The 144,179-nt window shown below is 47.4% G+C and overlaps 1 protein-coding gene, 1 long non-coding RNA gene and 1 pseudogene across 3 annotated transcripts; 1 reads left to right on the top strand and 2 right to left on the bottom strand.

Moving 5' to 3' along the window:
* Positions 1-59,053: 59,053 nt before the first annotated feature.
* Positions 59,054-103,062, bottom strand: LOC128938386 (E3 ubiquitin-protein ligase TRIM58-like; annotated as a pseudogene).
* Positions 103,063-116,179: 13,117 nt separating this feature from the next.
* LOC128938573 (uncharacterized) lies at positions 116,180-119,067 on the bottom strand. Of its 2 annotated transcripts, none has more exons than XR_008483165.1 (5): positions 119,022-119,067; positions 118,870-118,933; positions 118,105-118,180; positions 117,221-117,988; positions 116,180-116,537 (listed from the first exon to the last, which is right to left on the bottom strand). It is a non-coding gene; the product is annotated as an uncharacterized LOC128938573 (long non-coding RNA). The 2 variants fall into 2 exon arrangements; XR_008483166.1 differs by having other exon boundaries at positions 116,180-116,448; positions 119,022-119,066.
* A 15,401-nt stretch (positions 119,068-134,468) lies between these two features.
* LOC128938385 (PHD finger protein 7-like) lies at positions 134,469-136,978 on the top strand. The gene is made up of 10 exons (XM_054278568.1): positions 134,469-134,511; positions 134,836-134,927; positions 135,013-135,114; positions 135,402-135,526; positions 135,603-135,765; positions 135,858-135,964; positions 136,179-136,292; positions 136,439-136,557; positions 136,714-136,759; positions 136,864-136,978. Exons 1-10 carry the CDS (start codon positions 134,469-134,471, stop codon positions 136,976-136,978), a joined length of 1,026 nt encoding a protein of 341 aa, XP_054134543.1.
* Positions 136,979-144,179: the final 7,201 nt, after the last annotated feature.

The raw sequence follows: 144,179 nt of genomic DNA, 5'->3' as shown, positions 1-144,179 counted from the left end.
CACCTAGGATTAACCCGTCATGTATTAGGTAGAGACGTGTGGACAGCAGAGATTTATTTTAAATATACTCTTTTAAAGGATAATAAATTTGGCTTCACTAGATCATATTGGTCATGGTGTGATGTCCCAGACCCTCCACACCCCACAGCCTGTTCCCGCAGGAGGCTCTGGTGAGCCCCTTGCAGGACTCTCTGCCGTGCACGCAGCCCTTCTCCTGCCTGCCCAGAACACTCCTGGGACAGCAGAGCACAAGCTGGCCGGCTCTGGGCTCAGCACAGCCCAAACAGAGGGGCAGGAAGACGCAGCGGCTGTTTTGCAGCCCTGCCCAAGAGAGGTGGGAAGGGTCTCCTCCCTCTGGTCTCACTTGGTTGGGTTTCTGACTGAGCCTGAGGCAGGGGCTGCCATTCCTCATTGTGGGGAGACCAGAGTTGCCAGAACCACACCGAGCCTGCAGGCACTGACTGACAGCGCTGCAGCCACTGGGACGGTCGCGCCTCCGAGTCTCAGCCACTCCGTGCTGCTGCTGCTGCTGCTGCTGCTCCATTTGCTTTTAGGCACACCCAGAGCTCACTGCTAGGCCACGGTGGTCTCTGCTTCTGCCCTCTTCCTGTCCCTGTGTAGGGATGGAGCATTGCTGTTCTTTCAGGAAGCTCTTTGTGAAACCTTCCGGCATTGCAAGCTCCTTTGCCCTCAGTGGATGCTTGCCATGGAATCCCGCAGAGCTGGGTTCACAGCATACTTGAGCTGGCTCTTCTAAAACCCAGGGTCCTTGCTCCCTTCAGCGTGCTCAGCATGACCTTTAACTCCACGGTGCTGTGCAGCTGGAGCAGCAGGACAGGCACCTTTGCAGCCTGAGCTGCCCTTGTTCCTCTCTGTCCGTGCACGGAACACAGTGCGGAGGAGAACGGCAGCAGGGCCCTGCGCGTCCCCGGGCTCAGGTTCTGTGCTGCTTCAGCTCCACGGAGACGTGGGTAAAGTGAAAAACCCAAACAGTTTATTAAGGGAAAATGAAGCAAAGGGGTGAGCCGGGAGGCAGAAAAGGGGATGGGCAGGGCCTGAGGGCCGCAGGGAGGGAGCTGCCAACAGGGAGAGAGATGGCAGGAGCTCCTGGAGCTTCGCACAGGCTCAGCTGTGAGCAGCCAGAGCTGTGCCTGGAGCTCCAGCTGGTCCATCCTGCTCTGCAGGTGGTCCCATCTTCAATGGGCACTGGAAATCGCCAATGGATGCTGGTACATCTGATCCATCAGACAAAGTCCTGCAGATCTTCTTTCAAAGGTCATCTGAAGCAGTTTGCTCATGCACGATGGACTCTCCTCTTCTTTCAGGGCTTGAAGAGCTGGAAGAGAGAGGAACAGAGCCAAGGTCAGAGGCCAGATTGAGGGAATCCAAGGAAAGCCTTCTGCCACGGCCATCCCAGCCGGCTGCAGCGGCCCGGGCGCGGCTCTCACTGTAGCCGGGGCAGCAGCCGGGCCGGGAGCAGGGAGGGGCGCCGGGCTGCTGGCTCACCCATGAACCTGACAGCCGCCTCTCGCAAGGGCCTCTGTGGGCTCTGCAGGTGCGGCAGGGCCCAGCACAGGTGCTCGGCCACTCGTCTCTCATCCTGCAGCAGCTGCGGGGAGCACCAACACAGAAGGCTCAGCGCGGGCTCTGCCTCTTGGCCGGGCGCTCCCTGCGCCCAGCACCGGCCGGGCTGGCCCGCACGGCCCAGGGCAGGGAGCAGCGCGGGGGGCGCAGGCTGGCGGGCCCGGCTGCGGTGCTGGGCAGGGCCACAGCTGCCAGGGCCCCACACCGAGCTCCGGGGGTAGGGCTCGGGCTCCCGGGCTGTCCTTACCAGGCTCTCAGCGAACTTAATCCGCCGCGCCTTCGTCAACAGCTCCTCAAGGTCCCTCCTCCTCAGGAAGCATGCCGCACAAAGGAGGGCTTGGAAAGAGGCCTGGAGAGCGGCAGAGAGCCGCAGGTGGCACCAGAGCCCAGGGCACAGGACCTGTGTCCCTGCACCACGGCCAGGGGAGGCTGGAGTCCGGCAGGTGCCAGGGCAGGAGGCAGCCGAGCCCCCTGCCAGGGATGCGGCAGCATCGCACTAAACCTCACCTCAGCCACGTGCAGGTTCTCATCGTGCCAGCGCAAGAATAGAGGGAGCAGGCTCTGGTTCACGATTGTTGTGAGAAGCTCTTCCCCCTCTTCCACTACCAGCTCCATCACCTTGCAGAAGAGCTGAATGGAGAGCAGCTGCATGTGGCTGTTGTCCTGGAAGGAAAGGAAAAGTCCCAAGCACCAACTACTCTGGGGCCATTGGGGCAAAGGTTCAGAACTACACAGAGCACAAAGTTTCCAGGCAATGTCCAGTGCCCTTGGCTGGGGGCACAGAGCCTTACAGTGCACAGTTCTCAAAGTGTGGCAGGAGGGACTCCGCCAGCTTCAGAGCGGTGACGCTGGGTAGCAGGAGGTCTTTGTCCTGGAGCATACGTGTGAGCACACAGAGGCTCATCTGGACCACCTCTGCATCTGGATCAGCCAGCTGCTGCACCAGGTGTTGATACAGGCCGCGTATTCCTCCTCCCTTTGTGTAAGACCAGGCTGTGCTGTGAAGCTGTGAACGGCCGCAGCACCAACAGCTGCTTGGGGCACTGGGGCAGCTGAAGCAGGAGACAGGAGAGCTGGGAGCAGCTGCCTCTACTGCCAAAGCCCAGCCAAGCCCAGAGGTCTGCATTGCCCAGCCCCACACTGCCAGCGTGGCTTCAGCCACTGCCCCCTTCTCACCAGCAAGGGCTCCTGGCTGAGCACCACAAGGCCTCTGAGTGCCAGGCGCAGCCTGTCCCTGCACTGGCTCGGCAGGTGCCTGGATACCACCAGCAGGGCACTGGGACCATGTTTGCTCAGGTCCAGAAACTCCAGGAGCTGAAAGGCACAGAGGGCAGTGCCAGGGGCGCCAGCCAGCAGGAGCCCGGAGCCACACAGGGCCGGGCCCAGGCAGCAGCACAGGGCGCGGGCACCGTCCCAGGCGGCTGCAGCTATGAGAGGCCAGAGAGCTGGGAGGCAGCTCAGCCAGGCAGCACTGGCCATCAGGCTCACCTCCACAAAGAAGGCCAGGGCAGGCAGATGCCAGCGGGGCTGCTTCCCGACGAGCAGGCTGAGCAGGTGTGAGGCCATGTGGGGACACAAGGGGCTCAAGCCACAGCGCATCTCCCTGCCAGGGGAAAAAGGCACCAAGGCCCTGAGCTGGGTGGGCAGACCTCTCCCAGGCAGGGTCTCACAGAGGTCTGATCTTTCCCCAGCACTCTGCAAGGGCACATGGGCCCCCTGGGAGGCGGCTGCTGCTGGGCATCCTCCTCTCCCAGCCTTTCCCAGTCTGCTCGGCCCTCCCTCGGTGACAAGGCCCTCTTGCTTACAGCCTCGGGGACTGTGTGGGGCACTCCGGGCAGGGGCACAAATGCTGGCAGTGGTGGCAGGAGTAGGGGATCTCACCTGACCAGCAGACCTGCTGCATAATGCTGGGTGTCAGCACAGAGCAGGGTGTCCCAGAGCTGCTTGTGCTCCAGAGCCAGCAGATTCTTGCCAAAGCCCAGTTGGGAGAGCAGAGCCCTCATGGTCTGCACTGCAAACCTGCGTGCCGAGCAAAGGCCAGGTCACTCTGGGAGCGCTGGCCCTGGCCGCAAGGGCGTGGGAAGGACAGGGCGACTGGCACCTGTGGGGGTGGCAGGGAAGGCCATGCTCCTCCCGGCACACTCTCCAGAATCTCCAGGTTTCAACGTCCCCTGGCATCGGCTCTGTGGCAGTGACAATTTGCAAGAACAGAGCCACAAACAGCTGGGGAAAATGAAGCAAATGGCACAGTGCCACTCGCACATGGGGGCAATCCTCCACAGCACCAGAGTTGCCTGCAGGAGACAAAGCAGCCCTTTGGCAAGACAAGCAGCACTTGCCTACCCCAAGGCAGTGCTCAGTGCTGAAGTGTCCATGAGGCAGGGCCTGAGGGGAGACGCAGGGGGAGCATGCAGCCTGCTGCCCCTGAGCCTGCCCCTAGGCCAGCTTTCAGCCCAGGCTGGGGAGAGCAGGGAGAGCTGCTAGAGAGGTGACCGAGAGGGCGAGCAAAGGCCAGCTCCAGAAACTCACAGCCAGGGCAAGGATGGCCTCGTTGTCCCCGCAGGACAAGCTGCCGTAGGGTGGCTGCTCCTCCATGGCAGAGAGCAGCGCTGGAAGCACCTCCTGGGCGGCCACTCCGGACGTGCCCATGGCTCTCCACATCAGCGCGGCGGCTCTGTGGGACCAGAGCTGTGCGTCAGCACCGTGCCCTGTGCAGCTGCGTGGGGCCGGGGGACAGAGCCCCGGTGCCCTGAGGGGCAGGGAGGGAGCATGGCAGAGCCTCAGGAAACAGAGGGGCCCGAGGCTCCCGCAGCTCTCTGCCTGTCTGGCAGAGCCCACTGGACAGGGCAAGGGGCCCTAGGAGCCGGTGAGCTCTTGAGGCACTTGTGCTCCGTACCTGTCACACGTTGGGGCACAGCATAGGAGGCTCATCACCACTAGAGCAGGGTGTTCCTCTGTCAGGCTCAGAATCTCCATTTGCAGCCCAGCGTCCACGGTGACACAGGATGTCAGTCTCTGGAGAATGTCCCTCACCGTGGCTTGCACCTGCAGGAGGCGGCGTGGGGAAGACTTGGAGTGCTGTCCAAGGGAGCAACTTGCTCAGCTTCCCCCAAGAAGTGCTTGCCTTCCCACCCCACTGTGATGGCCTCAAAGGCTGAGGGGGTCCAGTGGATGTAGCTTGAGGGGCCACATGATCCTGGGAGGCCTTCAGCCCTGGCCCCAGGCCGCTTACCTGCTATGGAGAAGCAGCACCCTTCTGGAAAACCCCCAGAGTGCGTGCAGGAGTCCCGGTCAGTGTGGGCATGGCCTGAGTGTCTGGCATGCCCTGAGCCTGGGTGTGGATGGTGGCCATGCCCTCAGTCAGGGCCATGTCAGCCTTCTCCCTGCCCTGGGCCGTGTCCTGCTCAGAGGCTGCTGCGAGCTCCAAGGACGCTGAGCTGGCAGCAGGCTCTGCCCGCAGCTGGGCAGGCCTGGAGTCGGGCTGGGCCGTGCCCTCGGTGCCGGTGCCGCCGGTCTTTGTGCGGCCAAGGCGCAGGAGCCTCCGCAGTGTCTGCAGCAGAAGGAAGGGCTGGAAGAGAGGGACGTTCCATGGTCTGCTCCAAACACGGGCCCGGCCGAGCAGTGCCAGCAGGCCCGGCCCAGGTGGGGACGGCCCCAGGTACCTGCGCTGCTCTGCGGAAGAGGCCACGGCTGGATTCCTGCTCTTGAGTCTGGTCCTTGGCTGCATCTGGCAAAGAGCGAGCACAGCCAGAGCTGACGGGCTGCGGGAGAGGCTGGAGAACATGGGCCAGCCCTGCGCTCCCCAGGCAGGGAGAGCCCCGGGATGCCCCAGGGGATGGAGCACGGCCATTGTGGGGTGTCTGCCCAGCCCCTTTTCTGTCCTGTCCATGGGCATTTCCCCAGGGAATGGCATGGCATGGCGTGGCATGGCATAGCATGGCCTGGCATGGCATGGCATGGCATGGCATGGCATGGGGCCAAGTTGGCTGCAGGCTCCAGCCCTGCAGCTCAGCACTGCCACTCACCCTCCTGCGGTGGATTGAATGGCACCACCTCCTCAGTCTCCTGTGCTAGAGCAGCTCCAGGGCCTTCTTCCTCCTCCTCCTCCAGCCAGAGCAGCTTGTGCACTCTCAGGGCTCTCTCCTCCATGGCTATGCCTGGACTTTTCTGTGCCATCAAATCACTGGACTTGGGCTGTGCCAGCACCAGGAAGTTTTCAGATCTGGGCACTGGCTCTGCCAGCAAACACCAGATCTGGGCGGTATCGTTGCCAGCAACAGAAATCTGCCAGATTTGGGCTCTGCTGGCACTGGGAAATTTCCAAATCTGGGCACTGGTGTAGCAAACACAAGATGTGGGCGGTGCCAGAGCCAGTAGCAGAAAGTTGCCGGGTTTTGGATTTCTGTGCCAGGAAATTGCTGCACTTGGGCTGTGCCAGAACAGGGACGTTTCCAGATCTGGGCACTGGCAGTGCCAGCAAACACCAGTGAAACCTTCTGGTCCTCGTCCGCACCGTTGACCAGTGGTTTCCCTGAGAACCGGCTCTGGCCACTTTACAGACAGAGACTGCTTTCATCTGGTGCTCTGGAAACAGAACTTTAATGAAGGCAAACACAACAAACAGGACGGTGTGCACGGTACGGAGAGTGAAGCAGAAAAAAGCACGGGTCCAGGGTCTAGCAGGGATATTTACACATTTATAGATGGGGAGGGGTGTGGAAGTCCATCCAAAAATCCTTCATTTTTGCCTCACAATTGTCATGAGAAAAGGACCACCGAAAGGTTAAAAAACTGTTGAGCCAGTTGGGAAAGAAAGTCTCATGCTTATTCAGTGTGTTCACAGGTGGTGTTTGCAGAACATGCCATGCTGAACTCGAAAGGGGCATGCTGCCCTTTTCTGAACAATGGCTCTCTACCTCCTGACTTGGCTGGACTGATCTCTGGGGTGGCTTCCCCCTCCAAGAGAAGACCCCTCTTGTCTGCCTTCAATCACCGTGACAGACAAACAGAGATGCGAATCCCCTCATCAAGGAACCAAGACAAGACAAGGAACCCCCTGGCACCCTATTGGCACCCCCATGGTACCCCCTTGGCACCCCCCTGGCAACCTCCTTCCAGACACTGGGACTGTACCCCCTCCCAACTTGGGGAGGGGGGAAAATCTGCCCAGAGTAAATGTACCTGCGAGCATTCGGCCATGAAAACAATGGAATAACCTCTCCCCCTCCTCCTGTTCCTATTCTTTTCCCCTGCATGGAAACCTAATTTCAGCCACCCTTCCCCCACCAAGAACAGTATATTTGGGGTTCGGTTCGACTGTTCGTTGAGATCTCCCCAAAGCGTGCACCAGCGAGTTTCAGCGGCGGGACCCTGAAGACATCACATTTTGGTAGCTATACCCCTTCCCTAACCTTCTTTCCTCCCTTTTTCCCTTGTCCTACCCTTCTCTTCCCCAGATTCCCTAACCAAACGCATATTCAGCTGTAGTTATCATCAATAAAATTGCATTTTGTTGATTTGTTACTGCAAAACCCCTGTGCCTTTGTTGGTTATTTTTTGCACCAAAAAATCATCTGTCACCCGTTCATTTCGGGCGGACCTTCACAAGGGGTTAAGGTGGGATCTGAGGGAGGGATCCAAGAGGAAAGAAGGATTAAGGATATTACAATTTTTGCAGTAAAAAGTAACCAATGGTAGCAAAGAGAACTCAGAACTTGCCAGTGACAATCTGCATAACTGAACGAGTGGATCATGGGCGGGAGCTCCTGCTCACCCCAACTAAAGAGGGTTTTCCCATAGCCTTAAGCTGAGGTCTCCCTCTTCTTTTAAACCAACCTCAACACAGCAGATCTGGGTGGTGCCAGGTTTTGGCTTTCTTTGCAGAAAACTGCTGCATTTGGGTTTTGCTGGCACCAGGAAATTGCCAGATCTGGGCACTGGCAGTGCCAGCACACACCAGATCTGGGTGGGGAATGTGCAGGCACCAGAAAATTGCCAAACGTGAACTTTCCATGCCAGCAAACTGCTGGAATTATGCTGTGCAGGCATCTGAAAAATTCCGGATCTGGGCACTGGCAGTGTCAGCAAACATGAGATCAGAGTAGTGTAGGCACCAGGTATTTGCCTGGTTTTGGCTTTCCTTGCCAGCAAATTACTGCACTTGGGCTTTGGTGGCACAGGGAAATATCCAGATCTGGGCATGGGCGGTGCCATCAAACACCAGGTCTGGGTGGTGACAGTCTTGGCACCAGGAAATTGCTGCATTTTGTCTTCTTTTTCCAAAAAATTGCTGCACTTGGGCTGTGTTGGAACCGAGAAATGTCCAGATTGGGGTACGGGCAGCGGCAGCAAACACCAGATCTTGGCATTGCCGGTGCCGGCAGTGGGAAATTACCAGATTTTGGCTTTCTTTACCAGAAAATTGCTGGACTTGGCTTTGCCAGAACAAGGGAATTTCCAGATCTGGGTACTGGTGGTGGCAGCAGCAAGCACCAGATCTTGGCAGTGCCAGACCCAGTAATGTTGGAAATGAATTTGTAGGGAATTTTTAAGGCTTGATAGAAGATTTATATATTATGTATGCAACTGTCACGATCCGTCCTTATGAACGGGTTTCATGATGGTTCGTGGGTTGATCTCAGAGTGCAAAAAACACCGACACGGTACAGGGGGTTGCAGCTAATCAAAAAAAATGTACCATTATTGAATAACCACAACAAAATGCATTGGGGAGGAATTGGGGAAAAGAGAAAAAGAGGGAGGAAGAGAAAGGAAGGTACAAAGCTACCAAATGTAGAACGGCGAAGTCCTTCAATGTCCAGCCAATGGAGTTCACCAGGTCACTTCTGGGGAGATCTCAGGGTTGCAGTTCATCTGAACTCTTATTATACTCTTTTTTTTGATGGGGGAAGGGCTAAAACTTGAAACTGAATCAAAGGTAGTCTATTGTATTTTTGGGGGAAAAAGTGGTAATTAGAGAAGGGTACACACAGTCCACGTTCTCAGCAGTGGGCGAGAGCCATTATCTTCTTGGTCCACTGCTCGCACCTGCAACATCCATCGTGCTTTGGTCAGCTTGCCTCCCCCACACACCTCCCCCAGGTTAGGGGCCTCAGTCCCAGTCCTTGTTTCCGAGTGTGGGGGGCCCTTTTCACGTAGGGATTTCATGTCTCGGTCTTTGATGGAGAGGCTTCTTACATCTCAGTCTGTCTGTCACGGCAGTTGTAAGACAAGTGAGGGGTTTTCAGTGGGGACCTCCCAAAACTCAGCAGAAGTCCAGCCAGGCTGAGAGGTGGGACAACTTCCAAGACTATTGTTGCAAAAAGGCAAGGTGCCCCCTTCTTCCTTTCATTGGGTTCAGTGTAGCATACAGCAAACATACCTGGGAACAATAGCTTAGCAAAGCCAGGAGCTGTGCTCAGGTCTCGGGGCCCTTGGCATGTAACTTTCTCCAACAGGGCCAGAAACTTCAGACAAGGGTCTTTTCTTCAGTGGTCCCCAATGACGATCGTGAGGCAGATGAGAGAAACTTTGGACAAAGTTTCACACCTACATTATATGGAAGATGTACGAATCTGTGCTTCCACCAAGTCTCACTTAGACACAGCACTTTCCAAGAGTGTCACAGGTGTCGAAACCGCGGGGTTTCAGATAGCTCAGGAAAAAATCCAGCTATTGAGCCCACAGAAGCACCTCGGGTTTTTATTCACAGGAAGGACCATCGTGCCTCAAACTCTATCCATCAACAAGCACTCCCAGACATTAAGAGACATGCAACAGCTGTGCGGCGTCATCACATGGATCTGACCTCTCCTGGGCCTCACCACAGAAGAACTGACACCGCTCTTCAACCTTCTACGAGGAGACAGCGACCTGACTTCCCCACGCTCGTTAACGCCAGAAGCCTGTGAGGATTTGGAGAGAGTCACCAACGCCATCAAACACCGCCAGGCACATCGGACAGATGGGTCCCTTCCCCTAAGCCTCGGTATTTTTGGTAAGTGCCCAAACTCCCATGCATTGCTCTTTCAGTGGGATGATACTGCAAAAAACCCACTCATCATCATCGAGTGGCTTTTTCTGCCACACCAACCACATAAAACAGCTACCACCCCACCAGAACTTGTAGCCAAACTTATTATTAAAGCCTGACATCGCCTCCGGACCCTCGCAGCTTGCGATCTGGTGTGCATTTACCTCTTTTTTATTTTGGAACAATTGGATTCTCTATTACAAACAAATGAACCCCCACATATTTCATTAGACAGCTATCCCAGAAAAATTTCCATATATTATCCTAAACACAGACTTTGTAAAGATTCACTGCATTTGTCCCCAAAATCATATAAAAGTAAAACTCCACTCAAAAATGCTATCACAGAGTTCATTGACGGTTCAGGCAATTCTCACAAGTCTGTGTTCACTGGAGGGACCCGCACACTCAGAAGGAGGAGTCTGATATTTGGGTTGTTGAAGGTTCCCCCCAGACTGCAGAACTTGCTGCAGCAGTGAGGGCATTTTGAACATTCCAACAACCCTTCAATTTAATCACAGATTCTGCATTTGTCACCGGGATAGCAGAGCAGGCAGAGCGTGCCCTGCTCAAGAAAGTCCAAAATAAAAAATTATACAGCTTGCTCTCTGAATTAATTTGGTTCATCTCCCACAGGGAGCAACCTTATCACATCCTGCACGTCCGCTTGCACACAGAGCTGCCAAGATACATCACTGAGGACAACCGGAGAGCAGACTTGTTAGCAATGGCAACAAGCGCCACACACATTTTCCCCGCTGCACCACATGTCTTTCAACAGGCTTGTCTAAGCCATGCATTCTTCTGTCAGAATGCTCCAGCTTTGGTACGTCAATTTAAGATTTCCAGAGACCAAGCCAAGGCAGTTGTCTCCACCTGCCCCAATTGCCAATCCCTCGCCCTCCCTTCCATGGGGACAAAACGAAGAAAATCACAATGACAACTAACTTGACCATTCATGTTTCTATCAGTGCTCAAACAGTCGATAACTGATTCACTTGAGGACCAGATGGCCACTCCCAGGACACCCCGAAATACCTCAACAGCTGCTGCCACCATCATTGTTTCCATCTTTCTACCATGGGTTGCAGCTGCCAAGGCCCTCAGTGAGCTTTCTCACCTGGAGTGCTGGCTTAGTAAGCAGACCAACGCTACGTCCGCTGCCTTATCAGACCTTCTAGCGGACGAGGAAACCACCAGACATGCCACCCTTCAGAACAGAGCGGCCATCGCCTTCCTGCTGCTCTCCCATGGCCATGGTTGTGAAGATTTCAAAGGGCTTTGTTGTTTTAACCTGCCATCAAAAAGCACATCGATCCAGGCCAACATCAAACCAATGCAAGAGCAAATGAAGACTCTTCTTACTGAAAATAAAGTTGTGGACATGATGGACAAAAAGCTCATGCAGTGGAGTGTTCCTGTGTGGGTGGCCCCCATTCTTAAAAGTTTATTGTGGGTCCTTCTCATAGTTGTTATCGTTTCAGCAGCACTGATGTGTTTTAAGAAAACAATTGACAAAACACTGGGAAATGCTTATTTCATAAATCAAAAAGAGGGAGATGTTGGAGACAGCCATGGAGAAGAGGAACCCAGAATGCCATGGGAGGACAGCACTGTTTAAGTTAAGGTGAGAGACTGCCGCAATTCCCCATGGTTCTTTGCTTGTTAATGTTAATGTGCTGTTGTCAATCGACTGCTGTTCGTCCCCCAGTTCCAGAAAGTTCTGTACTCCCCGTTCCTCCATTGGCTTTTCCTTAGAGACCCCTCCCACTCTGCCCCACCATTGGTGCGTCCCGTGTCACTCCACCTTAACCCCACCCCTGGCTCCCTTCCCCATTGGATCATTTGTACCCTGACCCCTCCTGCCTTCCTCCAGTTATATACCCTGGCCCCAGCCCTGCTCCTGGCTCTTTGCCTCTGGTTCCCTTCAACAGAGGTTGTGTTCCTGCTTCCTCTTGTTTCCCTCTTCACCCTCACTTCACTGGACCCTTGGATTTTCCCTTAATAAACCCGGCTGGATCTGCTATGTGAGGAGTCCTCTCATCCCTCTGGTGAGGCTTTGATTGCACCATCCGGGCTCAGGGTGTGCTGGGCTGGGGGAGTTGTCAAGGCAGCCCCAAGTGGAGACACTTTTGGTGCTGCAGGCACCTGACAGCACCTGCCTGGGGAAGCTGCTCTGGCCACCCGCTCAACCAATTCCTTTTCCCAAGCAGCAGCTCCCAGCGTCCTCCTCCGAAGCCCAGAGAGAGAGGGAGCAGCTGCCCTCAGCCCTGTCCTTTACCGCATCCCCATTCTCATGGAATGTTCCCCCTCGGAGAGAAACTCCCAGAGAAGAGAAGTGCGACCAGATCCCCTCCTCCCCTGAGCTTGATCACTTCTTTTGTTTCTTAAGGATCCAGTCCATCAGAGCAGTGGTATTGCACTGACAGCTGGGACACCAGCAGGGGATCACCCCACACTGCCCACTGTGCGCCAGGCTCAACAAGGTCTGCTTCCCCCCTCATTCCACCAGGCCTCTTCCCTTGGCTGTGGTTTTGCTGGATAGTGGGTCAGGACAGTGAGAATCTCCTTCATCCATTCATTCACTATTTAGGGTCCTGCAGACACTTCCTCAATTACTCTCCAAGGTGACCTCCGCCCACCAGTGATGTCACAGCTCTTGTCCACCTGGTCAAGAATCCCCTAGGAGGACACTCTGATCTCTCCTCCAAGGGCACAAAGCAGCAAAAGCCCCTAGGAAAATCTTCCCCCTTGGGCCCTGCTCCTCCTTGGGTGAGTTCCAGAGCAAACAGTCAGGGCAGTAGCCTGAAATGTTTTCCCAGCTGAGTCATAACACTTCTCTGATGGATCCACATTGTCCCTGGGGAAAGAGATGTGCAGAATCCCTCACTAATGCCCTCGAATGTCAAACAGGAATCACAGCTTTGGACAGCTCTCAGGAACCACTTCACTGTGGATTTTCCTTCTGGAAAGCCCAAGATGTCAGAACGTCCTCCTGGTGCCTCAGGGCTTGGGTAAACAGGGCTTGTCAGAGATGCTGGCAGGGCACCAACACCCCTCCTCCTCACAGGGCACCTCTGTTACCCCAATTAGCTCTGGGTGGCTGCCTGGGGACAGATGCCCACTTCCCCATGTCCCTGGGATGGGCACATCCTGCTCAGGGCCAGTGCTGGCCTGGGCCCAGAGCCAGGGCCATGACCCAGGTGCTCTGGGGGGGCTCCGTGGCTGCAGGTGTGACAGGATGAGGGGCAGGGCAGGGCATATTCCCCTCTGGACAGTGCTCTGGGCATGGAGCTTGGTCGGGTTTGGCATCTGCGGGGAAAGGGATATCGGGTTGTGTAGATGTGGGCATTGTCACTGCTGATTCATTCCCCAGCCCTCAGCCTGTCTGCAGGTGATCAGCATTGCCCAGTGCTCCCCAGTGTCTGCAGTGCCTGAGATGCCAATCAGACACCTGATCACATGTCCCTTGTTCCCCTTGTTCTCCCACATGTTGGGTTTGGGGCCGGGCTCCGCTCTGGGGTGTCCCACAGGGAAAGCTCTGGGAGGGGAGGGGCGGCAGGAGATGGGGGATCTGGCACTGGGGGCTGTTGGAGGATGGATTGTGTTGGACTGGGGGCTGTCCCCACAGGGTCCCCCGGTGCCTTTGGCTCCCTGCCTGCCCCGCTTGGCCCCCCAGGTGCCTGGGCCCTTCCAGGGCCAGCTGCCCCGTGCAGGAAGCTGGAGGGATGCCGGGCAAGGGGGCTGGATCCGTGCCACAGGTGGGGTGGGATGGGCTCTGTGCCAGGGCTGGGCTTGTGGCCAGGGCTGGGGGCTGTGCCAAGCCGGGCTTTGGCCTGGGGGCTGGCAGGGAGGGTGCAGGGAGGAGTCCTGGCAGGGATAAAGGTGCTCCTCACCTGCTGCAGCCTCAGGCAGCACTGCCCAGAGCCAGAGGAAGATGAAGGTGGCTGTGCTCAGCGTGGCCCTGCTCTTCTCCATCATGCTGTGCCCCCCGGCACAGGCCAAGGTGAGGCACCAGGCAAACGCTGTCCCCACATCCTGCCCTTTCTGGCCTCCCATCCCACCCTTTTGGTCCCTCCTCTGTGTCCCATTCAGGGCACCCAGCTGCCCTCCCACTGACCATTTCTGAGGCCTTTCCTTTCATGTCCCCCCTCAATCCTTTGTCTTTCTTCCTGGCCACTGCAGAGGGGTCCCCCTGTACAATTCCCTGACTCACCCCCCACTCCCACACCATCTCCCAGTACTGTTGGTTTTGTCCCCACCTGTCCTCATTCTTCTGTCCCCACCAAGCCCCTCCCTTGCACTCCCATGTCCCTACACCTCAATTCCTTTCTCCTCCCCTGTACCTCACACCCTGCTCCTTCCACACCCCCAGCCCTGTACCCTGGGCCCTCAATTGACCCCAGATCAGTGTTTTTGGGTCTCCCCCCACCTCAAAGAGATCTCCTTGGAAGCCCTGAATTCCCATCCCTCTGCCTGCGCCCTGCTCCCTGCACCCGTGTCCCCCCACAGACCCACAAGGTCCAGTCCGGACCCAGCCTTTGTTCTCCTTTGCAGGCACTCCTGAAGGAACCCAAGATGATCTGCGGGAGGTGAGTGGGCTGCTGGCATTGCAGGGCATCCCCTCAGGAAATTGGGGGACAGTGGTGTCCCCCCCATCCCTTGCTGGCACTGGGGACATCCCAGTGACCAGTGAGGTCTCCTGGTCTCTCTGCAGTTGGATTTACACAATGTCGTGGTCCTGGAGACGCCTCTGGTAGGTACCACAAGTTCTGCCGGTACCAGACCCTCCCATTGCATGGCCACCACAGCCTAGGCCATCCCACTCTTTCCCAGCACAGCCCAGTGCACCCCTCCTGACAGCCCAGACAATGCCCTGCCCCAGGGCTCCTCCCCAGTGAAGCCTTTGCCCAGGGCCCTGCTGCATTCCATCCCTGTCACCCCAGGACCCCCTGGATGAGCCAGGACGCAGCCCCTGCCCCAGCTGTGCCTCCTGGCCAGGAGCCCAGTGCTTCTGGGCAGCAGCACAGCAGCTCCTGCACCCCATTGCTGCCACAGTCCCTTCCCCAAGGCCCCCCTGCTCTCCCCTGCCTCCCAGTGCGGCCCGGTGCCCCCAGTGCTGCCTAACGCTGCCTTTGTCCGCAGCCCCCTGTGGCTAAAGAGCTGCGGGCTCTCCTGCGGCAGAAGCGCCTGGCTGCCTCTCTGGATGCCTAGGTGAGCCGTGCCTGCAGGGACAGGGCTGGAGACAAAGCCCAGCCATGGCCCAGTGGGCTCCAGAGGTCACTTTCTGGGGTTTATCTTTTAGGGTTGGAAGGACCAGTGTCCTTTTTCCTCTCCAGTGGCATGAGGAGATGATCATCACTGGAGGAAACCCCTGAACTCTTTGAACCCTGGGCCATTTCCCCTGAAGAATCAATCATCAAGAATCAATAAACCCTTTGAACAAAGCTTTGCTCTGTGTCCATGAATCTGGGTTTCCTCCTTTCCAGTGGTCCAGGGAAGTCAGGCCAGGTCTGGGCTTTGCTGCCTTTACACAGTCTGTGCCTTCCCCCAGACAAATGGTGTGTTGGGAGTTGTGCAGAGTCCAGGGGGAGTGGGTTGACTGGGGGGGGTGGGTGTCCAAGTGGTGAGAAAGGCGGTGGTTCACTGTCAGCGTGGTAGGAATGGCCTGGGTTTAAAAGAAAAAGAAATAATTTCAAAGAAACTTTCTTTTACAACTTTTTCTCCCTGTGAGAAATCACCATTTACTTCTCAATATTTTGAAAGGTCTATTAAAAACTTAATAAAACTTACAACAAAAGGACTAAATAAGGAAAAAAATATGGTGCTGGGAGCCTCCCCCACTTTGTGGCTGGTAACCACGTGGCTGGCTGATCCACACAATGGCTGCTCTCCCTTTTATATCCTTGCTTTTGCAACAGGCAGCCCTAGCTCCTCCCAAAGGCTGTCTGTTGACTCTTGGTCGCTGTCCATTGGTGTAGACTGCTTTCTTGGAACTGGATTTGAGGACAGGTGGTGCTAAGCCATGCCCCTTAGGAACAATTTGCCCCTCCGCAAATGCCCGGACTACCAAGATCATCCCGGGATAACAATGCTGGGCGGGGGGGACACATTGCAGTAACATAACTATACATCTGTACAACTTCTCTTAACATACTTATCATGTTCACCCTTTAATTGGGAGAGCCAAACATCTCATTACTCATTTCTAACACTGTGGCGTTCACATTCTCTGAAAAAATCCCTTTGCCCAGGATTTTTCTCCTGGGAAGCTGAGACGCCTCAGAGAAAAAGGAAAACAAATCTTATCTCATTTGCTTCTCTTGTGTTGTGCTCATGTGCAGAATGTGTTTGGAGATTGTTTACCCACAGGTGATTTGTTTGATTGGATTCTGGTGTGAGTTATTTTGACTCGTTGGCCAATTATGGCCAAGCTGTGTTGAGACTCTGGAAAGAGTCAGGAGTTTTCATTATTATCTTTTGAACATTCACTAAGTATCCTTTCTGCATTGTATAGTATAGTATAGTATAGTATAGTATAGTATAGTATAGTATTCTTTAATAAAATATAGTATTGTAAAGTAATAAATTAGCTTTCTGAGAACATGGAGTCAAATGCAACATTGCTGCCTTCGTTGGGCATCCCTGCAAATACAATATAACACCCCCAAAATTCTTGATTTACTCAAAAGAATTTAAATGCCAAAAAAATATCTTCATATGTCAAAAGTATGTTGAAATTATTTATTGGTCTGGAAATTTGGTACCCTGGCAGGACGGGGCTGCTGGGTCTACCTGTCTACAGGGCCCTGCGGGGCTGTGGGGTTTCCTGGGTGAGGGGCCCTACACGGTCGCCTGTAATGCCTGGCCACAGTGGGGTAGAGCCACCATGGTGTCCTTGGAAAGGGCGAGTGGTTCTACCTGGCTCTCGGGTCGTTCTTGGCCGCTGGGTCCATCGGCTCCAGCAGGACTTGGATGAATTTTGGGGTGGGCCAGGTGGATCAGCTGTCCCCGGCCATCCTGAGAGCTCACCAGGGCTCAGTCATGTTCGCTGACTCCAGTTCCAATACTGAAGGAACCACTGGTGCCGGCAGCACCCCAGGGAAGCCTGACAGCAGAGCTGGCACAGGGCATTGCCCTGGCAGAAGGGCAGGGAAATTGTCTTGGCCATGAGAAGCAGAATGGCAAGAAAGCCCCTGGTGCAGGGGTTCCCCACCCCCGCAGGTTGAAGGCAGGTTTGGGTTGCATTCCTGCTGTCCTGGCAGTGAAATTCTGAGCAGACGGCACAGAGGTGTCTTCTCCATGGGTCTCACAGGTGACACCGAGATGCTGTGGGGAAGCTGAACCCTGCCTGAGGGCAGACTCAGCCCAGCAGGAGCCCCAGGCTGACACCTCGCTGGAGTCCACAGCTGGCTCAGGGGCGCCGTGTGCCATGAGTGGGGAACAGCTTCCCCTGAAACAGGGAGAGCTGAACCTTGGAGCCACCTGCTCCACAGCTGGAATGGTGTCAGCGTCAGGGAGCAGACTAAAGAGGAGAGGGAGGCCTTCAGTGTGACATTCTGAGGAAGATTTATTCGTCAAAGGGAACAGGCACCAAAGAGCCACAATCACCAGTGTGCTCAGGATTTTATACAGCACTAGAACTGTGGGTGGGCACAATCGCTGAGCCAATAGGGAATCAGGGAGGGAGGAGCAAAAGGAGGGGAATACATCTCAGGGACCAATGGGATAAGGGGGTGGAGAGGGCAGGTCACATGGGCCAATGGGGCATCATCCATGAGGGGAATTCCCGAGGGGCGTAACCTGCAGGGGAGGGGTTTACAGGAGACTGACAGGGAAGGGTCCAGAACAGGGGCAGAGTTTACAGGGATGGATAGGGAAGGCACTGGAATACAGGGTGGGGATTATAATGATTGAAGGGTAAAAGGAGAGGGATATAATAATCCAGCTTGGGGAAAGACAACATACAGGGGGTGAACTGGAACAGACCATCCAAAAAGCTATGAAATAAAAGGGCACTGCAACAGCACCCGATAAAGAGGGATGCCGGACACATTTTATGGTGCAAAAAGAAAGGATCAATCCTGTGCTATTTTTATACGGTCTTTTTATAGGCCTGTTTGTAGGGTTTTTTAAGAACATCTCCTGTCTATCCCCAGTTGGTCAGCAAAAAGTTGTTACCCTGTATTGATTGGTCACTCAAACCCCTGGTGTGTATGTGCAGGAAAAGTTGTTTGTGAGAGATAGTCTTCATTTTTCTATCTAAGAGGGAAAAAACAGTTTATAAAGGTGGCTGGTGTTTATCACAGTCTTACAGCTCTTTTTCAGGGAAAGTAGGTTGTTTTCCACAGTCCTAGAGCTCTGTCTCAGGAAAAACAAGTTGTTTTTCACTGCTCCACAACTCTGTTCTCACAAAGAGTTGTCAGCTTTCTCATGGCTTCTGCCTCGTGCTGGGATTTATTAAAAGGCCTTCAAAGGATTCACCTTGAGCAGGTCAAGAGCCCAGCCGAGGCTACACTCAAAATGGATGACTGGTCAGGAGTTTTCACACTTTCATAAGGTTTGGTCTGTTTAAATATTGGGCTTAGTTGTCCAATTACAGCCTCAGGCTATGCAGTCCCATCCTCCCGGTTTGCTCTCCTCAATTCGCTGTTGTTTGCACTTTTTGTGCCTGAAGTTGCAACAGTGTCCGGTTCTGGGGCTGGAAAAGGATTGTTTTGTCTGACTACACTGTGAAGAGAACTTGCTAACACTGTGTATGAAGTCCAGAGTTACAGACTAATGCAGTAGAGAATCTGGAAATATGACAGCTAAAACTGAAGGCATCAGCCTGTTCCATGTTCCCTTGGTTCCATGGGGATCCACAGCATCAAAATGGTCCCACGAGGTTCCCTGATGTCACCGTGGTGTCCTTGGACCCACCTGGTCACAACTGACCCATGGTTCCATGAGGTTCCCTATTGTCACCATAGTCACTATCAGAGGATGGATGAGATCAATGTCCTGAGACACTGTGGGATGAGCTGTCAATCAGTCACACAGTGGGGACAGTGCTAACCCAGCCCTGATTGCCTGAGTGATCAGAAATCCCACCTGGGGGGAGGCCCACAAAGGCCCGGAGGCTTAAAAACACGGAGCACAAGGTCAGCCCCTGGTATGGACTCTGCCCTCTCCTGGGGTTTGTGTCTCACCCACACTGGAACCCTAGGAGCTGTTAGTCATATGTGTGTCTTTCTATAGAACTTCTGTCTTTCTGTCTCTCTCTCTTTCTTCTCCTTCTAATGCTCTTTATATGGAACATTTTTGGGTACCTCAACAGCTTACGTGTTCAATGATTTCTACGTCAAATGAACTAAGTTAGTGAAGTTACTATGATAAGTATTTTCTTTGTAATTGGATGTTGCATGAAATCCTCTTCCAAAGTTTCTTGGTTTTTTGTACTTTGCCTGTAAAATTTTGTATAATTCCTGACTTCTTGCGGATATCCTGCTGGTGTTTTTCCTGTGCACCAAACTCGAGTAAAGGTGGCAGATGAATTGGTGAGTTGGCACGCAAACCCCGAACGGAGCTCCGGGTGCGCGGAGGATCGGGGCAGTGTGAGTCGCACACAATCCCTGCAGTGGGGGGACACGGGTCCCTAGTGGGGTTTAGGGTGCCCCGAGTACAGCAGCAGCACTGAGTAGAGCCAAGAGGGCCCCAGTGCCCAGGGTGGAACGGCGGGGCTGGGGGTTCAGTGTGCCACTGTTCAGGTAGAAACCGTAAACCCACTGGGGGCCCCTGGGGGGATTGGGGTCACCCGGCAGGGCAGGGCTGGGCTCACAGGGCAGGGCAAGGCTGGACCTGCCCCTTCCTCCCCCCCACACAAAATGTTTAGAGCCAACAATCTCCTCCAGTCTATCACAACAGGCAATGCTGGAGGTGAAATCCCAATTCTGGCCAGGGAAACCTGGCTGAGAAGGACAGTTTTTTTCCATAGGAAGGAAAGCACAGAGCCTCAAGGTTTGGAAGGCAGGTGAGAGCCTCAGTAGGCCTAGGCCAGCTAGACATGTCAGTAATAGCAGATTTTGGATTTAGGGAATTTTGGAGGTGGAAACCCAATCTTGGCCATGGGCACCCGGAGAAGCAGGACAGTTCTCTCCCATGGGAAAGAGAGGATGGAGCCTCCCCCAGTGTTTTGGGGACAGATGAGAGGTGACCCTTGTGAAACTACTGCCAGCCAGACTTGTCCTGGCAATATTCCTATGGAAACAATCCCTGGATATAAGGAACTTTGGAGGTGAAATCCCAATTCTGGCCATGGGTGTCTGGAGCAGAAGGACAGTTCTTTTCCATTGGGAAGGAAAGCACAGAGCCCCAGTGTTTCAGCAGCAGATGAGAAGTGACCCTCAACATGCAAAGGTCACTTGGACCAGTCAGGCAGTCTATGGGAAGCCAAACCAGCCAGACCTGTTCTGTTTTCCCTTGGTTTTATGGGGCTCCATAGTGTCACAATGGTGCCTTGGATCCATGGAACCCCGCAGTGTCATCATGGTGACTTGATTCCATGGGTTCCAGCAGTGTCACAATGGCCTCTTGATTACAAGAAGACCTGCAGTGTCACTGGCCCCCAGGTTCAATGGGGTCCCACAATGTCACAGTGGCCCCCAGGTGTCACAAGGCCCCGCAGTGTCACAATGGTCCCAAGGATTCCATGAGCCCTTGCAGTATCACAATGGTGCCAAGGATTCCATGAGCCCTTGCAGTGTCACAATGGTCTCCGTGGTTCCCCAGGCCCCAAAATGTCACGTGACTCCTCTGTTCCATGAGCCCTGCAATGTCTCAATGGACCTTTGGACCCTGGGGGTTTGCTGTGTCACAATGCTCTCCTTTGGCTCCACAGTGCCACAATGGACCATTGATGACAGGAGGCCACTCTGTGTCGCCCTGGAGCTTTGGTTCCATGCAGCCCTGCAGTGTCACAATGTTCTCCTTTGGTTGCCCACTGTCACAATGGACCCCTGATGACATGAGGCCCTGCAGTGTCACAATGGACCTTTGGTTCCATGCAGCCCTGCAGTGTCACAAAGGCCTCTTGGTTTCACGAGGCCCCACAATATCACAGTGGTCCTCCCAGGGTCACAATGGTCTCACTGGTTCCATGAGACTTCACAGTCTCACAATGCTTTGCTTATTCCATGGGGCCTCATAGTGTCCCAATGGTCTCCATGAGTCCCCTGAGTGTCACAATGGTCTCTCTGATTCCATGGGCCCCTCAGTGTCACAATAGCCCTTTGGTTCCATGAGGCTGTAAAGTGTCTCAATTGTATTTCCATGGTTCCATGAGGCCTTGCAATGTCACAATGAACCTTTGGTTCCATGGAGTCCCACAGTGTCACAATGGCCACTTGGTTCCATGACACCACAAAGTGTCATAACGGTCTCCATGGTTCCATGAGGCCCTGTGGTGTCATAATGGACCCTTGGTTCGATGGGGCCTCTCAATGTCACAATGATCCCTACATTCCATGGAGCCACACAGCGTCAGTACAGTCCCCTTGGTTCCATGAGGCCCAGCAATGTCACAGTGCTCTCCATGATTCCATGAGGCCCCGCAGTGTCACAATGGTCCCATGGTCTCACAGGGCCCCACAGTGTCACAATGGTCCCTTGGTCTCACAGAGCCCCACAATGTCACAATGGTCCCTTGGTGTCACAAGGCCCTGTGCTGCTGCATTCCCCCCTCCCCTTCTCAGGCCGCCCTGCCAGCTGAGAAATGCTCCTTGGGGCTCGGCCTTGGCCAACAGCCCCTGGGCTCAGCTCCTCTGCAGCTCATCACAAACACTGTCTGCTCCAGGCACTGCTGCTGCCCAACCAGCTCCTGGTTCCTGTACGAGCAGCCCTGGGAGCTGTTTGTGTTCCCTCAGCGGCACAACATCCCTGTTCTCACACTGCCAAAGAAAGCTGTTGATGCCAATTGCGGCCAGGATGAGCCATTGCTGGGACTGAAGCCCCTCTCTTGGGGCCCTGCAAACAGCGCTCCAAAAGGAGCCCTTGGAGCTCTCCTGGGCCAGCGACTCCCTCTGAGTGGGGCCTCTCCCAGCCGGGAACTCTCCCATTTGCTGCGCTCGGGGATCCCGAACAACGACGGAGCCTGGGCCGATCCCCCCACTCCTCCAGGCTCAACCCTTCACCCTCTGGGGAGATGCCAAAGGATCCACAGGGAGCATTCCCTGCCCTCAGGGGAATTGCTCACAGGTGCCTTGCACTGACTCTTGATGTCTGTGTGCACACAGAAGTGCCTGTGCTGGGGAAATGTGGCAGAAATGCTGCACTCTGCAGGGCTTGAGTGCCTTGGATAGCTGAGTCAGTCAGGCCTGTACGGAAGGTTAAATCACAAGGCCTAAGTAAAGTTAAATGCTGCTGAGAGGTTTTCTTTTGCTAAGCGGCTACCTTTAGTATATGTTTTATGTTAAGTTCAATATTGTTAAGTGTTACTCCTCTGTTAAATTGCGAAGTCATAGGTTTAAGTTAGGTTACATGCTGTTATACTCCGCTCTTTTGCTAAATTGTGAGGTTGAAAGTATCAGTTAAGGTTAATGTATAAGTAAAGTCCTGTTAAGTTTGAGCTCTGTTAAGCTTTCAGGCCATGTTCCTTTTATCCTTGCCCTTGCTGTCCTTGTGTCACACACACACACACACACACACACACACACACACACAGGGACAGTTCTAGGTTAATTTCTGGTTTTATTGCCTGGATTCTGTTTGGTTTTCTTGTTGCTTTGTTTCCTTGGTGTGCCTGAAGTGTCCAGTCAGGAGCAGAGTGACTCTTGCCAAGCAACTTTGTGCTGATGTCCCTTAATATTCAATCCGATTTTTGCTGATCCCTTGCCAGGGATTTTTTCAGTGCTCTCAAGCCCTCGTTCGTAACAGGGTGAAGGAGCCCTGGCCCAGGCTCTGGCCCTGGGGGACATGGGGACGCTGCCGGGGGGTCCCTGTCCCCCTGTGCCACCCCCAGGGCCCTGGCCCCCTTTCCCCGTGTCAGGCTCTGGGGTCGATCTCGTGGAACATCCTCTGGGGGAGGCTGCGGGGCCGGGGGCGGGGGGACCCGGGGGGACAGGGGACCCTGCTGTGCATGAGCAGGGTTGGACTGCTCTGGGGGGAGCTGTGAGGGGGGCTGGGGCAGAGCGACCTCCCCAGTGACCTCACACAGCCCCTGTGATGTCACACTGACCCTGTGATATCACACTGACCCTGAGATGTCACAGAGCCAACTCTATCTCACCCTGTGATTTCATACAGCAGTGCTGTGACATCGCAGAAGACTGACTTCACAAAGTCACCCTGTGATGTCACAATCTGTTCTGTGATGACACAGCCTCTTCTATGATGTTACACAGCCACCAGGTGATGTCACAATCCACTCTCTGATGCCTCAGAGCAACCCTCTATGGTGGCAGACACTGCTCTATGGCCTCACACCCTGCTCTGTGAGGTCACAGCCAGCTCTGTGAGGTCACAGCCAGCTCTGTGATGTCACACAACCCTCAAGAACCCTCAAGAACTCAGTTCTATGGAAACACTGAAGTTTCTTGTACTTTGAAGAGATCCCTGTCAGGGACACAACAGAGAAAGTGTCCCCAGGCCCCAGGCAGAGCAGAGAACTGGAGGCACTGATGGCAGCTGCGGACAAAGAGAAGCCAAGTCTTGGTGCCCTGGGGCACAGCAGGGTCTGTGCCACCAAGGGCTGGGAGGAGACACCTTGTCCTGAGGCCCTGGGGCCTCCTGGCACAGCCCCAGCCAGGCTGGGCACTTTCAGTCCTTTGTGCTGCCCTCAGCCCAGCCGGTGCCGCTCCTGCAGGGCCTCCTGCGCCTTCCCTGCGGGCGGGACGCGGCTGTCAGCGCTCGGCCCGGGGCCAGCAACGGCCCCCGAGCGCCCCTCACCCGCCCCGAGCCGGCCATGCCCAGGCGTTCGTTCGCTCCTGGGAACGGGACACGGGAGGCTCGGGGCCGGCGGCCGCGCTGCCGAGCGGCGGAGCTCGGGCCGGGGAAGCCGCAGCGGAGGCGGCGGGAGCGGCCGCGCCGCGTGTGTCCTCCGCGGGCCTCGGGAGGAGCCGGGGCCGGAGCCGGGGCCGGGGCCGGGGCCGGGGCCGGGGCCGGGGCCGGGGCCGGGGCTGGGCTCGGGCCAAGCGGAGGCAAAGGGGGGCGATGCCGCCCCAGCCCCAGGCACTGATGCCCGCCCGGCAGCGCCACCGCCAGTACGGCCAGAGCCGGGAGGAGGCGAGACCGCGGCGGGACGGCCGGGGCCGGGCACGGGGCAGCCCCGCCCGGGGCCGGGGGCGGGCCGGGGGCATGGCCCGGCCCGGCAGGGGAGAGGGAGGCGGGGAGAGGAGAGGGACGCCGGGAAACGGACATCAAGAGAAGGGTGCCCGACAGCGGGAAAGGGAGAGAAAAAAAAAAGAAAAAGAGAAAGAGGGAGAAAAAGAAAAAGAGAAAGAGAAGGAGCATTCTAAATTATCTGTTTTGTCGCTGCTGCTGCCGCCGCGACCGCTGCTGCTGCCGCCGCTGCCGCCGCTGCAACTGAAGCACCGGGGCCGTTCGTCCCCGTGTCCGTTCCCCGCTCGCCCCACGAGCCCCACGTTCGAGCCCCGCGCGCCCCGGGGACAGCCCCTCCGTGCGTCCAAACACGGGAACTTTGCAGCCTTGAGCCCAGATGCAGAGCCCTGACTCCTGCACACTGGCACAGCGATCCCCTCGCTCGCTGCTGTGCATTGTCCTTGCTGGGGGTCAGACACTGCCGGGCCACCTTCCCTTGGGGTAGGATTCCGACCTGACCCCAGCACTGCACTTACAACTGCAGTGTTGCTTTCCAGTAAAAACAGGGGAAGGAAAAGTGTGTGTGGCTCATGGTATTTTAGAGTGTCTAAAAATGACTAAGTCATCGATCTTAGAGGTGAGGTGCATCTGGAATTACTGGGATGCAACATGGAAAAGGAGAGCATAGAAATAAATAGAGGGAAATATCTTGGATTGTTTCTTTCATTTTCATTTCACTTCTGGAAAGCTGTTTCAGTTTTCCAGGAATCTTCTCCTGTCTGCTCTTCCCAAGAATCTCTCATGGAGAACAAGGTCAAGCTTCTGTCACAAGATTTGCCACCAGGAAATTATGCCACTGGTGAAATTTTCATGATGACTGTTTGTGCTGGCTTAGGGCAAATTTGGGGAGGAAACCTCCAAAAGGGGTCTGTCTAGAAAGCAAGTTCAAGCTGCCCCTACCCCTGCTAGTTCAGGAAAAGACTTCCCTGGAGAAAAGTGAAAAAAACCCCAGTTTATTTAACAAGTAAAGTATTCACAAGCATGAAAAATGAATAATATTAAATAAAACCTCTGACAGTGCTGAAGAGATGACAAATTAAGAAAGTCCTTTTTGTGGGTTGTAGTTGGCTCCCTCGGTCTCTTCTAAGTCCCTCTGGTGCTGGAATGCAGCGTCCCAGACCTCGGTGGGCCACAGGTGTGAGCTGCTGCCAGTGTTTCTCTGGGTTTTCAGTCCAGAGCAGGTGTAAACAGTTCCAAGAAAAAGGAAAATCACAGTCCAAAGAAATTTCTCTGCCTAAGCTAGCTAAAGCCACATTGCTGGACCTGGGCTGTGAAAGCATTGGGAAATTTCCAAATCTGGGCACTGGCAGTCCCAGCAAACACCAGAGCTGGATGGTGCTGGTGCCAGAACCTGCAGATTTCCAAACTTTGGCTTCCTGTGCCAGCAAATCCCTGGACTTGGGCTGTGCCAGCACCAGGAAGTTTTCAGATCTGGGTGCTGGCACTGCCAGCAAACACCAGATCTGGGTGGTGTCATTGCCAGCGACAGAAATCTGCTGGGTTTGGGCTCTGCTGACACCGGGAAATTTCCAAATCTGGGTTCTGGTGCAGGAAACACAAGATGTGGGTGGTGCCCGACCCAGTAGCAGGAAGCTACCACAGGTTTTGGATTTCTGTGCCAGCAAATTGCTGCACTTGGGCTGTGGCAGAGTAGGGAAATTTCCAGATCTGGGCACTGGCAGTGCCAGCAAACAGCCCTTTTCAGGCTCCAGAAAGGACTGGATCTGGATGCCTTCTTCTTTGCCTTCCTACCTTCCTGGAGTCCTGCTGCCAGCAAACCCCAGATTTGGCGGTGCTGGCAAGGGGCAATTGCCAGGTTTTAGCTTTCTTTGCCAGCAAATTGCTGGACATAAGTGGTGCCAGAAGAGGGAAATTGCCAGATGTGGGCACTGGCAGTGCCAGCGCACACCAGATCTGGGTGGGGAATGTGCTGGCACTGGGAAATTGCCAGATGCTAATTTTCTGTGCCAGCAAATTGCTGGAATTGTGCTGTGCAGGCATCTGAAAAATTCCGGATCTGGGTACTGGCGGTGTCAGCAAACCCGAGATCAGGTTGCTGTAGGTACCAGGTATTTGGTTGGTTTTGGCTTTCTTTGCCAGCAAATTGCTGGACTTGGGCTGTACCAGAATAGGGAAATGTCGCAGACATTTTTTCATAGAAATCCTTTCTTTGGGATTGGTTCATCTTCTGGGAAGCTGAGGCCCCAGAAGAAGAATGTAAACAGTTGTTATTGGCTGGTGTGGAATGTAACAGGTGCAGCGGTGATTGGGCTTCTGTGAGTGTTTGGATTTGCTGACCACTCACAGAAAGAGTTTGTCCTTGCTTTCTGCTGGACACAGAACTTTGTTATTCATTCTTTTCTATGCTATTCTTAGGTTAGCAGCCTCTGCAACTTCTCTCCTTATTCTTATTAGTATAATTATAATGTACTATATATGATATATCAATAAATCTAGCCTTCTAATCATGAAACAAGATTCTCGTCCACTTCTCTCACCCTGGAAGACCTCATCAGGTCGCTGTAATAGGGAAATGCCAAGATCTGGGAACTGGCAGTGCCAGCAAACACCACATTTCAGGAAGGATTGGATGTGGACCCGTTCCCTCCCTGCCTCCCTCCCTCAACAAGGTGCCAGAGGGGCTGGAGAGCAGCCAGGCAGAAAGGGACCTGCAGGGACTGATGGACAGCAGGCTGGACATGAGCCAGCAGTGTGCCCAGGTGGCCAAGGAGGCCAATGGCTCCTGGCCTGGCTCAGGAATGGTGTGGCCAGCAGGAGCAGGGCAGGGATTCTTCCCCTGTGCTCAGCACTGCTTGGGCAGCACCTCGAGTGCTGTTTGCAGTTCTGGGGCCCCAATTTAGGAAGGACATGGAGGGGCTGGAGCGTGTCCAGAGAAGGGCAACAAGGCTGGTGAGGGGTCGGGAGCACAAGAGCTGTGAGCAGCAGCTGAGAGAGCTGGGGTTGTTTATCCTGGAGGAGAGGAGGCTCAGGGGAGACAACGCGGTGTCAGGGCACAGGTTGGACTTGATGATCTCCATGGCCTGTTCCACCCTTGCTGATTCTGGGATTCTCTGAAGCCACCCTTGGAGCAGTTGCAGGAGGAGCCCTGGGCCTCCTCTTCAGGAGCTCCAGCAGCCCAGGTCCCTCAGCTCTCCTGCCAGCTCCAAAGCCCATCCTGTCCATCCTGCAGAGCCTCTGCAGCTCCTCCTCACTGCCCAGAACAGGGAGCCCCAGAGCCAGACACAGCAGCCCAGATGTGCCCCCCTGGCCTGGGGTGCCTCTGGCAAGGGAGCAGCACCAGGCACTGCAGGAGCCTGCAGACAATTGATCTGAAGGCCAAAGCTCCTTAGCTCCTTCTGAAAGAGCAGGAACAGTTCCTCATTCCAATGCGGTGGAATGCTGGGCACCACAGCTCCAGGTGAGGACTGGAGCTTGCTCCCACTGAATGCTGTGATGGGTTCTGCAGGAGCTCTGGGCTCCTGTGCTTGCCAGGCACAATGAGGAGAGAAGGAGCCAAGTGCACTGATGCGGGAAATGGATTTGTAGAAAGTTTTTAGAGCCTAATAGAAGGCCCACGCAGTATGAATCTGTATATAAACCTTGAGACAATAAATGCTAACTTAAAAATGCCATGGAATAGGACAGATATTGTTGAGAGAGAAATGGAGCTGGAAAAAAGTTTCAGAAGATGGCCTTGCAAATAAGATTTTGAAAAAACAGAGCTATGAAAGATGCATTGTAGTGGGACCCACAAAGAGTATTTTTAAATAATTGGCTTTAAGGCATCTACAATATGGCATGGCAAAAGGCTGATAGATGAAGAAACGCTTATAATGTATTATAATTAGGAAGTAATTGGCTTCTGATTGTGATGGTGTGAATTATAACATCTGTATTGTCTCACCCTTCTCATGAGACTGAAAATGGAATAGAAGTTTTTAAAACACCTCTCAGTGTCCCCATCTCTAGGTCAAGAAAAGAGTGTTATCCAACACACTGAAACACCTTTGCCCTGAGCATAACCCAGCCTGGACCAAACACACTGAAAGGCTTCCCCTTTGGCCCATGTCCCGAAACATCAGGTCTGCTGTTTGACAACTCAGGTTGGGTTTGTGTCAAGGAGTTCCCTCAGAAATACTGGGTTTGTCCTCCTCTGTGCCTTCCCCTCAGCAGCCTTGGGGATGCTCCTGTGTGAAGCCATCTGTCTCCCACAGTTTGAGACAACTTCAAACAGGATATTGTGCAATAATTCATTTCCTCTAAAGTGTTCCAACAATCCCTTTCCAGCAATAGGAAATTATTCCTAATAGATGGAAGTGGAAAACCCCCAACAGTTTATTAACAAACAGAATCCCCCCATGACACGTGTTACAAGAAGGCGCCGGGGTCTCTCTCGGAAGAGCAGGAGCTGTCACGGAGCAGTTCCAGCAGCTGATGGAAGCTCGGTGGCTCGTCTGGCGTCGGCTTTCTCCCATGGCAGAGCTGCATGGAGCGGGCAGGGCAGTGAAGCAGCTGGGCTGGAGCCCCTCACTGCCTTTTCTCCCCGGCGTGGCTCAGCTCACAGACTCTCGGGCTGGGAGCGGGGCCGCTCCGCTCCTGCCGGCACCGTGTCCCTGGGCTTGGACAAACAGTTTCCTGTCAGGAGAGCCCTGCACACTGCTCCACAGATCTTTCATAAAGGCCCAAACCAACTCTGTCTGCAGCAGCTTTTCACAAAGGGCTGCAGCAATCCAGGACATCTGCAAGTGAGTGTCGGAAGGCTCTTGTCTTGTTCCTGACAGCAGAATTCTTGATGATCTGATGCAGTTTTATTCAGATGTAACATGAGAGCTGAGGTTTTTTTGTTAAAATATTTCATGATGAGTAACAAGCCTTGGGAGCATGAGGTACAGGACTGACATGCCAAAGCATGAGCATATCCTCCAAAGTGGCCAGTTTAATTGTCCATTTCATTACTCTTGTATTTACTCCACACTAATAAGGAAAACCAAGCTCTGCTTGGAGGCAAAACAGGCATGGGATACACTACAGTCCCTCGCAGGCTCAGCAGGACTGGCAGTGACACAGCAGGCAATCTGCTTCATTGTGAACCACTACAGAGCTACATCCCAATCTGGTTTAAGTAGCGTGGTATTATTAAGAGCTCCTTTTCTGCGTGAGATACAAAAAGGAGATCCCAAATGATCTTCATGCAAGCATGCAGTAAAGAACTGGTCCTGCTATCCTAATAAAGTGTTTGCTTTGGCAATTACACTCTTCCCATTCATCTTTTGATGCAGACACTTCAGGTTTTCCCTCACACCCCTGCAAGGCTGGCAGTCGCTGTTTCCCATTTCCTGTTCTTCCCTAGAGATGGTGCAGTGGCTGCTTTGAAACAAAAAGCCCTGAGATCTGGACAGCTTGAAGGAGCATGAAATGCTAATTAAGTGCTCATATTGGTAATACCCAGGTCTGCACTGCCCAGTGCTCTGAAGCAGCAGCAGCAGGACCATGCATCATTCCTGTTGGTGGATGTTCATGTTTCTGATGTGCAAGAGCAATGACTTTGAGGAGGGACAAAAATGCCCGTCTGCAAACAGTGGGTGTGCAAGGAGATGTGGTTTCACAGCCTTTTCAAGGATATTTCAGAAAGATCTAAGAGAATATTGTGGCATGGTATAGGTCCCTAAATTTGTCTCCAGAGGAATCCCCAAAGGGTACATTCACTCTGCTGCTGATGGCAACCCCATAAGCTCACGGACCATTTTTCTCTGCAACGGGCCACCCTGCCTGGGCTTTACTAGGCCGGGACTAGACCCAGAGCCAAGCAAACACAGGCACCCAGGTGACATTGTGTAACATCAGAAGCTGGCAACCATGAGGACTTTGCTGTCAAAAGGTGACAGTTTGCACTGGGCCCAGAAGTGTTTTTCGCTAAGGCAAAGCAAATTGAAATGTGAAGTTTAAAAGCTTCAAATGACTATGAAAGGAAACTGCAGAATAATTTCTGGAAGGGCAGCATTGTCAATGATCATGCAGACCATCAACAGCTGGAGCTGAATCCAGAATTGCTTCTTCCAGCTGTGCAGGAATTAATTCCACTGGCAAGCACTGGTCCACGGGAACAAATGATCCCCTAGCTCTGGGCTGAATGGCACCCAGGCTGCAGTGCAGATTGGAGGAGCCCTTGTCACTTGTTATTGGCCTCCCAGCGCACTCATCCTTCTGCAAACAAGGGGCAAACAACTCAGCTGGACTGCTGTCCCAGGTAAATATACATACAGGTGACTTTGCCAAAGCAGTGCATCTTTTCCCAGTGAAATATATGACTTCTTCTTACCTATGGAATTGTGATTGAAGACACCTGTGAGCCAGATTTATGAGAGATTGCAAAGGAGCAAAGCTTTGGGTTTTGGGCACACTTCTCTTGGTTTCTTTGCTCAGGCATTTGGTGAGCACAGAACACACCTAGGCAGAAAACCTTTAACTAGACAGGATCTTTTGGATCCATTGTCCCTCTAACAGGTCAATGTGTGGCCCTCTTACAATGACAAGTTTAAAACAGCAGCACAAATGACACAAAGAAAACATGGCTAAAGAGGAAGAGGAGAGGCCCAATGAGGAAAGGATGTGGTGAGACACTGGCACATCGAGTGAGCTGCACTCCCATAATCTCTAGGCTGGCAGGTCCTGGTCTCACATTCTCCTTTTGGTTTTTTCAATTTTGTTTATTTATTTACTTTTTTTCATCATCAAAATAAAATATATAGAATTTTAAAAAATGTCATCAAAACTTAAAGACAGAATCAAAAGACCTTAATTCAAAACTACATCTAAAGATCAGAACATATGTACAGCTGTAACTATGAAGCCTAACGCATCAATCCTATTCTTCAAACACTCTTCATACAGGTGGCAGCTTCTTCCTGAGCTTGGAGGAAAGAGAGCTCTTCTGGAGGGGAGGCGAGGACTTTGTGGGTGAGGGAGCATCCGAAGTGTCCCGAGAAAACTTCTCGGTAAGACTGTAACCAGTCAGATCTGCAAAATGGAGACAAAAAGTTTAACAGATGACACCATGCAAACCTAAAGCAGCGGAAGCTCCATATTTCATGGGACACATTTCCTGCAAACTTCTAAACAGCTGCACAGGGAAACATGCTCCTGCTGGCAGACACTTGAGGGAGGCCAGGGCAAAACCCTGAGCCACTTGCCCAGAGCTGGCACAGGCACAGCCTGGCCTCTGGGCTGCCCTGGGACAGCAGGGAGCCCAGAGCCCTGTGCTCTCCAGGAATGGCTCAGCTGCACATGCACCCTCCTGCTCCTCTCCCTGCCCCACAGCTCAGCAGCCCTACAGCTCCAGGGGCACTGGCAGCAGCACAGCTCATTGCAGGGGCACATGCAGGGCACAGCTGTTCCCTGGCAATGTGCACAGCCTCTCTGGGCTGCCACAAGACCCTTCCTCCCAGCAGAGATTGGCCCAGCTCCCCCCTCACCTCTGTGTGAGGCTGAGCCATGATTGCCCTTCACCTTGTCCTCCATCTGGAGCTGCTCCAGGCCCCCCATGCCATGACTAGGAAGGGCAATGGAGGGAGAAGGGGCAGATGCACACCCTTCCTTAGGATTTTGTCATTTTTGGCACAGCTCAAAAGGCAAATCCAGAGGTGTCCAACTCAGCGCTTCCTCAGCTTTCTGGAGAACATCTCGCCTTCACCAGCCCAACATTTTGGAGAGGTTTTCCCACACATGTGGAGGCTTGCTGGCAGCACATTTCTTCAGCTGGGTGCCCATCACCTTGTAGAGGGCAGAGGCGAGCTTGGTGGCCACGGTGCGGACGTTGGCGCTCCGCACAGGCAGCGCCTTGTTCTCCAGGCAGGACCAGAGCACGGGTAGGGCGTCGCACTGGACGACTTCAGGGCTCCCGGCATGAACCCCCTGCACAGGCACTGCCGGGACTGAGACACAGCTCCTTACCCACCAGCCTCACTGCAAACAAGGATCTACCTCTGCTTCTGCTTCTTGCCAGCCTCTCTGGCCAAGATCAGCAAAACAGCACCCAGAGCCCCTTGATCCAGAAACGGGCAAAGCAGCTGATCCTCCTAGAAACAGAACCACCAACCCCTCAGCACTAATTGCTCCAACCAGAGCCTTGTCCCTGTGGCAGACTTCCTACCTTTACTGAATTATTTCACAATCTTTGCATGAAAGATGCATGAAATGTCCAACTGCCTTTTATTTCCATTAAGAATTTGTCTAAACCCTCACTGAAGATTTGGAAATGCAGCATAGAGAGTTGCCCTTGATTTGGGGGGGCAACAAGAGGGGATTCAGAGGTGCTCTGAGTCTGTGTCCCCCCCAACCCCAAGGTGCATTTTCCGTTCTTCATTTCCGTTTCCTTCCTTTTATCCCTCAATTTCACAAACCCCCAGTTCATGCTTTGATGATCCTGGGGAGCTTCTGAGCAGGGAACATGTTGGGAAAAGCCCAGGGTGGGGGAAGCAGGGGTGAGGGGTCTGCAGGGAAGGCTGAGGAGGCTGTGGGAGATGGGGGAGTCGGACAGTGCCCCCCCAACACTTTCATTTTCTCTCTCCTGCAGAAGAATGAAGAGGCTGTTTGTGCTGAGTGACACAGGAGCGGGAAGCCGGGGTGTTTTGCCCTGGGGGGATCCTGTCCCAGGGGGGACACGTGATGGCCAAGGGGGTCCTGTCCTGGGGGATGGCAGCTCCTGGTGTTTCCAGACTTCTCCATTCTTGCTCGTCCCCTGCATGATCTGAGCTGGCAAGGGCAGCTGGGGAATGGAGCCCTGAGCAGGAAGGAACTCCCAACTCCTGCTCCTTGAAGCCAGTGGCCATCCAAGGGTGGGTCCCAGCCATGGTCCAGCCCCACTGCACAGGGATGGCCATTGCCCAGCCCTGCTCTGGCCAGCCCCAGGTGGCAGCCAGCACCTGAGGGTCCCCCCTGCCCCCTTGTCTTTGATTCTGGCAGCTTTAGAGTTGCTGCCGAGGTGAGAATTCTGTGGGTGGAAAAAGGCCCTGCCTGTGGTTTGCTCAGCCCTGCAAGAAGCACAAACCCCAAAGGGAGCCCAAGCAGTGGCTCTGCGAGGGCCTTTGATGGTTTTCAGAGCAGGGCTGGCTGGAAACTCCGACTGTTAGGGGCAGCTGCGCAGGAACCAGTCTGGAAATACAGCAGTTGAACATCTTGTCCCTTTTCCCAAGGGACTGAGTGAAATGCAGAGCAACTGCATATCCCACACTGATCTGTTCAAAACCTGACCTGGACCTCTATCTTGAACAAAACCAGCAGCCTTTTGGAACGTCCCATAAAGAAAGTTTGAGCTCTGTTGTACCATGGGTCCCCACAATTAATAATTAGCACTGATTCCATGATTCCAGAAGGCTGATCAATCGCTTTAATGTACTATACTTATTAAGATACTCATTGCCCTTGCAGACAGTCCGATACAGCTTTAACCTAATTGGTCCATGAAATAAAAACACCATCACTGTTGCCCGATTGATAAATGACACAAAACTCAGATAAGTTTTGTGGGTGCTTTATTACGGGCCCGGGGAGCTGGGGGACTCACGTCCCAAAAACCTGAGCCCCCGATTTCACATATGGGTGCTTCCCTCTTATACATGCGATTCACAACAAAGTCTCCAAGAAACAGTTCCCCTTCCCCTTGCCTAGTCTCCAAGAAACAGTTCCCCGTTCCTCTTGCCTAGTCACAGACTTCTTGTGATACATTCCTTAGTTCACAAGCAAGATCATAAATCTTCTGCTTATCTTATTCTAAGAGCATTGCATGCTGCCTCCAGACAGGTTAGCATTCTTACTTTCCTGCACTAGTTTATTTATTTATTAAATTCCTAAGACTACCTGCTAGGTTACACACAAACCCAACACACACACTATCAACGGCTACAAAACTGCAAAACTGCTTTTAACAAACCAATTCACACACAACTCATAACTAAACTATAATTACACATTTTGCTAAATTTCATTTCTTTTCCAACATTTCCCCCCTTTTGAGCATCCTTCAGTGCTGCTGCAAGGATGCTCAATCAACAGTATTGACAGTAACATCTTCATAATGAGGTGGGGAGTGTTCTTCATTCTGCCGCCCGCGGGTCATCGCCTTCAGCAACCGGAGAGATCGCTTCTTTTCCTTTTCGATCACACCCAAGAGGCATCTATATACAGTCCATATAGTCACTAAAAATACTAAAAACATTAGTGCATACTGTATAGCAGATGTAATCTAGCCAGACAGGTGAAGCCCCAAAGAATCAAATACTGCTCCTATCCAGTTATGCTGTGCTTCCTTTTCAATTTCCTTGTTTTTTTTTTCCACTTCTGCCAGTTGAGAAATATCTTTCTCAACTTCAAGTGTAACATTTGGAATGTATACACAGCAATGATCTATTCTCCTACTCAGGTAACCACAAACTCCATGTTCTTTTAACAGTAGCAAATCCAATGCCATTCTGTTTTGTAGGGTCATTCTTGATGTAGCTTGCAATTGCAAATTTAGATCTTTAAATCCCTTCTTAGTAGCTGCTGCCAACCTTTCTGTCTGTCCTAACAAGTTGTTGAGCATTTCTCTATTTCGATATGTCGCTACCGGAGGGAATAATGACTCTAATATCCATCCAAATTGTACTTCTGAGCCAGGTTCATGCCACTGCTCCTCTAGGGATTCTTCCCTCTTTCTGAGTCCTTTCCTTTGGATCAATCTATTCTGTTTCCAGTATGGACACAATGTGGGAACCCCTAGGGTGATTTGTGTTACTGATCCACCTAGAGGTAAATGTGTGGTCCACTGTCCATGTCCCAACACCCAGACTAGATTTCCAGGGCTATGCACAGTAGTATATCTGCAATCTATAGGTCCATCCATGGACTCTCTGCTAACCGTGTGATCATACCCCCTACACTCGCATCCCCACTTTAATGCCATTTTCACCGGTACCAATCCAATTTGGTCTTCCGGTGTATCACATGTAAAAACCTCAGTACAATTCCAATCCTCTTTCTGCGGTCTGAACTCTCGGGAAGATGTAGACGTGATGAGGGCCCTATGATGTGACTGATTCTTTACTCCTGACCATTGGATGCACCATTGTACTTCCCCAAGGTAATTATAGTGTTCCAAAACACTGGGTCCCCATAATGTCTTCCAACTATTCCAGGTGTCAAAATTCTGTGTGACATTCTGACAACTCATCTCATTTCGGTGGGATTTTGTTCTTATTCGTACTGTATTGCATGGCTCATCTGTTGGGGTTGCAATTAAACACCTCCTGGTATTTTGAATCCAACCATAATGATTGGGTTTCTTTTCACATTCCTCTCTAGTCATAGCCTGAATGGACATACACAAATCCTTCCATACATCCACTGGTTTGGGAACTGACTGGCAGGACCATGAAACATTCTTGAATGTTTCAGGCATTTTGGTGACCGGTATTATTCCCCAGGGAATTGGTTCACCTGCAGCCTGTGGTAATGGTAGGCAAGCTGTTATTTTAGTCACGTTCTGCATGATCCCAAAATCTCTAATTAATCCTACCACTAAGTTTTCCTGCTCAGTATTCCGTTCTATTGTATCATTAGCCTCCCGTCTACTCCTTCTACCACGTTTCTGTAAGGATAACGTCATTCTGTCATGCCTCCACCCTGCATTTCCTATTCTAGGATTAGTGACATTCGACCACCCACAACCTTTTCCTTCTTTCTCCCACCAACTGGTCCCGTCCTCTATTCTGTCCCAGGTCAGTTCCCTATTTTGCTTCCACCATTTGACCCGTAGTTTCCTTTGATATCTTGATCTTACTAGGAAGGAACAATTTATTCTAAGGGGTGACCCATCCCACATGTCCGCTGCCATTGATACTGGATCAACCTTTATGTTTTCAGCATGATCCCCTGTCCCTGGCAAAACCCTCCTACTCACTCTTTTGTAATCAAAACTATCCTGTATCTTGACCAAACATGTATATTCTCCTCTATCGTTTGTGGTTACCTTAGTAAGGTTCAGTACCGTGTTTCCTTGTTGTTTATCCTGATCCCGACCAACTCCGATCTTGCCTCGGCTTCTTTCAGCCCCCCATTGCCATATTGCAATAACTTCACCGGCCTCAACTTTCTGGCTGTCAAATATAACACAAGTTAATTGAACATCCATCCCTTCCATGACTGTAACCTTTGTTTCTTCAACCTGTACTAGAGTAGACCCTTGAACGGGTAATAGTCTCATGATCACTAGCAGTAATATAATTAAGAAGGCGGCTTTGCACGGAAGATCATCCAGGTTGGAGACACCATCTGGGTTTCCCATTGGAACGGTGCCTTCTTTACCCTGGTGTAATGGATCCAAGCATCCATCCCCTGTACCTTCACCGCCGTGTAGGTCGTCATCATCACCTGGTGGGGTCTGCTCCATGACTCTCGTAGCGGATCCATGATCCACTTCTTGACGTACACCTGGTCCCCAGGCTGGATGTCGTGGACAGAATTCTCCAGCGTGAGCGGTCTATTCCACTGTAACGTATTTCTTAAAGAATTCAAGATCTTATTAAGTGACATAACATACTCTGCAATCGCTTGGTCCCCACTCACATGTACCTCCCCTTTTAATACAGTTGCATGATATGGTTTGCCATATAGTATCTCATATGGACTTACGCCTACCTTTTCCCTTGGTTTAATTCGAATCCTGAGTAGGGCCAAAGGCAAAGCTTGAGGCCAGTGCAGTTTAGCTTCCTGGCAAATCTTTTTGATTTGTCCTTTCAGGGTTTGATTCATCCTTTCCACCTGCCCACTAGACTGAGGTCTCCAGGGGGTATGCAAATTCCAGGTTATATCTAACAGTCGTGCTAATTCCTGCACTACCCCGGCTATAAAATGCGGACCCCTATCTGATGACAATCCTAAAGGTACTCCAAATCTTGCTATTATTTCTTTTAACAAGGTTTTTACCACCTCCTTAGCCTGATTAGTTCTACATGGAAAAGCTTCCGGCCACCCTGAGAACGTACATACGTACACTAACAAGTATCTGTATCCCTGTACCCTAGGCAATTCGGAAAAATCAACCTGCCAGTAATCTCCCGGTTGTGGCCCGACTTGCAGCTTTCCCATTTGTATTTGTCTCCTAACTACTGGATTATTTTTCAAACATACCGGGCACATTGCATTAACTCTTTTTGCCATTGTTAACATCTGATTAGAGATTATCTCATTCTTCAAAAATTTTACCAATACTTCTGCCCCCCAATGACATTTGTTATGTTCTGATTCCAAAATAAATTTCATTATGCGAGTAGGTACCACTATTTGTCCCATTGGTGTAACATACCACCCAAGTTGATTCCTCTGTGCCCCTAGCAAGTTTATTAGTTTTCCATCTTCTATTGAATATTTGGGCTCCTGATTCAGGTATGGGGTAGCCGGATTCGTTCTTACCGGTACCAATGCCATTTGAGTCCATATTTCCCGTGCCACTTGCCATGCTGTAACATCAGCAAATCGGTTTCCTCTGTATACGTCTCCTTCCGCAGTCTGATGTCCTCTAACATGCATAACTGCAACTGCTTTGGGACTATGTACCGCATCCAGGAGCTGTAGCACTTCTTCCCGGTGCTTGATGTTGGTTCCCTGTGAATTCAAAAGCCCCCTTTCCTTCCATAATGCCCCATGTACATGAACCACACCAAAGGCATATTTAGAATCCGTCCAGATATTAACCCTTTTGTCCTTGCTCAAATACAGGGCTCTGGTGAGTCCAATCACCTCTGCCTTCTGGGCCGAAGTTCCAGGTAACAAAGCCTTTGCCTCTATTACCTGATCCAATGTTACCACTGCATACCCGGCATAGCGAGTGCCATTCTCGACAAAACTGGATCCATCAGTGTATAGCTCCCATTCAGGGTCTTCCAATGGTTCATCCTTTAGGTCGGGTCTGCTGGCATATACTTGTTCAATTACCTCTACGCAATCGTGCACCAGTCCCCCAGCCTCCTGGTCACTGCGTAAAAACTCTGCTGGATTAACATGATTAGTAGTCTTTATTTCAATATCATCCGGTTCTCTCAGGGTAGCCTGGTATTGCAACATTCGACTGGATGATAGCCAGTGACCCCCCTTTTGCTCCAAAACGGCATGACCATATGGGGAACAAACACTTTCATTTTTGCCCCCAAAGTCAATTTCCGGGCCTCTTGAATAAGAATTATTGTTGCCGCCACGGCTCGTAAACACGAGGGCCACCCGGAACTTACCGAATCCAGTTGTTTAGAGAAGTATCCCACTGGCCTCTTCCAGGATCCCACCTTCTGGGTGAGGACCCCCAATGCCAGTTTTTGCCTCTCATTCACGTACAACTGGAATTCCTTGGTCAGGTCAGGGAGTCCTAGGGCTGGGGCCTCCTTTAGTGCCTGCTTCAATTCCTGGAAGGCCTTCTTTTGCTGTGTTGTCCACTCCAGCCGATGCTGCTTCAAGGCCTCATACAGTGGCTTGGCTAGGAGACCGAAATTCATGATCCACAGTCGACACCATCCCACCATTCCTAGAAAAGATCTCAATTCCTGATGGTTACGAGGCAAAGGAATAGCACATATTGCCTCTATTCGGTTTACTCCCAAATGTCTCTGCCCTTGTGTGATCTCACAACCGAGATAAATAACACTATTTTTGACCAATTGAGCTTTTTCCTTAGAAACCCGATACCGTGCTTGGCCAAGCATGTTGAGTAATTTAATTGTTAATTCCACACACATTTCCCTTTCCTTAGTAGCCAGAAAAATGTCGTCCACGTACTGCAGGACTACATACAAGGATGGGGATATTGTTACCTGGGTTATCTTCCATTCCTCCAGCTCCTTGGCCAGTTGGTTTCCAAAAATAGTAGGGGAGCATTTAAATCCCTGTGGGAGTCTCGTCCACGTAAGCTGCTTCTTTCTCCCAAAATCAGGACTCTCCCACTCGAAGGCAAAATATTTCCTACTCTCTACTGCCAGTGGGATGCAGAAGAAGGCATCTTTAAGGTCAATCACTGAGAACCATTTAAACTCCTCCAATACAGATGTTAACAAGGTATAAGGATTAGCAACAACTGGATGTATGTCTTTCACTATTTCATTAATAGCCCTTAAGTCCTGTACCAAACGGTACTTACCATTAGGTTTCTTTACTGGAAAAATTGGAGTATTATACTCCGATTCACATTCCTGTAATATTCCTTGAGCCAAAAATTGTTTAATTAACGGGGCTACTCCCCTCCTTGCCTCAAGCTTCAAGGGGTATTGCTTTACCCTCACTGGTTGGGCCCCTTCCTTTAGTTCCACCTTTACTGGCTGTGCAGCTTTAGATTTTCCGGGAACCCCTGACTCCCATACCCAGGGTACTACAGCCTGCTCAATTTCTTCTGGAATAGGAGAGGCATCTACTTCCTTGATCACAAAAATGCCTGCTATTTGTTCCTCAGGAATTTCCAATTTCACCCTTCCTCCCTCAAATATTATTTTCACATTAAGTTGGGACAACAGGTCTCTGCCAAGAAGGGGTGTGGGGCACTTTGGCATATAGAAAAATTGGTGATCTAATTCCTTCCCCCCAAACCTAAGATTTAAAGGTTGTAAAAATGGTTGTTCCTCTAGCTTCCCTGTTGCCCCCACCACCTGTACTGTTGTGTCACTCAAAGGTCCCAATCGTCTATTAAGTACAGAATATGTTGCTCCAGTGTCTACCATAAATTCTTGATCCTTTCCATCTATCTCCAAAACTACCCTAAGATCCTTTTCTAGTCAGCTTTGATTCTGATAGTTTCCCAAAACTAGTGCTTGAGCGACTTCTGCTGGACCTCCCGTGAATCCTCCCACAGGAGCATTCCCCATTGGACCTGTCCTTAATCCTATGTTTCCCATGCCCATACCTCCTCTAACCGGGCATTCATTTTTCCAGTGTCCCAATTGTTGGCAAAACGCACACTGGTTTGGATCCAACCTCCCCATGTTAGGTGCAAACCCAAATCCTCCCCGACCTCTTGCCAGCCCCCTCTGTCCGCGATTAGCTCCTCCCCGACCTCGACCCCTAATGGGTCTTCCTCCTGCCCCTGTCTGTTGCATTACAGCCAGAATACTAGCTTGTTGTCTTTTTGCAGTTTCTTTTTCCCTGTTGTTGTATACCTTCCACGCTACCTCCAACATTTTATCCAAACTCCGGGTATCCTCTCCTTCCAGCTTTTGTAACTTTTTCCTAATATCAACAATGCCAATTGAAGTTTTCCTGATTGATCCTCTACATCTAAATTAGTGAACTTCCGAGCCATGTCTTTTAATCATTCTAAAAAGGCAGACGGAGACGCATTCTTGTCCTGCTTGACCGAATACAGCTTAGACCAATTCACAGTCTTAGGTATTCCTGTCCTAATTCCTTCCACCAACAATTCCTGATATCGTTTTACAGCCCTTATTCCTCCCGTAGAGTTTGGGTCCCACCTTGGTTCCTCACTAGGTACCAATTCATCAACTGTTTCATTTAGTTGTCTCAACCGAATTTCCTCACGAGCCTTTTCTCTAGTGGCTCTAATAACCATTTCCTTTTCCGTGGAATCCATTATAGTATCTAATAATACCTGTAAATCATTCCAGTCCGGATTCTGAGTCTTTATTACCATTTTAACCACTCTTGCCACCCTTTCAGGATCCTCCCGATAACTCCCCACTGATTGCTTCCATATTACCAAATCCCCGGGGGAGAAAGGCACCTTTATAAGTATCCTTTCTCCCTGTGGTCCCACAGCTTCCCTTAACGGCGCAATTAACTGTGGCCCCTTCTGCCCCTTCCTCCCCTTGCGAGTCCGCCCTGCTAACGGAGTTCTTTTAACACTCTCATTCTTTTCACTATCACCATCACTATCACTCTCACTAGATCCCATTTTTATAGCGATATCCGCAGGGGGAGCAGGGGGCAGATTAGGAGCAACCGGAGCCCTCGGGCGTGCTATACAATAAGACAAATCTTCCTCAACTGAAGGATACAAATTACGCTCCTTTCTTTCTTTACATCCCACACACTCCCTTTCATCATTCACTTCTAAAACCAAAATACCACACTCCTTTTGCCATTCATCTTTCCGGTATAAAATGAAAAACAAATCCAAATATGGTATTGCATTCTATTTCTCATTTCTCCTTAAAAATTGCATCAAAGATTCCATTATCCCCAATTCCAGTGTACCATTCACCGGCCATCCCGCTTGCCCAATCTCATATTCAGGCCACCAATGATTACAATAATCTATCATTTTGCTTTTATCCAATTCTTGATAATAGCCCTCACTTTTCCATCGTTTCAATATACAACCTAATGGCGTATTTCCAGGTATTTTACCATTGGCTTGCACTAAGGTTTTAAAAGTTTTAAAAGACATCATATTACAGCCTTTAATTCTACCTTTAGTCCCAGTAAACCAATACACCTTAAACCAATATACCTTCTCGCCGTCCTTCCCTAAAAAAAAACAGGAGGCGAGTTCTGGTCCTGCGTCCTTAGACGCCTTATGGCCGGAGCCTAGGCTTTTTTTACCAACCACCAAATCCAAATCCAATTATCACCTTTTTCCAATATAAAGCACCTTCGGGCTTACCTTGATGCAGTTTGTCCGACAGTCGCGGGGGTCGGGCACGACCGATGACTCCTCGAGAAATGCTCGGTGCTGGCTTGGAGTGGATCGAGACGCGGAACCGCCCCGGCTGCCCTCGGAGTCCTGCCGCGGTCGCCAGAAAAACTGTTGCCCGATTGATAGATGACACAAAACTCGGATAGGTTTTGTGGGTGCTTTATTAAGGGCCCGGGGAGCTGGGGGGACTCACGTCCCAAAAACCCGAGCCCCCGATTTCACGTATGGGTGCTTCCCTCTTATACATGCAATTCATAACAAAGTCTCCAAGAAACATTTTCCCTTGCCTAGTCACAGACTTCTTGTGATACATTCCTTAGTTCACAAGCAAGATCATAAACCTTCTGCTTATCTTATTCTAAGAGCATTGTATGCTGCCTCCAGACAGGTTAGCATTCTTACTTTCCTGCACTAGTTTAATTATTTATTAAATTCCTAAGACTACCTGCTAGGTTACACACAAACCCAAGACACACACTATCAACGGCTACAAAACTGCAAAACTGCTTTTAACAAACCAATTCACACACAACTCATAACTAAACTATAATTACACATTTTGCTAAATTTCATTTCTTTTCCAACATCACCACAATATTTATTTGGACAGGTGAATTACTGTAAAGTGCATACTTTGCAGTACTCTTGTTCTGAAAAGGTCAGGTCTTTATCAGTTTGCCAAGTGTTAAAAGTACTTAAGCTTCTGACCGATTTAAAATTTCTGTGTTTAATTCTTTTTGTTCCTAGCATGGCTTTTTCCCCCCCAGCATGGCTTTTTGCTCCCCAGCATTGCTAAGCTCCAGTTCTTTTAATAAATTATTTATCTGCTTTTCCTCTCCTTGGCAGAATAAATTGTATTGATGTAGCCCATGCAATATTTATCATGGTACCCTTTCCCCTCCAGGCTGTGATCTTGTCTGATTTTGCAAGCTTAAGAGAATTAGGCTGGTTGGTGCTTAGAAAAGGAAACCTCCAAGAACAAAAATCCTGTCTATATGTTAAAGTAGTGCTGGGTAGTTAGAAGATTATTAGTGAAATAAACAGGGCCAGGAGACTTCTTCTCCTTTTTAATGCCTTTATTATAAGTGATCAGCTCACGATTGGGCAGCTCGACGGGGCTGCAGTCTCCCGTCGTCTCTCCCACAGTGACCCAGAGAAGGAGGATATGCGCAGCTTTGTCCACTAGGGGCAGAGCTGGGGATCAGGTCCTCCAGGGAGCCTTTTAGGGCGTGATGATCCCTTCGTTGTTACTGTTCCCGGCCCCTTCCCGCCTGCTCTCAGCGCCGGGGACGACTCCCATGGTCAGGGCGAGAGGGACTCCAAAGGTGTTCCGCATCTCTGCAGGCTCAGCACTCTGCTCCTCACATCCAGACATCACTCCAGTCTCTCAACTCTTAGGTGGCTCGTTGTTTTTGGGGTTTTCCCTGTGCATTTGGAATAGGGGTCCCACACAGCATGCTGGTCCTTGGGAGTATTTTGCATATCCCTCCCCTCCAAAGTCTCTTCTCCTTGCTGTTCGGGGAGGTCCCCACCCTTCACTGTCTTGGAGAAGGGCCGTTAACTCGCCCCAGCCAGGGCTTTTACTGATACAAAAACAACCATTAACGACAACGACCCGTAATTACCATAACACAAGCAGCACCCCAACAGTAGTGGTAACCTTTTTCTCACAGAAAAAAATCAACAGAATTTTTGTTCATAACAGTCCCCCCTCTTTTTCTTTTATCGAGCTTAAATTTTAAACTCACATCAACTTACAATTTTTGACTCATGGGTTTCGTATTTAATTTTTTGAATCGACTATAAATTTCTTGTGCACTTTGGTAATCACGGTTACTTAACTTTGTTACTTTCCTTGGTTTCTTTAGGTTGGTCTGCACGGCAAATGCTGTTTTAATGAAACAGATAAATAAGCATAGTAAAAAGAGCAGCCTTCCAAGTATACACACAGTGAGAAAAACTACGTTTTCTCATACATCTTTTTTGAAAATCTCTAGGTTCTCCCACCAACTGGAATCAAGTGTAGGAGTTTGTTCTTGATTATTTACACATGCTAATCTTTTTATTTTGTTTGAAATATTCCTAATAATTGCATTCTTTATTTTTAATACTGCCTGGAGCCTGATGACTTTGTTTAACATAGATATTGGGGTCTGAACTTGTACTTTACAATTTTGAATTTCCTCAATTTCTATTTCACTTTGCTTGTTCTGTTTAATTTCTTCCAAATCATTATATATAGGAACTTCTAAACTTGATCTAATTTCTTTGGGCAACAAGAAGAAAGCTGGTTTTATCATTCTAGCGGTGCAGCTGCCAGACCAGTCTCCTGACAATTTGGTGTGTGCTGTGGTATCGGAGATCAAACCTAGGGGTTTAGAGCTCCCCTGAAATGTGTTTTCAGCTTCTGTTGGGCATTCCCAACATTTACACAATTCTTTCATTTTCCAAAAGGGGTTTATCTCTTTTTCAGTACACTCATAACATTCATAAACTTCATGGTGAATACACTTGTCTCTTTCTCTTTTCTCAACAGACTCTAATTTGTTTGGCTCTCTTGGGATCCACTGGGTAGCTGAATACTTTACTGCTAAATACTTGTTACAAACAAGTTTTCTTACCACTTTCACCATTTCTTTTCTTTTTACTAGATCTACTGAGCTTGTTTCAGCAGCATCACATTCAAAGCACAACCAGGCTTCCTCTATAGAGCACTCTCCTAGGAGTGGCTGCCTAAAAGTGGCAATATTGTGGGCTATCTAATACACTCTCTTATTTTTCTGATAAAGGACCAATTGGGAGAGGTTAACACAATCAGGGTTAGAACTGATGTGGACTCTCAACAAGGAGCTCACTTCCTTCTCATAGAGGGGTTGGTAGCACTCACTGCACGGCTCTGCTGGGCTCCCCAGAGCACCACCAGCAATCAGAGCCATCATTACTACCCTTCCCACGAGTCTGGTATGGGTCATCTTGCACAGCCTGCCCACCCGGCCTTGCCTCTTGGGGAATTTTACTGAGAAGAAGCTTCCAAGCTCTTTAGAGTCCCTTCTACCTGCTTCTCTGGTTAAACCTCTTTTGGTCTGTTCCCTACCAATTTTGGTTTCTTCTAGGGGAGTGCTCTGTAAAGGATTAACTTGGAGTCTTTAGAATTAAATTGGGGAACTTAACCAGAATTACTTATTTACAGTCTTAAACTTTTTACCAATATACTTTACACAGAACAGTCTTGAAACATTTTAAGCAATGTTAGAACTCTGATACCAATTTTCCCACACAGTTCAGTCTTTTTGACTCTTCCTTCTGAGAGTCAACTTTAAATCACAGTATACTTAGGTGAATTTGAGTCCTTATCCAGTGCCTGGAGGTGAGAGTGGTATGGACTCTGGCCCAATGCCAGAGGGAAAAACTGGGAGTCTGGTCCAATGCCAGAAGGAGAAAGGGGTGGAGTCCGGTCCAATGCCAGAGGGAGAATGGGGTGGAGTCCGGTCCAATGCCAGAATGCCAGGGGGGAAAAAAACTGATGTTGAATCTTGGTCCAGTGCCAGGGGGTGAGAGTGATGTGGGTCTAACCTTTTTCCTTTGGTCTGCACAGTCGAATTAGTAATGAAGAGTACCTGAAACGGGCTTTCAAACACAGGCATTAATGGTCTGCAATGTTATGATTCTATCAAAACTCAGTTTCTCTGTTTAATGTTATTGGTTAACTTCTCTTTTTCCATAGCTTGCATGTTTCTCTCATCAACTTCTGCATACTCTGTATTTTGCAAGGAGTTGTATCTCTGTTAGCTAACTTAACTCCCAGAGTGCTTTTATTCTCTTATTTTTCTGTGTATTTAATTCACTGGTTTTCTGTTCTATTTTTCAGGATCTTATCTATTTATCTCTTGCTTCTGTTTCTTACTTTCACTTAGAGCTTAAATACTTCTCTCAACCCCTTACACTTCGTCTATATTCACACTCTTATTTCTCATTGAGTTTCACACATTCCTTCACACCCTCAAGACACAAACTGGATCATTATTCCTAGATAATCCCGGGTCCCTGTAGCCCCCCTCACCCTGGGGTTGGCCCACAGGTCTCAGTATCTCTGGGCCTCTTGGAAGGGCCCTGACTCTGGTTGCCTCTGGTGCACATTCACCTGTGAGGCTGTCTGCGTGTCACTCACGCTCTTACAGCTACGGCTCCCTCACACATCTGGGGAGCACTAGTCTGGTTTGCAGGTCGCACACACTCTTTGGCCACAGCCCCCACTCGCCCGGGGGACACAAGCCTGGTTTGCAGGTCACACATACACACACTTCCACTGCCCCCTTCCCACCTGCCCGGGAAGTTGAGGCTGACTTTGTGACTCACTCTCACACACACAACAAGACAACAAAAAGGTACCTCTTACTTTCACATCACTCATTACAAGTTTAGTGTTACTGACCAGTTTTGGTGCTATTGGATATCCTTTCTACCTAGCTGTTTTTGTCTAACTTCAGATGTTTTTTCACTATACTATACTATACTTCTTGATACTTTTTTGAAACAGGACTTATCTGCTCCTGTATCTACTCAAAAATTCAAATTCTTCATTTAGGGGTCCCACTTCAAAGTTTACCAAGGGTTCTTCTAGATGTTGCATTGGGTCCCCTACAGTGTAAAGCCCCTGACCCTCTAATCGTCACCTTTAAGGATCTTTCCTAAATTATCTTGTTCCCTGGATATTGCCACATCGAAACTGAGCTTTCTACAAAACCTCCTGACATGTCCTGCCTTTCCACAGTATGAGCAATGTCATTCTCTCAAAGGGCCTTGAGGTGTCTCCATCCCTCTTGCACCTGACAGTACTGGCCTATCCTTGCCTCCTCCTGGTGGTGGACCTGCCCACCCTGCACTTTCTCTAGCTACAGCAACCATGATCTTAGCCTTGGCCTTTGCTTTTTCTTCCTCCCTCCTTAAATACACCTTCAATGCCTCTTTTAATAACTCATTTATGTCCTTCTCTTGCCAATCTTCCATCTTTTCCAGTTTTCTCCTTATATCAGGCCAAGATTTGGTAACAAATTGGACTTTCAGTAGCATTTGACCTTCTGGGGTGTCTGGGTCTCTTCTAGAGTACAACTGGAAGTTCCGCCTTAGGTGATTAAGCCAGGCAGCAGGAGCTTCATCCTTCTCTTGTGTACCCTCAAATGCCAATTGGGTGTTAGTTCCTTTGGGAACTGACTCTTTGATCCCCCGTATTATCAAAGATCTATATTCCCTCATGGCCTTCCTCCCCTCCTCCTGGTTAGGGTTCCAGCTGGGCTCCGTTAGTGGCAATTTCTGTTCACCTGATGGCACCTGGGGTCCTGGACTGTTATCTTTCTCCCAAATTCTGATGCCAGCCGCCCTAATCATCTGGACCTCTTCTGGGGAAAATAAATATACTCAGGATGGAATTCATCTCCCCCCAAGTGTAGATATTTGGACCTAGAAATTGATCCACTTGGTTGGCTATGCCCACTGGGTCCTCAACTAAATGCCCCAACTCTTTCTTGAATCCTCTCACCTCAGAAGCAGTTAGGGGAGCATTCACAAAGCCAACACCTCCCACTATTCCTCCCATAGGAACCTCTCTGAGGGGAAACAGTCTCTCCGCCTTGGAGGTCTTGGATCTGGTGCTACAGTACGGCCCATCTTCAGATGCCAAACTACTTTGAGGGATATCTGGGTTACCCTGAACGTTCTGCCCATCAGCAGGTGTATTTGCTGATAGCTGTTTACTGGGCGAGGAGGCATTTGTGTCCCAACTAGGAGGAGGTAAAGGGACAGCAATAGGAGGGGGAGAAGAGCCTGAATGAATATTAAATGGAGCTGGAGAAGGGGTGGAGAATGCAGCAGGTGGAGTAGGTGCTTGTGGTGATGCAGAAGGAACTGGAGGAGCTGAAGGGAGTTGTGAGGGAGTGGTTACCAGAGGAGATACTGGGTTTACCATAGCGGAAGCTGAAGAGGTAGAAGGAGGAGTTTGAGCAGGTGGTAATGAGATGGCAGCCGGGGGAAGAACCGGACCTGCCATTTGAGGTTCTTGAAGAAGAGGATTATAAGGTGGAGGGGCAGAAGGAGGCAAATAATCTAGGGGGTCCCATCTTTTACTAGTTCTATCATCCCCTCCTTCATTCCCCTCTTTCTTCCTCTGTACCTTACAAATTCGCACCCCTTCATCCTCAACAGCGCTCTTTGCCCAGCAAGCCACATGCAATAATTGCTCAGGATCAGTATCTCTTCGAGCTGTCAGATAATTATTTAATAGTTGGCACACCCACTTATCCTTTGTCCCACACCAAGGCCATCCTCCTTGCAAGTCTAATTCTGGCCACACTTCCATACAGTAATGGATCATTTTCACTTTATCTAATCCTTCCGTGGCCTCTATAGAATCCCATTTTACTAACAGTTCTCCTAAGGGGCTACTGGGAGGTATATCCCTCAGTCTCTTGCTGGTCTTTTTACTATTACACCCTCCCATTTTACAGGTCTCAACAGTAAAAAGTCCCAAAGGTGCCTTTACTGACCGGTAATTTCAAAAACAACCTTGTTTGAGGAGCTTCAGCCTCCTCCACTGAACTTCAAATTTCTGCCTGATGCTCAGGACTTTATACTGAAACAACTGCCCGATCTCTTGATTGCCCAACTTCCCAACGTCAGGTCTTACATCTATCGGGACTTGAACACACGAAGCCTCGGCCTTAAGAAACCGGGTCGTGCCTGACTCCCTCAGTCAGGAAAAATAACTGCCTGATTTTTAGTTTGCCTAACCTGCCAATTTTTAGGCTTCACCATATCAGGACTTAAAAGCAAACCACAGTCTCCTTCGCTGGGGTTTGTGCCTGACTCCTTTGTCAGGACTTACTTTGCCTGCAGGGCTTGTGAGCTACCCGAATCCTTCTCGGGACTGACAAATCTTACTCGAATCCTTCTCGAGACTTACAAATCTGCCTGACTTCCCTCTGTCAGGACTTACTTTAGGTGCGTGCCATTCATACACAGTAATTCCCTCCGCACGCCTGGAGGGGGGGGGCCCTTTATTCCCCCTTGGGAGACTACTCACTCACACTAATTCCACGTGCTTCCCCCTGTTTCTGGCCGGCCCCTTCGCAGGAGTCTGGAAACGTGGTACTAAGGGGTCCACTCTCAGGTTGAGGGTCCGGCTGCCGGCCCGCATCTCTCTCACACACACATGCGCATGTCTCCCACTCCCGCCACCGGATTTCTCACCAGTCCGGTGCTCTGGTGCTCCTCTGCGTTGCTGCTCCTGAGCCGATCCCTCTGGTCCTGATAGCCAGCTGTCCTCTGAAGATCCAAGATGGCCAGTCCTGAGTCCTCTTGCGGCGTGGCTATTCCGGACAAGCGCCCCAGCTGAAATAAAGAGGGCCAGGAGACTTCTTCTCCTTTTTAATGCCTTTATTATAAGTGATCAGCTCACGATTGGGCAGCTCGGCAGGGCTGCAGTCCCCGTCGTGTCTCCCAGGGCGACTCAGAGGAGGAGGATATGCGCAGCTCTGTCCACTAGGGGCAGAGCTGGGGGATCACGTCCTCATGGGAGCCTTTAGGGCGTGGTGATCCCCTTCAGATCTTAGTCCTCCCAGCTCAGTCGGCTCAATGTTACTGCCGGGGACGACTCCCATGGTCAGGGCGAGAGGGACTCCTAAGGTGTTGCGCATCTCTGCAGGCTCAGCACTCGGCTCCTCACGTCCAGACATCATTCCAGTCTCTCAACTCTTATTTGGCTCATTGTTTTTGGGGTTTTCTCCGTGCATTTGGAGTCGGGGTCCCACAAAGAATGCTGGTCTTGGAGTCACTTTGCATAACCCCCCCTCACCTTCTCAGGTGTCTTCACTATTCTGGGAAAAGTACACCTTAGCCTCGGGCAAAGCTCTGCTAATACAAAAGGAGCAATTAGCCGCAACGACCCGTGATTACAATAACAAAACACGCAGAACTTTGGCAGGGACAGTGATCTGGCTGCCTTTTTGTAACTTTTTCTCACAAAAAAAAATTAACCAAATTTTTGTTCATAACAAGGAGGATATGTGCAGCTTTGTCCACTAGGGGCAGAGCTGAGGATCAGGTCCCCGTGGGAGCCTTTAGGGCGTCGTGACCGCTCAGAAGTTGTTGTTTGCCACTTCGCCCCGTCCGCTCCCGGTTTCGGGACGAATCCCATGCTCAGGGTGAGAAGGACTATGAAGGTTTTGAGCATCTCTGCAGGCTCAGCACTCCGTTCGTCACGTCCAGACATCACTCCAATCTCTCAACTCTTAGTTGGCTCGTTGTTTTGGGGTTTTCTCAGTACGTTTGGAGCAGTAGCCCCCATACCATGCTGGTTCTGGAGTCACTTTGCATGCCGCCCCCCCCCCCCCCCCCCCAATCTCTTCAATATTTGAGGAAAAGTACAACTTAGCCTCGGGCAAGGCTCTGCTAATACAAAAGGAGCAATTAGCCACAACGACCCCTGATTACAATAACAAAACAGGCAGAACTCCAGCAGCAACAGTGATCTGGCTGATTTTTGTAACCTTTTCTCACAAAAAATATTGGCAGATTTTTTGTTTATAACAGTCCCCCCTCTTTTTCTTTGATCGAGCTTAAATTTAAGCTCACATCAACTTACAATTTTTTACTCATGAGCTTCATATTTAATTTTTTGTATGGATTATAAATTTCTTGAGCACTCTGGTAATCGTGGTTACTTAACTTCGTTACCTTTCTTGGTTTCTTTAGGTTGGTCTGCATGGCCAATACTACTTTAATGAAACAGGGAAACAAGCATAGTAAAAAGAACAATCTTCTAAATAAACACACAGTGAGAAAAACTTTTTCCCATACACTCTTATTGAAAATCCATAGGTTATCCCACCAACTGGAATCAAGTGTAGGAGTTTGTTCTTGGTTATTTACACATGCTAATTTTTTTTATTTCATTTGAAATGTTTCTGATAATTGCATTCTTTATTTTTAATACTCCCTGGAGCCAGATGATTCTGTTTAACATAGATATTGGAGTCTGAACTTGGTTTTTACAATTTTGGATTTTCTCGATTTCTATTGCACTTTGCTTCTTCTGTTTGGTTTCTCCTAAATCATTGTATATAGGAACTCCTAAACTTGATCCAGTTTCTTTGGGTAATAAGAAGAAAGCTGGTTTTATTATTCTAGCTGTGTAGCTGCCAGACCAGTCTCCTGACAATTTAGCGTATGCTGTAGTACTAGAGATCAAAACCAGGTGTTTAGAGCTCTCCTGAAATGTGTTATCAGTTTCTGTTGGGCATTCCTTATATTTACACAGTTCTTTCATTTTCCAAAAGGGGTTTATCCCTTTTTCAGTATACTCATAACATTCATATACCTTATAGTGGGTACACTTGTCTCTTTCTCTTTTCTAAACAGACTCTAATATGTTTGGACCTCTTGGGATCCACTGGGTAGCTGAATACTTTACTGCTAAATACTTATTATAAACCATTTTTCTTACTGTTTTTACCATTTCTTTTTTTCTCTAGTTAAATGGTAAATGGTACCATAAACAAAGTGCAAACAATGAAAGGAATGCATATGTATTACCTCAAATAATATCTTATGGATAATGTCTATTATAAAAAGTCAGTGAATTCATATTATGAGATTAACCACATAATCGGAATCATTAATATATCAGCAATAATTGTCCTAAGAAGTCAAGATCATATTTTTCCACAGATCTATGCATATATGACATTAAAGTAAAATAAAAGTAAGAAAGAAAGCACTAAACATCTTACAACTCTTTAGTTTAGTTTAGTTTGGAATTGTTAGTCATTCTTCTGTGCTATCTATGGAAGATAAAACAGCAAAGGTTGTTATAAATAATTATATTAATTAACCAGTGCAAAACATTTACACTATAGAATCTTCAATGAAATCAAGAGTCTAACAAACTGTATCTTCACATATTTTACATAAGTTATTATCTTATATCTTTAAACAGGTGTTTACCAATGCTTCATCATAGCTGTTTCAGTCAGTTCCATCTTAGGTTTATAACAAAATAACTATATCTTTTAAGTTAAATGAGCAGATTTCAGCAGATGTTAGCCTCATGCAAACTTCACATCATTCATCTCTATAACAAAAGAATTGCATTTTTTAATGTAAACAACCATATTTCAACAGAACTTAAAATTAATTTCACTGAAACTCAATGTTATTTATATATAACAGAAAGTATATCTAATATAACTTAAAGTTAACATTACTGAAACTGAAAAGAAATTGATCTTAATAGAACCTAACAGAACTTAAAATAACAACTTAAATTGAACAACACTTAATTTTGCTTAATCTTTCCAACACCTAATCTTGACAGAAATTAACTTAATAGAACTTAACTTTAAGAGAATTTAAATTTAACAGAACCTTAACACAAATTAAATGTAACAGAACTTCAGATTAACAGAATGTAAACCTAACATCACTCAAGCTTAATAGAACTTAACATTACTTAAATGTAACAGAACTGAGGTCAGAGTTGAGCCTGTTCATTTAAAAGTTCCAGAAACAACTGAGTTTAACTAATTTTGACTCTATCATTATGAAAACGTTACTAGAAATCTGTCATACAACAGTTAAACATCAATGACCAACATGCAGGTAAACAACTGTTCCATGACTGAAATAGCAGCAACATGGATTTACTGGAGAGATTATAAAGGTGTGATAAGTATGATTTTAAGTAATTTAGTTTTGAGAATAGTTCATGGTAACTGGAAATATTATTGAAAATACTAGTAGTGGAGATTTTTCTTGTCTAAGTATAACTTTGTCAGGATTTTTCAAAGTGCAGCCTTACTCAGAAAAATGACAACAGCGTAGATTTTGGCAAACTGCCCTTCAAACTTGCACCTTTTTGAAATTGTCTATACAATAGATTTGAGCTTGGCTTATAAAGGTAATGGGACATAAATACTTGAAGGCTAAAACAACAAGAACCTACTTATATAGTATTGCTGTGAGTTTTGCACAAGTAACTCAAGTCAATGGGTGTGTAAGACACATATATAAGCTGCTGCAAAGTCAGGGTTTCAGATTATTCTTATGGAGTGAGCTACTGCTCATGGCAGTTGTGGTCCATCAGTGTTCTTAAACTGTTTTGATATCTAGTCCAATTTCAATTCATATGTGGCAAGGAAGAATAAGCACTCTTGAGTCACTAAATAGGTATATGGAACCAAAATGCCGTCACAAGTGTCTTTATGGCAAAAGATTCACAACAAATTACTTTAATAAAGATGTGGGGTAAAAAGCAAGCAAACTGGTAAAGCTGGCATAATTTGTCTGCCTTTGCAGTGGAGTTTCATGTACTAATTATAGCTAAGCCTCAAATAGTTGCTGCAGATAAAATTGAAGGTTTGCCTTCAATGTTAGCAAATGAATGCCTGATATATGACTTAGCTAATCGCTCCCAGTGCATCATGCAGTGTGCTGAGTCCGGGTTTGAAAATTAATTGCTGCTCCGTTAATACCTACCCTAAATATTTGCAAGGAGGGGTCCCCCAGATTTTTTAAGGGGACATCCAATCTTACGAATATAAGCCTTCTTGTCTACAAACTGAAATATTATCCAGTTGCAAATATTTTAGGTATATAAGTTTCTAATTTTTGTGGTAATTGCTAACACCATTATAACTTAGCAAAGAATCAGTGTTAATTTAGTGCAACCAGACCTTAAATCAAAATTCTTGAAAAGGGAGTATACATCCTACATGGCATGTTTTACCAATCATGCAATATACCAGCATTTTTGTTAAAGAATATTGGAATATGAATCCCAATATCACCAGTTAGATTGTGCCTGGGCCAGTCTGACCCTTGCTGCTAGGCCAAAGGCAGCAACTGTGGTGTAATCACCCCAGAGATACCTATAGCTTGCTGGAGATTGCAGCTAGGCATTGAACAAGTCCAGGCTTGTTAGGAACTCTGTTTACCTCAGGAGGAAGGCTTCAGGCGAATGGTGAGGAGGAAAAGGAGATGGATTCTGCTGGAGGGATATATATCCAGAGGTTTATTCCATGGTTACAGAGGTCTGAATGTGAGCAACAGGTCCAACAGAATCCCAAGCACGTGGTCTGATTACCTTTTTAAGCTCCCGGGGCGGGGGGAGGGGAGGGGACAGGTGAGCCACCAACCAGGTGAGAGGGGCAGGGTCTCAGGGGAAGATGACACCCAGACAGGCCAATGACCTCTGGGCATAGGGGCATCTTTTGAACTTGACCAACCACACGACGACCTTCCTGGAATGTTAAGCCTGATTGACAGGACTCACTCAGCATGGGGGCAAGGGGGAAGGGAGAAGCGTATAGGCACACCTGGGAAGCGACCTGGAAGTCTAAAATGGGACATTACAGCACACCGCAACAAAAGAATTTAGATTTTGTCGTGTTACCAAAATGTAGGAAGAAACTACATTTACACAGGCAGCTTTGAATCTCTCTAGTAAACAATCCTGTTAAAAATCACAGCTCACTGAGAATACAAGGGTAATTTTAGCAAATGTATTTCAAAGCATCTTCTAGGCGTTCTGATAGCGATGTGCCATAGCTTCAGCATTTCATGCAGGCTATGATCCTGCCATGCAACGGATCTGACCAGGCATCAGGCAAGCGGCTCCTGGCAGGCATCAGGTGGAGGAGCCACATGGCGCAGGGACTTGAGAAGGGGTGGGGGAGCTCTGATGAGTTGATGTCACAATCCACTCGTACAAGTGGGGATCGTGATGGTTCGGTAACTGATCTCAGAGTGCAAAAACACAGAGAGGATTTCAGTATTAATCAAAACAAATGCACCTTTATTGAGTGCTTACAGCAAATGTGATAGAAGGATTTAGAATGGAGATAAAGGGTAGAGAGAGAGAGAAAGAGGGGAGGGGTATAGCTACCAGTGGAGAGACGAAATCCTCGTAGTCTAGCCAATAGATCCATCTTGTCACATCTGGGAGCATCTAAAAGTCTTAGTTAACTCAGGGGTCTATTATAGTCATCTGTTGAGGGAGGAGCAGGTAAAAGACGATGAAGAATAAGTCTATTGAAACCACCAAGGGGAGAGCAGGTAAAAGACAATGGAAGAATAAGGCCATTGGAAAATGAGTACAGACAGTTCAGCTCCAAAACATGTCAAAGCAATCTCAGCAGTGAGCGGGACCCATTGTTTTCAGGATTGGTTTCTATGGGATTGGTCCAGCAAACACACCTGCAGACATCTTGCACACCTGCAAACATTTGGCAGACATCTTGCTTCAGTCAGGCCAGTGACTTCAGACCATCTCTTACGTTTGAGGGGGCTTTCAAGCCCAGGGACCCAAAACCAGCCATGGGGCAAACTGTGGGCAGGGGGATTGATCTTTTTCCTTGGATCCGTTCTCAGGATCCATTCTCAGGATCCGGGCCTTGGATCTGTGCCCAAATTCGTTATCAGTATCTTTCTTAGCATTCCCTGTTGCAGCTGCTCACAGGAGTTTTAAATCAAGGTCTCTCTCATTTAGGAAAGAGTTAAAAGAGTTTTTTTAACCCGTAATAACAGTTGCTCTAATTTGGAGAAAGTGCTGCAATATTTGCAAGCTGCATCGACTTTATCAGAACACTATCCCACTCTTAGGATACTTACAGTTCCATGGTTCCTCATCCAGCAAACATCACAGACCTAATCAGCTGTACCAGGATCTTGCTTTGTGTCAGATTGTATCTGGCAAAGAAAGTCCCCCGTTGTTGTTGCAGGGTCTGACCTCTGCTCTCTGCTCACAGTCTGAAGGTTGTAAAGGTCTGCCTTGCCGAGTCGCAGTCATCCTCCTCACTGTAATCTTATCTCTTGTCATTCATAGGCAGAGGAGGATAGAACAGGTTTGTCAAAACGGGATGTTAAACAGAGGGTCTCTCATGAGCCAGGTGGTGGTGGCAGCAGCAGTAGCTGCTGCTTCTCCATTGGCTTTTGATTGCAGCAATAAGTCCCGAACCAAGCACTACATCGTTAGCAATCTTGTGGCTATTTCTCCCTTTGTAGCTGTCTCCCATAAGCTTGCCCCACTTCCTCTCACGTTTTGACAAAAAAAGCAGTCGGTACAACTACTCTCACCCCATTTCTTTTGCACCACAGTAATAAGTTCATAAGGACTTATTTTTATCCATTGTTTGCCCTACATGAATGTCCATATATTCACTGTAGCTTTGTCTTTGGTCGAGCCTTGAACCCCCATTTACCCCAGCAGCTCACCTTGAGCATTTGCAGCTCTTCTCCTGGCTGCATTACCTCTCGCGACTCTCTTGGCCACATACCTGCTACTGACCCCTTTCTCCACCACTATCCTCGCGGTCAGCTATTGCTGCATCACATTGGGATTCCCAGATGTCACAGTAGAGACTGACAAGCCTTCATGCAGCAATAGCTCATCTTCATTCTTCACAGCTCATATTTCTGTAGTTTTCTAAAAGCATCATGTTTAATTCTAATTGGTTAGCAACGTGTTCCTCCCCAGTTCATTGGTTAGTAGTTGCTAGAATATGCTCGCCAAAAACTTACTTCCCTAAAGATGTTTACATTCCTTTTTCACATGGGTACAAGGATGGTTCTCATGGTTATGAATTTCTTTCTCACAGTTACTTTCAGGTGAGCTGTTAGCCATACTTAGCTGAAGTAGCAGGCCTGAGCCATGATTTTACAAGGGTAACAAGGCTCTTATTTTATAATGTTTTACCTGTATGCAACAGCATTGCAGCTAATTAGTGCTAAATCTGGTAGACAATTTTTGGATGATGAGCATACTTGTCTATAAAGAACAAAATGAGACCAACAGCTTAGTTTGCAGACTAGAACAAGCAGCCATCTGTCACCTTGGTTTTTTAAGGTTTTCTAAACATTCTGATGTTGACATTCTTGTAGTAAACTTTCTCACACACTTTCTGTAAATAACTCATTGTTTTGCATTCCTTTATGGAGGAAGAGAACGTTAATAGACTGTTAGTTTGACCAGTGTCATTGGAGAGGTGGCACTGTCACCCTCCAATCCGCTGTCACTTTTCGAAAACTGTAAATGTTAGAGTCAGAAAATGAACTTCCCTTTTTTCTTCACCTTGAGAACAGCGATGTGAGCTTGTGTTCTTTCGTGTCCTATAGTGACAGCCATCAGGAGATTATTTTCTGTTCATGAGCTGGAAACTGTGTCAGAGAACTAAAAATATTTGGAGTCCACCATACCTTGCCTTACCTCTGGAGCCAGTTTTGAATTACCTGCCCTACCTTGGTGTGTCTAACCCAGCAACAAACTCACACTTTGAAAATCAGAAAAATTGCAGATCCATGCCTGTAGCAACATTCCAGCTTTACAGTGGGTTTTGTGCTCTCTCTCTCCAGGAGATAGATCTTTTATATAAATTAATTAGGTACAGTAGAAGTGCTGCTAGTTGAATATTAAAGTATCTGCTTTTGCTGCCTATTTGTACTGAGGAGCATGTTGAAATGCTGGATTGCTGCAGATTTTATGCCAGCCATGTACAAAAACAATTACCTGCAAATGATGTTGACATTCTGCCCCCTTGCACTGGAGCCATGCATCAGATCTCTTACCTCTGCCATATATCACTTGATTCTGAATTGTTCTGCTGGGTCATTAAACCTGTTTATTTTAAGTTTTTAGAAGATTGTTACATTTTTAACCCTCTTTCATACTCTTCAAATTACTCTAGCATTTAACTCACAGCTAAACAGCAGAATAGATTAATTTACCACCTGAGAATAAAAAACAAAGTTGAGGAAAATGGATTTATTTTTACAAAATATAACCTTGCAAAACTTTTTAGGGTAGACAACATGTTTCCACTTTGTGCTTGCCTGCTGCAAAGAAGTTCTGGTCTGGTGCTGGATTTGTAGATATCCCCTTAAATACACAGTAAAATTATACAGGGGAAAGGAATACAAGGGAGAAGCTAAAAATGGATTTTTGTCTCTGTGCATGCAAACAAGATAAGCCTCAGGAAAAACAGAAGAGGAGGAAATCCAGCCATGGGACCACTCCTTGAACAGGCTCCTTTCCCCAGCTGAGCTCTCCCACCCCTTCCTGGAATTATCCATGACTCCTGCCCTATCACATGTGTCACCATGAAAAATCAAATTTTTCTTGAACAGTGGAGAAATCTGGAGACAGCCCTTGTTTATATATGTGTGCCTTGGACTACTTTTAGGTTTTTTTTTTTAAATTCCAAGTTTTGTGCCATCACTGAAACTGAGATCCAGGGACATCACAGTGGTGTGCTTAGCGGAACAGATCGTTCAATCTTCCCCCCTTTCCCAGCAGCAGCACATGAGGTTATTAAAGATTTACTATTTCTAGCTCTAGTCCCAGGTTACAATTAACATTCTGCACCATAGGAGCTTTTCAAAAGCTGTAAATTTTATCTGGTGCACAGAAACCTACTCCTTGCTTTATCTCACTTGGCTTAGTTATATTAAAAAGGAAAAAGTGAGGTTGGAAAGTAATTATGTGGTGGGGGGTGGCAAGGGGGTGGGGCGTGGAATAGAATTTATCATGCTGAAAAGGATTTAGCCCTGCAAATGAGTTCTTTGGGTCCTGAGAACGGTTTCAAATATTTTAGGTAGTCTCTCCAGATATTCTCTATAAAGAAGAGGTGAGGCATCTCACCCATGCCTCAAGATCAATTGGAAGAGAAAGGTACTTTTACCATTACCAGGCCATGAAAAACTTTCTTTTTATCCCAGATTCACCCCAACACTGGCTGCTCCTTTTGCAGTTTCAGATGGTTTTCCAAATAAAAGAATACATCCTCATAAGGCAATTAATTCAATTTCCCTCTCTCCTTCCCTAAACTAAGGTACTATTCTCTGGCCTCTTAGTCTGGTAGTTTAACTGGGATACTGGCCACTACTGATGACAATATTGGATTAGTCTAGGTTTACTTGGTGGGTCTCTTCCAATGTGTTTCTAGTTTTTCAATATACATTTCAATGGAGAATTGAAATCTCCCACTTTGGTTTTAGAAGAAACCAGCCCCATTTTCAATAATTACAAATATACAAGCTATTATCTCTGAAAATTATAATGGTATTTCCAGGTTTGTAACAGAAGGGGGAGTGGGGAAGAGAAGGAAGACTGCTACACCGGCAATCACTAAAACTGACACAAGAGGGTGCATTAAGTCCACAAGTGCTTTTTTCATACTATCACAAAAGAAAATTTATTTCCCTTGACAAAATAAAATTTCCCTCAAAAAACTTTTCATTCTGATGCATGATTTAGAAAGCTGACCGCTATGGCAGATTTGTCCTCTAATTCAATACTTTTGTTCAGAAGACACAAATCAGCAACCTGATTACAATGTGATTCAATCACAGTATTGACCTTTGAAATGCAGAGTAAACTAATCATCATCATCATCAGAAAACTGCAGTATTGCTAGTGGTTCAGTGTCAGGCTCAGCAGCAGCAAGGCCTGTAGAGAAGAAGGGAAGGAATTTGCCTTCCTGTCTGCTGCCATCAGCAATGCTCAAAGTGTACAAAGCTACTGCCTTAAATACATCATAAAAAGAAACCTTCTTGGCTGGGATGTCCAAGAAGATCCCAATCTTTGACAAATAGCCAGTCACAGTCAGAGAGGTCCAAGGATTCGTGCAGGCCAAATAATCTTGCCCGTCTACACATGCGATAACCCAGAAGCCATTCTCAGGACACAGAGTCAAAGTCCCTTTGCGAGCCACAGATTCAGAGGCAATACCCAAGGCCCAGTTTCTTCTTGTCCCAACATTTACTTCCCAATAGTGTTTCCCAGAAGTGTATCCTTCCTTTGCCAACACAAACAGATGGGAATCAAATCTCTTCTGATTTCTGAGCACGAATCTGATGACACCAGTATCTTTCACTGTCCTCCCATCTGCAGAGATTTCCAATCTGGGATGAGCTGTGTCAGCATCCAGGATGACATCTCCTGCAATGGTCAAGTCAGGCCATGAGGAGCAGAAAACACAAGCTCTGCTTTGCTGAACCTTTCCCTTCTCTGCCATCATCCCCCTCTCATTTGTCCTTCCCCCTCTCCATGCTCAGGTGCACTCAGCAGGCTCTTGTCTTAGGATATCTCAAGCTTCTCCCTCTCCTCCTGCCATGTCCGTTTCTGCCAGAGAGAGTGGCAGCCAGCATATACCAAATGCCAGACACTCTTCCAGTGTTCCTGAGACTACAGCAGGCAGCTCCTAGGATGAGGCTGTGCTGCTCAACCTTCTCTGCCTCCATCTCTGCATTGCTGGCAGGGGGTAGCCTGAGAGAAAGGACCAGGAGTTGGCAGCAGATGGAATTAGGTTTGCTTGCCAGCAGCTGTAATTAGGTTTGGATTAACTCCTTGCCAAAGTCTGAAGGGGATTTTCAAGCTTTAAGCACGTTTTTCCTCAATAACAGGAGACCACCAGTGCATGATACTGCTTGCACATGGATTAGAGTGGAAGAGAAGCCTGCAGTGCCACAAGGATAGGGGAATGTTTCTTGCCTCAGCTTTCTACATGCATCAGGGGATGGGAGGAACCCTGGTAGGACTCAAGCAAGGTGCAGTGCCACAAACTGAGGTCCTCTAGCTCAATTCTGATTGAAAGGAGAAGGAGCTGCTCCTGCTGTGGAGCAAGATCAGCTTCAGACACTTTTCCTGAGAGGCCCAAGAGCCAAATCAGGAGTGGAAGATGGAGCTGCAGTGGCCACTGCAAGCCAGCTGTGCCTGCTCCCCACAGTGGAGAGGGCTCCTGAGGAACACAGGCAGGGCCTTGGGCAGCACATAACAGCAAAAAGTCAGCCAGCCACCCTTCCCTGAGTGTGTTCTTCCCCAAACAGCTATCTGAGGGGGTTGAATGTGTTTTCTAGAGCTGCACTCAGGCTCTTGAGTACTCACTTCCTCATCTCACTTATGCTTACGTTTGTAGGACTGTAGGACTGGAAGATCTGTGGGAAAGGAGAAAAGCAGGAAATAAGTGCTTGCTCTGGCAATGAAGCAAAATTGGCCAACTCTCCCCCCTTGGTGACAATGAGGCCACTCTCATGCTCCCCTACTCTGACACTGACAGTATGGTCAGATGCAAGGCTCGTAGTGTTGCTGGGGCGCTGACAACACAGTCAAACAGAACGGGATTGAGGATATCTCTTAACATGACACCCAGCTCGCTCTCCTTCATCACACTGATGCCACGCCCATGCTCTCCTACTCCCCCACCACACACACGCACCCTTCTCTTAACCAGTTCTACTCTCATTTCATCAAAGACTCCCAGAGAAAACATCAGGGTGTGTGATAATTTTGTTTTCCAGACATGGGGCATATGGCTCCAGCTTGCTTCCTCTGAGGACCGAGGAGGACTAAAATGTGCTGTGAGATGAACTCAGCCTCCCTTTCCTTTTCAAATGGGAAAGAGAGGCCAGAGGAATGGCCAGACCCTAAACTAAAGGCTTTCACAGAGAAAGGCTTGCCAGGAAGCAAAGGTGACTTTCACTGCACCAGTTACTCCTGGAGACCCTGTCAAAGTGATCGAGCACTGCTGGGCCAGGGGGAAGAGGAGCAGGCCTTGCCCAAGGCCTGAGCCCCTACATTTCATCTGGGACTCTCACACTCGTAGTGGTCCTTCCTTCCCTGAAGTCTCCAACTCCCAGTGTTCTGGGGCACATGGGCTCTGGAAAAAGGAGAACAAAGACCCTCCCAGCTCAGTAGAACTGGTTTGGATGGATTGACTGCTGGAGTGCTAGGGAAGGAGCACAGGTCCTGTGAGCACTCCCAAAGGCTTGAGAAAGGCCTGATGGGCAGGATGGAGGGTTGGGATCAGCCCCCTCCATCTCTCCAAACAGCAGTTATGGGCTGTGGGAGACAACAATATTTGTTAAGGGGAAGAGAAGTGGGGAAAGCAAGAAGACAATACTAAGGCATGGAGGTGGGCCCCTTTACCACATATTGGGTCATAGAGAGCCTACACTACACATTCCTTTCATAGACAAGGTAATGAAGAGGAACTTTGACCACCTGCTGCCATCATCTCAGTGTTCAGGTGTCTTCACAGGTGGGGACACAAGAGCTACTTGCCAAGAAAATCTGTCCCTCTCCATCCACTTTGAGAAGCTGTGTACAAGAAGCTCACAGGACAATTTGCCTGTAAAGCAGCTTTTGCCTTCAGAGAGATGAAGTTCTGCTGGAAAAGGCCTTGCTCACCTAAGTCATATTTTGTGGACCCCAGTGAGGTCTGCAAAGTTTTTTCCAGAGTTTGTATTTCTTGGGAGAGCTGCTGGATGTCCATCAGCCTCATGGATTCCAAGACCCTTGAGGTATTTTCCTTCACTTGCCTTCCTGTAAGAGAAGACTGGTGTCAGTGGAAATGTGGTTTTGCCTCACCTGAGATGAGTACGGTATCACAAGTTACAAGGGATGGTTCTTCTTAAAAAGGACTAAAAAGACACTGTGCTTTTACTCCCTCCAAATGTGATGGAGAGAAAACAAACGTTTACTGACTCCCAGCACCATTTCACCATCAAAGATGTTCCACTGTCATGGGACAAAAGAGCTGCTCACAAGGAAGTTCTGCCCCATGCACCTACTTGGAGGAGGCAAAGAACTAGATCACAGGACATTTGTAGAGCAGCTTTTGCCTTTTGAGATATGAAGGCCTGCAGGGGAATGGCCTAGCTTACCTAGTTCATTCTTCATGTCTGCTCTTATCATCTGCAGGTCACACTGTGTGGACCCCTTCATGTTCTGGAATGCTTCCTGCAGAGTTTGCATTTGCTGGGAGAGCTGTAGAAGGTCCTTCTTCCACATGGATTCCATAGTCCTTGTATTTGCCTCCACTGTCCTTCCTGTGAAGAAAGAAGCATCTCACTGGAACAGTCTCATTGCTGTCTTGAGGGGGAGACTGGCAACCTGCAATCACAATGCCTTGAAGCTCTGATTTAAACTCCCTGGCAGAGCACCTTCCCTTAGGACTCTCCCATTCCCTGTGGTCCTCCCTAAAGGCTTGACCAAGGCCTGCTGGGCAGCACTGAAGGCAGCACTGGCCTCAGTCCATCTCTCCAGACAGCATCTGTGTGCCCTGGGAAACAACACTCTTTTTCACGAGGAAGATGTGGTGGGACATCCCCTACCTGTCCCTCAGAACCCATTGTGGTCCCAGGAACGTTCACTGTACCTCAGCCTTGGTCAGTGGTTCCCGAGATTGGATATGGACCCTGTGCCTGCCCAGGGCAACGTCCCTGGACATTTGGCAGAGAGTGCTGGGTGCTGCCAGTGCCCTCTCCTGCCCGCACCTCATGCACTGGCCATGGCGATGCCCCCTAGCCAAGCAGGTGAGCATAGGGTTGGGCTAGTTGTGGGTTCTTCAACTTGGAGGTGTTTCAGTGTCACAGAGCAGAAAACTGGTTTGCCATGTAACGACTCTCCTTCTTCAACCACTTTGAGGAGGTGAGTCCTGAGAATAAGTTCACAGGACTGTTTGCCTGTAGAACAGCTTTTTTCTTTAGAGAGATGAAAGCTTGCTGGGGAATAGCCTTAGTTTACCTAGGTCATGCTCCAAGTCTGTTCTGATCCTCTGAAGGTCACACTGTATGGCCTCATATCTCTTCTGGAAATTTTCCTGCAGAGTTTGAATTTGTTGGGAGGCTTCATGGTGGTCTTTCTCCAGCCTGGCTTCTAAGGTGCTTGTTTTTGCCTCCATTGTCCCTCCTGAGAAGAAAGAACATTTTCATTCGGACAAAGGTTTCATGGTTCATGGTTTTCTTGAGGGAGAGACCATTGGTCGGTAATGACAATGCCCAAAAGCTCGTCATCACAGCTCGTCATATAAAATCCCTGTCAGAGCATCTCTTAGGGCTCTCTTAGGTATCTCCCACTCCCTGTGGGTCTTCCTAATGGCTTGACCAAGGCCCCCTGGGAAGGATGGAGGGTAGGAATGTTCCCACTCTATCTCTCCAGAGAGTACTCTGGGGAGATAATATTCTTTGTTATGAGGATTGCGTGGTGTCACAGAGCACAAAAACTGTTTCCTGTGTAAGAGCTGTCTTTCCCCATCCCCCTTGAGGAGATGTGGCGGACAAGTTCCAGGACAGTTTGCTTGTAGGGCAGCCTTTGCCTTTAGAGGTATGAAGGCCTGTCATGGAAATGCTTCTGCTCACCTAGTTTGTTCTCCAGGTCTCTTCTGATCATTTGAAGGTCACGCTGTATAGCAACCTTCATGTTCTGGAAAGTTTGCTTCAGAGTTTGAATTTGCTGGGAGAGATGCAGGAGGTCCTTCTGCCACATGAATGCTATATTCCCCGTGACATTTGCCTCCACTGTCCTTCCTGTGAAAAAAGACTGGTGTCACTGGGACAATGATTTTTCTCCCTTGAGGTGAGGTCGTGTCCCACTAATGACACAAAACTTTCCTCTTAAAAAGGAACAAGGAGATGTTCTTTCACTCCCTTTTACAACAAGTGAGAGAAGAGAGACCTTGACCATCTCCAGTTGCCACCTCAGCAACAAAGGTGTTCCAGATGACTGGGATATAAGAGCTGCTCCCAAGGAAGTTCTGCCCTTTCTGACAAAAGGTAAATGATAAACTCACAGGTCAGTTTACCTGTAGAGCCAGATTGACCTTCAGGGAGATGAAGTCCTGCTGGGGAATGGCCCTGCTCACCTAGTTCATCCTTCAGGTCTGTTCTCATAATCTGAAGGTCTCACTGTGTGTACAGCTGGGTGTTTTGAAAAGCTTTCTGCAGAGTTTGAACTTGTTGGGACACTTCATGGACGTCCTTCTTCCACATGGATTCCAAAGCGTTTGTAGTATTTGCCTCTACTCTCAATCCTATAAAGAAAAAGAACAGTGTCATTGGGACACTCTCATTACCTTCTTGAGGGAGAGAGCAGTGTCCTTATTTAAATTCACTGTCAGAGAGTCTCTTCAGGTTTTCCCTTTGAGTATTCTTGATAAAAAAAGCTGTTCCCCACATAGGGATTGTACTTCTCCATCTGCTTTGAGAAGCTGCCGTGGACAATCACCCAGGACAGTTTGCCTGTAGAGCAGCTTTTGCCTCCAGGGAAAAGGCAGCCTGCTGGGGGAATGGCCCTGCTCACCTAATATATTCTCCAGGTCTCTTTTGAGGAGCTGAATATCACACCGTGTGGACTCCTGCTCATTCTGGAAAGCTTCCTGCAGAGTCTGAATTTTTTGGTAGAGGTGCTGGTGGTTCTTCAGCCAAACAGTTTCCAGGGACTCCACTCTCCTTCCTGTGAAAAAAGACTGGTGTCACAGAGATAATGATTTTTCCTCCCCTGAGGCGAGGACTTTTTCCACTAGTGACATAGGCCTTTCCTCCTAGAAAAGACCAAGGAGACGCTGCTCTTTCACCCCCTTCAAGGACAGGGGAGAGAAAAGGGACCTTGATGACCTCCAGTTGCCATATCAGCAATCAAAGATGTTCCACTGGCATGGAACATAAGAGCTGCTCCCAAGGAAATTCTGCACAAGGCACACACTCCAAGGACTAACTCACAAGTCATTTTGATTGTGGAGCATTGTTTGCTTCCAAAAAGATAAAGGCCTGATGAAGAATGGCCCTGCTTATCTAGTTTTATTTTTTCCTTTTTCTTTCTTTATGCAGGGAGGGCACAAGAAATTCAATTCAGTTTCCTCATGTCCTGCCTATTTCTAATTTATACTCTCCAGACTTTTCTTTCTTCAGACAATCCTTTCTAATTCAGAGGCCTTGGAAAATAACTCAGCCCTGAAAAACAAAGATGGGGACTTCACATTCTGATGGACCTGTAGGCACCCTTACTGATCTCTTCCTTGGCTTTCAAATCCTCTTCCACCAAGAGTTTGCTCTGGGAAGGAGCCTTGGCCTCTCTTCTGGACCTGCATTCTTCCTTGTTACATGGAAACTTTTTTCCACTACAGTTTTTACCTGTTGAAAGGGGTCTCAGCATCACTGTGAGCCCTTCTAAACATGAGCTTGAAGCTGCTGTGCTGCTGGTGAGGAATATTGAAAGGAGCCCCATTGCCTCCTCACACCCCAATGGTCTGGCCACAGGGAAGAACCCAGGCTATGCTGCTTGCCAAGTGAGCAAAGAACATTCCTCTGCCAGCATCCCAGCTGGAAAGAATGGGAATGGGAGAAAAGATGGCCTTAGATCCCAGGGAGGATGGGATCCGGAAGAGTCCAGGATGTCCTGGTCAGTGCTGGGAAAAGCCCACTTTTGGGGCAGCTCTGCATCTTGGGAACTTGGAGTCCCGAACATCTGCATGGGGATGGGAAATATAACAAAGGACTTGTTGGAGGACTGTGTAAGTGGGAATTTCCAGAGGGGCGAGATGTTTGATTGCACTGCGCTAGACCCTCATGCACCTTCTTCTTGCTTGGCAGAGGTTTTTTTCCAAGAACTGTGGGTATGTGCTGGCACTAATCCATCAGAGAATGCTGATGGAAAGGCTTCTCTTTGTGTCACATAGGACCTCCCCTTGGTCATCTGTTGATAGTCCAACAAGAGAATGAGTCTCATAGAAATGCAGAATTGCAAAGTCAACTCACCAGACAATGGTTTGGGTTTTAAGACACCTTATAGACCTCTCTTTCCAATCCACCATCATCTCTTTCCAGCCTTCCACTAGACCACATTGCTCTAAGCCCTATCCAACCCAGCCTTGAACCCTTCCAGGGATGAGATATCCTTAGCTCCTACAGCAATCTGTGCCAGGGCCTCACCACCCTCACAGGGAAGATTTTCTTCCTATTATCTGATTTAAATCTACCCTCCTACAGCTTAAAATCAATTCCACCTTGTCCTAGTAATCTGTGCCCTTGTAAGAAGTCCCTCTCCAGCCTTCTTGTAAGCTACTGGAAAGATGTCAGAGACTGGGTAAGTTTAGTGTCTCAAGTCAATGCTTTTCTGTGTGTCTGTATGTGTGTATGTGTGTCTTTGCATCTCTGCGTCTGTCTCTGTGTGTGCATGCCTGTTTGTCTGTGTCTGTATGTCTCTGTCTGTGCATCTGCGCCATCTCTCTGTCTGTATGTCTGTGTCCCTGTGTGTGTCTGTCTGTGTGTGTCTATGTGTCTGTCTGTGTCTGTTCATGTCTGTATGTGTCTGTCTGTGTTTGTGTGTCTGGTTGTCTCTGTGTCCATGTGTGTGTCTGTGTCTGTGTCTGTGCATGTGTCTGTGTGTCTGTGTGTGTCTCTGTGTCCATGTGTGTATCTCTCTGTCTGTATGTGTCTGTGTGTCTTTGTGTCTGTCTGTATCTGTTTGTGTGTGTCTTTCTGTGTGTGTGTCTGTGTGTATCTGTTTGTGTGTATCTAAGTTTGTGTCTGTGTGTCTGTGTCTCTGCATTTCTGTGTCTGTGTTTGTGTATCTATTTGTGTGCGTCTGTGTATGTGAATGTGTGTGTCCATGTGTGTGTGCGTGTGTGTGTGTGTGTTTGGAGGCAGGTCAGGCCTTTCTTTCAGGTAAGACAGCGCCCTGCCCCCAGACCCCTCAGATTGACTGAGCTGTCAATCAGTCAAACAGCAGGGGGAATTTCCTGCTCAGCCTCTGATTGGCTGAAGTTCCAGAAATCCCGTCTAGGAGGTGGGCCCACAAAGTGCCAAGGGATTAAAAGAGATGACCATCCAGTACCAAACTGTCTGCCCTTGGTGGCTTTTTTGGGGTTCTGGTCTTACCAACGTCATAACCCTAGGAGTTGGTAGCTATGCCTGTGGTTTTTCTATATCTTTTCTGTCTTTGTCTCTGTCTTCTCCTAATTCTCTTTTCATGAAACTTTGTGGGTGACTTCACATGTTAAGGACTTAAAAGTTTCTAGGTTAAATGGGCTAAGTAAATTAAGTTGCTATCAAACTAATACTAAGTAATGTCACTATAAGTGGTTTCATGTTGAATTTCATGTTGTATTTAATCCTTTTGCCAAAGCTTGCTTAATCTTCTATATTTTGGCAGTAAACTTTTGTGTGATTTTCAGCTCTTGAGAATATCTGGTGGGGATTTATTTCTCCATTGTGCTATCTAGAATCAAGGAACTTTGAGTTTAACCCCTGGATTTAAGTATCCAGGGTGTAATAAAGGGTCTCTAAAGTCTGCCTAGAGCCCTCTCTGCTTCTGTTGTTTTTCATAACTACCATAGGCAATGAATATGGACCATTCCAGATATACCAGGTAGCTGGTCCTGATGCAGCAAAACAACTGACAAGACACCAACCCTCCTGCTCTGGAAGACATCTAGGACAGATAGAACCTACAGTCATGGATAAAATGAACTCAGTAGACATCTTGGTGGGATGGCTGTTGACTATGGAGATGATACCTATGTTTGTATACTTATGTATACAAACATACCTCACATATATATGTGAATGTTTACGTATATATGTTGGAGGGTGTAGGACGTTTAAATGAGTAGATGGTATAAATTAAGTGGTGGAAAATGTCCTGGTTCAGGCCAGGACAGGGTTAATTTTTGCAGTGGCTGGGAAAGGGGCATGACCAGGACCCTAATGTGATTTGTTACAAACTCACATCATTGGCATGGGGTTGGTGGGAAGTGGAAAGGGACACTGTCTCTTCTGGGAAAAAGGGATGCCTTCTGGTCAAAAAGAAAGGGCAGGGAGGGAAGTCATCCTGTATTTGTTTATTGTCATGGGGTCCTTGATGTGGATTTTGCATATGAATGACTCTCTCTTTTTTACACTTCCTTTATTAATATTGTTCTTGTTATTTTTTTTTTCTTATCTCATTGCTGATTCCAGTAAATTATTCTTGTCTAAAACCATGATCTTCATCTTTTGTGCCTCCAGTTCTCAACTCCATCCTGTAGCAGCAGGAAGAGAGAGGAATAGGGGACTGAAAGTATGGTGTGTCATTAGGGAGTCTCAATGGGAGCAGTGAATTGGGGAGTTCCATTCCTAAACCACAATACAGACAGAAATGGAGATGAGGCTGAAGGCACAGAGCTTGAGAGAGGCAACTGGTGTGAGGTCAGTACAGCTTTTGGGGAGCGGTCAGTCCTGCCTTGCCATGAGCAATGAGGTGCTGGTGTGGGCCCTTGGCCATGACACTCTGCCACAGGTTCCCAAGGCTTTGCAGGGCCCTGCTCCAGCTCCCAGCCAGGAAGGAAAACCAAGTCCCCAAAAGCCTCCCAGAAAGGGGAATAGCCGTGCCCTCAGACACCACAGAGCTGGAACACCTGGCACTGGACTGGGGAAACAAGACTTCTCCCCAGCCATGTCTGCAGAGGCAGAGATCTCTGAACAGGCCCTTACCAAGGTGGGAGGCACCACTGACACTTCTAGGAAAAAAGATCCAGATCTGATGAATGAGCTCCACTGGAACCATTGGGAAGAATGAGACCAATGGAGGTAGAGGAAGGGACGTTCTAATTCACCCCAGAAAAAGTACCTCAATCCCATCCTCCTTCCTTCTCTTGCCTGTAGATGCCATGGTCCACCCAAGCTCTCATGCATGCGGTGGCATCTCCCTTCTGCCTCTGGATGACAGACAGCAAAATTCTACCTGCAGGAGAACTCAGAATTTGAGCTGCGTGGAAGCTAATGCATCTGTGAGCCAGAAGTAGACTCTACATGGTATTTCATCCTATTTGTCAGAGAGTAGTCTTACAAGAGGCTGAGAAATTACATCCTGCAGCCTCACGTCTAAGAACATGAGGTCCTGTGAACCAAGAGGCCTTACCTTGAAATACTAGAACAGCACCAGCCGCCAGGGTGAGAAGGAATAAAGGGAGCTGTATCCAGGAGGCAGGCACCCACTGAGATGCACCTGGAAAAACAGAACCTTTGGGGAAAAAAATTCCAAAATTCCTTTGGGGAAAAAAGTCCACCCCAAGAGATTTTGTGGAGATAAATGGAGAAATAGTCACAATCCTACACAGGTGGTCAGAGCCTGCCTTCCCTCAGGATGTGCACATCCCTAGGGGCAAGAGGGATCCTGCTCATCTCACACTGCAACCTGTCCTGCCTGCAGTGCCTTGTGGTGCTCTGGGATGGGTCTGGCTGAGCTGGATAGCTGCCAGCTTCCCTGGCACTGCAATGGGCCTCACAGGGCTCCTGAGACAGTGAGCCTCCAGCAAAGACTTCTGGGGACAACAGAACTCACCTGAGATGTGCACAGTAGTTTTCTTCTCCCTCTGCACCAGTGGGTTCAGGATTTGACAGGTGACTTTTCCCACTTACTCTTCTGTAACTGTGACTCAACTACAGACACTGAAGAACTTATCACTGTCCTGGTTACTTTCAGTGTCTGCAGAGAGCCCCTGCCCATCCTCAGTAACCCACTGGACAACAGGTTCTGGAAACCATCTGTGTGATCTGCAGCCAAGCTCTAGCCCTCGCCCTTGGGGGCCCTGAATTTCAATGAACACTTCACCAATACCTTAAAGACAAGGGAGTTTCTTAGTGAGAGGAGTTTGTTTCCTTGAAAGCAGCTCTTCCTTTGATTCACAGCTCTTTCTTAACCCAGAGTTTCCTGCCAGTTTGTCAGTTTTTCACAAAACCTTTACATTAGTCTTTCTGTCATCCTGCACTTCATCGGCCATAAATGCCAAAATTCCTTTGGCTTTGAGAGAGCTATGGTGTGGGATGGATTCGCTTCTCAGCTCCCCATTATTTCATGGAGCAGGCAGGGAGAAGGTGTGTGCTTTGTATTCTTCTTTTGGAATGACTCTGTAGGACCCCCATCCAATTTTGAGGATTGGTAAAGCAGGACACAGCACAGTAGAGCCCAGGCACCTCCCCATTCCATGCCAGAACTACAGATGGGCACAGATGGTCACTGACAGGAACTGTGACAAAGCTTCACCAGTGTGAGGAGGTGGGATGCACCACACACAATTCAGAGTCACACTCCTGGTCAAAGCTGGATTTTATATGAATTTGTCCTGTGTAATACTAGGAAATGGGCGCTGTCTTGAAGCTTTTTCTCTCTCCTCTCCCAAAAGCATCTCTAATTCCCTTTGGATGAGGGGTTTTAGATTCGATCTTAGGAAGAAATTCTTGACTAAGAGTGAGGCACTGGCACAGCTTGCACCGAGCAGCTGTGGATGTCCCATCCCTGGAAGTATTCAAGGCCAGGTTGGACAGCATTTGCTCCTGCCCATGGCTGGGAAATTCAAATGAGAAATTCTTTAAGGTCCCTTCCAACTCATGCTTTTGCGTGATTCTAAGATTCCCTGGTTCCATCATTCTATGCTCTTTCTCATTAGTGAATCAAGGTTCACCAGCTCCATCTGACATTATCAATACCTGCACACAAATGGTGGTGACTGTCCAGCCGGGGGGAACCGGCAGCACAGAACATCTCCTTAGCCCTTACCCCAGCTGAGAAGTCACAAGACAGAGGGCCTCATTCCCATCAGTCCCACAGCCACGGATGCTGAGCACTTGGATGTCTGTCAGGTAGCCTCACACCTCCCCAGCAGGGATTATTGCAATTTTCCAGCCCCATGTGGGTCAGAACAGGGCTCAGGCTAGGCATGGAAGTTGCGGAACATCTTGACAGCTGGCCTATGCTGGGAGTGGGGAGGTGATGTGTTGGGTCATATGAGGGGGGGCATCAGCTGGGGGACAGTAATATTTTGGAGAGCTCTTTTCCTTCTGTAAGAGCTTCCCCCCTTCCCTGCCCAGCCCAGAAAGTCTCCAACTGCAATGCTGAGCTTGGTGGCCATATCAACAATCCAATCCCTGGATATCACAGTGAAACTGTACATTTCTTCATCTGCTGGCTGGACATTCCTCAGTGTCAGGGACACATTCCCAGTGTCAAATCCATCTGTTGGCACGGATATCCATCCATGCTATTTCTGCATCTGTTCACCCCCAAACTACCTACATGTGTAGATGTCCTCTCTGTGCCCATCTGTGATTTTTCTCCACTGCACTTCGGGATTGTCCAGTGGCTATGTGGAAGAGATGGTGCAAGGAATGATTGTATCCTGACCAACTACATTGTATCCTATTCCAACTACATTTTCAGGAGAGGTGAGCTCAAAATTGTCTGTGAGTGAGCATCAGGCTGAAATCCATCAGAAAATGTACTGGTGTGAAGGAAACAGGTCTAGGAGTCACAATGGGGAACAACTGAAAGTAATAGATTAGAGGGAGAAAACAGGATGATACAAGTTGTACAGGATGGGATTATTTTGGGGAAAAGAAAAAAAAATAAATGCATAAAAGCATATCCAGAGCCATTTCATGCACCTCCCCAGCTGGCCTTGCCCTTTCTCAGCCCTGTGTCACCAGCAGCAAAGTGGCTGTGACAATGCCAACTGCCAATGCAGACAGGGAAATGCTCCTAGCACTGGGGCAGAGCTGGACAGGGCACAGCTGTCTTGGCTTAGGTCTTCCCTGGCTTCACCTCTGACTTCAAACGGCTGGATTCCCCAAAACAGAGGGGCAGGACAGCTCTGGCTCTTGTGGAGTTCGAATCAGGGCTGCTCAGGAGACCATGACCCTCAGCTCCACGACTTTTGATCATCTGCAGGCTGGAATCCCTCAGGAAGGAACAGAAAGGAACAGAATGAAAGGAACAGAACAGCTCATGGAAGCATTACCTGATAAAGGGATAGCCAGAAGAAGTGCCAGAGCCAACAGGACCCATCTCTTCTGCTCCATCCCTGCAGTCCAAGGGGTGGGATGATCCTGCAGCTGACCTGGAACAGTCACAGAAGGGAAGTGAGAAAAGAAGGGAAATCCTGTCCCAACCCCTTCAGATCTTTCTCCTGGCACTTGTCACTAGCTGTGACTCCTGAAGGTGCCAAATCTCAAAAAGCTGAGATCAGAAATCAAGAAAACTTGTGCCTTTCCAGAGATCTCAATTATACTTGCAGCTTCTGGGAATTTCAGTCTAGCGTGCTCTCAGGAAGCTGTGACAGGGAATGCCAGAGAAAATTCAATCCAGTCCCTACTTCCTGCTGTGAAATTTAATGGACACCTTAAAACACCAGTTTTGGTTTGGAATCACAGAATCTTTAGGCTGGAAAAGGCCTCTGAGATCACAGAGTCCAATCTTTGATTAAAGACCACTAGACCAGGCACTTAGCACCACATTCAGTCTTTTCTTAAGCATTTTGAGGATGTTGACTCTACTACCTCCCTGGGTAGCCTGTTCCAATGCCTGACCACCCTTCAGTGAAGAAATTGTTCCTGACATCCAACCTAAACCTCCTCAGCACAACTTAAGGCTTGAATTTCCTCTTGGCATTTTACTAGTTTTCTGGGAGAAGAGGTCAACTCCCAGCTTGCTACAATTTCCTTTCAGGTATAGAGAGTTATATGGTCACCCCTTCTCTCACTCTGTTGAGTTTACATGGGCAGGTTTTGGTAGCAGGGGGGTTCCAGAAGGGTGCCTTCTGTGAGAAGCTTCCCTGTGTCCAACAAAACCTATGCCAGCCGGCTCCAGGACAGACCCCCTGCTGGCTAATGCTGAGCTACACATGGATTGTGATGATGCCTCTGTGAAAACATATTTAAAAAGAAAGTTATTGTGCAGATGTAACAGAGACCAGAGAATAGTGAGGTGAGAACATGTGAGAAGAACAGCTCTGCAGATAGCCAGGTCAGTGCAAAAAGATGAGCAGGAGTGCTCCAGGTACCAGAGTAGAGATTCCCCTGAGAGTCTGTGGGGAAGCCCATGGTGAGGCAGCTGTGCCCCTGCAGCCCATGGAGGGTACACAGTGCAGAGATCTACCTGCAGCCTTTGGAGGAGCTGCACTCTGGAGCAGGTGGATGCCCAAGAGAGGCTGTGACCCCATGGGAAGCCCGTGCTGGAGCAGAGTACTGGCAGGGACCTGCAGACCCATGGAGAGAAGAGCCTAGGCTTGAGCAGGTTTCCTGGTATGGCTTGTGATCCTGTGAGCAACACACACTGGCATGGACTGTACCTGAAGAACATGAATGTGTGGCCCACATTACAACAGTTCATGGAGAACTGTTCCCTATGGGAAAGACACACACTGAAGAAGTCTGTGGAAAAGTGTCTGCCCTGGGAGGGACCCCACACTGGAGCAGAGGAAGGATTCTGACTCCTCTCCCTGAGCAGGGTCACAAACAATGTGTGATGAATTGACCATTGCTTCCATTCCCCATCTCCCTGTGCCGCTGTGAGGAAGAGGTAGAGCTGGGAAAGAGGGAAGGGTGGGGAGAAGGTGTTTTTAAGATTAATTTTACTTCTCATTGCCCTTCCCTGCTTTTTTTAGTAACAAATTCTATTAATATCCCTGAGTCTGTTTTGTTCTTGACAGTATTTGGTGAGTGATATCTCCTGGTCCACAACTCATGAATCTTCCACTATATTTTCTTTCCCTGTTCAGCTGAGAGGGTCAGTGATGCAGCAAGCTTTGATGGGTACCTTGGTAGCATCCAGCCAAGGTCAACCCACTACACCAGGTTAAACAACCACAACTCCTTCAGCCACTCCTCATCAGACATGTGCTCCAGACCCCTCACCAGATTCACTTCCCTTCTCTCTGGACTTGCTCCAGCACCTCGATGTCTTTGATGGGCCTAGAACTTGACACAGCACTCAAGCTGTGGCCTCACTACAGCCAAGTACAGTGGGACAATCTCTACCCTAGTCTTGCTGCCACACTATTCCATATACAAAGCATGACAACAGAGGTCTTCTTGCCTACCTGGCCATGTGCTGGGCCATGTTCAGACACTGTTGACCAGTACCCCTAGATCCTTATCTGCTTGGCCACTTTCCACTCTGCTCCTAGCCTGTAGTGCTGCAGGAAGTTGTGGTGGCCAAACTGTATGACAAAACTCATGGTCTTGTTGAACCTCGTGCTGTTGGTCTTGGCCCACTGATCCAGCCTAACTCCCTCTAAAGAGCCTTTCCACCCTCCAGGAGATCTATGTTCCCACCCGTCTTGGTGTCATCTAAAAATTTACTGAATGTCCATTCAATCTCCTCATCAATTAAGATTTTAAACACAACTGCTCCCTAGGGGAAACCACTGACGACCAGACATCTGCTGCATGCAGCATTATTCCCACCATCCTCTGGGCCCAGCCTCCAATCAGCTCTTAACCCAGTGAAGATGCACCTATCTAAGCTGTAGGCTGCAGCTTCTCCAGGAAATGCTGTGGAAGACTGGGTTGAAGGCTTTAATGAAGTCCAGATAGACAAATTCACAGCCTTTTCCCATGCACCAGATGGGTCACTTGGTCATAAAAGGAGGTCAGGTTGGCCAAGAAGGACCTGTCCTTCTAAGCCCAGGCTGGCTGGGCCTGATTCCCTGGTTGTCTTGTATGTGCTTTGTGGTCACTCTTAAGATTATCTGTTCCATAACCTTGCCAGGCACTGAGGTCAGGCTGACAAGCCTGGAGTTTCCCAGAGCCTCTTTTCAGCCTTTCTTGAAGATGGGCATCACATTGGCAGCTACACTCATCTGGGACTTCCCCTACGAGCCAGAAGTGATGATAAATGATACAGAGCACCTTGGTAAGCTCTTCCACCAGCTTCCTCATCAGCCCCAGATGAATTCCATCTGATCACATAGATTTGTGGGAGTCTAAGTGGCTCAATAGGTCACTATTTCCCCCTGAGTTACAGAGGGTCCATTCTGCTCCATGTTCCTATGTACCAGCTCAGGTTTGTGCTGAGGATAAGAGATCTTACTGTTAAAGAATGAAGCAAGGAAGGCGTTAGGAACCTCATCCTTTTCTTCATTGTTGGTGATACTCTTTCCCCCACATCCAATAAAGAATAGAGGGTTTTTTTGGTCTTCCTTGTGTTGTTGATATAATTATAAAACCACTTTTTATTATCTTTTAAAAGCAGTGGCCACATTGAGTTCTGACTGAGCTTATGCCTTTCTATTTTTCTTTCTATATGAGCTAATGACATCCCCTTGTGTTCTTTCTGAGATCCCTGCCCCTTTTTCTTAAGGTCATACACTATCTTTTTTATTTTGACTTCTTGCGAAATCTCCCCATTTAGACAGGCCTGTCTCCTCCCCCACCATCTCATCTGTCAACAATAGGGACAGGTTGCTCCTAGACCTTCAAGATTTCTTCCTGAAAATATGTACAGCCTTTCTGGAAGGTTGGGTTGCAAGAGTGTCTCTGTCCATACACTGAAATGGGAGGAAAAGTAGGAAGAAACAGTTTATGCCATCCCATGCCCACCCTTGGAGGAAGGGGAATCCATGGCACTTGCTATCCCAAAGTTATCACCCTCTGGAAACAATTAGGCTGAAGAGTGACAGTGCATCAGCTCCAGAATAAACCTGAAATCATTTAGGGAGTTGCACCAGGGTTGACTTTGCTGCACTACACTAAAGATCCTTTCCTTCTCTGGCTCTAGCTCTCTCAGTGCATTTTCACATTTCCAGGATGTGCCTGACCTCAGCCCCCACAGCAGCACATTTGGTGTGAAATCTTTATTAGTTTATTCACGTTCAACATTCCATGTTTAATGAGCAGTAGAGAAGGTGAGACATCCTGATGACTTCCAAGCAGGAGTCATTCAGCCTACACTGTAGTGTGTGGATATTTCCCAGAGAAGATGACCTACAGGCCTCAGAGCAACACCTCATGAGACTAAATTGGATGCTGTTAGAACAGGCATGGTGATGGATCAGGAGCAGTGACAGGGCAAATGTTCAATTCACATGGTTTTAGTCACAAATTCCCCCTTTTCACTTCCTAAGGAAAGACAGGGACTTCCAGAAATATTTCTTCAAATTCATTATTGACCACTAAGATGAGGATTCATGTCCACTCTGATCTCCATAGCACAGGCTCTTCACTGGTTGTTCTGAGCTCTATTTATGGTACATGGAGGTAAATGAGCACAGTGACTTCTCTGTTCTTGATTCAGCTGGGATAGAGGTGCTTTTTTCCCAAGTAGCTGGTCTAGGGCTGTGTTTTGGATTCGGTATTGAGAACAATGTTGATAAGATTATTGCTCCATTGTGCTCACCCCAGGTCAAGGATTTTTCAACATCTTTTGCTCTGCCACCAAGCAGATGCATGAGAAGTGAGGAGGAAGTACAGACAGGACAACTGACCCAAACTGGCCAGAGGAATATTCCAGACCATAGAAAATCATGACCTTTATGTAAACTGTGGGAAGCTGGCTGGAAGTGGGCTGATTGATGCTCAAGTACAGGCTGTGCATCAGTCAGTGGTTGGCAAGCAATTACTTTGGGCATCACTTGGGTTTTGCTCCTCTCTCTCTTTCTCTCTATTTATCTCTTTCTCTTTTCCCTCTCTTCTTTTCAACAATATTTTTTTTTAATTGCCATTGCTTGTTTTGTTTTGTTTCAAGCTCTTCTTATCGCAGCCAACAAGTTTTAGTTTTCCAAGGGGCTGTAGGGCACCAGGGAGTGAGTGAGCAACTGTGTGGTACTTAGCGGCCATCTGGTGTTAAATCACCATCAAGTCCCATATCATTAATGAAGCCAAAGGTCTTGGAGTGAGGTGGCCGCTCCCAGAACTAGACACTGAACTCAAGGTGTGGCATCACCTGTGCTAAGTACAGGGGAAGAATCACTTCCCTAGTCCTGCTGGCCCCACTGTTCCTGATCCAGGTCATGATGCCATTGACCTTTATAGCCACGTGGGCACACTGCTGGTTCATGTTCAATCGGCTGTCAACCAGAACCACCAGGTCCCTTTCTGCCTGGCTGCTGTCCAGCCACACTGTCCCCAGTCTGTGGTGCTGCAGGGGGTTGTTGTGGCAGAAGTGCAGGACATGGCACTTGGTCTTATGGAACCTCATATAGTTTGATTTGGCCCATCTATCCAGCCTGTCCATGTCCCTCTGCTGAGCCCTCCTACCCTCCAGCAGATCAATGCTCCTACACAGCTTGGTGTCATCCATAAATTTGCTAATGGTAGACTCAATCCCCCATCTAGATCATCAATAAAGATATTGAATAGGACTGGGACCAACATTGATCACTGGGGGAGACCAGAGTGTGGTGGATACAGCACCATCCCCATCACTTTCTGGGTCCACCATGACCCAGTCCTTAACCCAGCAAAGATGCATCTGTCCAAGCTGTGGGCTGCAGCTTTTCCAGGAGAATGCTATGGGAGATGATGTTAAAGGCTTTGCTGAAGTCCAGGTAGATACAACCACAACTTTCCCCACATCCACCAGGCAGGCCACCTCTTAATAAAAGGAGATCAGGTTGGTCAGGCAGGACCTGCCCCTCCTAAACCCATGCTGGCTGGGTCTGATCCCCTAGCCACCCTATAGATACCATATGATGGCACTCAGGGTGATGGCATTGTTCTATAACCTTCCTGCCACTGAGGTCAGGCTGATAGGCCCAGAGTTTCCCACTCTGAGATCCTCTTGAGACAGAGTAGAAATTTTCCAGAGTAGAAATCCATTTTGGATTTAGGTAAATTAAGTCTTGAATTAAGTCTGTAACTTGCAAACATAGCCTTTTGGTCTGACTGCCTGCTCTTGCAAAAAAATCTATGCTCAAAGAAGCTGCTTCAGCCAAAAGATAGAGATAAGAGAGGGGCTCCTTGGGCTTTAAAACAGACGGAGAGGCTGCAGGAGACAGGGCAGGGTGACTCAGGAGTTCTTTCCGTACTTTCAGATAAAAAACTAACTGCAAGGGTAACTAGCTGCAAGTGTAACTAGCTACAAATATAATGTGAAATCAGTAAAATTAATATGTGTCAATATCAACCTATTGTGAAATTCCATGCATATGGATTAATAAGGGAAATAAAAAAAGGATCTGGAGTTCCCAGAGGTATGCATGTCTTTTAAGGGGAATGATCCCCACATGTGCCCAGTGCTGTAGTAAACATACCAGCTTTACAACTTTTCCAAAGTTGTGGAGTTTTTTTCTTTCCACAAATCACTCCGTCCAGCCCTTCTTGTGGATGGCCATCATATTGGCACCTCCAGTCCTCTGGGGCCAGCCTGGTGAGCCAAAACTGATAAATGATGGAGAGTGATTTTGTGAGCTCTTCTGCCAGGTCCCTCATCACCCTAGGATGAATCCCACCTGGTCCCTTGTGAGCATCTAAGTGGCTCAGCAGGTCTCTAACTGCTTCTCTAACTGCTTCCTCCTAGATTACAGAGGGGCTATTCTGCTCCCCATCCCCATCTACTAGCTCAGGAAGCCAGTTGTCCTGAGGACAATGTGTCTTATTTTTGAAAATTGAGCCAAAGAAGGTTTTAAATACCTCAGCCTTTTCATCTTCTTCGGTAACTATATCCCCCCCCCAAGTCCAATAAAGAATGGAGATTTTCCTTGCTGCTCCTTTTGCTAGTAAATTTTTAGATATGCTTTTTATTGTTCTTTACAGAAATGGCCAGATTAAGTTCTAATTATCTTTAGCCTCTCTAATTTTCTTTCTGCATGACCTAACAACATCCTTAATCACTTCCTGAGTTACCTGCCCCTCTTTTTAAAGAAAATAAGCCTTTTTTTCCCTCAGTTCCTTTAAAATCTCCCTGTCTATTCAAGCCAGATATCTTCTACACTAGCTCATCTTTCAGCACATAGGGACAGGTTGCTCCTGTGCCTTCAAGATTTCTTTTTTCAAGTATGTTCATCTTTTTCCCAAGGTGCTCTCCAAATCAGTCTCTTCAATAAGGTGAAGTCCACTCTCAGGAAGTCCAAAGTGGAAGCTTTGTTGATGCCCCTCATTGTTTCACAGAATATTGAGAATTCTATTATTTCATGATCACTGTACCCCAGACACAGCAGGTCAAGTGTAGTCCCTCCCCTGGTAGGCTCACTCACCAGCTGTGACAAGAAGTTCTCCTCCAGACACTCTAGGAACCTCCTGGACTGCCACTTCTCTGCTGTGTTAAGTTCCAGCAGACATCTTGCAGGTTAAATGTCCCACAAGAACCAAGCACTGGTGATCCTAAAACACCCTCCAGGTGCTTGTAGAATAATACATCCCCCTCTTCATCCTGGCTGGGTGATCTGTAACAGACTCCCACCAGGCTGTTGGCCTTCCCCCTGAATCTTGCCCATAGGCACTCGACCTTATCATTAATTAATTAATCTTAGTATCCATGGTGTCAAGAGCCTCCCTAATACATAGAGCCACCCCTCCACCTCTTCACCGCCTGTCTCTTTTGAAGAGCTTGTAGCCACCTATTGCAGTCATGACAGTCATCTCATCACGTTTCCATGATGGAGACTACATCATGGCTTTCTTCCTGTACAGTGGCTTCCAGCTCCTCTTGTTTGTTATCCATGCTGCATGCACTAGTGTACCTGCACTTACTCTGCCTTACCACCCTTGGGCTTCTTTCTGGAGAGCCTGGTTTCATCCCCCTACCCCTTTAAACCTAGTTTTAAGCCCTCTCAAGCAGCCCTGCCATGGGAACATAGGTGTAAAAAGCTCAACACAACAAGAAACACACAAAGGAAGAATTTCTCCATCCCTCTAAGCTTCCTGTTTAGCCCTGCTAAACAGACACACGGCGACAGAGAGCAACTAACAGCAAGAATCAGTGCTGCAGCAGAAGGGCGGAAAATGGAGTGACTCTGTAACACCTGTCAGATCCCCAAAGATCCCTGAACACTGTGGAATTATGAGATTATTTAATTAGACAATGCCATGATGACCTGAGGTTTGCTGCTTACAAATTCGTAAGCTCAATCAATCAATCAATCAATCAAGGTACTAATTGGGAAATTTTAAGCTTAATAATGTTTCTGTATGAGCAACTCACCTGTGGGTGCTCTGGGAGTTATCATCATCCTGAGTTACTATAAAATCAAGGCAGTTTCACACTGTTTCAACTTCCAACAGGAAAGAGTTCTGAGTGGTCATACTTGGAACCAGCCTCACTTACTGAGAAGGAAGTTCCAGCATTATAATTAGTCCTACTTTGCCTCAAGGTCCTGCCTTAAGGGGGTACCCTGGGCCCAACTGTCCTTTCCAGAGGGGGAATTCTCTCCTGCTCTGCTGCCTCTCCCAGACAGTAGCACAACAGTCCTTGGGAAACAAACATCAGACTCAGAAGGCCAGTCCAGATCTCAACTTTCCCCCCAAATGACCATTCCCTATAACTTTTAGTTCCTCTCTGAGCCCTTTTGAGAACAGCTGCGCTGTTGATGCCCTCAGTTCTTGCCACCTGCACCTGAGGAGACCTGGGGGATGGGAAGAGCTTGTGTGCACAACTGGGATGAAAGGAAAAGACCAGCTCCTTTCCACCCCAACAGCAGCACCATATTCACCACTTGCTCAGGAGTGAAAGAAATAACAGAGATCTGCTTACCTGCCTTAGTCAGCAAAGACGAGCACTGATATTGGACAGGTATTTTTCTTCTTGCCAGAGAAATTTCCAGTGGCAGAAGGGAAGGAAAATGAACAGAAGAATCAGATCCTGAAGTTTAAATGTGGTATCTCTTTGCCTAAAACTCACTTTGCTGCCTGAAGGTCAAATCTTATCTGTTATATGAGAGCTCTGTGTTGGTGACATAGGCAATTAGGTGCAAATGGAGCTTCAATGTCAATGAAAGTTTTAAGATAAGCAGAGATCCAGCTCAACACCACAAAATATGCCGTTTTAGAATTAGAGCTGGATTTTACCTGTTGTCAGGTAAGAATGATTGCCACGTCTCCAATCTATAGATGAAAGGTGAACTTTGATCAGCTCCTTAAGGAAGTAAATTTGAAGATTTAAACTGAAATTAAGACTTAAACAGCCAGGGATTAACTTGGGGTGTGACTCTGTTTGAAGATCAAGGATCATTCTTCTGTAAGACTGATGATTTTGTTGACAGGTTACCTAGGGAATGAAGGTGGGGTTTTCCTGGGACTTCACGGTCACCCTTTAGAGAAATTAACTTGAAATGGGAGCAATTCTGTTTTTCTAGAGGATGACATCTGAAGTACTCTTGGATTCCCACTCAGCTTGCCCCTTAGTGTCACTTCTCACAGCTGTTTCTTCCTTCAAAGTCTGTGCCAGAAGTATTTCTCATTACCCTAGAAATTATTTGATATAGTAAAATCCTCTCTAAGTAACTTGATATCCTACTATGAGCCACCTGCCTCATGACAGAAAGATGTTTTCTGAAGGTTTCCTGGGTTATAGTGAGGCTTTTGATAGTGACCCTAACATCAGCCTTCTGGACAAGCCTTGGCTGTGAGACAAGTGGTACCATAAGTGAAGAACTGCCTGATTGCCAGGGCTCCTAGTGTTCTAGAAAACTGTCTTGGTTTGAAAGACAGGTGTCTGTTAAGGAAGATAGGAGCCTCCCTTGGAAGGGGCGTGGCTGCAGCCTCACCTCATGTGCAACTCTAGGCCCCCTATTTAAGAAGAATATGAAGTTATTTAAAGAGTGGCAACAAAGCTGATGCAAGGGTTGGAGGACAAGTCCTGTCAGAAGCTGCTATGGAAAACTGAAATCCCTTTGTTATGAATACATATTATAATATTGGCTTTTCACAAATATTAATGGATGCTACATGTATAATATTAAAGTAACTTTGCTATAAAGATGTAGGAGTTTTTTGTTATTTCTGTTGTTAACTAAACTTAGACATAGTAGTGAGATGTTAGTGAGATCCTTGTGTTAAAATGCCTGCTTGGTTGGGATAACATTCAATGAACATGTGATGGAGACCCCTGCTACTGCCAATTATCAGCACCCACCATCTGTAGAAAATATGGACCAAAGTCCAAAGTGGAGGTGGTAACAAGAACAGACCAAAACTACAGCCAAAAAATATGCATGCTCTAAAAAGGCAGATCCAAGAAGGAGCCATGGTAAGCAGTTCTTGCAACATGTAAACTAGTTTGGAGAAAATTTTAAATATTCATAATTCTTTATGAATATGCAATAAGCTGATGCAATAGGAAAGGTATGTAAAGGGCATCTTTACATAAAGACAGAAATAGCACATGTGGTCTTGGCAAAATGCCAAGCACACAGCCGTAAATCTTTGCTTTATTGTCTTTGTCTCCTATTATCCTTTATTAAACTTTTAAATTTTTAGAGGAGACTAAACCTCCTTTTTCACACATTCTCCTTAGGTGGCCTTTGCCAAGAATCTACAGAGCATCTGGGAATGTAACAGTGGGGTATTTTGAGCCACTCATTCCCAGTCAGGCTGATTCCAGTTGCTGTGATCCCACATCACTCCAGAAATACAGACATGTTCTGTCCCTCTGTAGCCTGATGGCATTGGGATACCCTGTGCCCCAGTGTCTGCTGGAGCTTTGTACTCTGGTGGGGCTGCTGTGCCAAGCCCTCAGATGCACACACTCCACAAACCCATTTGTGCGTCTCCTCCTCCTGGCTGCATGCAGGGTCTCCCTGGTTCTGATCATAGGATTGTCCATTTACTTCATGTAAAAACAGTTTAGAATGCCCTTCCACAGGATCAGGAGTAAAATCAGCACTTTCATTCTGTCTGGGAAATAGACAGCTGGAGATTGGAGAAACTGAGTGGAGGAAATGAGAGTAAGCATCTCTTCTGCTGGCTCCCAGCAGCTCGTGGGCTAAATGGCATCTGCCTTTTGTTTAATATGATAATTTAAGTCGCTGACAGATCCGTAAGGAGCCAAGAAAATTCAATGCATGTTCTGCCACCCAAGAGTGAATCTGAGAACTGGTGATCTCACCAGGTCCATGATGGTCATGACAGCCCTCATAGTTTTAGGCAAGGAACCCTAAAATTTTCAAGCTTAGGCAACTTTTCAAGTTTAGTCAAGCTCTAAACCTGAATTAAAAAATTAATTAATTAATTAATTAATTAATCCAGGAGACCAGAGTCTGAACTGCACATTCAAAGGCAGTTGCATTGTGTGGTGAAATGGAGCAGGTAGGAACAGGCTGGCAACCCTACAAAGAGCCTGAGGGTAGTGCCTAGAGACGCTCTGCAAGCTCAATGCTCAGCCTGAACCCATTTGTTCTGACAAATGTGGCCTGACAAGATGCAATAATCCCTGCTATGTCATCAGGTCGGGGGAAATTTAGGAGCATTCTCAGCCTTGCTCCTCAACCTGTCTGGGCATGCATCTGCTGAGACATGGGTGTGTCCTGATGCCCCCACTCACCCCCCCCCCCCATCCATGGACAAGACTTGGGACACTTTGGAGGCATTTTAGGGGTTAATTAGGCCAGTGCAGGGAGGGCAAAGGGACGATTTAGGGGGGCTTTCTGGTGTGTCTCTGTGTCCCCTCCTACTTGAAATCTCCCCAGTCTGTTGGTATTCCCTGTGTGAAAAACACGTTCACTCTCCTGTGAAAATTTAAAAAGTTTATAAAGGAAAACAGAAGACAATGGAGGTTAGGATCTATAAAATTAGAGGGCTTTGAGAAAATGGTAAAAAAGGCAAGCCTCAAACAGCAGATTTGTGAACATTGCTAATGCAGCAGAAAGTTTTCTAAGCTGTAGCGCGGACGTGAGAAATAGAACAATAAGCCTCTGTGATTTGCCCTTTTAGGTTGCAACAAGTTTATTTAATGTATATCTTTAGAAGGTTAATATGAATGAGTCTCTGTGCTTTGTCTCTCATAAACGAGGCATTGTGTTAGAGAATAAGTCTCTATTGTGTTAACTGCAGTTATGTGTGCTTCATATGATTGGATAGAATTATTGTCAATATGTTTTTGCTCTATGTGTGATTGGCTGAAACTTGGACTGAGATGGCTTTATGCTATGCTGTAACATTACATTTCCTTGGCATTCCATTTGAATCAGTGAGTTGTTCATGTCTCTTGTCTCCATTGTCATAACAATGTACTGAAACTGATGTTTGAAATAAACAGCTCACGGCACCGATTCGAGTGTCCCGTCCCTGGTTGTGGCTGTATATAAATTGCTGATGGCAAAATGGTGCAGAAAATAATCTCTCTAGCATCCCTCCAAAAAATTATGAACTCTTTCCATGTCGAGAAAAGCGTTCAGAATATTCGTTGTGTTCCGAGAACGTAAGAGTTCATGAAGTTTGTTTCAGGGCGAGTGCCAGCAGCGCAGAAAGAAGAGATGTGAATTTGCAGACGTTTTGTGATAAAAGAATTATGTGTTCTAAAATTGTAAATGCAAAGACAGCAGAAACTAGTTTAGAGTCTGTTTTGTCAAGTCAAAGAGCTGTAAGGGTCACTCCTGTGACTGTTTTCCCTTTTCAAGAAAGCAACCCCTCAGATTCAGTTCAAGCAGGTAAAGTGCTTTGTGATTCAAAGAGTTCTTTTTTGGTAAATTGTTCAAATAAGCCTCTGCCAGGTTTTTCTGTTGTTCGCCAGCCTTTTGAGGTACAAGATGAAATAGCAGTGAATAGAGCTCGTCCACAGGACAGGGCAGAAGAGAAGACAAATGCAGCAAGCAGCAGCCAAGAATTGAGCCAAACTAAGGGGACTGCCCAGACAGAAGTTTGAGGAAAGAGCAAGAGATTTTTGAAGGGTTTCTGAGGAGAAACAAGCTGAGATTTTAAAGAATTAGAAATCTATTTCTTTTGCTGTTGAGAGAAAAGATAAGATGTTAAATTCTCAGTCTGATGTTAGCTGTTCTCCAGCTGAATCTCCACAAGCAAAGGGACTTTGTGAAACATGCCATTGTTCTTTAGAAATTATCAGAAGTACAAACCCAAAGTCGCTTTCCCAAAGAAGTTTGAATCTTAGCTTTCCTCCTCAGTCCAAAGAACACGCCCTTTGCCCAGCCCCTTCTAGCAGAGCTTCAAAAGGAATGTGTTGTTTAGCTGAGCCCTCCTCTGTCCCTCATGGCAGAGCTCCAAAGAGAGCATGTTGTTTAGATGTCTCTGCCAAGAATTCAAGGGCGTGTTCTTCTGTCCATATTGGCAGAGTTCCCGAGAAACTTTGTTGCTACAGCAACGTCCCTGCCAAGAATTCAGACACTGGCAGAGTTCCCAAAACAGCTGCTGTCAGCTCCAGTTCTGACTTTCCATTAAAGCTGCCTAATTAGTCTCACATTAATCAAAAATTAGAAAAATATTTAGACTCAAAGAAACAACTCCTTGCATTACCTCTAAGATATAGTCGCAATGATCGTAACCCACAATACGGAAGACTTACCCACCATGACATAAAAGAATTACGTCAAGCTTTGAAAGAAAGTGAGTTATCTTCTGCCTATTTTAACAATGTGCTGAAAAGTATTTTTATTCCTATAATTTAGTCCCTGCTGACTGTCGAAATGGGGCTTCTCTAATTTTAACCAGTTCACAGTACCTACTATGAGAATTACAATAGAAAAAACTTCTTAATAAGTTAGTTGAAAAATATGCAGATACTGATTATACAGATTTAGATGTTGCTCAATTAGCAAGTGATCCACCTTACCACAGAGCAGAAAATCAAGCAGTAGACTTACGCCAGCCCGTATTAGCAAACATTAAAGATGCTCCTAAGAAAGCCTTGTTTTCAGTACAGCCAGCTAGCACAAATGTAAATTCTTATCTGCTGATTAAACAAGGTGAAGCAGAACCTTATAGTTCGTTTTTAGATAAATTAACTCAAGCAGTTGAAAGGCAATGCCCAGATGAACAAGCCCTTTCCTATATTGTTCAAAACCTTGCTTTTGTAAATGCCAGTGATGGATGTAGAAAACTTATTTTAACTTTGCCTGATCAGCCTCCAACTGTCCCACAAATGCTGACAGCTTGCAGCAGAGTCATGAACTCACAAAATCTTGCAAATTTACAAGTCAATGCTTTAAATAAAACATTGAAAAATAATTTGACACAACGAATAGATAAAATTGAAAAGCTTTTAGAGAAACAAAAAAAAAAATTAGAAAAATTCTGTTAGCACTGTGTGGTTAGACTCTGATAAAAAGCCTCATTGCTTTGCTTGTTGTAAACCTAGTCATGTGAAAAAAAGATTGTCATGTGTAGACATTCCAACCAAAACAACTTTCTACCTGTCATAAGATATGGTTGTCATGATGTATATGATTTGCTAATATCTAGTGGTACAAGTTTTGTCTTCAGTTCACAGAGGTTTCCAAGATCCAAAATTCTACACTACATGGATGATTTGTTCATCGCAGCTTCAACGCAGACAGAGATAAAGCGAACCTGTGCTACTGTTAAAACTGAAATCCAAATGCTGGACTTGACATTTCTACGACAAAGATCCAAAGATGCGACATTAACTCTTCAGAGAAGACAAGCTCATCGCTGTGTTCTGAAAAGTCCTTTCTTTTTTGCAGCTTTAAGAGAGACGATGCAAGTTTGTAGCCTCATTTTTCAGTAAGACCCTTCTGAGCCAGATCCTTTGTTGATAATAGAGTAAATTTTTCCTCCCTACAGGTTTCCAAAGACTATTTTCACAGTTTTAGAAATAGTTGCACACATTATAATTAAAGCCAGAACCAAATTGTTAACTTTAGCAAGCCAAGAATTTTCAGTTATCTATTCACCATTGAAAAAAGATTACCTTAATTGAGCAATGCAAAATTCTGACAATTTACAATATGCATTCTTAAGTCTCCCAGAAATTTGTTCTGTTCACTACCCAGCTCACAAACTATTGCAAGCAAAATTGAGTTTCAGAGAAAAACCTAAATTAAGTGAAGAACCTTTAAATGCAGTGATCCTCTTCACTGATAGCTCTAGCAAAAGTCACAAATCAGTCGTAACTTAGTTGAATCAAAAAACTAATGCTTAAAAGACCAACATTCAAATAGTGGAAAAGTCTCCTTAAATTGTTAAGCTTGCTGCTGTAGTTCAAACTTTTCAGCTTTTCCCTCAACCTTTTAATTTAATCACAAATTCTGCTTATGTTGCTATTGTAGTTAAGAGATTAGAAAAGTCTGTCACAGACATCTTTTGTGGAAAATCCTTTCTTTAGGAGTTTTCCTCTTCTGGGAAGCTGAGGCCCCAGAAAGAGAATGTAAACAATAATTATCTGCTGCTGTGGAATGCAACAGGTGCATCTGCGATTGGTCTTCTGTGAGTGTTTGGATTTACTGACCATTCACGGGAGAGTTTGTCTTTGTTTTCTGCCTGGACACAGAACTTTGTTTTAGATTCTATTCCTATGCTATTCTTAGCTGAGCAGCTTCTGAACTTGTCTCTCTATTCCTATTAGTATAGTCTTAATGTATTATATATCATAATTTAATAAATCCAACCTTCTGATCATGAAGCCAAGATTCTAGTCTATCTCTCTCACCCTGAGGAACCCTCACAAGTCATGTAACAAAAGTCAATTATAAAAGACGTTAGTAATGAAATTTTATATCATTAGCTTTCAGGTCTTTTTACAACTTTGCAATATAGAACTAATCCATATTTTGTTTCTCACATCAGAGCTCATTCTTCACTGCCTAGATTTTTAGTAGAAAGAAACGCGAAAGCAGACAAACTGAAAATGGTTATTTCAAACACTTTGCCAAACATTTTTGAACAAGCAAAATTGAGCCATGCTTTTTTCCACCAAAACACACAAGCACTTGTGCGAACGTTTCAAATCTCTAAAATCTCAAGCTAAAGCTATCATCAGTACTTGCCCTGACTGTCAGCTTGTGCAACCTCCTGTTTCTCCAAGAGCTGTCAACACACAAAGTTTGCAAAGTCTGCAGTTGTAGCAGACATCACTAAATACCCTTCCTTTAGTAAATTCAAAAATATTCATGTCCCAGTAAACACGTTCTCTAGTGCAATTTTTGCTTCTCTTCACACAGGTGAAACAAGCAATCATGCCTGTCATCATTTCCTGCAAGCTTTTGCTTCATTAATTGTACCCGAAAAAGTAAAAACTGACAATAGTCCCGCATATATATCTCAAAAATTAGCTACATTTCTAAACAAATGAAGTGTTCGTCACATCTTTAGTATTCCTTACTCTCCCATAAGCCAAGCAATTCTTGTAAAAGCACATCAAACATTGAAATGCATTTTAGATCAACAGAGAGGGGGAATTGTGGTCACACCACAGATGAGGCTGAACAAGGCTTTGTATGTTTTTAATTTTCCAAACAGTTTGGGCGCAGAACCTGATCCACCAATCTTTAAGCACTTTTCAAATAACACACAGGCAAAACTGAAAGAAAATCCTCCTGTTCTAATTAGAAACCCTGAATCTAGACAGATTGAAAGTCCTTTTTGATTAATAATGTGGGGCAAAGGGTGCTTCTATTTCCACAGGTGCTGGAATTAAGTAAGTAAGTCCCTGCCAAAAACGTCAAACCATATTGCACCTCAGAACCTGTTGACAAGCCCAGAATCGAAGAAGCAAGTACGCAGACGTGAGCTGAACAGAGGGATCCTAGGTCACGCTTGACGTTCCTTGTGCCTGACGTTCTTTGTGCATCAGTGGAACCTGCAAACTCTGATTTTGTGTTAATGTTTGTGGAGAGCTTTGTTCAAACATGGCTTATAGAAAAAGGCCATGAACACATACAGCTGGTTAAAAAGTAAAAGGCAGCTGTAAGCAGCAAGTTCTCAGGCTTTTTTCATTAACAACAATAAACACCATGTCCTTGAGTAAGTGATGAGAAAAACATGGTGGAAAACATGGAGGCCTTGAGAATGGTCAATAACAAGTCAACAACAGGATGAGCAAAACAAGTATTGGCCTCAACAAGAAACCACAGGTGTTGGCAGCAAAGGAGGGGTTGGCATGTAATCTGTGGCCAATGATGAGCTCAGGTTTTGCAATATGTATGAGCTTAATTAACACTACTGTAAAAGTGTGTTAGCTGGATCAATAAATTGAAGATCGATGCTCATCAATCGGATGGTTGTCTCCCTTCACTTTCCTCAAATGTTATTTATGAGTATGTCAATTGTATGTTAAATGTTTGTTTAACAGAGCTGATTTTTGGCAAAAGCTTAGGTTATTGTTTTTGTGGAGAACAAAATGTTAAAATTGATATATCTGTAAGGATTCTGCCAAAACTTAGCTCAAGAAAAAGATGGAGCAAATGCAAGTTGTATGTTCGTATTGGTGGATTTTAATTGTTTTTTGTTGTGCAGATTTGCCTGTGGAATAACAAAAAACAAATGTTTGGGTGACCTTAGCCAAGGCAGCCAGCTCAGATACTATATGTTTGCCTAACTTGGAACCAGAAAAACCTTTTTCAACCTGTCTGGTTGGTGTGCCAGTAAAAGAGTTGCCTTTGGTCAAAAAACCATCCAATGGTAAGCTGGGTGGAATTGACATTGGAAACAATCCCTCATTGAATTGGAATGTTTAGTCCAAAAAACTTCCAAAAGCAGCATGTGAACCTCAAGAATTAGATATCCTTGGCTCTTTGACCATGGATTTTTGCTTTACTTTAATAGCTCATGCCTTGCGAAAAGGTGATCCCCCAAAGGACAATGTTACCCCCCATTATTTTGCATATAGGAATTTGAGTTTTTGGTGTCATTTTTCAAACAGTTGAGATGTGCTTCCTGAGGCTGATCAATATCCATGGCAATTGCCAAAAGAGCAGAAGTTCATTTGTGGAAACAGAGCTTGGCAAAGCATTCCAGCACACCTTGATGATGGCCCTTGTAGCATTGGTATGCTCACTATAATTGCACCCACTGCCAAAGTAGTTATGAAAAAGAAACAAAGGAGAACGAGAGCCGTTCCTCATTATGAGGAGAACTGTCAGAGTGATTTTATGCCTTGGAAAGCTGCAGGAAAAGTTTGAGCAGGTTTGTTTTTACCCCAACTGGCTTCAGCAGTGGCATTGAAACAATTAGATCATGTTGGGTGCTGGCTGAACAAACTAACGAATGCCACATCCTCTGCAATTAGTGATATGTTAACCGATGTTGATAGTGTTAGACATGCTACACTTCAAAATAGACCAGCAATTGATTTTCTTTTACTGGCACAAGAGCATGGTTGTGAGGAATTTCAAGGATTGTGTTGTATGAATTTGTCCAATCATTCTGAATCCATTCACAGAAGCATACCAAAACTGAAAGATTTGACAGCTCAAATTAAAGAAGATGGTGGTTCCTGGCTAGATGATTTGTTTCAAGAATAGAGCTTTGCACCTTAGCTAAAGCAACTTTGCAAGATAAGTCTTTATGTATTGGGTGTTCTGATATTGATATTGATAGTAATACCCTGCATACTTCAGTGTGTGCAGCGAATGATGAACAAAGCAGTCCGAGAAGCTTTTGTCATACAAGAGAGAGAATTAGGAAGTAGAAGCACAGAGAGTGTTCAAAATCTCATGAAAATAGTAGACAAAGGTGTTGGAATGGAGGAAGGTTTTGAATTAAGACCCTAGAATCGACCGCAGTTTTTTGAACAATGACTTGTAACTATTGTCAGACGTGATTCATATTTCTTTCAAAGACTAGGCCTTCACAGCATTAAGTTGCTGTGCTGTTACATAGCAATGCTCAGGATCAGCGCAAATGGGCCTCCAGCAGACAGTAAGCAGAAATTTTACAGTAAAGCTATGAAACTCAAGTAGTAAACGACAAGAAAATGAAAGTTGCTTGTTGAGTCAACAAGAATCCTTTTCTAGGGGGCGCCTGGTTTTAGATAAATGATTTCCCATTTTTGTCACCCAGGCCCCCCCCTAGAAAAGGATTACTTACAAACATGTCGGCTGCCGACAATGAGGGGGATGATATAGTCCTCCTGATTAACACCTGGGTGTCCGGCGGCCAGGTTTTCCACAATTTTCTTTTTTATCCTTGTCTACTTTCCTCACACGAGGCACCATTTGCCGCGGCTACTATATACAAGCATGAACGGGGACGGGGCAATCCGAATCAGTGTCGTGAGCTGTTTATTTCACACATCAGTCTCAGTACATTGTTAGGACAATGGAGACAGGATGTTCACAGCTCTCTGATTCCAATGGAATGCCAAGGAAGCGTCACGTTACAGGGTAGCCTAAAGCCATCTCAGCCTAAGTTTCAGCCAATCACACATAGAGCAAAAGTATATTGACAATAATTCTATCCAATCATTGAAACACACGTAATTGTAGTTAACACAATAGGGACTTATTTTCTAACACAATGGCTCGTTTATGAGAGACTGTGAGAGTCTATCTGAAAATCTTTCATTTTTGCCTCACGATTGTCATGAAGAGAAAAGACCACTGAAAGGTTAAAAACTGTTGAGCCAGTTGGGAAAGAAAGTCTTATGCTTATTCAGTGTGTTCACAGGTGGTGTTTGCAGAACATGCCATGCTGAAATCAAAAGGGGCATGCTGCCCTTTCCGAACAATGGATCTGGACTTTCTCCCTACCTCCTGACCTGGCTGGTCTGAGCTCTGGGGTGGTTCCTCCCCTCCAAGAGAAGACCCCTCTTGCCTGCCTTCAACCACCGTGACAGACAAACAGAGATGCGAATCCCCTCATCAAGGAACCAAGACAAGACAAGAAACTCCCTTGGCACCCCCCTGGCACCCCCTTCCAGAGACTGGGACTGAACGCCCCCCAGGTCAGGGAGAGGGGGAAAAACTGCCCAGAATAAACGTACCTGCGAGCATTCGGCCATGAAAACAATGGAATAAACAACCCCCTCCTTCTGTCCCTATTCTATTCCCTCCTTGGTAAACTTAATTTCGGCCACCCTTCCCCCAATGAAAAACGGTATATTTTGGGGTGCGATCTGACCGTGCTTTGAGATCTCCCCGGGATGTGCACCAGTGAGCTTTGAGGGCTGGACCCCCGAAGGACAATGACACTTTTCGGTAGCTATAGACCGTACCTGTCCTCCTTTCCTCCCTCTTCCCTTGTCTTACCCTTTTCTTCCCCAGATTCCCTCACCAACACATATTCAGCTGTGGTTATTTCAATAAAATTGCATTTTGTTGATTTTTTACTGCAAATCCCCTGTGCCTTGTTGGTTAGCTTGCACCAAAAAATCATCCGTCACCCGTTCATTCAGGCGGACCTCGACAGAGACAAAGCACAGAGACTCATTCATACTAACCTTCTAAAGATATACATTAAATAACCTTGTTGCAACTTATAAAGGCAGATCACAGAAGCTTATTGTTCTATTTCTCACGTCTGCTCTACTGCTTAGAAAACTTTTTGCTGTATTAGCAATGTTCACAAGTCTGCTGTCTGAGGCCTGCCTTTTTAACCACTTTCTCAAAACCCTCTAATTTTATGAATCCCAACACTCATTCCCTTCTATTCATAACTAATGTATAGCCACCAGTACAATCAGGAAAAGGTGAAACTTACTGATGTCAGCAAGGGAAGGATTTGAAAGAACTATTCCCGTTAATCCTTCTGTAGACAGTAACTCTATCATTAAAATAGGAGCCCTTTTAGTAAGTATCATTTGTGGGAAATTCAGGACTTCTGGACAGCAGCCCATTAGGATTGAGCAGAAGCCATTTCTTGTTTACATGATGAACTTATACATTCTAACTCTCGGCACCTGCTAGTCAGGTATTTCTTATTGGTGCCTTTGTCGTGTCCAGGCATTCTGCATGCACCTCTCAGAAGATGTGTTTGGTTACAGTCCAGGTGCTTTGCCGCCTCCCGTTATTGAGTTCTTTCGGTCTTGGAATTTGGTTTCTCAGCTTCTCCTTCGTTATTTTACCACGGCTTATGTCTTAGTAACCTTGATGAATTCCAGAGGGCCCTGAGAAAATTCTGATAAGAACAGTTCCAAGCTGGATGGCTGGTGCACCCTGTAGTCTAAGTGATTCAGATACATTGCTACAATTCCCCCTTCTTCTCCTTCTTGCACCATCCAGACCCTTTCCACCGTATTTTCTACCAAGCGGTTCACCAATTTCATGATGCATAGAATAACACAAAGCAATATAATAATGACTGCTAGTAATAACAAAGCTCCCTTTACAATATCTTTCAACCATCCAGTTCCTTCCCATCCCTCAAAGCATTCATCCAAACCCCAGTCATTTGCAGTCAATTTATTTGTGTTATTTTGTAGTTGAGTTTCCTGTGAATGGATGCAGAATGGTCAGAGAGGTTAATACAACACATTCCTTCAAAATCCTAACACCCTTGCCCATGTGCTAACAACAATAAATTTACAGCAGCTCTATTTTGCAGTGTGCCATGTCTAATAGTATCTACATCAGTGAGCATCTCATTTTAAACAGCTGAAGTTATGTTTAGTTGTTTTAGTTGATTAAAAAGACACCTGGTGGAAGCTTTCCTACAGTTGCATTTCCACCAGCACTTCCAGGATAAGTCCAATTGTAGCAATATTTATATGATACCATGTAGAATTGAGATTAAGGATGACATGATTATTTTTGGGTCATGGGACTAGGACATTGCTCGCAGAAGTTGATTGTGGGTTTAAAAAGTGGTTAAAAACCAGGCAATAATTTCCAGGTAGTGATCCTAACAAATCTAGTTCTTGGGGCTCTACTCCGCTTTCATTCTGTGATTGTGTTATTATAGCTGCTTGGAAGCCCTCGCTGTTTGCCTTAATCCCCAACCTTTAGCATATGTCCAATTTTGTACCACTGCTGGCTATGTTACACCAGCGATCCTTTGCACTTGGTTTATTTGCTTCCACCTATTGTTTTCCTCCAACTCCTACCCATTTTGCAAAACCAGTAAAGTTACTTATTGGGATACCAATTAAACATGTGTGGAAAGGATCTCCTGGCATGGTTAAGGATAAACAAAAGAAATCCACCTCAGTAGCATTGGCCCAAATAAGACACATGTTCTCATGATGCCATCTACACCACAGATCACAAGGAACAGAAACCTCCAAAAACCTGTACAACTAATTTAAGACTATTCTTCATCCTTAACATTGGCAAAGAACCCTTCCCCTATGAAATTAGGGGAAAAAACCCAAACTGACTGCCCCTCTTGCTCTTTGTGCTCTTCTCCTATTCTGTCTCCTTTGGTTGTTCTCCTCCCACCTTTGCTTTGTTTGTTGCCATTGCTCAGGTCTAACTCCCCATGTCCCAGGAATAAATACTCCTTTTCTGCATTCAGTAGCCTTGATCTTATTCTCTCTCTCCTTTTTCTTGAGCTCTGAAGGTCGTTATGACGAGGATTCATTATGTCAGGTTTTTGTTCCACTTATGGCTAGTGAAGTAATAGAAGAGATTCTTAGTTCTAGAAAATGTTACTAATCAACACAGACTATTGCTCAGCCAAAGCTATGTTAAATTCCTGAAGCCAGAGCAAGAGAACAGTGACTTGACAGAATTAGGAAGAGTTTCTTTTTCTTTCTTTTATATAGCAAAAGTGAGAGTGCATATTAGAGTTCAGCATAGAGTAGGCGATTCAGGAAGTCTGTACTGTCTGTCTGATTACCTCAGTCAATGAAGCAAAGAAGAGGGTGATGCAGGGGGAAACTTAGGGGACTGCATCCCCTAACCACTTGAATGTCTCCATGGGAAATGCCCCATGGCCTCACCGTTTATTCCAATAAAGTTATGGGATTCCTCTGTCTCTTTCTGGGACAAAACCCTCTGGCATCAGGGATTAATTTTCCTAAGAAAATGAGCACTCCTCTGGGATCCTTTCACCATCCCATGGCAGTGAGCAGAGCTGAAGGCACCCCTCACCCAGTTTTGGTGATCAGTTCCCTTTGGTGGCAGCTGACACTGGGTAATTGGTTGGGTACCCAATAGTGTCCACTTGAGACAGATGAGTAGCGGACTAGAGGGTCCATGAAGAGTCCACAGGGAAGGACCACTGAAAATGTCAGCAGTCAATGGGATTTTTGGGGAGTAAACTTGAGAGGGCAGCCATAGAGGGTAGCATTGGTAAAGCCAGCAACAGGTCCTGGCAAAAGGGATGACGATCCCAAAGAATCCCTTAGGAGAATATTGAGGTAGTTTGCACATTCTCCCAGAGGTAAATAAAGACAATCCATGCCCAAGGAGCAGTAAGGGGAGTTGAGAAGGGGTCTCAGCAACAGGGGACAGATGGTGTTGGTATGTTGGGAAAGGATTGGTTGAAGCGGAATGTGGAGGAATATGGTTAAGGCAAGTAGTAGCAGAAGGCATTTATCATCAAAATTTGCCAGCTGATCCAGCTGCAGGTTCTTTGTATCCCCAGCTTCCAGGACAGGGAAAACAAGGAGTCAGGGTGAAGAGGTGTTCTTTATGGTGGGAAATGGCAGGACAGGCACAGAAGTGCAGGACTGTGAGCATGGGCTTGGGGCTCATGGGGAGGTGCGGGCCAGGGCTGGGGCTGTGGGGCAGCCAGGGCTGAGCTCCAGGCAGTACCTGACCCCACCACCGCTCCCCCCAGGAAGGGGCAGCATTGGCCCCCAAGCCCCACGAGGCTGCTAGACATCCTGGGCCCCATGAAGCTGCCAGACACCCCAGCTGCCTGTGGTGCTGCCAGCTGTGCCCTCTGGGTGTGCCGGCAGGGGCCACGTTTGGACACTGTAGCAGGACAGAGACTGGCTCTAGTATATGGCGTATGGCAAAGAGGGTGAGCACAAAGAGGAGGAGCAAAGAATATCTGGGAAATGCAAATTGTACATGGTAGGATTAGGATTTTCTTTTAAGGATTTGATTTGGGTCACTGGAGAAACAAATGATTTTGAGCTGTGGGAGACTGAGCACCCACAGGCAGTAGGGGGGCTGGAGGCTAAAGAAAGGGCAGAATAAAGCTCCTGTATGAACTGGTTAGAAAGATACAGCAAGTGTATGTACAACGGGATGAGGAAAAGGTGAAGGCAAAGGTGATGGCAGTGTTCTTACTGCTGTGGAGGGAGTCACTGCAGGGCCCAAGGGGGCCCCCAGGACAGAAAGGATGAGTTTGGCCACAAGGAGAGAGCAGAGGGATCCTTTCCTCAGCAGGGGAGAGCCCACCCAAAGAGCGTCTTGGAAGGAATCAGTGTACTATCTGCAAGGACACTGAAAGCAAGCTTGCCCACAGAAACTAGATCCTTGGGAGGATCAAGTCCAGCGATGAATGGAGATGGATTACTAGGTGCGTCAGAGGTTCCCATTATATCCGGGAACCCACCACACTGGAGCCCTTGATAACACTTATGGTGCGTCTGGAACGGAAGGAGGTATTTTCCTGGTAGACACAAGGGCCTCTCAATCCACTTTGAATTTTATGCCTTCAAAGGAAAAATTGTCAAGAAGTTCTTTAATTCTTCAGGGGGTAAGTGGAAAAGACATGAGGATATGTTTCTTTCAACCACAGATTAGCACATGTGGGGGTTAGGTTTGAAATGCATGAATTTCTGTTTATTCCTACTTGTAATTATAGGTCACTGGAGAGGGATTTGCTGGTTACATGGGGAATGCAAAATAACATTGTAAAAAGTGATACAGAAACTAACCCTATTGTAAGTTTGTGAAGCTCCTGCCCTAGCCCTTCTGGACATGGAAAAAGAATTTGAATTCTATGTGGATGTTAAACAGGAGCATACTAAAATAATTTTACCATGGGAACACTGGATTACAGGGCAGCCTGTTGCCTACTTTTCTAAGATATTAAATCCTGAGGCCAGGAGGCTTGCCTCATTGTCTGCAGAATTGTGCAGCTATGGCTTTAGTAGTAACTGAAGCCTGAAAATTGATGACAAGATAATGTTTTGTGAGACTTACGAAAGCCTCACATAGAATTTAAGTTTTGTGAAGCAAAAAAGCCTCTAAGTGAATGTCCAGGGCTTGGTTAATACAGTCTAAAACTTATTGAATGGAAGAGAAAGATGTAGGATTGAGAAGTGGGAAAGGCTTTAACCCAGCCTCCTGTTAAACAAGGACTTTGAACAGTCCTGGAGAGGGGCGCCAGGAAGAAACCCATGACTGCATTCACGTGATGAACCTTCAGACCTGGGCTAGGGAAAATTTAGGAGGCACCCCCTGGCCTAAGGGAGAAAATGTGTTCATTAATGAGCCTTCATGGGCAGTAGAAGGGAAGCAAGTTACAGGAGACGCTATTATTAAGGGATGGGATTTAGAAGACGGGAGGATGTTGCTGCCCACATGGTCAGGTCAGACTGCGGAGCTGTATGTGCTTGCAAGAGCCTGTGAATTAACATTCGTACTTATTCTAAGCATGCATGTGGGGTGCATAAAATAAACCTGTTTCCTCCCACACTTAGAAATGTGTGAGAGAAAACAGGTTTATTAACCTGCAGAGGAAAAAACATTAGCGCATGACAGCTTAATTACTCCTCTCTTGCAGGAAGTGAATTTACCAAAAAGGGGGGCAATTATGTCCATTAGGGGACATCAGGCAAGGTACTCAGAGGAGACAATAGGCAATTGACTGGCAGATGAAGAAACTCAGAAAGGAATATTTTTGCCAGAACTCTCCAAGACCCTCCCTTTGCTCCCAGTGACTCAATCCCTGCCAGACAAACTGTCTTTTCCACCAGAGGAGCTGGAGATAATTAAAAAGAGCAGGGCAGAGGAAAAACTGGAATAATTGGTTTACAAGAGATGGCAAACAATGGAGATCAGAAGCTTTGGCCATACAAATATTAGAACAACTCCATGAAGGGAGTCATTGGAATTCTGGAGGAATTGGCGGAAGCCTTCCTCAAGATGTATTTTGCTGTGGGTCTTTTTAGTCTGGCAAAGCAGCTGTTGAAGTTTGTTTGATTTGTGCTGAAGCCAATTAACAGGGTTACAAAGAAAGCTGCCAGAGGAGGGAGGCATTAGGCTGTATGTCCCTTCCAAAAATGCCAAGTGAGATGCTCCAAGTGGGAAGGCTTAAATATCTTCTGGTAATAGTATGTCAGCTAACAAGGTGGCCAGAAGCATTCCCAACTCCTTCAGCAACTACAGAATCACCTATTAAGGTATTTTTGGAACAAATTATCCCAAGATACAGGACTGTAGAAGCAACAGACTCAGGGGAACTCATATGAAAGATCCTTCAAAGGGTTATGGCTACTTTAGGAAAAAAATTGATCCTCCATACCCTGTGCCACCACAAGAACTTATGTCAGGTAGAAAGAAATCAAAGAGAGAAATAAAGAAACACCTTTTGAATCTGGCAATAGCCACCAAGATGCCATGAGTAGGGCTTTTGCCATTGGCTTTGGCAAGAATGAACGACAGACAAAAGAGAAAATCAGTTCTCTTCCCTTGAATTATTGTTTAGCATTCTTCACCCAAGTAATTCTCAACCTAGTGGGGTGTAGATGTAAGTGATGTATATTTAAAAGAATATGTGGCCAGGATGCTGTTTCTTGTGAAATCCCTTCAACAGGAGGCTCAGCTGGCACAGCCCCTGCCTTTGGACTTTGGCTGTTCATAACATCCAACCAGGGGACTTAGTTCTGCTTAAGGAATGGAAAGACGTACCATGGGTTGCAAAGTGGCGTGGAACTTTCCAAGTGTTACTGACCACAGAAAGAGCCATCTAGACAGCTGAACACAGATGAACCTATCACACTCTGGTCAATGTCTCTAAGGCCCCAGAGATTTGGACATCTCAGCTGGAAAAGAAGGACAGCAGGCTTTGACTGACACTCTGCAGGAGTGGTCTGGAGCAGCAGCCAGTGCGTTGACATGGAGGCAAGCCACATGTACCTAGCCACAGACTGTCTGCTGAAATAGTCTGTATGAGCATCCTTCCTTTAGAATCTATGCTCACTGGGGGCGCTACTACTTGCTGTCATTGTTTTCTTTATCTTAGGTAGTTTCTTAGGTAGTTTCTTTATCTTAGGTAGTGCATCCATTGGCCACAGGTAGTGTAGAAGAGAATGTGAAAATTAGACTAGGTCATTAGAATACACTATTAGAATATTTTCCTTACTAATTCTACTTTTCTTTTGTCAGCTAAGTTTAGGCCAGGAATGGAAGAATCCATTTCCAGCCTTAGGAGAAGAAGCAGCCAAAGTTTTTAACTTTAGCTATTGTTGGGTTTGTGGAGGGCCAGAAGGATCTGAAGAGTAGCTACGGGTGACTAGTTCAGTGGAATCTAAATAGTGGCTCAATAACCTAAGTGAGGTCCATAATGGGACAGGATTTGGGGAGAAGGAAGTCCATGGTGACTTCATTCTTCTGAATCAGGCAGTTATTGCCTAAATAGGACAGGGGGTGTCTACTTGGAAAAGCATTTGTGATTTGACTATCTTTGGGTTTAAACAACTGGGCCTGAATTCCCAATTACCCTTCTTTCAGTTGTTCCAAACATCAATCAAATGCCTGTGAAGCTCACTAATGGCAGCTGGCTGAGATGTTCCTACCATCATTACCAAAAATATTTTGAAGACTGTAAAGCAGTGGGGAGGGACAAGGGGGTTTTTTTTTGGGGGGGGAAACCCCTAAAAATAGGACCACCTATATTTAAGTTGCCTCCAAGAAAGTTCCCCAAACAGAACACATGTTGTTTGTGATTATCAGTGCAAATGTCAACACCAGAATAGAACTTGAGCCCTTTTTAGCGAGTTCTTCTCCAAATCCGAGCAAACAGATGGCAGATGTAAATGTAGCTGGCAATCCTGCAGGGGAGCTTGGAAATAAAAACATTGTAACTCTTCGAGTGGGGTAACTACTGTTGTAGCACTGCTGAGGTCAGGACATGAGCTGTCTTTTGACCCACCAGTTGATGACTGAGGGTAGGAAGGCCCCTTTGCTAACAGAACATGGGCTTTGAAAAGACACCATTGGCATTGAAGCCAACATGAGTGTCACAGCTTACCTCCAAACTGCTCAGGAATGTTATATGGGGCATATTAGACCTACCACAAGTTCAGGGAAATCACTTAGGAATCAAAATCTATGATGATTTAAGTAGTGAAAGCAATCAGTGTTAGCAGCCCTGGCTGGAGGGAGCACCCCAAAATGGGGAAAAGATGAATGGCCACTAGAGAAAATGATACCACACTATGGACCAGCCACTTGCAATGCTTATGAATTAATATGAGGTGCCAGAGTGACACCGTGCCCCGGTCACAAGAGGAGGAGATGACACTGGTCACCGGTGAGCTCTGACCCCCTTTCCTCTCGGCACGCATCACAAGTGGCCACTCCCCACTTCAGCCACCGGCAGGCAGAGGGCAGCGGTTCAGTCACAAGCTGAGGTCCCATACTGAGAGAAGCGGCCGACAAGTTGTCCTGGTTTAGGGCAAATTTGTTAAAGAATCTGCAAAGGAGGGCCCCTCCAGAAAGAAAAACCCACACGGCCCCTCCCCCTAACCGGTTCGGGAAAAAATTCCTTGGAGAGAGGTGGAAAGAACCTGTTTATTTGACTGGCCCAGCACCCCCCTAGCACAAAAAATGAACAATACCCGATGACACCACTCTGAGAAAGATGACAAAATCAGAAAGTCTCTTTTGGGGGTGGTTGCTCTGTTCTCAGTCCCTCCGGTGCTGAGGCAGCTGCTGCAGCCAAACGGTGCAAACCTTCGGTGTTCCTGGGTCCCAGTCTGGAGCAGGTTCGAGATGGTCACAGAAACAGGAGAGGAGAAACAGTCCATGAAGGGATGTGGACTGTTTAGCTAGAACTAGCTAATAAGCAGAGGCCAAAGCAGAGCAGAGGCAAGGGCAGAAAAGGGAGCAAGCAAAGCAGCAAGCTGAAGCAAGAAGTGAAAAACAGCCCTATGTACTGCTCATCTCTGTGTTCCTGATAAGAGAAACCCAAACAAAACTTCCACTCTTCAGAGCCGGTCTATAAGGCACAGAACAGATGAATGGGGATACAAACATCATAACGTCACCCCACACAAGTGTAGACCCATGCTGACAGATTGAGGCAAAGGAAAGAGGGAACGACCCCTTGCTTGCATCTCACAACTGTCATTATTACTTCCTGTGAAAAGAGTGGTACAGGTGCAGGAGCTTGAAGGGGAGACAGAAAAAGGTGATTTTTAAAGAGGGGCTGTCCCCCGGGAGGAGACAGCCTAACAACAATCAAGGGCCAGATAGGAGGAGTATAGGGGACATACATAAACATAAAACCAAGAGGGAAGGGAAGAGTGAATACCAACGAGTGAAGGGAAATATCATAACTGACAACTAACTTTCTAGATAAATGGATGTAGCAAATAATGACAGACAAGCTGCAGGGGCAGAGTTTGGAGGATGGACAGGGAAAGATCTGGAAATACCAGAACTGACATGGGGAAAGGTAGGAAATTAGATGGTAAACAACTTTAGGGAGAGACTATTAGGAAAACCGAACAGGGGTGAATAGGAACAAATAATTACAACATTTTAAATAATTTCTTAAACAAATAAAAGTCCAACACCCCACTGCCACACCAGAGAACCCATTTGTAATTTGAATAAGATATTTAGGTTACAAGCTGTGTTTGAAATAACCAACCAGTCAGCTACAGCTCTTTACCTTCTTGACGACCAATCTATTCCAATGAGGAATGCAATATTTCAGCATTGGATGATATAAAATTGTCTATTAGCAGAAGGAGGAGGAGTTTGTGGAAAATTAAATTATTCAAACTGCTGTTTGCAAAGAGATGGCAACGGAAAATAGGTCAAACAAATAACAAAGGTAGCTCATGTACCAGTCCAAAGGTGGAAAGGATGGGAATGGAACATGTTGTCATGGATACCTGGCAATCTTTGGGTTAAACGAATACTATTTCTCCTCATCTGTGCTATAGTAACTCTGTGGTAGATAGGGACAGGCGGTCGGAAGATTACGCGATGTAATGGAGAGGCAGGACCCCCTGTTCCCCTAAGATAAGAAATTACCCTAGGAATGTAGCCCCTCAAACAGTAGGGCCAGTAACTTTCCATTCCACACCCAGTAACTTTCTACCCCTGGTAACTTTCCACTCCTTACTAACCATAGATAGTAGAGGCAGACCCCCCTCTGACGTAGAGACCCCCTTAGACTATAAAACCCCACGAGAAGAGATAATAAACGCCTTTTGACCGTCCACCACATTGGTGTCTGCGTGCTCATTGGCCCGAGCGACCCTGGAGAATTGGGTCGCCATGCTGTTCCTCAGAACCAGGTCGCCTTGCCTTATATCAGAAGGCAACAACTGGTGCCGAAAACCTGGGAGCCGATCAGCGCCTGGGGAACGGGGATTTGCCTGGACAGAGGATGGCGGCTGCACAGCTGGCCTAGTGCAGCGGGAGGGACGCCTCCGGAGCAGCGACGAGCATGGACGCTATCACAAAGGTCGTAACAGAAATGCATGCACAATGGGGTATAGAATGTAAACTTAGGGACTTAACTCTCGCATTGCCGAGACTGATTAAGCTTGGGGCTATAGAAAGCCCTGTGGATATCCTACATCCGGGGGTGTGGGGTAATTGTACAAAAGCTCTGGCGGAGGACACTATGTCTTCGGGTTCAGGGAAAGCCCTAAAATCGTGGGGCAGAGTTGTCCAGGCTCTGCAAAAAGCTCGACAAGAGCAAGAAACCTGGAAAGCCACGCCAACTTGTTTATTAGCCACGCCGCAGCTCGGGGTGGGCGCGGCGAGACAGACTGCGGAGGGTCTTGATCCGGGCGGGTGCGCGGAGGCGCAATCGCTGGAACCCCCTCAGCGAGCGGACTCACCATCGGAGGGGGGGAACACGCGCGGGCGTTCTGGCAGGGGCTCGCGGAGGAGGCGCGGAACGCGGCGGGATTGTCAGACCCCATAGGCATCGGTGAAAACTTGCCCTCACCATATGTGTTTGAAAATGGCACCGAGCTGCATGGCAAGGGCGGAAAGGAGAAGGCGGGGGGCGGAAATGCAGTCAGCCTGATTAACAACGCATGCGCGGGCGAGCGGGGAGAAGGGGCGTCCCCTGCGGTGGAGCGTAAGACCAATCAGAGCGCTCTATTCAAATTAGGTCCTTATAGGGCAAGGACCTCCCCCAGCAGGAGGCAGGGGAACCCCAGGGGGAGGGAACGGCCCAACCCCCGCAGGAAGGGGCGGGGTCGGAGCCCGAGAAAAAGGCAGAGCAGCCCGGAAGTGTCCAGTCAGTCGACTTCCGGCTCGGACTCTGACTCGAGCTGGGACGGGCTCGAGAGGGAATCGGAGGATTCCAATTTGGATTCTAGCTTTAACAGAGAGAGAGCAGCGGCATGTAAGTTCACTAATTACAGTGCTCCCGCGTGGGGGAAGGGGTTATCAGAGAAAGACCGGACCCCGCTTACAAACTGGCGGAAAATAAAGATGGCTTGCGCCGAGTGGGCCCTGTCTGCGACACTGGTATTCCCAGTCTGCGTGGTGGGGGCAGGCGGAAACCAAAGGACCTATTCCCCAGTCAATCCAAAGGATGTCCAGGCAATTGTTAAAGCGATTGCAGACAAGGGAATTAATTCTGCCATGGTTTCCACACTCATTGACGGCCTTTTTGGTGGGGATGACATGATTCCCTTTGATATTAATCAGACGTGTAGAATGATTTTTGATGGGGCAGGGACGATAGTTTTTAAACAAGAGTGGGAAGACAATTGCATGAAGCAGCTAGCCTTGGTAACGGGGGCAGACCACCCACTGCATGGCTCCAGCATACAGAGGTTAATGGGTACAGACCCCACAATGATCACTCCCCAGGTGCAGGCCAAGGGTCTGCGGGCCCATGAGGTTATGACAACAACCCGTGCTGCCCGAGAAGCCATCCGTGATGCTTCTAAAGTAGTAGCCAAACCCTCCCCATGGTCCTCCATAAAACAGAGTGAGAGTGAGAGCTTCACTCAGTTTGTGGACAGGCTTCAGGCCGCATTAGATTTGTCTGCTTTACCCTCAGAGGCTAAGGGTCCGGTGCTGGCAGAGTGCCTACGCCAGCAATGCAACTCAGCCACCAAGGACATTTTAAGATCACTGCCGCAGGGGTCTAATATAGCAGCCATGATCAGACACGTTGCAGAGGAGGAACATCTAGCTCCCATCCAAGCAGCAGTTCACACTGCAATAACCAGCGTGATGGTGTGCCTTAAGTGTGGCCAGGCAGGCCACTTGGCAGTAAACTGCCCCCAGCCAAGACGCCTATCAGCAGCTGCTCCACCACGCCAAGGGGGACTTAGGGGACCATGCTGGGCATGTGGAAGGAAGGGGCATTTAGCTAAGGAATGCAGATCCAGGCCTCAGGGAAACGGGAGAGGGAGGGGGCAGCCGGGCCGTATCCAGCCTCCTCCCACCTGGAGCATGCAGCGGCCCAGCTACAGCAACCCCCAGTGGGGCAGGGGACCCTCATACCCCATGCCCCCACAGGGAGTAGTCAATTTCGCATCCCTGCCTACAGTGCAATGGCAGAGCTATGCAGCACTGCCAGTAACACCTTCACACCCCCCACCACCACAAGCCGCACCAGTGTCACAGGACCAGCAGGGGACGCCCCAGAGCGGGATCCCTGGGTGGCCTTGTGTCCTGGCCATGAGAATAGGAAAGGAACCCCTGATGGTGTGGGGGACATGCCGCCTTTACGGCAGTCAGGATCCCCACGTCATAGGGTTTCAGTTCTGGGCGGACACGGGATCAGACTGCACGATTTTTCCCCAAGCATATTGGCTCGGACATTGGCAATTCAAAGAAGTCCCTCCAGTGAACGGAGTAGGAGGGCAGTCCCGGGCATGGAAAAGCACCCAGCTGGTGCCTATAACACTTCACACGAAAAAGGGACCAGAACAGACAGTGGCGATCTATCCCTATATCCTGCAAAATTCTCCATCCCTTTTAGGAAGGGACGTCCTTTCCATGCTAGGATTCCGGATTACAAATTTATCCTGAGGGCCACTGCCGTACACCCTCTGCTGCCAATCAAATTGACTTGGAAATCATCAGACCCCATATGGGTCGAGCAGTGGCCCCTGACAGAGCCTTGAGCGGCAGCCTTGCTGGAACTGGTCAACCGCGAACTGCAAAAGGGTTACATAGAACCCTCCACCAGCCTGTGGAACACCCCTGTATTCGTGATCCCCAAAAGGTCCGGAGAAGGCTATCGTCTCGTCCACGACCTGAGAGAAGTGAACAAGACGATCCGACCCATGGATCCAGTCCAGACACTGCTACCCACGAACTCAGCCATCCCCGAAGGGCAGCCGTGCGCAGTACTGGATATCAAGGACTGTTTCTTTTCAATACCTCTGCACCCTGAGGACAGAGAACGATTCGCCTTTTCCATGGTGTTTCGAAACGGCAAGCGGCCCAACCTCTGCTTCCAATGGCGAGTATTGCCACAGGGCCTTGTTGACAGCCCCACTATATGCCAAATCACCGTGGACAAAGCACTGATGCCAGTCCGACACTCCTATCCCACCACAACCATCATTCAGTACGTGGATGACGTCCTAGTCGCAGCACCATCGGCAAGCCAAGTAGATCACCTGGCGTCCACAATCACGGAGACCCCTCAGGCCAACGGCTTCGAGATCGCGAGTGCAAAGATCGAGAGAGGATCCTGCATGACCTTCCTGGGAGTAGGGATCACAAGCTCCCACGTGACACCCCCTGAGGCGAAGGTCAGTCGAGACATAAGGACGCTCCACGACATGCAATGCCTGGTGGGATCGCTACAGTGGCTTCGCAACATCGTCCTGATTCCTCCCAAGGTCATGGACCCTCTATATGACCTCCTGAAAGGAAAGCACCCCTGGGAACCCAAGGAGCTGACGCCACAAGCCACAAGCTCCCTCGACTTCATCGAAAGCCAGATGTCCACTGGCACACTTGCCAGGTGGAATCCAGCCGTGCCCCTGGACCTATACGTCCACTTTACACTGAAGGGGGGAGTAGAAGCACTGGCCCAAGGACCTTGCAAAAAGGCCCGACCAATCCAATGGGTGGTCCTCGGAAGACCTGCTTGTGCATTCTCCCCGGGAATCGAATGCATCGCTAACTTCATCAAGAAAGGCAGGAAACTCGCCTTGAAACACCTAGGGACAGAGCCGACAAGCATCCACCTTCCGTTCCGCAAGCAACCGACCACGGAGTCAGCCACAATATCGGAGTACCTAGCCCTTGCTCTCACCGGCTTCGGAGGAGAAATCTCCTATTCTGCCAGACCACCCTGGACTCAGCTGCTGACCGTAGTCGACATGGACATGCCACCAAGGGTCATGGACCGACCGCAGCTGGGACCAACGGTCTTCACAGATGCTTCCTCCACGACTTCGACCGCAACAGCAGTGTGGCAGGCAGGAGAACAATGGCATTGCGTCAAAGCATGTGACCCCACACTGTCAGTGCAACAACTGGAGGCAGCAGCAGTGGTCTTGGCGTGCGGACTCTTCCAAGAAGAACACTTCAACATAGTAATGGACTCTATATTCGTGGCAAGGCTTTGTCTAGCCATGGCAGGACCAGGAATGTCAACATCAGCAGCAGCCCTAATGCTGGAAGGAGCACTCTCCTCACGACAAGGCACCGTGTCAGTCATCCACATCAACAGCCATGACTCAGTCAAAGGTTACTTCCAGGTCGGCAACGACAAAGCGGATGCCACAGCGAAAGGCGTATGGACGTTGCAGAAAGCTCGTCAACTGCACGAGTCGCTCCACATCGGAGCCAAAGCACTGGCGAAGAGACGCAGAATCCCGACAGCGGACGCGAAACATGTGGTGGCCACTTGCCCTCATTGCCAGAAGTCACCCCTATGGATCTGTGGGGTCAACCCGAGAGGTCTCAAGCCTTCAGAGATCTGGCAGTCGGACTTCACCTGGCGTCAATCGCTGAAGCCCCGAGCATGGCTTGCAGTGACAGTAGACACTTATAGCGGAACGATCATAGCCACACAGCACCCCTAAACAAACTCCAAGGCCACAATCCAGCACTGGCTGACAGCCATGGCTTGGCTCGGTATCCCCAAGCAGATCAAAACGGACAACGGGTCCAATTTCACCTCCAAACCAGTGCAAGAATTCGCCACAAAATGGGGCATCACATTAGTGCAAGGTATCCCTTATAACAGTACCGGGCAGGCCATAGTTGAGAGAGCAAATCAGACCCTGAAAATCAAGATAGAAGTATTGGCGAAAGCAGAGGGCTTTGCCAATTCCATTCCCCCAGGAGATCAGGCACGTATGTTGGTAACTGCTTTGCTAGCACTGAATCAATTCCCTAGGGGAGATGAAACAAACAGTCCCGTTCAAAAGCACTGGGCTACTCAAATGCTAGAGGAGGGCCCGCAGGTGGTAATTAGAAACGAGCTAGGCGAATGGGAGCGGGGCTGGAGGTTGATGCTCATGGGGCAAGGGTACGCAGCTGTCAAAAAGGATGGTAAAATCAGGTGGTGTCCACTTAAGTCAATTAAGCCTGACCTTCATAGCGAGCAGAATGAGACTGACGAGAATTGCGAGTTTCTGTTTACAGGACATGCTCTTGGGACATCCTCGTGACGCGTACATCCCCATTCCAGAGGAAAGAGACAGACCACCAAGCCGTCAGGCAGCGCCCGAGAGACCCGCACGGGTGAGACCCAAGCATCAACGGTGTTTCTGTGCGATTTTGCTGTTGGGGCTTGTCGCCAGAGGGCAAGCCAACCCAGATCACTACCCCCATCGGCCATTCAGGTGGGTCATGCGACACCTTAGTAGCAACAAGGTGCTCAAAGAAATCACCACACCGAATACCCCATCCTTCGTGCTCCGCATCACCGACCTGTTTCCAGGACAACCAAAGGTAGACCCCAATTCCCCACACGCCCCACACATGTACCTATCCTACTGGTGCCCAGCTTCAAACCCTGGGAAAAGCTACTGCAATCACCCAGGGTGGCGATATTGTGGGCACTGGGGCTGCGAAACCATAGTCACAGATGACAGACCGTTGGGGCCTTGGTGGGATCCACAAGAGCCCGACAAATTCTTACAGTTCACCTGGGCACCCAGTGGCTGCCAAACACCTGTCTTCCTCCAGGGAAGCTTTTATCGAAAGCGCCATAAAGTCCCAAAAATTCGGAAATGCACAGGCTACAACATGACGGTCTTGCAGCCAGATCACCCCAGTTGGGCCATAGGCAGAACGTGGACAGTAGTCCTTCAAGGGTCGAAAGAGAGGGTGAATGTGAGAATTATCAGGTTCCAGCCATCGGCACCCCGAGTGGTCGGACCCAACAAAGTGATTAAAAGCGTGCCGAAAGGGAGAAGTGCAGCCTACACCAAAACCTTACCCACAGGGGTCAGCAATGTCCCGACCGGCCATGCGGAAGCCTTTCAGATAGGCCGTTTAGTCGGGTCGAAATCAGACCCAATCCTTCGTATGTTAGAAGCTACCTTTGTATCCCTGAACGAATCCAACCCTAACCTAACCGAATCCTGCTGGCTTTGTTACGATGTCAAACCCCCCTTTTACGAAGGAGTCGCTTTAAACACTCCCTTCAGTTACTCCACAGCCGATGCCCCTCACCAGTGCAGATGGGATACCCCTCGCAAAGGAATCACCCTGAGTCAAGTCACAGGCCGGGGCAGATGCTTTGGCAATGCAACCCTAGCTAGGCGAAGAGGCAACGTCTGCACCGAAGTAGTCAAGCCCAACAGGAAAAACAATAAGTGGGTAGTCCCATCCGCACCTGGGATGTGGGTTTGCCAGCAATCTGGAGTGAGTCCCTGTGTGTTCCTTGCCAATTTCGATGACTAAATATATAAGATATATACAGTAATGCTTGTATTACGGATCGTATTGATTTATGTTATTTTATATTTTAAATAATTTAACAATTCTTTATATATCTGCATATATTTGAAACACATTTCTATATTTATCCTTTGGTTGTGATTTTTTCTGGGTGTTTTCTGGGTCTTTTCTTGCCCTTCTTGGAATTTTTTTCTGGGTTTTTTCTTGCCCATCTTGGGGTTTTTTTCCGGGTTTTTTCTTGCTCATCTTCGTCTGTTTTTCGGCGTTTTAAGCCAACATAGGTACATACCATGTCAGTACATACAATATAAACCGGCTGGAAATTTTTTATTCTAAATTTAACAATGAGTTGCAAAACCTGGAAAGCAAAAGTCACACACACAAGGTTAAATCCAGTCAGCATGCGCTCACACACACAGAGATGAGCAGACACAGACAGACACAGTCACGTGCTCTCACACACGCTCACACACTCTTTCCACTTACACGCTCACTGCGGCCCTTACTCGAGACGCTGAAGAACGTGCTGTGACACATCTTCTGGCTGCTGCTCCCTGACGTCAAATAGTAGATTCTGGGGAAATCAGCAGCCTCGGGGACCTGTGAGATGACAGGAAGGGTCAATGAGTGGCTCTCTGACAGCTAGGACTTGTCCCCACTCTGGACTGATAAATTTTCTACCCAAAATCCAATAGAAGACAGATGAACAGTAAAATTTCTGTAACTGTTCTACCTAACTGTGACTACGGGCCAGGGCAGGGCAGCTCTGATCATAAGTGGTACAATATAAGGACATACAATATAAGCTGAGGCAAACAGTGCAAGTGTACATAGACTGTAAGTACACACAATATAGGGTGACGCACTTACATGCTGTGTAATTACACAAAGTACAAGCCAGCATAGGTACATACAATGTGAGTACATACACTATAATCCAAAATAGGTACACACGATATAGGTACATACAACATAAGCCAAGATAGGGAGATACAATAAAAGCCAGGACTTGAGATAACTCTCTGGAAGATGAATTCTTGAGCCCTATTCCCTTTGAGAAGACGGAACCTACAGAACTACTGCAGTCACCTGAGGAGGTGCATCTGAAAAAAAAGTTAGGACAAGAGTCAGACTGTTGCAGGATAACTGAAGAGCTCCAGAGATCCTGTGTCCATCTACAAATCCCATCTAGAGTCCAACTACACCGCACATTACAAAATCCAAGTCCCCAGGACTTCTCCTATTGCACCAGGCTACGTGGCAGGGCAGAGCAGCTCCAGCACAAATGTGTGCAGACACCGTGACACAGGACAGACAGGACAGGACAGGACAGGACAGGACAGACAATGAGGACACAACAGGAACAGAAATCTCTTGGCAAGGAAAATGGCTGCAAGGACTGAGAGAATGCAAAAGGAGATGACTGAGTTCAAACTGATGGTGAGTTGATGAGGCTCAGAGAACCCTGGAGGAAGAAGATGCAACCTGAATGATTTATTCCAAGAACAGCAAAGATGGATGCCTAGGAATCCTATGGTCAGAATCCTCTACCTGCCCTCACATTCTTACAAGTCCTAATGCATGATAATGGATCCAGGTGGGGCATAGCTGTCCGTACAGCTCAGGAAAAGACCTGACAAGACATCTGACTGGATGCTTCCAAAGAGAGAACTTTTGACTAGGGAGCTCAGACAGGTATCAGAATCGCATCTATGGCCTGGGTGCCAGGCCAAGGAATGCAGAGATCACAGATGCTAACAATGATGCCAAGGTTTCTGACAGGCCCCTCAAAGTGCTAAGGTAAAAGACATGAGATACACAAACAACGCATAATGCACAATAGACAAGTGACACAATACACACCGGGACTGCTCTGCCCTGCACACCTCCGCACTGTGATCAAAAGTGAGACTTTGCTTTTATGGGGCCTAAGGGGCTACTTCATGAATAACACCCACTTCCAAATTGAATTTAAAAACCCCTGCCAGTAATTCCTAAACCAGCACCCCGCTTTCATCTCCTCTGTGGGTCATAGCCCTCTACTTATCTCTCAGACATCTGGGGATGCTGATCCCTGTCAGGTGCAAAGAAAGGCCAACTCGTCAGCTGGGAAGGTCCTGCTGGCACCACACTGGCGTCTCTCAGAAAGCTAGATTAAAGAGAACCAAACATCAGTGCCTGATCTTGGCACCACATCAGCCAAAACGCCCCCAGTCTGCTACTCACTGTGCTCCTAAGAAGGCCCGGCACCTCCTAACCCTGACCCACTGCCAAGGATGCAATGCATCTGCACCTGAAAGAAAGCTAGAACATATGTCAAACACCTCCAGGATAACTCACAAGCTGCAAACACCTTATATCAATCTAGGAATAGCATCTAGAGCCCAATTACACCCCACATTACAAATTCCAGCTCCCCAGGCTTGTCCTTTTGCAGCAGGCCATGCGGCAGGGCAGAACAGCTCCGGCACAAATGTGTGCAGACACCCGTGACACAGAACGTGACAAACAGGGGGACATTAAACACGACACATCATGCTTGTGGTGAGGGCCTCGAGGGGAGAAGGCAAAAGGGACCCCAAAGACACACTAGGGAACACGCCACACTGGACTGAGACAGAGTAGAGATCCATTCTGAATTAGGTGAAGTGTCTAAGAGAGGTGAAAAGTCTGTGAGGCCAAAGCTGAAGGAAAAGTCAGATGCCTGAGACAGCAAGACGACAGAGAAAGAAAAACAGAAATGACCACAAGGTCAATTTGCCCCCCCACCTAAGAATTCCTTTGATAAAGGAGAATTGGTGATAAATGTCATGCGGAATGAATATGTATGAACTTATTGTGAAACTGTATGCATATGCATTTGGAAGGGGGAAAAAGGAGACCTGAAGTCTTCAGGGGTACGCATGCCTTTTTGGGGGGGCCTGCGTCTGGCGCGTGTCGTAATAAAGGCACACCGGGCTTTACAACTTTTATTAAGTTGTGAGATTTCTTCTTTTCTCTGCAAAACAGGACAACACAACACAAACCAGAGCTGTTCTGCACTGCCCGCCTGAAAGCTGCCATCAAAAGTAGTGCCTCTCCCTTTAGCTGTCCTAGGAGGCCCTTGCAGAAGATTGCTTTTCCTCTGCTAAATTTTAAATTTGTCACAAGAACACCCAACCTGCTACTCTCCCATCTCCAAGCCTTGGCCACCAACTTATCTTTTGGATGATCGGTGATGGGAATCCACGTTGCACCTGAAATGAGTCTGCCTCGGAGGGCCCCGTGATCACCTGTGAGCCTCTCGGTCAGCTACAATAAAGAAAACCAAAACCAAAGTATGAGTCCAGAGTTATGTGGGCCAAATCCCAGCAAGGCAGCTACTTGCCCTCTCCTGAGTGTGCCTGGCTCCTTCAGGCTCCAGCTTCATCCTGAGTCCAAGGCTGTGGCCTTTATTAGGAGTGGCACCAGGGTCAGAGAAAGGCAAAGTTAAATGGCATTCCTGTGAGTGCAGTGGATGACGTTGTGTCCTGTAAGACATGGCAATGCCTCTGCTAGGCTTCTGAGAAGCCTTGTGTGCGGGGGCCCTGAAATAAACAAATAAACACCCTTTCTCACCCTGCTGCCTTCAAACCTCTCCCAGCTGACAATAACTCCTAACTGGATACCTGCTCACCTTCCCTCTCCCAGTCACAATCCTCAACTCACCTGAAGCCCCAATTTCAACACGGGGCAGATCCCTCTTGTGATATGATGAATCTGCTGAAAAAAATGTTGTGCTTTACACAGCTTGGATTTTCAGGGAGTTGCACTCCTCAAATACACCCCCCCACCACCAAAACAAAAACAAACAAACAAACAAACAAAAAACCCACAACCCCAAAAACAAAAAAAGCCAAACCTGAAAACCCACAAAAACAAAACAAACAAACAAAAAAAACCCCCCAAACCCCAACAAAAACAAAAAAACCCCACAGAACCCCCCCAAAAAAACCAAACCTACAAAAACCAAAAAAACCCAAAAAACCAATGAAAATCAACCAAAAACCCCAAAAAGAAAACAAAAAAACCCCAAAAATTCCACCAAAAAAATCCAAGAAAAAAAAAAAAAAGAGCAAAACCATAAATTACAAAAGCACCTTACCCCTAAACACCAAACCCAAAATCACAAACCTAAATGCTCCCTGTATTCCATGGTGTTTTCTTCACAGTCTCTTCCAAGCCTCTGTGCTTTAGATGCCCAGAAACACCTGCTGGAAACAACCTGAGATAAGCTGAAAGAGCCTCTTCACTGAAATGAGAGGAGAGCCCTCACCCCAGCACATCCCAGACAGGGAATGAAGCCCCTCAGCCAAGGCTGGGGTTAATATACCCCTGATGGTGCCCGCCTCTCGTTCCCATGGCACCCAGGAAAAGGGAGGGAGCGAATCCCACCGGGTATAAAAGCCCTCAGAGCAGCTGCAGCTGTTTGGCTCCTCTGACTCAGATTCAAGGGCAGTAAAGAGCTTGCTATAGAAGAAAGCTCTTCAGAGAAATAACGGCGCTTTCTTTTTTGCATCAACTACTTGGAGCAGAAGAACAGAAAACTGGTAATATATAAAACTTTGTGGTGAGGTTACATAGCTAGATAAATTGGGAAATTGGGTAATTTGCTGTTACCTTACATAATTATTCTGTGTTTAGCAAAGGCCATCTAGTAAATTCACACTCAAAACTCCAGCAGCAGAGCTGGTGCTACCAAATCTGTATGTTTACACATACAGTAAACAAAACCAAAATCCCAGTAATAGCTATCAGAAGTGTATGAAAGAAACCTATTGAAATTAATCCTACCTCAAATACAAACCAACCCATCCAGAAAGTCAGCTTCACTCAAAAAACAATTTACACAGAGTTAATAAGACCAAGAAATAAAACAACACACCATATACCACCAATGAATATAAAAGTGAAGAAAATAAAAAAAACCACTTTTTTTTTTTAAATTTAAACTAACTTCTTTTATTAGCTAGAACAAAAGCTTTTGCCAGGACTGTAACAACAAGTTACTTCTTCTCCTTCTCCTTCTGAAATGTCCCTTCTCATTCCCAAATTCCTTACAACTTCTGAGTTTACATCCAAGCAAAAAGCAAAATTCCTTCACTTGTGCGTTTGATGCTCCTGTCAGATTCTCTGTTTCCCTCCACATCTTCTTACACTTTCAGTCTTCACGCTGTCCTGCCGTGATGAGTTTGACAGAAGAATTGGTAAATGTTAAGAGAGGATTTCCCTGCCTCCCTCCCCAAAGCTGGTTTCCTTAGTGCATTTCACTCAATCCCAAACCGGCAATGATGCACGCTCACCTCAAGGCTCACAGCTGCTCGGCTAAATTTGGCTGTAATTGGCTAAACTCGGCTATTTTCGGCTAAATTCGGCTGTATTCGACTCTTCAACCCGCCTCGGCTCGCTTCGGCCGAACTCGGAGCCGCTCTGTGCGCTCGGCACGCCTCGGCTCGCTTCGTGTGAACTCGGAGCCGCTCTCTGTACGTTCAGCGCGGCTCGGCTCGCTTCGGCCGAACTCGGAGCCTCTCCGTGCATTTGGCTCGCTTCAGCCGAACTCGGAGCAGCTCTCTGTGCCTTCGGTGCGGCTCGGCTTCATTCGGCCGAACTCGGAGCCACTCTCTGTGCGTTCGGCTGAGCTCAGCTCGGCTCGGGGCTCCCTGAGGGCGGGCAAGCGGCGCCGCCTCATGTTTAACTCGCCTGGCTCGGGGCTCTCCTGCTGCCGTGTCCCGCGGGCGGCCCGGCCATCGCACGGACACGACCGGGAGCGCGGGGTGGCACAGGAGCTCATTACGCTGTGACCGCACTCGCGCTAATTAGCGCGCACGAGAGCAGCGGGCTCGGTTCGGCTGAGCTCGGCTCGGTTCAGGCAGCCTCGCAAGCCTGGCCTCGATTCGCTCGAGGCCGTCAGGTTCGGCCGGTCTCGCCTTGGTTCGGCTGAGCTCGTTCCATTCGGCCGAAGGAGGCGTCGTTCGCTCATGTTTTTACAAATATCTTTCTATATTGACTGTATATTTCTAGACTTAGATTTATATTTCTAAAATACTTCTTTTATTTAAAATAAACCCCCCATCTCTAACCAAATAAATACAAAAACCCACCTTTTTTCAAACGATATTGAAATATTTTATACTTAGTATAATTATATCCACATTTATATTTATAGTTTCTTTTGATGCAGTGTATTAATAATTACATATAATATATATAAAATTCTACAAATGGATTTAAATTATTATTTATATTATGTATCATATCTACTGCTACTATTTTTTTCTTGTTTTTAAACTTTATATATATATATATATATCTCTATATATCTGTATTTATTTATGATATGTTCCTATACTAACATTTCTACCTTTATATTATTTGTATTTTTAATTTTTATAATCAAAACCCTGCCTATTGACAAATAAAAAAAGCCCGTTTTATTTATTTAAAATATATTTTTATATTTATAATTTTCATATTTATATTTATAATTTGTTCAATATTACATGAGAACAAACCTGCTCCTGCAGCCCAGTGGGGCTCCTTCTCCTGGGGACCTTGGGGTGCTCCAACAGCATCAGAGTCTTCACCCCCTTCTCCTCTACTTTGAAACTACACTACAACTTTTTTCCGGAAACAAAGACATTACCTAAATCCTCTCCCCGTGTCCCAGACAGATAGATATTCAGTTATTAGTTGGCTGGGCAGCAGTTTCTTAAATAGAAGGATAAACAAGATGTGAACATTTTAAGTACAAGCAAACAGGCAAATCTGAACAAGGTACCGATGGCCAGCCACTGAAGTTATTTTGAAGCAATTTTTTAAACAATAAAATACTGATACCACAAAAATAAAGCAAAAAGCTAACTACTGGCTAAGAAAAAATTAACTTTTGAGAGCAACAACATTGCAACCACACAGGCTTTTTCACGATGTCATACCTTATAACTACCTCTCTTGGGAATTCTCATCATGTATCCCAAAAGGAATAAATACCTCAGAGTGTCCTAAAGCAAAAAGTAGCACACATGAGCTCCTCACACTCCCGGGAGGCCAGCACAGTGTGCACTGAGTCTGCAACAAATTCTGCTCAGCAAGGGTCTGCAAACAAAAGTTCAACTGATGAACTGAACTGATTTTAAAGAGAGGTTTTCTAAGCGCTGAAGCACAACAAAGAACAAGCAGAAACAATTCTTTAAAAAATCTGCAAGTTTTATTTAGCATATATGCGACTGATTTCCACGCTGTAGCTTCTCACTTTGATTCGTCTGTAGGTTCAGGAAGATGACAATGCACACTCTGCCTTCCCTGAGCCCCCCACAGCAGCTGAGTGCTGCTCCGTGTGCTCAGATCATCAGGAACTGGATTACACGTGCCCGGATGGACTGGAACTGCTCTGCTGCAGATTCAGGAGACGATGGCAGAGAGGGGCTGGCCGAGGCGTCATCCCAATTCCATTTCTGTGTGACGAGAAGCGGTTTGTTCCCAACAGCTGCAACAATCCCCAGCTCACTTCCGTGGTGAGTACCGATGGCACACAAATGGCAGCCTGAGGAAATCGTGTTCTGGGCTCTAAGTGGTTGGGACAGGGTCTGATTTTTTGTTTTGTATCTGTATGATGATTAGTACGACAGGGCCCTGATCGATGACATGGCAGCACAGAATTAAAAACTCCTCAATACGATTACATCGACTTCGAGGAAATGACAAAGGCTTAGGACCCTTCTGAAATCTACTTTTAATCCAAAGCACACGGATTGTCACTATGCTGCACCTTCCAGCTTTTCAAAGCAGCTTACTTCTGAAGACCAGGAAACATTGATTTCTACAGAAACAATGGGCAACCCCCAGGCTAATCTAAGCACTACTGTTTAATAGGGGATCTGCCAGCGTGCCAGTCCAGCTTCAAGTGTGCTTTATTTCAGTCTAACATCCCCACAAAATTCTTCTCACGTCTCCCAACCCTGAAATCTTATTTTTCCCTAAGGCTTCTCATTATTAGCAATTTCCAAGTAACATGGTATTTTTACAATATTCAAAAATGTCATGCTGGACTGTGCTAGAGAGTAATCTGCAAATATAAGCTTAGCAAAGTTTGAATTGACTTGTCCAGAGAAAAAGCCTACAAGTGAACACCTACACCTGCCTACAAAGAGCTAACAAGCCTCTGGCAGCTACCAACATCAAAGCACAGTGGCTGTTTCTAATACAGGGTAAGGATAATAATATCACCTTTTGTTCTCTCCAGCTTGTTTTCCCTGCAGTCATATTTTGCTTCTTATGATTTTTTTAGTCTCTGTATCTTCTTGGACAGCACCGAGCCTGACGACAAGGATACGAGAGTCTTTCCCTGCCGTACGGAGAGAACCAGGAAAACTGTTAAAAAAAGAACAGGGTAGTTTGAAATTCATACTTCCAACGAGAAGCAGTGCCTAACAAACAGAACAAAAGTAAACAAAGCATGATACCTCCCTGGGGACAGAAGACTTATAAACTCTCCAGGATTTACAATTCTAGCGACCAACCCCTTCAGGACAGCAGCCAAGTGTCCCATGAGGTGGTGCTGCACCAAAGAACGATCTGAGAGGTTCCAAAGAGTGAAATGCCCAGTATTTTGCAAAGCTGTAAAATCTTGCAAAATAACAAAAATACAATACATATAAACTACAGGGCAAGAGTACAAGTGTTCACTTTAAGAGCTGGAACCATCCAGGTGAGCACCTGATAACTGGATCCTCACCAGAGTTTGAACCCTTCAGGACACAGAAGGGTTTTCCCCAGAAATTTCACAGACTGAGTTTTGATAGAAGTATACTTGCCAGATCCTCAGAAACATCACCCATTCTCCAGGTGTCTGGAGAGAACTGCAAATGGCTCTCATGTAGTTTGAGCTAGTTCTGTAAGGTCTCAGGGTGAATTTCACCAGATGCAACCAAACTGGGCAACTCCCAGTGGGACAGAAGGAACCCAAAGCTTGGGTAAGCAGAGCTGCAGCAAATACTGAGGAAACAAACATAACAGTGTAAAAAATAATAAACCATCCTTTTTTTTTCTCTTGCTTTTGTTTTTTCTTATTCAGATCAGCGTAGCAATTAAAGAGAAGGTGAAAAACTCACCATTACTGAACATTTCATCATCTGTAAGCTGAGCATCCTTAGCATAGAGGACTCCAAAGTTAAAATTCACCGATCCCTGGGAAATAAAACCAAATATTGTATGATAAACAGTCAAACAGCAGACATAAAAATTTGTTTCCTCTAAGGACTTTCAGATATGCATCTTTGCATACATCCTACACATTAGAACATACACTTTATACCATCACCTAATACATAATAATTTACCTTTAAATTTTGATAGTATAGCATGAATTTTTAACTTAAATTGGTGATCTATTATTATTAAGTTGGTGCTTAAAGTTATTTCTGCTGTCATGTTCAAAAAAACATTAATTTTTTTTACTGTAATGACCAACTGATTTCAAAGTCATCACAAGCCCATCAAAATAAAAAGCTGTATTCACTGGACGGGTCTGTGAGCTAGAAGTAGTTAGACTTGTACTTCCCTCTTGTTCTTCCAGAACCAATAAACCCTGTCAACAAAACCAAGATCTTTAGGCCACTGCTGTGAAAGATTCTACAAGGATGATGGTTTGATTTGTGTTTAGAAGTTTTGATTTGAAATGGCCAGTTCAATGGATAAAGACAGTTTAAGTAGTATTACATTACTATTATTATTTCTATTATTATTTTTACTGTTACTACTACTATTATTATCACCTGCTACTGGAAGAAACAAACCAGTAGTACCTATACTTAATTACTTTTATTTCCAGAAAATAATAAAGAAAAAGAACCAAACCAAAAAAAGTCACTTCCTACCTTTTTTATCAAGTGATGAAAAATTTCTCTTGGGCTCTTCTCCAATTTATCAAGACTCATAGCACTGAAAGGCAAACAAAACAGTGCTTTATAGAAGGGCGAGTGCACATTTCAAGGCTGAACCACCAACTGATTGCAGTGACAGCAGTTACAAAATGAATCGTTCCGAGAGCCTCTGTTAAATGGAATGTTCTGTGGAACTGCCATTTCTTCCCCAAAATACTAACTTCCAACATTCCTAAACCTATTTTGTATTTTAAAACAACAGAAGTTAGTTGTTAGACTAAGTTAGACTCTGTGTGGAGGTCAGGTTTAAATTTATTTCCTTCTAAAGCACAGAGCTCTGTTCCATCACCCTTCCCTTCAGCTCTACACTGAATCATGGTGAGCATTTGAGGAGTGCTCAATAACCAATTCTATTTCTCTCTTTTTCTAGTTCTCTCTATTCCTAAATAATTCAAGACAAGTCAAATGAAAAATGACAAGTTCAGCATCAAAGTCACACTTTTTCCCTTTGTCTGGTCAAGAACAGGCTCTAAATCCACTTATTGCTGCTTTCAACGATTAAGACTTGCAAAACCATTTTTACATGTTTTATAGGTTTATCATAAAACCCACAGAACGCAAGCTCTGAATTACAGGAAAAGGTACACAGGCAAATATCTAAAGGGATCACTTATTTGTAAATACATACCTTGATAGAGATCACCCTGAGAATGTTTCTGTGGGACTCTAAGGGAGACATATTTTCTGAGTACCCTGTAAACAAGAAAAGCTAGGATATATTACAGGACATACCCACTTTTTCTACATATTCAAATAGGATTTTTAATAAAAACCATTCAGTTAAAAAAGAAGGAAGAAAACCAAGGTAATTTTACTCAGTTATATTTACTGTCGATTTAGACAAAAAAAAAAGTCACGGGTGCTGCAAAGAAAAAAAAAGTGAACCATAAACGCCTACAGTAGAATTTTAAAACAAGTGCTTGGATAAAAGAATCTCATGGAATGTGAAGTAGAAAAAAAGAACCAGTACCAGACCTGCCTATTTTCTCACCATTGTACAAGAAAATCCTAAAAGCAGTATAAAGTCACTGCATAAAACCGGTCATGGGATGTAACCAAGAACAATTTAGGCATTTGCTAATCTAGACAGAAACCTTTTCTGGATGCTAGTGTCAAATCACAAGTCTTGTCTTTCAGAAGCTCGACAATGTTGGAAAGCATTTTCCATGGGGCTCCGGAGGGCAGGGGCGTAAGGGGGTGAGTTTGCAGATCGCACCTGTGCCATCCGAAGGATACAGCCCGCCTGCTGCCTGCGCTGGGCATTCTTCTGGCCATCTCTGGGTTTACCGGTCAGCGCCGCTCCATCCGTTTTCATGGAAGAAAGAGCCACGAGCACTAAGGCAGCCAGCAGCCCTGTCATTCCGGCGATATTGCAGCACTCTCTGCTCGCAACGCCCAACACGCGGCGGAGCCACCTCCGCCCGCAGCACCGGCAGCAGCCCGAGGGAGACGGCTGCAGCTCGGGGGCTGCTGCGCCTCTGCCAGCCTGAGGGCAGCCGCCCCACTGGGACCGCGGGAACGCCTGGCGCTGCTTGCCCGGGGCGGCTCCTGCAGCTCCCGGCCCGCGGCAGCAAAGCACCGCCTCGCCCTCCACCATCGGCAGGCGGCAGCGCCCCCGCCCCCGGCACCGCTGAGTGAGGCCGAGGAACTCGGCGGACGCCCTTTCCGCGATGCTCAGCGCCGTGCGGGCGGCCAGACGGAGGCTTCGCCCCTCCAGCTACGCTGCCGCGGCGCCGTCCTGCGCGGGAGCTGCCCGCGCACAGCCCCGCGCGGCCGCCTGGCATGCCAGCCACTCATGTGCCGCGTCAGCTGTTGCGTCACACGCCGCGCCGGCAGCAGGGCCTGCCGGGAGTTGTAGTCTCGGGCTGACAGCCACGGCTCCGTCCCACGCCATCGGGAGCTGCAGTCCCTCCCGGGCATCAAACGGGACCTTCACCCCTGGGCGGGGAAGGACCTGAGGCAGCACCGCTCCTCCCGAATGCCCTCTCTTTTTCCCTCCAACTCTTTTTTCTTTTTTTACTCTGTTTTCACCCCTTCCCTTCCCTCTTGCTCTCCTGCTTCTTTTCCTTTTCCTTTTCCTTTTCCTTTTCCTTTTCCTTTTCCTTTCCCTTTCCCTTTCCTTCCCTTTCCCTCTCCTCTCCTTTCTCCTCTCCTTTCTCCTTTCCTTTCTCCTGTCCTTTCTCCTTTCCTTTCTCCTTTCCTTTCTCCTTTCCTTTCCTTTCCTTTCCTTTCCTTTCCTTTCCTTTCCTTTCCTTTCCTTTCCTTTCCTTTCCTTTCCTTTCCTTTCCTCTCCTCTCCTCTCCTTTCCTTTCCTTTCCTTTCCTTCCCTTCCCTTCCCTTCCCTTCCCTTCCCTTCCCTTCCCTTCCCTTCCCTTCCTGGAACCTTCCCTTCCCTTCCCGGAACCTTCCCTTCCCAGAACATTATCTTCCCTTCCCTTCCCTTCCCTTCCCTTCCCTTCCCTTCCCTTCCCTTCCCTTCCCTTCCCTTTCCTTTCCCTGTTCCTTTCCCTGTTCCTTTTCCTTTCCTTTCCCTTTTCCTTTCCTTTTCTTCTATTTCTGATCTTGGTTTTCCTTTCTAGCTTTAGAATAAAAAATCAGCAGTAGAAACTTTCAGGCTACCTGGGAGTAAAAAAAACCTCCAAAATGAAAATTATTTAAAGAAAACTATTTATTCCCTGGGAGCCTGAAATTTTTTAATGCTGCACGTGACATAGAGCTTTTATTCCTTCTTATAGATAGTTGATATTTTATACTTTCTTTATACAGCGCCCCCTGCTGTCTGCCCCGGCGCACTGCAGGCAGAGCGCTGCGGCGTCGTTCGGTTTTGTCTAATTAAACTCGGCTGAATTCAGCTTGGTTCGGCTCTTGGTCTAAACTCGTTTCAGTTCAGCTCTTGGGCTGAACTCAGCACGGTTCGGCTAAACTCGGTCATATTCGGCACATGGTCTAAACGCGGCCAATGTCGGCTACACTCGGCTATCGGTTACAGTTGGCTATCATCTGCTGTTGGTGTAAACTCAGCTGTTTTCGGCTACACTCAGCTGTTTTCGGCTACACTCGGCTCTTCGGGTAAACTCGGCTGTTTTTGGCTACACTCGCCTCTTCGGCTCAAGTCGGCTCTTTTCGGCCACCCTCGGCTCTTCGGCTCTTCGGAACAATTCGGCCCGGATCGGCTCCCTGAGGGCGGGAAAGCCGGCGATAAGAGGACCCCGGCACAGAGAGGCGTTTACCCAGATGCCTGTCACAAACCCGCAAAAATACGCCTGCCCGCGGCGCCGCTGAGCCCACGGCATGTGTCGGATACACTTGAAACGCCACAGAAAAATCCATCAGGCCGCCATGACGTCGGTATTCCATGCAGGCAGTCCAGTTACACCCACCGTGGTCCTCCACTTCCCCGCCCTTTTCGCTGCCATGTTGAGAAGGTCAAGGAAAAGTCCGCGACAAGCCACTCCCAAGGTGGCGGCCTCTCTGTGCAGGGCTGCAGTACCGCGCTCTGCCCACAAGGCGGCAGCACTGCTGCCCGCCCCAGCCAGGGGCGCAGCGTGCCTCGGGGCTGCGGGCAGGGAAGGCGGCAAAAAAGAACAAGGGCGACCCCCGACAAAAACTGCTCTGAAATAAATGCCCCAAAACAACCGGGAAGAGGAAAAAAACTTCTGCCTGTAATTTAATAGGATAAAAAACAAAACAAAAGAAAAAAACCCCCAACAATTTCTCTTAAAAATATTTAAATATTTTAAAAAATATTTTTTCATATTAATATTCACATTTCTGTTTATAATGTATATTGATATATACTGTCCATTTATCCATTTCATTTTATAAATACATTTATATTCTATATTGCATATATCCCTAAAACTTAAATTTATTTGTATATTTTTACACATATTTTTGCATAGTAAGTAATATTTCGGTTAGGATTTTTACTTCTGTAACACATACAGTATTCAAAATAAAACCCCTGCCTCTACCCATACATGCCAAATAAAAACCCCTTTCATTTCAAGCGTATTTAAATTAAAAAAAAAAATAATTTCGAATTTATATCCACATTTACATTTAAAATGTATACTGATCTATGTTCAATTTTACATTTATATTTTCTGATTTATTTATAAATTTATATTCTATGTTACATCTGTTCCTATTATTTATATTTTATTCAAATATTTTTATTCATATCTTTAAATATTTATTATATATTTATTTGTGTTAGGATTTTTACTTCTGTAACACTTACATTATTTAAAAGAAAACCCCTGCCCCAACCCACGTTAAAGCCAAAAAGAACCCCTTTCTTCTCAACTGTATTTAAATATTTTTTAAAAATTCTATTTTTCAGGTTCATATTCACATTTACATTTAACATGTATACTTATGTATACTGTTATTTGTATTCTCCATCACATCTCTTCCTATTATCTGTATTTACTTATATTTTGTGTTTATATATACATTTATATCTTGATTATATATCTCAATATTTAGAAATATATAACAATAATATCTACATTCATATTATTTAAAATAAAAACCCTGCCTCTAACCCAAATAGAATAAAAAAAAAACCCAACCCTTTCTTTTAAACAATATTTCAATAGGTTTTATCCTTATGTCTGATTTTTATATTCATATTTGTATTTATAATGTATATTAATGTATATTGCTTACTTACACATTTATCTTTATCAATGTCAATTGATAAATAAATTTATATTCTATATTACATCTGATGCGAGTAGTTAATTATATATTTTTATATTTTTTATACATATTTTTACATATTGATTATATATTTCTGCGTCAAGATTTTTACTTCTGTAACACTTATTTAAAATAAAACCCCTGCCTCTACTTAACTAAAAGCCAAAAAACTCCCTTTCTTTTAAACTATATTTACATATTTTTATATTTATATTCCCATTTATAATTTATATTGCTGTATAATGTTATTTATATTCTATAATACAACTCTTCATATTACTTACATATATTCATATTTAAGTTTATATTCATAGTTTAGCAATTTCTATTTATATATTTATTCTATATTTCTATCTTAAGATTCACATTTCTATAATACTTATATTATTTAAACTAAAACTCCTGCCTCTAACCAAATAAAAACCAAGGACACTCCTTTATTTAAACCATATTTAAAATTTAAGAATTAATTTTATTTTTCAAAATTATAATCATATTTATATTGATAATTTTTATTTATTATATTGATAGATATTATATATATTAGAGAGAATACCTTCTAATATAATAATAAATATATAATTTCTGTATTATATATTTCTTTTACTTATATTTTTTAATTTAAATATTTATAGATATTTGTATTTGCATATATATTTGTATCTGAATTTTCATTTTAATTCTATGTATATAATTTATTAAAAAAACCCAGTCTATAACCTAATAAAACCCCCCAATTTAACTATATTAAAATATTTCCATATTTACAATCTATATTTATGTATCTTTGTATATATATAATAGACTATCATTTATCTATATGATAATATGTTACAATTATATACCATATATTATAGTTTTATATATGTATCTGTTATCTATATTTATGTTTACCACTCAAATTTTATATTTATTTTAAATTTATATTTATTTCTATTTTCATCTATCTATTAAACCATATACAGTCATTAACCTGACACATCAGAACCACAACAATACTGTACCTTTGTCAGCACCGGCACGCAGCACATGCTCATCCCATCGCAGCACATCAAAACAAAAACTATTTCTATTACTAACAGAACAAACATCCCACAACACTGAACCCTAATAAAAACTCAAATAAACCTAACTGTAAATAAATTTTAAATCCCACTATAAAGTAGCTCAAAACCTCTGCACATTCTCATCATAAACTTCCTCCTAAACCAATATCTCAAAAACCCCAAAAAACTCAAATACACCTTGAAAATGACACAACTGCTAATAAAAACAAACACCGAGTAAAAATTAAATCAAACCAACTCACTAGACTCAAAACTGTACAACTGACCCAAAACATTACTAAAAGAAGTCCCCAAAGCTCTACCTTTATGCGAGTGCACAAATAATAACATATAATCGATAAAAGTTATTTGAAAAAATAAAAAAAAATTAAAACCATGAAAATAAAAAATCTAAACTATTAAAATACTAAAAAAAACCCCACTACCCAAATTAAAAAACATATTGCCTATAAAACCCCACCATATAAATGCCCCTGTACCAAAAAATAAAACTAAAAAAAACTATCAAACCAGAAAGAAATCAGAACTTAGGAACACTAAAACCATAACGTTCAAGAAGTCACACCATATCCCTTACCATACAACAACTACAAACAACATAAAACAATACAATGAATTCTTAAAAACCATCTTAAAACCACTGCATTGAAAAACCTTTCAAAAATTAAAAACTCCAACAGCCCAGCTGGCCCTACCAAAGCTGTATGTTTATACATACAGCAAACAAAACCAAAATCCCAGTAATACCTATCAGAAATCTATGAAATAAACCTATTGGAATTAATCCTACCTCAAATACAAACCAACCTATCCAGAAAGTTAGCTTCACTCCAAAAACAACTTACACAGAGTTAATAATACCAAGAAATAAAACAACACACCATATACCACCAATGAACATAATAGTGAAGAAAAAAAACCTACATTTTTTTATTTTGTTTTTTAAACGAAGTTCTTTTATTAGCTAGAACAAAAGATTTTGCCAGGACTGTAACAACAACTTCTTCTTTTTCTTCTTCTCCTTCTGAAATGTCCCTTCTCACTCCCAAATTCCTTTAAACTCCTGAGTTTACATCCAAGCAAAAAGCAAAATTTGTGCACTCGTGCATTCGATGCTCCTGTCAGATTCTCTGTTTCCCTCCACATTTTCTTACACTTTCAGTCTTCACGCTGTCCCGCCGTGATGAGTCTGACAGAAGAATTGGCACATGTTAACAGGGGATTTCCCTCCCTCCCTCCCTCCCTCTGGTTTCCTCAGCGCATTTCAATCCATCCCAGGCCTGCAACGATGCACCCTCACCCCAAAGCTCACAGCAAGTATGCAGCAGCTCAGGCTTACTTGGCTCCAGGGCTCTGTGCCTTAGATAGCTGAGGAAACTTCTGATGAGCCTCTGTTCCAATAAACTGGAATGCAAACTCACCTCCATCTCAGAGCCTCAGTGACCTCAGCCAGCCCCTTCCTCACTTCCCTGGGTCACAATGACTTCCAGGCACAAGGATGCAAAGCAGGTTTTTGTCTTTTCTCTTGAGTGCCAACAGGTCAAATATGTAGGCTTTGACATCACTAATTACCCTCTCTTTGAACTCTCCCAAGGACAGTTTTAAAGAAAAGACACAAGATTGCTAGTACATCCATATGGGATAAGGAGGAAAGCAGCAAGGATCCAAGGCCAGCAGTGTGGCCGGGCAGTGTCACGTCCCTGCCGCCCTGTGACAGGGCACAGAGCTGCAGGGCCCCAGAGCCTGCAGGCCTGGAGCTGCCACACGGATGGACCTGGTTCCCTTCCCGGGCGCCCAGAGGGGAACCTGAGGGCAGGTGTCCACCCCGAGGGTGCACCCAGAGCCCCGGGCAGGGATGGAGTCACTGGCTGCTCTCTGGGGACAAGACCCTCCCTGCAGGTGACACTGCCTTGTCCTCTCCCTGTGGGACAGGGACCTCCAGGGTCTATGACCAGCCTCCTTCCGTCAGCATCCAGGTGCTGTGTCAGAGCCAGAGGGGTCAAGGCTTTCCAGAACCATAGCATCCTTTAGGTTGCAAAAGCCTTCTAAGGTCATCGAGCCCAGCTGCTGCCCCAGCACTGCCAAGCCCCCACCCAAATCAGGTCCCTAAACACCACATCTTGCCATGCTTCAAATGTCTCCAGCAATGGGGACTGCCCTGGGCAGCCCGCTCCTATGCCTGACCACCCTTTCAGTGAAGAAATTGATCCTCAAAGCAAATCTAAGCCTTCCCTGCTGCAACTTGAGGCCATTTCCTTTTGCCATGCCACTTCTTACTGGGGAGATCTGGGTACTTAAACCTTACCTGCTCATTCCCTAGGAGGTCTCTGGCTTGGCTGGATGAGAGGAGAAACACTCCCAGCACAGGAACGGCAGCTCAGCAGGTCCCACACCGAGGCAGGGGAGCAGCTGTCCTCACCAGAGCTCGCATATCAGTTCTCAGAGATTGGCTCTGCTTTTCCTCCCGGGCAGATCTCTGCTCAGTGCTTCAGAATTGGCTGTTTGGAGCAGGGGGAAAAAACAGGTTAGCCAAGTTTTTTATCCAGACTTATTGGATGTCTTTGCCTGCTTTGCCTCTTCCTGACTTCCTCCTGCTAAGAAAACAGCTGCCTTTGGACTTCTAGGGGGAACTGTCACGTAATGCTTGAAAAGGAACTACAGAAAAGTGCCTCATTTTTAAAGACTCAGCCAAGAAGACAGATAACTGCAGCTTCTCCATCCCCACTGCCTGCAGAGCTGGCAGGCACCAGGCCAGCTCTTGTCATTCATCCTTCAAGCTGTTCCCAAATCTGCTGGAAGAACTGAAGGCTGCTTTGGCGTTCCATTGCTCTGCTTCTCCCAAAAATGATCTTTCAGTGCTGTTACCCCTCCTTGGGAAGGGCCTTTCTGTCTTACACACTCGGGTACACAAGGCTACACGAAGCTGCAGCAGCCTCTGCTCCAGGTGAGAAGGGCTTTCTTCCTCCTCTGGCACCTGGCTGGCACAGGTTGCTCACAGATGCTGGGGCTGCCCCATCCCTGGAAGTGTTCAAGGCCCACTGGTGCTCTGGGATGAGGCTCAGAGCAACCTGGTCCATGGAACCATGTCCCTGCCCATGGCAGCAGGCTTGGAATGAAGTGATCTTTAGAGCCCCTTCCAACCTGAATTATTCCATGATTCTATGAACTCAAAAAACTCAGGGAATAAATCTGTAAAGGTCACTAAATACATAAAAGCATATCCCCATCAGCAAATTATTGAATGAAAAGTATATCTACAAACAGGGAGAAGTATTCTATGTATTTGCTCTTGCTACCTTGCAGGTGTAATTTTAGCTATCGCTTCAAGTTTTAAAATATTTTCTTTTGAAATAATACGCAGTGTTCAAATTTTAGCATTTTTACACTATTGCAGAACTAAAAATTGCTGACAGTCAGGCCGTGTCATTCTTTATGGGGCAGAGCCATCATGACAGAATTTCTGGGACAGAAATTTTACAGGATGTCACTGCACAGACAGCACCAAATTCCATATCAGTTTGCAGTTCAGCTCCTCCACATCAGAAAGCTAAACTAGGACAAGTGAAGCCTCGGGATTCCCGAATGGCAAGGCACTAAGAGACACACCTTAATAATATCATCACAATTTCCACATCAGGTAAGGGCATGGGTGGCGCAGGGCGCGGATCCCTTCCTCTCCCATGCTAGAAGCCCTGCAGGCCACAGTAGATGCTCAGGGTCTGTGTATGGGAGTTTTGAAACCAAAGATGCTTAATTCTGCTAGTGAAGGCTAATGGAGGCTCTTTAAATAATAAACAGGTTTGTACAAGTGCAGGCAGTCTCTATCTCCACGCTGAGCCAGCTGCAGGCCAATGGCCACAGCCAACGGTGCCTTGGCTCTGGGCCGGCTCCTTGTCACACCTTCTCCACCAGGCAAAGCGGCACCAATTCCCTGGGCTGACTGAAACAGTCCCTGGCACCCCTGGCCAGGCTTTATGCCCTCAACATCCCTTCTTCTGGAATCCCAAGGCACACTGTACGACAGCTTTTAGGCAGTGTGAGTGCACCTTAGGGACAGCACAGTCACGGGTCCTGCCATTCTCAGCTCTGCTCGGGGAGGGGTCACACCCCACGCACTCCTCCTTTGAGCAGGACGCTTTAAAGCCCTGTCAGCAGCAGCAGCAGCAGCAGCCAGGATTCCTAGACCCTTCCTGCCCTGGTGAGCACCAGCTCCTGGCCGTGCCATCCAACGGGCTGGGGGTGATCGGCCACCAGCCAAGGATTTCACTCCACGGCAATGGCACCTCGCAGATTAGACTGGGGCCCGATGACACGCAGCTGAGAATGCCCGTGGCCAACAGCAGCCTCTGTGGCTCCAGGCTGCTTGCAAGGCAGAAGGGATTGCCCTGTCCCACCATGCTATGTGCTCTTACCTGCTACAGAATGCAGAGACACAGAGTCTTGAAGAGGAGGAAAGGATTTTGAACACTCCTGCTAGGAAGAAAAGATATCTGAGGGAAAAGGAAATGATATCCAATGCCGCTGAAAATCCCATAGGAGTGGGCTGCAGAAATGCTTTTATGTGTGTGACAGTTTGAGAAAGAAATAAGTGCTGAGGCTGCAGGCTCTGATATCGACAGCGAGCTCCTGGATCCTCCAGGACAAAGCCACCTCTCCCTGCTGCTCCCGTGTTGGTCTGCCTGTGGAGCAGGGAGGGAAGGAGAGGCACACAGGTTAACACAGTGGCAGTGCACAAGCTGCCAGGTGTCACCCATCTGACCTGCACCAAAGAGGAAATCTTATTTTTCCAAACTTCCCATCAACAATTTCCCAAACAGACGAATACTCCCCTTGGAGGCTGCTGTGCCCTGTGCACTAGGGAGCCTGGCATGATGCCCTCCAGGTCATATCTTACATAAAGAGTTCTTTTTCTCCTGCACAAGGCTCTATATTCTACTTTGACAGATATAGAAATATCTATAGAAACTACAGATATTCACTAAGCGACCTTAAATCATAACAGCCAGGCCTCTGTATGACTTTGCTTAACTCCTGCTGAGCTCAGGCCATCTCCCCATTCCTCAGGCATCAGAAACCACTGAAATTCCCATGTTTTCCTGGGGGCTGCCTGCTTGCAGCTGCCCTCCTCTCACCAACAGGGCCACCTGCCAGGCTCCCCAGTGCACAGGGCACAGCAGCCTCAAAGGGGAGTATTCGTCTGTTTGAGAGGTGATTGAAAGCCTGGGGAAAAAAAAGCTGAGCGACACTGTGGCTCTGAAGGCGCAAGAATCATTACCCTGGAGATGTGCAGCTCACCTGGTTCATGCTGGACACGCTCTCTGGTCGCTTCACCTGAGTGTTCAGTTGGAGAGATCCATTTCCATGTGCTGGGCTGGGTCCATCTCCGTCCCTGCTGTGAGAAGGTGTTCGGGGGAATGCCACTGCCTGCTCAGCAGAGGCTTCACACACTCTGCCAGCAGCAGGGGCAGCCTTTGAGGCCACACCAGCCTGGCAGAGACTGAGTGAGCCATTCTGACAGTGTTAACAGCACCACTGATGAATCCTCATCCTGAACCCCAAATTTCACCAGAGCAGTTCTTCCCCAATTTTCTGCTAACAGCTGTACACTGCAGCTCCTCTGCTGTTTCCCAGCTGCAGATGTGTGCCAGCACAGGAATATCAGTGTATTTTTTTCCTCCACATCTGTCTGATAATGTTGCCTGTAATGCTGACATTTTCATGACTATTAAGTCATCCATGCTAAAATGAAATAAACCCTCTACTTTGAAGCACTAAATTCTCTACTGTCATGAACAAAAATTCTGCCAATTTTTTTCTGTGAGAAAAAGGTTACCACTGTTGCTGCTGGGGTGCTGCTTGCATTATGGTAATTACGGGTCGTTGCTGTTAATAGTTGTGTTTGTATCAGTAAAAGCCCTAGCTGGGGCGAGTTACTGGCCCTTCTCTGAGACAGTGAAGGGTGGGGACATCCCGAACAGTGAGGAGAAGAGGCTTGAGGGGAGGGATATGCAAATTAACTCCAAGGACCAGCATGCCATGAGAAGCTACTGCTTCTAACTTGCTAAAAAAAGACCCCAAAAACAATGAGCCACCTAAGAGTTGAGAGATTGGAGTGATGTCTGGACGTCAGGAAAGGAGTGCTGAGCCTGCAGAGATGCTGAACACCTTCATAGTCCTTCTCACCCTGAGCAGGAGTCGTCCCGAAACCGGGAGCAGACAGAACGAGGCAGCGAACAGTAACAACAGAGGGTCACGATGCCCCAAAGGCTCCCACGAGGACTGGACCCCTCAGCTCTGCCTTCAGTGGACAAAGCTGCGCATATCCTCCTCCTCCTCCTCCTCCTCCTCGCCCTGGGAGAGACGACGGGAAGCTGCAGACCTGTCCAAGCTGCCCAATCCTGAGCTGATCACTTATAATAAAGGCATTAAAAGGAGACAAAGTCTCCTCCCCTGTTTATTTCAGTGGACACAAAGGATGCAGAATTTAGGGACCGTAAGGACATCTGCTAGAACTGCCAAGATAAAGAAAACAGTCATAAAGCCAACTCAGCAAATATGCTGAGATGAGCACCAGCTGGGTGAAAAAGAGTGTGATGTTTGCAGGCAATGGGACTTTGGCACCCAAATTATCCTGGGCCTGGCCATGGGATGGTTCTGGTCACCAGAACTCAGGAAAAGACGGCGCAGTGCAAGTGCTGGGTGTTGTGCTTCATAGAACCCAGATGCAAAAGCTGGGAAGACTCTGCTGGATTCTTGTGTGGTCTCTACCCCTACTGTGAAAAATGCCAATCACTTGTTTTAAAATTTTAAAAGTTTAATAGTAATAAATTTGTTATAAAATTAGTAATGAAAATTAGAGAAAAAAGAATGTGGACAATTAGAGGTAGGACAAAAAATGACAATAAAAATGCACAGAATTAGAGATGTCTGGGTGCTCTGCTCTGCCTCAGAACACATTTTGCTAACAAAGGATTAACCCTTAAAAGTAATAGCCTGTTGCATATTCATATATCTCATACATGATGCCAAAATTCTTTTCAAACAATGGGTGTTTTCTTGTTCTTGTCAACCCCTCCCTCACCTTATAAATCAATTGTCTTGGTCCCTCAAAGTCTGGTTCTTCCGGATAAGGAGGCAATATTTCTTTTCTCAGAGTTTTGGTGTCTTGCTACTGTTATCTCTCCTTGAGCTATTTAGAAAAAGTATCTTACATCACAGAGTTTGTGTAGCCCAAAACTATATTCACCACACTACTTTAAAAGATTAGGGTAGCACTACAAAAAAAGGATTAATACAACATAACTTTCCAACATAACACATATAGTATTAATATTAATATTTGCGAAAAGCCAATCATATAATATGCATTTTTCACACCTTCTCTGCTCCTTCTTCTTCTCAAAATATATTGTAAGCCTGATAAAAAAACTAGTTAGAGCCATGCTCAGTGCCTTATTCTGAAAACTTACAGCTGACTTACAGGTTTAGTACCTTACATAGCAGGTTTGAGGCCCTGGAACTGGAGGGACAGACAAGTGATGAAGTGGGCCAAAGTCCTTCTGGAATAGACGGGCACCTAGGGCAAGTCAGACAACACCATGCATGGTGACCACCTCTGTTCCAAGGGAAGGCAGGGTGCTTGCAGGCCTTCCCAAAAGCATCTCAAGGGAAGGTTTCCATCTCCCCTGCCCTGTTTTCTTCACTTCAGCTGAATCTTTCTCTCACTGAAAGACAGGAAGCTCAGGCGTGTTGGGACAATACTGTGAGCATTGGCAGAGGTGAACAGTCAGGAATCCAGAGGCTTGTGCAACTCTCTTCCATAGAGTTGTACATTTCCTTGTTGTATATTTCCAATAAAGCAGAGCCTAAATGGCAAGTCAGCGACTGGGGAAATACAGCACTGAGACAATAAAGGTGTAACATGCCTTGTTTTGAGAGGGTCAAGTAAGACAACAAACATTCAAACAACAAATACTGAGAAGATGAAGAAGAAAAATGAATTTTTCTAAGGCTTTCTAATGTTTATTTTCTTCTCTGTGCCTTTTGAAGATTGCCTATATCCTATTTTCATTGTTTTCTTTTTTCCTGTCTTGAGAATGAATTTTGCATTCTGCATATTTTAAGTCAGACATAAGAAAAGTTCCATATTGTTTGGCAATCATGAAAAGGTAAGTTTACAGGTCATATTCATTACCTTTGATGACTGGATCAGACTCAATTTTAAATACCCTTGTATGTCATGCTCATATGCAAAGATGCTAGATTGATCTTGGAAGGGCATTAAACCACAAAACAAGTACTTCAAAACCTCTGGACGTGGCTGCCGTGGTGAGTTTCCTGAGGTGTCACAGCCCCAGCCCCGCTCCATGGCCGGTTTCCCTGAGGTGTCACAGTCCCAGCCCTGCTCCATGGCTGGTTTCCCTGAGGGCTGACAGCCCCAGTTCCACTCCATGGCCGATTTCCCTGAGGTGTCACAGCCCCTGCCCTGCTTCCCAGAGATCCCATTGATTGTTCTAGAAGCCATGGATCTGGATTTCCAGGAGCATGTTTGCAAAGACACGAAAGAGAAAAATTGTCAAGAATTGTTTGTGCTTCTCTTCCTGAGTTTTTTCCAATGTATTTTCTAGTAGGAAAGCATGGACCAAACTGGCAAAGTTCCTATAATGTAGGAAAAGCATCCTCCTGTATTTGACTTGAGTTGAGGACAGTTGCAAGCTCTCCTGTCAAATGTACGCAGAAAATTTTCAGTAAATTTTCTGTCTTTCCGCTGAGTCAGTATAAAAGATGACGTTTCTCAGAAGCTTAATACTAATTTTTCCATTTATATGAAATGTCAAAGTTGTTAGTTCATAGGATGACAGGATAACTGAGGTCTGGAGGCAGCTGTGGTGGTGTCCAGGTTTATCTCCTGTACCAATGGGGATCGGCAGCAGCATCAAATCAGGTTCATCTTAGTTTTCTGCAGACAGGTCTTGAGGAAAACATCAGTTCACCTAGAGCAGGGTTTGAATCCCTGCAGTGCAGTTGACTCCGCACGGGCTCTCTGGGCCACCGCCTGCCAGGGGCAGGAGCAGAGATTTCCCTTGGCCAGGGCCGGAGCCCTGGCATGGCAATGCCTGAACAGCACCTCCCTGCCTACAGTGCCACCCTGGATGGCTGCCCCAGGGCCTGGCATTTGACCCTGCACTTGCTGCAGGAGTCCCGGCCCTGCTTCCACCCTGAGCAAACGCTCGGACCCATCTCAGAAGCTCGGTGCCCGAGGGGGCCGCCACAAGTGGTTGCCAGGGACCTGGGGCCATGGCTGCCCCGATTTTGGGTACACGGTGCCGATGTCAGAGTGGCCATTGTGACCTGTGCGAGGAAGGCCACAAAAGGGAACGCGGGGCTCAAGCCGAGTGTCAGTGCGACCTGACAACGGGAGGAGAAGGTAGGGCAGGGACGTGGCTGCTCAGGGACCAGAAGGGCCCCACACCTTGGGGCTCTGGCCCTGTGCGGCAGGCTCACCTGCCTCTCCCTTCCCAGAATCACAGAATCAGCGGAGGAACAGCCAGAGGACACTGCGGTGTTCCTCAAGGCGACGACGGGAGGAGAAACAGACAGGAGCAGGGCTCACGCAGGGCTGAGCAGGGAGTAGAGCCTCGTGGCTCTGGGCCTGCTCTGCAAACTCCCCCCCCCCTTCTCTCTCCCACAGACAGAGAGGAACAGCTCCTCGAAGTGACCACGTCAGTCGAGGAGATAGACTCAGCGTAGACAGCCGCCATGTCTGACAGCAAGCAGGAGGGCCCTGGTGCCAGGGAGCCAGGTGAGGGCAAAGCAGCCCTCTGACAGCCTGGCCCAGGGCCTCTTGTGGCAGCAGGCAGCATGGGGATCAGAGCAGAGGCAGGGGGAGGCAGGAGCTGCTCGGCCATGCCGGGGCCGGGAGCCTCCTTCCTGCCCAAGTGGGGCCCAGCTGGGCCAGGAGGCAGCTCCTGGGACAGCCGTGCCCACAATGGCCCCTGCTCTGCAAGGCCTCCAGCCCTGCCCATCAGCCAGGCAGGGACAGAGCAGCCTTGGGGCCGATGCTGCTGCAGGCTCAGAGCCCCGCAGAGCTGCTCATGCCCGGTGCCATTGGCTCTGTCCCCTGCAGCCTGCATGCTGTGTCGCCGTGCCGAGGCTGACCCGGACATGTGCGGTGCCAAACTGCAGAAGGGTGGGCTCTGTGCCCACGCGTTCTGCATGGTGAGTGGCTCCGGGCGCTCCCTCCACCTTTGCAATGGGCAGCTCCTGCCGCTCTCTCCTCATCAGCTTCTCCCCTTGGCTGCAGTTCTTCGCCACTCTACTATTTCATCCAGAGACGGACCGCGGGGGACTCATGGACTTTCTCCCTCGAGATCTCCTAATTGCAGTGCGGCGGGCGGCACAGAAGGTGAGAGCCTGACAAGAGCAGGGAGATTTGTGCCTGGCGAGGTTTGCCAGAGCTTAGCCCAGGCAGCAGGAAAGAAAGGCCGGCCCAACAGCCGGGACAAAGTCTGGCCCCCAGCAGCTCTGGCACAGAGGCCCTGGCACAGGAGCCTCCCTCCTCCAGCTGGCGGCTCTGTGGGCTGGGAGCCAGCAGCGGCCACGTCCTGCGCCTTGCCCGGAGCCCTGGGGCTGCCCGGGGAGGCCTCGAGGCTGCTGCTGCTGCTGCTGATGGGGCTGCTTGGCTCTTTCCAGATCTGCGGCATCTGCGGCCAGAGTGGGGCAACCATCATGTGCTGCATGGAGGACTGTGACAGATGGTTCCATCTGCCCTGTGCCAAGGAGGCTGGCTGTGTCAATCAATATATTACCCCGTTCAGGTACCGCCTCTCCCCTTCTGGTCATCACTGGTGAAAGATCCAGCATTTCTCACTTTGCCTATCCCTTTGCCCCCAGCTCCTTCTGCCCTGAGCACCGTCCAGAGCAGGAGGTGGAGGCGACTCCTGAGCCGGACACCGTTTGTCCCATCTGCATGGAGCCTGTGGAGGACAGAAAGACCTTCACAACCCTGGTGTGCCCAACGTGCAAAAGGGCCTGGTTCCACAGGGACTGCATCCAGGTAGGAGCCCTCCCCTCAGCCCCGGGGCACAGCAGGTGCTCAGCAGCAGCGGCAGCAGGGCCTCGCTCACCCTGCCTGTGTTTGCCCTGCAGGGACAGGCCTTGCGCGCTGGTCTTTTATGCTTCCAATGCCCCCTGTGCAGAGACAGTGAGGCATTTCTTGCCGAAATGTTCATCTTGGGGATCCGAATCCCCATCAGGTTGGTGTCCTTCTGCCTGGCCCACCAGCCAGGAGGGTGCAAGTGCTGTGCTGTGCCAGGCCCTTCCCCAGGAGCCCTGGCCCTGCCCTGTCCTGTGAGGCTGGGCTTCAGCTTCACACCCAACTTGGAAAAGCACTGGAGAAAGAGCTGGGACACCCTGGACCTCCGTGAGGGAGAGCAGCAGAAATTCATCATCTCTTCCTTTCTCCATCAGAGTGCCAACATGGGAGGACAACGATGCCTTCGCAGATCTAGACATGAGGCACAGCCAGTGCAACGCCAGGGATTGCCTTTACCCTGGAGGCAGGGAGGAGGCAGAGGAACAGGGGTAAGTTGGGAAGCTGCACCTGGGGCTCTGCAGGGAACCTGTGTCTCGGCAAGGGCTCAAAGCGGGAAGAACCAGAAGCGCTTGGCCGGACAACCACGTGCTGGTACACTTTGTTGTCAGTGCTATGAGCCTGTTTGCCTCCCCAGGCCCTGGGAATTGCTCCTGTGCTCCTCCTGTGCTGCTGAGGGCACTCACAGGCGCTGCTCTGGCCTGAGAAGCAGCACAGACATATGGGAGTGTGACACCTGTGCTGGGCTCGGAACATGTATGAGTCAAATTCCCCGGTGTCCCTGGGCTGGGGACAGTGCCCAGGCTGGGCTTGGCAGAGCACAGCATCCACTGCTGGAGGGCTGGGGGCACTGCTCTGGCCTGGCCTGGCCTGGGCCTGGGTGATCTTTGACATTCCTGCTTGCCCTTACAGCCTCCAGGGATGAGTCAGAGCTCAATGGCCCCAGGCCAGCCAGACAGTCAGGACTGCAATCTGCTCATGGCTTGTCAGAATCTGAGGCCATCAGCCCCAGCTCCCACACCCCTGTGCCATTGGTGCTGGTTTCCCCGCCTCCATCTCCAGAGACGGGCAGCCACAGCAGGCCCCAACATGCAGCATGGCAGCAGGCGCTGCCATCTTCCTCACTGGACACCAGCAGCATCAGCAGATCAAGGTCAACATGCAGCAGGTCCCCTGACCCTGAGGACAGGGTCTATTCCAGATGTGCTGGGCCTGGCCGCAGGCAAAGCCGCTCTCGCCGGCAAAGTCGCGCCCAGAGTCCACCTGTCCGCTCCAGGAGTCGCCATGACAGAAATAGTGGGACAAGGCCAAGGGCTGAAAGGCCCAGGCGAAGGGAGACACCATCACGGACATCCCCCAGACGCAGGTGCTCCTGCCAGCAAGGCTGGGCCCAGAGTCCACCTGTCCGCTCCAGGAGTCGCTGTGACAGGAGCAGTGGGACAGGGCCACGGGCTGAGAGGCCCAGGCGAAGGGAGACACCATCACGGACATCTCCCAGACGCAGGTGCTCCCGCCAGCAAGGCTGGGCCCAGAGTCCACCTGTCCGCTCCAGGAGTCGCTGTGACAGGAGCAGTGGGACAGGGCCACGGGCTGAGAGGCCCAGGCGAAGGGAGACACCATCACGGACATCTCCCAGACGCAGGTGCTCCCGCCAGCAAGGCTGGGCCCAGAGTCCACCTGTCCGCTCCAGGAGTCGCTGTGACAGGAGCAGTGGGACAGGGCCAAGGGCTGAGAGGCCCAGGCGAAGGGAGACATGGTCAGGGCCATCCCCCAGACGCAGGTGCTCCCGTCAGCAAGGCTGGGCCCAGAGTCCACCTGTCCGGTCCAGGAGTCACCGTGGCAGCAGCAGCAGGACAAGGCCAAGGGCTGAGAGGCCCAGGCGAAGGGACACATCATCGGGGATGCCCCCCAGACGCAGGTGCTCCCGCCAGCAGCACTGGGCCTCGACTCAAAGTGTGCGGTCCAGGAGTTGCCAGGACAGGAGCAGGAGGACAGCAGCAAGTGCCGAGAGGCCCAGGCGTAGGGGGACATGATCGGGGATATCCTGCAGGAGCAGCCACTCCCACCAGCGACGTCGGACCTCAACTGGGACCTCCAACAGCAGCATGTAGCACCGTCATCTTTTCTTTCTGGGCCATGTGTTCTTTGCCAGAAGTGAAGGTGAGAATGGTCGGTGCAGGGACCCTGAGATGTGCAGCTCTGTGAGCAAACCATATTAGCTCTTGGTGTTTCTACTGGCAGGAAGAAGTCTGTGCTAAATACCTTGATTTCTGTGTAACTGTGTATTCAGTGAAAAGTCACTTAAGGATGTGGCTAATTAAAAAGGACTCTTGCTCCTGCCTTTAGACTCCAACCTCAGATGTTTCCCCACTGCTTACCCTTGATAATGAACCACTCCTTAATGGGCTTGGATATGCTTAGGGAGACATTCAGAGCAAGGTGGCTCATAGGGAAGCTGCATCTGAAAAGGACGTGTGCTGTGTTGCTATCCTTGAACAATCTCATTTCAGTAAAGCCAAAAAAAGAAGAAAGAGAGTGAGACACTGCCTCAAGAGTCTGAAGACAACTTTTACAATATTGCTGCGGATTTGAAAGAGGTCTTTCGAAGAACAAACCAGAATAGACGGTATATTTCCTCCGTCTATTCTGGTTTGTTCTTTGAAAGACCTTTAAAGAACAAAGCAGAATAGATTGAGGAAGTACACTGGCACAAAGAGGATGCACAGGACTCTGCCCCAGATGACCATCTGGGACCTTTGCCTGAGAACGACGCAGCTCAGGAGACGACTTCTTTCAAGTTTGCCGTCTTTGGAGGCACAGAGGAGTTGGGCATCAAAGAAGGTAACAGCAGAACCCTTCTAACAGTGCCGTTGCTAAGGAAGAGCTTCTGGCAGGCACTGTAGGGCAATATGGTGTAAAGAAGGTCAGGATCTAGGGGATTTTCAGCAGCAGAAGTCAGTAATTAGGCAGAAGCATTTTGATCTTCATTTCTGCTTGCCAGGGCTGTGGTAGATTAATGAGAGGTCCCTCATGCTTGCATCTCAGGAATTCCGAAAGGCATGCTTTGAGAAGGCATTGGGGTTTTTGCTGAGTGGTGAAAAAGCTTGTTCTCATGCCCTGAATTCCTCAAAGAGGGAAAAAGGTGACACACCAGTCATATCAAGTCTCATAGAACCCAACAAGGTTTTTAAGGAAATGTGCGTTAATGTACAGGGAGGAGCAAAGTCCGAGAGCTGACCCCAAGATCCATGAACATTCTGTTTGTTACTGAATTCTACTCTTGGACCTTTAGAAAAAGGAAAAGGAATGACACATGATCATTGGGGTGTCCTAACCTTAGATAAAATGAGGCTGTCTGAAATGAAGATGAAACAACATTAACTCGAGTCCCAGTCATGTAGGAGAGAAAAGAAACCATGTGAAGTTATCCAAAATATTAAAAAACCCAATGCAACAGCACAAAGCAACGAGTCCCCCACACTTGTGCTGAACTGAGAAGGTATTCAGTGTCTTCTGAATGCAATGACAAATGTTTAAGAATACATAAGGGATCCCTGGAACAAAGTAGAAAATACTGGAGCAGAGATGTAGCTTAGAAAATCTGGCAGGGGCAGATTCTGTCCTTCCTAAATCTGCCTTCTCCACTGTAAATATTTCACTTGAAAGGAGGAATTTTTCCTGACCAGTAGAGGAATAATCTGGTTTTGGCTTTTTTTCTCTATTGGTGCTGCCATTGCAGCGTCTTACGCACTTGGGACAATAAAGCCGGTAAAAGCCACATGGCAAAAGGATCCACGTTTCCAGGACAGCAGTTCTGAGGGTGACGATGAGCCTGAGATGTCAGAAATTGAACAGGACCAAGAAATGCAAGTTCCATTTCTCTTTGTTGTCTACTTGGCTGTAGTAGTTGGATGCTGTGGGAATATTAATAGCAGCACTCAGGGAATGGGAAACTGACATTGCACACCTCTGAGCAATGAAAGTCATCTTGGAAAACCGTTCATGCTGCACAGAGTCAAAACTCCCAGCAGCCCATTGGATGTGAATGTGAATATGGAAAGAAAGAGTAGAGCACAAGAAATTAACTGGGTCATTTTGGTTTGACCAACTCCAAACTGAATTTGGCCAAAAGCCAAAGACACAGTCAGTTTTCTCTTTAAAAGAGGGTTTTGTAAAATAAAAAGCTCCATTCAGTTCCTAGGGAATAAAGCTTTTCAATGTATGCCATTTCTCTGAAGTACTACAGGTTTTTAACTTGTGTTCATGGAATTTGAAAGTACAATTTAGGATGCTCAAATCACTTTGTCCTTTTCTAGGTTGCTTTCTTTACCACGCACAGAAAGTGCTAGAGTTTTTTTTTCTTCTCCAAAGATGATGAACGCCTAAGAGGTATGACAGAATTTCTTCACCCTCTTTTGTATTTTTTTCCTTTTCAACCCTTCCTGTAAATCAGTGAGGAGGAAAAAATGCTGCCTAGTTATCAAAGTTTTCTAGTGAAAATTTGCCACCCTCACTTGTGATCCAAGTTGTGGCAGAATCCCGTGAGAAAGTCCGGGCAAAATAAAGGTCAAGCAGATTTCTGGCTTTCTTTTCTTTCAGACAATTACCGAATAGGAATCTGGAATTTTAGAGTTTACCAAAGTCTTAATCACTTGACAGGTTATGTAGACATTTTGGATCCTTTCAGGTATTTAAATAATCATTATCTTTTTCCTCTCTTTCTGGTGTTACCATTAGAAATGATGAGTGTTCTTGTCAGCCACATATGTCCCTGTGGTTCTTTGTCCTAATGAATCTGGGGCTTTCTCTTCAGAATCCAGTGAATTTTGTATTTAGAAACAAAGAAAACAACATCCAAAGGAAACATGCACAGTCCCCAAAACCTGCACAGGCCACCAAAGCAATTGCTGGTTAGATTTTGTAGAACAGAGTCTTAAGCTTAAAGGATGTGCCTTCCACGAGACTGATTCAATAACTCTGCTGAAATGCACTGCTGTGTTCACACAGTTACCGGCCTGCAATCTTCCAGGCAGCCTGATTTACAGGGTGTGTTGAAATGGAGAGCTCAGGCCTCAGCAGGCCTCAGTTCTGGGGGAAGATGTGGGGTGCTGGTGCTGAGCTTCTAATGCAACAGCTGCAATTTCAGTGCAATTCAGATTGCAGCATGTTGAGGAAAAGTGCTGCTGCCTTTGATTGTTCTTAGCACACCAGGCTGCAGTAGGGAACATTTCTTCTGGAGCCAAGGTGTGGTGGGGGCAGGAGAACAGGAAGGATGTGAATTGATTTCTGATTTTAGTGCTGTGGTGGTCAAGATTGTTAGAAGCAGCAGCACAATCACAAGTGTTTAAGGCTATTAATTGGATGTTTCTTTTGTGCAGAGGGTCCACAGTTACTTTGTAGATTAGTAGAAGTCAGTGAAGAAAAAGAGGGTTAGGAAGACAGATGTAGATTATTGCTTGAGGTGAGTATGGAACATCTGTTCCCTGGTAAGTCTAGGTGAAAGCTGAGCATGGGGAGGGATTGCAGGTATGAATGTGCATGCAAAATTAAGTCAGGACCTCGAGAAGAGCTTTAAATTTGTAATAAACAGGGAAGAGAAGTTTTTTAGTGTAGCGGTGTGTATAACATCATGTTGTGTGATCCAGTCAGGTAAACCACTACATCTTTGTATGTTACAGGAGCAGCTACTTAAGTGTATGTAAGGATAGTGAATGTAGAGACTTCTCCTCATAGTGGATTCAGGAACTTCTCTGAAGAATTTGTTAGATTTTCATTATTTTCTGGAACGCCAAAGGAAGCATTAGGATACCCTATAGGAAGTGCAAGCAAACCAATAAAGTTTTTACTGCTTAGAAGTGAGTCACGTATTTTCATTGAAGGAGTTGCCAAACAAGGTTACTTTCAAAATGCTTTCAAAGGTCTAACAAGGATCAATATCAGCAAACCCTGTTAGGCCATATTTGGGAGCTGGGGCTGAGGCTCTTGTGTCTTGGGGAGCCAAGGGATGGCTCCAGGCCTGAGTGTGCGGCCAGGCTGGGGCCATTGAGCTGCAGCCCATCCCTGGTGGATGCAAGGGCAAGCAGGAATGCCAAGGGACCCCAGGGCTGGGCCAGGCCAGGCCAGAGCAGTGCCCCCAGCCCTCCAGGAGCAGATGGGCTCTGACAAGCCCAGCCTGGGCACTGTCCTCAGCCCAGGGACAGGCGGGTGCTTGGCCCTAGGGCTGGGCCCAGAGCAGCAGAGCTGTCACAGCCCCAGCTGGTTCTGGTCTGCGTGAGGCCTGAGCAGGGCCCGTGGGTGCCCTGGGCAGTGCAGGAGCAGCACAGGAGCAGTTGCCAGGACCTGGGGAGGCACAGGGCTCAGCCTCGGCACGGCGACACAGCATGCAGGCTGCAGGGGACAGAGCCAATGGCACCGGGCATGAGCAGCTCTGCGGGGCTCTGAGCCTGCAGCAGCATCGGCCCCAAGGCTGCTCTGTCCCTGCCTGGCTGATGGGCAGGGCTGGAGGCCTTGCAGAGCAGGGGCCATTGTGGGCACGGCTGTCCCAGGAGCTGCCTCCTGGCCCAGCTGGGCCCCACTTGGGCAGGAAGGAGGCTCCCGGCCCCGGCATGGCCGAGCAGCTCCTGCCTCCCCCTGCCTCTGCTCTGATCCCCATGCTGCCTGCTGCCACAAGAGGCCCTGGGCCAGGCTGTCAGAGGGCTGCTTTGCCCTCACCTGGCTCCCTGGCACCAGGGCCCTCCTGCTTGCTGTCTCACAGGGCAGCTTTCTGTGCTGAGTCTCTGTCCTCGAGTGACGTGGTCACTTCGAGGTGCTGATCCTCTCTGTCTATGGGAGAAAGAAGAGGGGGGGGTGGGGGAGTTTGCAGAGCAGGCCCAGAGCCATGAGGCCTCTATTCCCTGCTTAGCCCTGCCTGAGCCCTGCTCCTGCCCGGCTTCTGCTCCCATCATTGCACTGGGGAACACTGCAGTGTCCTCTGGCTGTTCCTGCGCTGATTGTGGGGAGACGCAGGTGCGCCTGCTGTACAAGCCCAGAGCCTCGAGGTTTGTTTCATGTTTTAACCTGCATGGATCTCCTTTTAGGATAGGTGGACAAGAAGGAGCAGGCTGCCTAGGTTGCTTCAATTTCTTCCACAAAAAGCAATGTGTTTGTACCAGCTACCAGTAGAAAACACCAGTTTTCCAACAGCCCATTACTAAAAATTCGCCTTTCCATGGAACCAGCATGATCGCATCAGGGATTAGCATCCATTGGCAGAACAATGACTTCTTTTACTAACTACTTACTATAGAACTACTAAAAAATGCAACACTACTTTTATTAAGTGATGGCTTTCCATGGAATCTAAGCACTCAACTCTCTTTATTTGGGGTATTTGAGGGACAACTGTAACAAATCCCATTAATAAATTCATAGCACTGGACAAAGGAATACCTGACTGCTTTTTAAGACTTTAATGTACCAGCAAAATGACACAGCTGAACTTTTCTATTGTCAAAACTTTTAGAAGGTTTTTTCACCCTCATGTTTCTTATTGTTATGTTTGCCCAATTATCACATCAAAAAAACCCCCAAACAATATTTAAGGTAGCAGCAATTTTAATTAAATAGTTTAGAAAATATATAAATAAGGGATAATTTGGTTCCAATAATAGCTCATAAGCAAAAACAACTGCGGGGTACGGAGAGCAGAGTTCAATGACTCTTGCCACTTCACATATAAGCTTGCCAAGTGAAAATCACCCCTTATATGCCATGTGTCAATACCATCTCCTTCTATTTTCGGTTTGTCACTTTTCTGTCTCCACCCTCATTACCACCTTTACCATGCATGCACCACCACTCGGTTTGGTGGTCGCACAAGTCTTTGGGGGTCATCACTGATGAAGGCCCTGTAGTCTTCTTCGTTGTCCTTTAATTCACCTTTGGGTTACATATGTGCACCAAGCCAGTACAATGTAAGCCAAGACTAACGTATCACTGCATCTACATATGAAGGCAATGAATCCCTTACAATTAGCATTTTCTGGGACCGAACGAGGTTCTTGGTCATTTTTAGCAACTGTATCTTCAGCTTCTTTCCTGTGGTCCTTGAAAAAAAATCTGCTGGATAGGGGGGGTGGAGCCCCTCCTCTCCCTCTCTTCTTTGGCATTACTATTTTTAACTTATTTTATTATTTTCCAGATATTAGTTACTGCATCAATATTGATTACTGTTTCAATTTTTATCAGCATGAATCATACCTATTTACCACAAATCCCCCATTTCTCTTTTTGATCATTGATTCATGCTGTATTTAAAAGGCTGTGCCCTGATAACCTTTATATTCTTCAAAATTTTGATTCTCTCGTTGTCTCCTTTCAGCTTTAAACTTTTCCAGCAT

This window comes from Melozone crissalis, unplaced genomic scaffold (genome assembly GCF_028551555.1).
Source record: "Melozone crissalis strain CALT ecotype California unplaced genomic scaffold, PUWL_Pcris_2 ptg000026l_1, whole genome shotgun sequence".
In the NCBI taxonomy this organism is placed as follows: Eukaryota; Metazoa; Chordata; class Aves; order Passeriformes; family Passerellidae; genus Melozone; species Melozone crissalis.
The sequence above is the reverse complement of the archived record's forward strand: the minus strand, read 5'-3'. Positions and strand labels throughout refer to the sequence as shown.

Bases quoted from the DNA above. Each gene is read 5' to 3' on its own strand.
- LOC128938385 (XM_054278568.1), top strand. From the start codon at position 134,469: ATGTCTGACAGCAAGCAGGAGGGCCCTGGTGCCAGGGAGCCAG. The intron at 134,512-134,835 runs GTGAGGGCAAAG...TGTCCCCTGCAG, and splicing joins CCCTGGTGCCAGGGAGCCAG to CCTGCATGCTGTGTCGCCGT. The intron at 134,928-135,012 runs GTGAGTGGCTCC...CCTTGGCTGCAG, and splicing joins GTGCCCACGCGTTCTGCATG to TTCTTCGCCACTCTACTATT.